Genomic DNA, 144,179 nt, shown 5'->3' with positions numbered 1-144,179 from the left:
AATAATGTTAGTAAGGTATTCGCGGATTCAATGCTAGGTAGAAGTTAAATGTTTTCTGTTAATTGGAAGGCATCGAACTGTTCTCAGATCGATAGTTGACAAATAGTAACGACGGTACGACTCTATATTGAGACCATATTGTTTTTTGAGGTGAGATTATCGTGCCTTATTGATTGGATATCAATGTCAAGAGTTGCCGTCTTAATATTTTTATTGAGCCCTCAGTGTATTTCACAATCATATTTTCAACTACGAAGTTCCACTTACATTAAATAAAAGTACTGTTTCCTGTAAAACACACATTTGTTCTGCCTAGTCTATAAAGCCTTCCTCGGTTGATACTACTGCCTCTCGGCTGAACACTCCCGTCCTTCGCTTCAGCATTGGCAACGGCGCGAACTATCACCTGGCGCCGATACAAATGCTAACGGTTGTTCCGCGAGCCTGCCTTCTGCAGTGATGTGGCCTCCGACGGACCTATTTCTTGCGGTGATCTAACCGGTGGCGGGTATGTTCCTGGCCTGGTCCTCAGACAGCTGGTGGTCGCAACGTTCGGTCGCTTGCATTATTTTTTTTTTATTTATAATTATTAGATAGATGTTGCGATGCCTGCTATACGTGTCTATATGACACATAAAAATAAAAGTGACGTTTTAGAACTAGCCTTTCACAAAAAAACCTTAAGCGAATGTTCAATATGAATTCCAGTAGAAGCTGAAATATCTGTCATTTTTATGCGTGCGCCTCGTAGCTTTTGGGGTGCCAGAGTACAACTATTCATCGTTCCCTCGAACCCTCTTTCCCAATTTGTCTTGTACTTTCCCTGCAATTTTATTTTATATAAAATATTTTCCATTACGATACGAGAAACTGGCACAAGCATAGCCCACATCTTATTTCTAATAGCAAATGTTCCACGTGGAAGAAACGTAAATGTTTCACAACTGTCCATAGAGTGGCGGTGTTTCGTGTCTGAAATGACGGGGTATATTCCGGCGCTATATGTATGTACAGCCTCATTCCAACGGTGCTCCTTTTTTTTCTGCACGTATAAGATAATCATAAACATTCTAAGCCAGTTATTCTTTAAGGGACAAAGCGCTCGAGGAAAAGGACCTGTTTGAACAAGTGGACCCGATTCGTTTTCGGTCCTGCGTAATTGCATTTCGCACGGTTAATATGTATATATATATATATATATATATATATATATATAACACATATGTGTTATAGGTGATAATTGCAGCGGTGGGTGGATGGGTGGTTATAACGTAAACTGCTTCGTTGGGGAAGTTGTTGAGGTTTACGGTTCGTGCGGTGAGTTGGCGATGGCCAGCGTTACCGTTGTTTAAACAATTATAAATGAATGTTACTGAAGCAGTAAATGAAGCTTGAAGTCGACCTGAATGTTATTTTTATGTGGGAAGCGACTTTGAGGACGAAGCGCCTGTAAGAGGTTCTTCGAGAAAAAATGCTCCAGTATGAGATGTTAGATATAATAAACGTTTTAATTAGTTGCATTAATAGAGTTGTTGTCTTTTGCACGCGTAGCACACGTACTCTTTGTCTTACTCATGAAATGACTTTATATGCAAAATCTGATTACGGGTTGTTTTATTATCCAAGCTAGTACTTTGGCGTAAAGATAACGCCATGTTGATTAAAAACAAAGCAGGCAATATGAGAAAAGGTGCCCGCGTTTACCCCTGCGAGCGAGCACCAGAGTTTTGAAGTGAGGAGCATCATGTTGTGAAAAAAATACAATGAGTTACTAAAAATAATACAAATGTATATGTATTTTTTTGTTGCAGCTTAGTTAGGTACTAACATAATGAAAGGATATAAACAATCCAAAATACTTGTTATTTTTGCTGTGGTTTGTTTCTGATTAATATCCTTCAATAATCTATAGAGCTCAAAGCGGCAAGCACGATTCATAATAACCTACAAAATTGTCTCAGTAAGTCCGTATCATAAAAAAAAAGAACACTTCATTTTCCGTTTAATTTCAACCGAAAATTAATTAACTGTTCTACTATTGCATCATATAGCTCAGGAGATTTCAACTTTCCAATGATTATGATACAGCTTTCAAGCTCGAAGATCAACTGCATTGGTTACCCGTCATAAGCAGTGATGTCATAGCTCGTATTCAAACTATCATCCCACTACGACGCCTTAAAGACGTGTAGGACTCGATTATTTAGCCAACCTATTTTTAGATAACGAATCGGCCAAATGTCTTAAGTGTAAATCCTTATTCATTTATATTGTCAGTGAACAATCGCATGGCGGGAAAAATGTCCGAGGCAGCTCATATATATAAAGTTTCTTTTATTTATATAGACATTTTTGCACGTGCCCTTCTAGTTATTCAACGTAATTGTTTAACGTTGGACAAGTACCATCGTAAGCTCACTCATTATGTATTACGTGTATGTGCTGAGCGAATATGTAGTGAACAATAGATCTGTTTTTGCTTTTATTTTTAAGCAGTTCTCTACCAAGCACATTTGGTACAGGAACAACTTTGTCTTAGTGATGGGTAAAGCAGCATTATTAACTTAATAGCTGTTTGGCCCCGTACAACTTTGTTGGATGTTCTACTCAGCAAATAGTCTCCCCTTTTTGCAGTTTTTATTGCTAAGCAAAGATATGCTGCAAGACAACATGGTGCGCAGCTTCGGAATAGCCATTCAAGGCTCGCCAAAACTTTCCTTCTGCTATTCTGCGTTCTATAAACAATAGCTGGTGATAGCAACACGCTGCAGAATGCTACCGTACCTCTCAGAAGTAAACAGAGAAGCAGCTTTGTCCGTGACTCACGCAGTTTCTAGCGGTAGCTAATCGGCAGCTTGACAAGAAAACTATTTATTCCCTTTAGAAGCACTTTATTGTATTTACACAGTGTGTAAAGACACGCATGACAATTGTGTACGATGTTGATCATAACAACGGACCAGTTTCAGCTAGAGTCGTAACCCCCCAGATTCACTGGTAGATAGATCAGTTCGGTGCCACTTCTTGCTAGATATCTTTTGTTTTATCGCTCCTGACGACGATGCTCAAGTTTGCGTTAGTGTCCCGATCGGAGTTGCATTGGTTAATTGTCGTGTTGTTGCCCCAGGAGAAGATCGCTAAGCGGCGACCCCTGGTAGCAGACAACACAAATTAGTAACCAGTGGCTGCTATCGTGTAATAATATTACTGCGAGTCTGTGCAGTGCCTACAGTGCATCGGATGACTCCGGCATAGTTTTTTTTTTGCCCCTGATGAGAGAATTGAAGCAAGAAGCCCATCGCCGCGTTGATTTCGGTTTGCCAATCCATTATAAACATATTAGCCAAGCGTGCTGGTTCGTCGACGTTCACAAGCTTATGAGGTATCTAGTAAAACATTGCACCGCTTGATACTGCAAAAGATCGTCTTGTTCTTTGTTATATTGTTTAAACGGCTGGAATACACGGGACTTCACTAAACGAGTGCTAACTATACCATATATTGTGCTATACATCGCCGTGGGGAAAGTTTAGCAATGACGGAGGGAGGAATAAATAAAAATGTTTCCGTTTTTATTTTAATAGGTGGCCTTTTTTTCGACGCAATAAGGACAAACACCTCGTTTGAAGTGATAATCATCTTTGTAGACCCTTGATTGACCGTGCAGTGCGAAAACCTTTGTTGAATATCGGGAAGCTTTTCTTCACATTGCAAAAATCATCGTGAAGAATAAGTTCACAAAATACGCACTCACGTTAGTATCCCTGGAACGGGAACGCTATATAAGCGGCAGCAATTACTAGCGCCTAACGAAGTGCAACTTCGTGCAATATGTCCTTGTCCGTGATGTTAAGCGATGTTTTGTGTGGACTAAACTTAAAAATCGATCGTAGAAACATTTAGAGATTTGAAAAAGGCTTTTTATGACTTCCTTTATGCGTTCAGAGTTTTAACTAACATTTTATTGTTACAATGTAGAATACGATGATGTACTAGGTGATTGCTTTTATATATATATATATATATATATATATATATATATATAATCAGAACGTAAACAATAAACAGTTAGCTGTTTAGGCGCGGTTAAAATAGGAAGGTTGTAGTCCCTAGTCGACATATTGTCAGTCTTCGACCAACGATCTCATTCCTATAGCAGCCTCACTGTGAAACTGGTTAGCTTTAGTAAATAATACCCGGGTGTCTTTTTCAATAGGAGACGTTGAGGTGTTGGCAGTGCCCGCCAAAGCTGAACAAAATTCGCGTCTAGCGCCCCTAACGATGTATCTGATTAGTCGCACCGTAAAAACATCTGATAAGAACAATTAGCGAAAGCATCATTCATATCTCCCGCAAACAAAATTTTCGACGAAACACGCTTATACATGATCACGCCACTCTTGCTGCGTAATGGCGATTTTCCAGTTAGCCTGCATTACCCAAGACCATTGTCAGGACCGACATTTACTGTGAATCTGCTATTTACCTCCATCCATACGCTCTGAGCATCGACGCTGCGTCAACCGTGTAATTCCTTCGACTTTCTGCTGTGTTATTATCACTGCTTTGTGATATACGCGTGCCGTAAATTAGGCAACTGGAAACCACTCACTCGGTAACCAGAGGCGAAATCAACTGGAGGCGTTAACTGATGGACCGCTCCCCCAAGTTCCCCTCGTTGTGTGCTTTGTTATTTAAGAACTATACTACACTGCTATATCATATAGATAAAATAAATAAACGCAACCGTAGCGCCTTTACGTGTATAGAAAAAGAAATCACAGCAAAAGTTATAGGATCGTAGTCCCCACAGACAGCCGAGTGTAAATGGCCAGATATTAACAGACTAATAAAGTGTACAGTATGACGAATATGGCACACAAAAAAAACACGAGGTATCAACGAAAAGACGAATAGAATAGCACGACTGTAATGAACGCTACAACTTTACCAAAAAATAAATTAATTCGTGAAAGAGAATTTGTTACGATAGAGAAATCTGCATGAGGAAAAGCAACGTAGAGGGAACAAACAGGGAATGTAACGGGGTTGCTAGGATCCATGTTTATTCAGCTCAAATCTTTTCTACTGAACGGTATCGCATGCCGTCCCCATTGCATCACATCACCTCGCGCAAGCGATTGAAACTACATTCATCCACAGAGTGAATTCAAAGGGGGCATTTTGTATTCATGTTTTGCGTCGTCTCGTTCCGTGTTGTATTATAGTATGTTATGTCTTATTAACAAGAAACAATCTTTGTATATTTTCTAGTAAATTACTGTGTTCACTAGACTTTACGCGCTACGTTTGATGGAACGGACGGTAGTATCGGAGCAGTTGTATCGGGAATTCAACATAAACAAATCTCTACCTTAAAACCACACACACACATATATGTATACGAGATATTAAAAATATATAGCTGGTTTCAATAGATATAACTTTATTCAGTCTGTATACACATTTAATTGGTGTTTGAATCGCAAGAGAATCTATGTAAAATGTGTATTTTTTTCCAGCATCGTCGATCTTCTAGCATAAACCTTGTCTTTGAAAAATGTTCAAAAGGAATGCATCCGCCTCACGTATAGAGAACAGACAGGGTATTTTACTGGACTTCTTTGTCTCATGCATTCATCTTTGAATGGGAAATTCCCATCAAGATATGTTCTTACATCACAAGAATCGTATGTAGGTTTATCTGTTCTGCTAGAAACCAAATCTACCACCGGTTGAAAAGCTGTACCACACCACACCTGCTGGTAAATTTACACGTTACCTTTATGTAGCATATAAACATAAAGTTGCCCAGTAAGTATAATTATGTCGATTAATTCGAAAACGTCGAAGCCATTTTATCTGAACGTAACTTCATTGCTCCAAACAATCATTGTTCTTTTACTTATCATCTGCAAACTGTGTTCTTCAGTCCAGTCCATCTTTAATTCAACCTTTCCCCTGTACGAAGTGTTCAAATGTGGTCGGCGCTTGATCTGCTGATATCAAATCATAAGCTGATTATCTTACAAGAGGTGCCGCTAGAGCTTTCCAGCACCCTTTCCTGGTTAGTGAAGTTCTTTGATGTTCTGGAACGTTGTCTATCGACATCCTAAAAAGTCTCTCCGCTTCAAATTTCTCCTATCCAATTCATTTCAAGTTGCGTAGATGAATATTTTATATATAAGGTTCCCTGCAATATTGTGCTTGTGCTTCTGCTATATTTTCATACTTCCATTAGCATTTTGAAATAATAAAGATCGTTTGTCAACAAGTCAGGTGTTGCGAACGGTCCTGGAACTGGCCTCCGTTCGCTTGATAGCCTGTTCGAAGTGAAGACCCCCAATGTTCGTGACTTTTAACTCTGTATAGATCACGTATCTGGGCAGTAGGAACGTAACACTATCCCCATTTTTCAGTAAACGAAATCTTTATTAGTCCTGTCTTTAAATATGGAGCACATTTTTCCTGCAGAGTCTTATTTAACATAACGTAGCCTTAGGGCGCGCAATTTTTGCTTGTCACTATTGTTAGTCAAATATATTATACAAAAGTAATTCGGATAATCCAAGATCCACATCGTCACTTTATTCCAATGGCTAGAGAAACAATACCTGTGTATCCCGTAGTCTTATAGAATGAACTCCTCTAGAATCTTGTAAACAGATTGACATTATGGGTCGATAAACTATCTTTCCTGTTCTTGATATTACCTATCGCTACGTTGTGGGGCGTCAGGTAGAGAGGTACAGATCTACCGTGGAGCATTTCCGAACTTCCGAGTTTTGCTACTTCGACGACTCCCATTGCAAGTTCTCGTTAAACGGGTTACTTGTCATAAATCGAAAACTCGTATTTTCTACAAGTGAAGCACGTATCATTGTTTACTATTGTGGATGAATATTAATACATCGCAGGCCCTTACGCACGACTCACTGGTATAAACGCGTCTAATTAATTGGTGGTTTATCATTTCAACAGGATGACCTTGATCTAATATCAAAGGTTGTGTGTAGCTTCTGGTGGCAGAAAAGGAAGACACGAGAATTCGTTGGCGTTGTTATGATTAATATCGAGCGCAATTGTCATGTGTGTCTTCTAATGCACTTCTGTAGAAGTGCAGAAGTGCAGAAGAAGAAATAGCTCTCTAGTCAAGTACTGATAAAACTTGAAAACAAACTGAACAGAAATATCGAGTGCTTAGATCGTCATCAAGCAAAGGTTGAATGGGTGTACTTACTTTATCGTTCGATACTGCTGTTACGCACTGTTCCAAAAGGGTGGCTTCTAGTCCGGGGCACACTTTGTTTGCGTCCAGTTTCGAGCCTAAAACTACCATTTGATTTGTAGGTAGATGAGTTATCACTACCTTACCACTGCTAACCATGTTTAGTTCGTTCTTGCGAAGTTTCCTGCAGCTAGTCGTTCACCGCCTCGTTCTCTATTATTTCGATTGCGTCTCCATTTGTCATTGGATAGTCGTATCCAGTTAATTGTTAACGTGTGCCTAGTATCGAAAAGCGACTAACAGCGGCATGAGCTAGCTGAAACAAGAAGCATGTTACTGCCGGAAACGTGAATCCCTTCTGTTGTTTGGCCCCTTTAGATGACGCGTACGGTACATCTTAATTCAGCGGACCTTTAAAGCAATGCCTAATAGCTCTACTGAAGTCTGTTGCGGAAAGATCAACTGAAAGTCAATTACGCAAAAAACCTATGACCGGAAACGAACTTGACGACTATAGCATACGATGCTATTCCTCCCTCCCAGTGCAGAAGTTCCCACCAGGCGTGCCCCTGTGTGCAATTGCCGATAAGTTACAATTAGAGGCTGATCAGTGTGTATAGTATCCAGTAGAATCTACGCTTTTGGGGATGTTATGAGGGACCTGTTTAACGCTTAAAGCCGAAACCCGTCTTGGTTTAAATATATCATTCATAGGCACATAGATTGTTTTATTCATTGCACAAGTGATAATCTACCGGAATAAACTACATATATTAGTTACCGTACCCACGTGTACAATTGCTAACTAATATATATGTATATATATATTTATATTGGATATAATACACTGGCTGCGAATCAGATTCGTTTTATCTTCGTGGGTCTTTCTTCATTAAATGAAATAAAACTAATTGAGACTGTTGATACCCGATTGTGTTAGGTGCTTAAGAGTTGGAAGAAAAGTGGGAAGAAGAAAATATATTTTCAGCGTTGCCAACAATAAACAAAGCTAACGCCATTGTTACTTTCGTTTGTCTGTCAACAGGTGCAGTGGGCCGATAACGGTGGTCGCTGTGGAGTGTGTGGAGACAGTTATTCAAAACCTGCACCACGCCTGCACGAATCAGGCTCTCCCATCGATCCAAAGATCACAGTGAGGACATACGCACCTGGCGAGGATGTCGTCTTCGTTGTGGATGTTGTCGCCAACCATCTCGGTAAGCCCTGACCTCATAAGCCAGTCCAAATATATTAAAATGATTATTCATTTATTAGGACAAGTCTAGTCAAACTGAAAGATAATATGCTTATTTAGTATATAATAACGTTCGTTCGACATATTCAGTAATGAACTTGGCGATTTTAGTGGAACTTTGCTGAAAAAGTCGAAAACCTTCACAGGAGAGCAGTGGCGATCAAATGTGACAAAACTCCAACTCGAATTGAGAGACATCACCAGCCCAGAAAGAAAGAAAGAAGACATCATTGTTGAGAGAAAAGAAGTTTTGCGTATCATCTAACAAAAGCAAGCTTTTATCGAACTGTATCAATAAACGTTATCGATATTGTTATTTGTTGAACGCAATGTAATTTCTGGACGACGGCTAAAAATATAATGAAGCCTCAAAAATAGTCGAACGCAAACAGATCAGATAATCTACACTATCAACTACTTCCTCCTATCCAGATACGAATATACATCTATTCATATCTCACAAATGGTCACCTCTTCATTGACGCTGGCGCAATCCTTCTATGTAACTGATATGCCCAGAACGATTTTGTTTTGCCGTCTTGTGACCAGGAAGTGGTCATTGTTGCGGCCGTAATGAACTGGTTGCAACGTACAACATCCCCGCCAACATGACTATGGAACTGGAATAGAATCCTCCAATAATCTAAACAATCAACGTAATTTATCTAGAATATCGCATATAGATAGGAAATGTACCATAGCATGACACATTTGACTGACGCTGACAAACCGTGGCGCGATTATACCTTTACCGATAAAATGACAATTTGTTAAGTTTTCTACTTGAGCATCGAACCCTTTGTGAGTATTTCGTGTATTTGGATTATTGAATCAGTGATCGAATCATATCGGCAGCGATTCATAATGCTGAGATTAAAAGTCTCATACAAATCAGGTCTTAAAAGCACACATGCCTATTGGAATTAGCTATCGAAAAAATGGTGACCAAACTCGTCGGTGGAGGCCTTTTTAATAGGGACCATTGACGGCAAGCGAATATATGATGATAGTATAATAAATGAACAGTAAAAATTCTTATCTATTCGAGTCGAATAGGTACGTGCTCACTCACCATCGACTGACTTCGCGTGCTTCAGTAGTAACCTAAACGAAACAAGTGATGCACGCTAGTGCACTGTTTCATTGCTGATTATCCACACCTGTTGTTAAATAGATCGTATCGAGTATGTAAGAACCCTGCAGCTTAAATCACGCAGGACACCGTCTGTCTACGTCCTTTCGTCATGCATGACCCTTGATGTGTCTTATAAGAGACACGTAATGGGCCACGCCATTTTTGATACTACGCACCTATGACAATGTAGTACATGACGAATAGATATAGTCTACACTAAAGAGTATACGGGTGAGTCAGAAATGTGGATACATGCGTCAGACTATTTCTTGCTTTTATGTTCTTACGTAAAAACGAAGCTAAATAATTAACACCATTAACATTTGTGTCTGATTCTACAGGTTGTGCCAGTTTTCTTAGAAGTTATTATTACTGGAAGAACAATCATATAATTTTCCACATCACTCATCTTCTGTCTTCTCCACAGTGTAGAGCTACAGGCAATTAAGTGTGATTTATTTGACTGCTCTTATTGCGCTCACACTCGCATAAAGTAACGAATGGCGGCTATTCACTTCACAGGTTGTCTGGTTACTCTTTTAGCTCGGTTCTTAAGTAGCCGATTCCTAGGTTGACTCCTGATTGTTTAGGTCGAAGTCAAGTTGCACTAATTCGTTGCTGGAAGTTGTCTAAGCCAAGCTTGTCTTCAAGATTCTTCAGACGAAGCTGAACGTTTTTGGTAGAGCACCGCACAACAGGCGACCTGCAATATTAGTTGTCATTTGTTTCTCGTTGGTTGCCTGTTCTAGGCTATTTCGAGTTTGCTCTTTGTCCGCGAAATGATAGTGGCGTCCGCGAGACCGAAGACTGCTTTCAGCCGCTACGGGTAAAATCGCTCAACTCAACCGAAGTCCTCGTCGAGGAAGGTAAAATGCGCTACAGGCTCAACAACGACCGAAAAGGCCTGTTCAATCTTGTGGCCACGTTGCCTAAGGATATTAGCTGTTCGAAATGCATCCTTCGCTGGCACTGGAGGTGAGTTCAAAATATCGTCTCTTTTTGCGGCAACGGATATTTGGCGCAGTCAAAATATTTTGCTTACGAAATAAACAATGTCTGTTACTAGATCTCACGGTCAATTAGAAATGCGCTTGCCCTTGCACTATTACAAGTGCCGAAGGGAAGATATTTAAACGCAGGGCAATATGCCCAGCCACAGTGGCAATAGTTCTTCATCCATAAACGTGACAATATTCGTTTGGCAATTCACCAGGGGCCAACGCGAGCTTAGATACATCCTCCACACTGGGAAGGTCTTTGGTTAGATGTGCTGTTTGGCAAACATAGAGATACACACAGGCTAACCACATCTTTAGCACTGTAGCAAGATTCCAATTTTTTTTTACGACGACGATAATAACAACTTATTTTATAGGGGCTAACACAATGGGCCCACTTGTCGGTGCACGTAGTAACTTCAATGGTGGCCAGCCTTCTTACTCCGCCAAAAAATCATCATTCTTCCTGGACATTGCAAATTTCTGATGACGACAACTTGCCCGCCGCTGCACGGAATACAGTGGTTACGGGACGCCTAACTTTTTTCCTGCGGTCAGCATGTCAAAGGCTGTTACACAGGGGCAAAAAGGCAGTCCCGCCATTTTAATGATAGTCGGATGGATGCCTCTCGCAAGAACTATCCAGGCGATTCTTCGTAGCGGCTTTTAGCGAGTCATTATCTTTCAAGCGATTTGTATCGAATGGCATGGACGATAACAAAGGGTGCAGGCGATGCGACTAAAGTAATAGTAATGATAATGGAACAGCAAAACTCACATAAAGGCACGCATGCGTTAACAACTTTCTTTGTTTCCCCTATGATATAATACGTGACCACAATTTGCAGACATCACAAATAGCATCCAATGGAAGGTATTTGGGCTTACAAACCCTTCCGTTCAATTATCACCTTCACGATGCCATATAGAATTGGTATGTGCATAACATTTGTGAAATATTTAGATTATTGATATATTGCGAGAAAAAATGGCGTGCTTTGACCTATTGGTATCACACTCTTTACGATACGCGTTCTCACTTACCTGCGCGTTACGGTAGAAAAGAGATGCACGAAGTAATAATGGAACGGATAAAATCATAACAATCAAAAGTCGTCAACGTGCCTATCCGAGTCGTTGATATTTATTAATAGGATGGGGAATAATTGGTATTTCATTTCGTCTTTGCCTTAATTAGGACATGTTCGCACAAACTTTTTTTTCCTTCTAATTCCAGCCTTTGACGTAATGAATCTTTCACTATATTAGGCTAGATAACTAAGGGTACAAGACGTCGAAGGGCTCAACCACTGAAACTCCACAAGGGCGACGTATCGTTTCGAATAAAGATGATAATGAGATTGTGTTATTTGTATACGTCTATAATTATTATGGACTGCGACATTCGAAATCTCCGGATCAAACAAGGACAACTTGAGAAGTAACTAGTCTATAAGTTGTGTGAATCCATCTTACTTTGCTGGCAACAACTGGATGACTACTACACGTTAATGGAAAACGGTGCTAATTTATTGATAACCGCAATGGCGTTCAAGTTAGGTAAAATATATTTTCTTAATTTAAAAGATAGCAATTACGCACTATACGAGTGTAGACACTCTGATTCATAATAGGAATTTCAACAGAAACGACAACAACAAAAATAGCTGATGACCTTTCCCCCTTCTGCCATTACCGCAAATATCAACTTCACCAATAACTGCAGAATAACGAGCTTAAAGAAGACCTTTGCACCTGTTCGAGTCCTTTTTTGGCAGTAGAATCCAGTTTCTTTTTGTTGGCTCCATATACAAATACAGTTGCCGTGGTTGTCGATGCTGTTGTCGTAGGTGTCGCTATCGTCTTGTTGGTGGCGCGGTTTCTATTGCGCTTGAAATTCGTTTAGGCAAAACGAAGCTAAATGTAACTACGACCATCGACTTCAGTCACCTTTCTTCGCTGCTGTAAGCCGTCGCGTTGCTGAAAGCACGCGTTACCAGAGCCGTTACTATCCGCAGTTATTATCTCGTTATCACAATAGGGCGTCTAGCCAGTAGTCCGCCGCTAACTTGCATCGCGTGGTCCGGTTACGGCAAGTTCGCCGCTGTTCCCTCCCCTGCCACGGCTGCTATTGTGTCGTTGTTATTGTTGTTGTTGCTTTCCTGCGGATTTGCCAGCTGGTATACCAGCGGTCACTTACGCTTATGAGGGGATCAGCATATACGGGGTCTGCACGGTCCATCGCCGCAATGAAAAAGCGCATAAAGCTGGAGCGCATAGGCAAGCAAGAACTCTACGCTCGGTCGGCTCTGCCGATAAAAAAGAAAAAAGAAACTTGGTCAGGGAGCTACCAGCCCCCACGGAGTGCGGGCCAATGCGACAGCGGCCGCTATTCTTTGACAACGTTTAAACGAATGGCAAGTGACGGGATTGAACTTAAGCTGACATTGGACCACGGTGAATTCTCTGCGAGGCGAAAAATCCCTCGGACTATTCGGTCCCTTGATGCCCAGTCAGCAGAGACTAGCCATATATCTGCAGTCGCGGCTTAAGTATTTTTGCAACTAGCGCTAATTTCTTTGACACTTGGACAAAGGAAGGTGAATGTTTTATCACGAGAAAGATTTTCAGTCCTTAGTTGCTGTTCACTGTTGAGCGACAGGTGAAGGAGGGTCTCCGACATCATCCGCTTAATAAGTTGTTAGTGACCCTTGCGGTACTCTGTGAGTGGACTGTTCTGGCCGTTGTCGTTGTTGAATAACTCCGGTACGGCTGACACTGGAAAAGCGTTCCGTGTAATCGACATCTGCCTACTGTTTGTCTCCACGGATTGCTACAGATGAGGGTCCTGAGGAACGTTAGAGTCTCGTCTCATGCTCATTTTATTCGTCATAATTTTTCCTTCACGAAGATTTATTAGTGCGCGGTATTTTCATTGTGCCGGATTCCGGCTAAATGAACAGCCGCGAAAGCAGCATTTACCTGTTCTTTGGTAAACGGGTAAATTCGTTGTTGATGATCGAGACGGCAGCGAGGGACTTTACAAGCAGAACAACGTCAACAAGCAAGCGTTCGCGGAACAAAACGAAGCGGGACTAAACCTAATAATTGTTGTGGGATGATTTCTTTTTCTGTGTTACCTATTGAATCTGCAACGCGTATGTGAGTACATACAGAATCGGAGCATCTGGCATTTCATAAAGTTGTATCACATTTATGACAGGCAGCGTCGTAGAGGTAATCATCATGCTTTTGAACGGCGGTGACCTAAAATGGAGGTCCTTATCGTAAGTAAGATCAAAATGTGGAACCCGAACACCTCTTTTATGCTAGCAGTATGAAGTGCTATGGTGGTAAACAGGGGCCAGACAGACTGTATCAATGTTGTTTGATTTGTCATCGTTTTATACAGATAATTATTCACGTGCATATGTATCTGCCCGGCTGGCTTCCTTCCCTTCCATATCACTTTCAATGATTAGGTTCAAAGCTTTCTCAGTTGCCCTTATGATTTTCTAGACTGGCACGTAGATACGGCTGAATGCATTGCTGTAAACGAGGCGGATGCCCATCGTGGTCATGATTTGTTTCGTTTCTAGTGCAACGCTAATAGACACAGGACATTGCTATTAACGTTGGCGACCCTTCCAAAATAGGCAGGCAGGCAGGCAGGCAGGATGAGGAAATATCCTAAAATATTGGAATCCCCTTGACAAACCATAGCGACAGAGATGGCTTTGCGGCAGAATAATACGCAGCGAGAAGATTCACCCGGGGCAATCATATTATTCTCGATAACACACAGTGAAAACCAGTAGGTTAGTACTATTACATTAATATTATCAGACAGCTCCCTCCTGTTCGACGGAGGATCGGACACGCTACTGTGACGTCGACGTTGGTCAGTGGAAGCTTAGGAAGGAACCGTTCCGCCATAGTATGCAACGGTGAGGCTGATGGCTTCCAAGGTTTAAAAGACGGGCGAATCAAATGAGGCCCAAATGAATAATTAACCAGAGAAGTTAGCTAAGTTAGACAAACTTGCAGGCCGCTGTAATGAGCTTCGTTGTAGCGTTGTTCATGCTGTTGTTGGTAAGGTTGCAAACATATTGTAGATCATAAAATGTCAAAGCAAAAGAAATTCATATAAAAAACAGCCGTAAGCTGAAAAAGCTTTTCGGCGATAAACGCTAACAGGATGCGAAGTCATACAGACGTTGCCGAAAAACAAGTGTTTTTTTTTGTTGGGCGACACATGAATAGATGTATATTATCGATGTGCAACTTTCTAATTAACAATAAGATGCTTTACCGAACAACTGGCAACTTGAACAGAAAGACGATACACCCTTGAGAGGACTCACTTAAACACGAATCTACAAAAGGGCTGTGCTTTTAAACGATAATATATGCCAAGTTGGTAGTAAAGAGATCTTGATCTTTTTTACTGGAATCCTCCTCTCTACTCGTTATGCAGTGCCTAACCGATAGGGCACCATTTCGATTTCAACCTGATTTTATTATACCGTATATATCTTTTACTAATTAGTTTGAAGGTTTTCGATGAGAAAAATCACGCACATCATCAACCAAAGTTTCTACTTATCGGACTCAATATCATAGTGTACGCTGTTCCTTTTTCCTCCAATCGTTTTGTCAATACGAGATCGAAAAGCCTCTAGGATATCGCATGGCCAGCCGCTGTACGGATGAGAGCGGATCCATTCGCTTCTCTAAGAAAAGCAGGTGTGGATGAGTTTAGATATACGTGTCTGACGGACGCGGCGTACTAGATAATATTATTATTATTATAGTTGTTAAGGCTATAGGCATGTGCAGAGTCTATTGCTCAAAAAGATAGCTTGAACGGGCTCGTAGAATCAGTGACAAAATAAACGTCAATACGTATCACGAAAGCGATCTGTGAAGATCGTTAACGGGGGCCTCAGCGGTTCGGGAAATTTGCGGCTTGACAACTTCGTGAAAACCAGGTTCGGATGGAAATCGCTATAACGAGACCTTTGAATACTTTTATATGGGTTTTAAGTACACATTTAAGGCTTGAAGCTTTCATAGATGAATTGATATTTCCCAAAATCTTTTTGCCGCGCGATTCAAATATAAATAGAGTTTTCGGTTAGTTTACTTTCACCGATGGTCACGGATGGATAGAACGATAACATTGGTTCATTCAATTTCAATTATGTTTATGTGAAAGTTGTGTAAATTTCCACAAGTATTACGGCTGAACGTATCGACGCCAATGTTCTGCTGGTATAATTATTAAAATCACTATTAATTCATGTACATCTCTATCAATTATTAAAATATTTTACTAGGTAAATCACTGCAGTACGATTTGATCTTAATCACCGTCAACCTGTTTTTTCCCTTTGCCCGTTTACGGTATATTGATTCGAACATCCTTCACAATAGACTTTGCCACGATATATCTAAAATTTGGCAATATTCATGTATGATTTTACTAGCCTTTGGGTACATTTCTATCGTATAGTTACTATAATAAACGACGGCAGAGACTGTAGGAACGGGCCAGCTTGCCAATGAGTAGAAGTGAACAAACAGAAGGTTTTAATCAGTTTTTTAAACCTGAACAGAATAGGTTATTGACGACGAAAGTATGGGCATTTATTATGGATAACAATGAAAATTAAAACTAAATAAGAGAATAGCGGGAAGCCCACCTTCATCAGTGATTAATTCCGTTATCATTTGCCCTAGCAGTGATTGATAGTCAATATACTGATCAGAAAGAGAAGTCAATGTATCTATATAAATATGCTAAGCTAAGGTTGTGGCTAGATATTTGTTTATGTGTTTTTCCTACTGGCTGCCTGTGGTCGTCTATATTTAATAGACGGACGTTCATTAATAGACGGATGTTAAGTTTCTTATATAATTGGCGAAAAACGATACACAATACGAAGCTACCATTATTCGGAGGATGATTGACCGTTAGTTCGATGAGAAATCGTTACTTTACTTATAATTAGTTGGCATAGTGCATTACAAGAACAGTATAATTAGCTTACTTAATTGCTGTGAAGCGATTCGTTTGGTCAGGCCAAATTATTACTCAGCAGCCTGTTTTTTTTTTATTTATTTAAATTTAAGTCTCTCCATATTAGCAGTTTATAAACACACAATGATATAACTGTAAAACTATTTACTTGGAAACATCATGCAATTTGCAATCAGTTTTCTTATAAGCGCCCACCAATCATTTGCCCTACTCCTTAGGTTTACGGTGCCTAACTGCGACGAATCATCGCTTGTTAAAGACGATATATGAGAGTTCCAAACAAATAAAACTCTTAGGACATTCTGTCCATTACCCGATCCTCGCGTATGTGGGAATATCTTAGAGTCTACGTCAGAAAATTTACGACACAGGAAGCTTTGGAAATTTGCGAATTAGTAGCCCACAGTTGATGTAAATAGAAAACTGAAATTATCCACTGTGTATACATTTTTAGGACACCAGATACGTACACAAGCTACAGATCAATGTAATGATTTTGTCTATCTTCACTAGCACTCCGGTGTTAGCAATGAAGAACAATACGGCCAGCAACGGCCGCAGTAACTACAACATATCCTGCATACGTCTTCATTCATTATGGGTTGAAGATGGTAGACATCGGCAGGGGAGGAAAGGGCCCAACTGGCAAGAAATTGATCGAGTGATAAGTAATTCTGTAAAAAAAATATATGACCCATAATTTGCTTGTATAAAAATGGCTAAATGTAGTTTACGGTATTGCTTTGAAGAGTTTCGTTTAATGGTGCATACTTAAGTCAAATCTGTGGGGCTATAGTTGATCTCCATAGATACTTAGCCGTTCATGTTGTTGAATATACGGGAGGCAAGCAACAGCTACCTACCAATTGCAAGTGTTGCCCCAGTCGTTTGTGAAGTTCTGCCCTATTGGATCTGTAGAAATACGGCTAAGCGTGTTTTTCCAGTGATGATCTTTAGTTAGCAACAGTTGATGTAATCCTCAGCAGTACATACAGGATAAAGCAAAATTCTCTTCACACCTTAAGAATCATAGTTTTACATTTTTACAATATATGATTTGTTGATATATATATGTAATATATAGACTGAGGCAAAATTCTCTATAGGGTTAGAAAAGGGTCTGCTGATATCTTGAGAAGTGTTTTAATAGCTTAATAGAATAATAAAGATTACTTTTTGAGCTGTCAAAAGTCTTGCCTTATCCTTCTAGCAATTTTTGGCAGGCCGAGGGCCTTCTGCTCCACCCTGTACAAGAAATCTGTTGGATATGACTGTAGAGGCTAAACTACAGACAGAGGCAAAAGACGGTCACGATTCTGATGATAAACGCCGAAAAATGGAAGCATCATTTGACTTCCATGCCTTCAATTCGTAAGACATAGAGTTAGGTTCGATTGACTGAAACGGCCTCCTTCCGGCTGTCGTTAGGCAGACGTAATGTCAAATTAGATCTAAGAGAAAAGGTTTCGGGCTAAATATCGTTCGTAGCCCGAACCCGAAGGCTTTACTTGTCAGCTGACTGGAGCATGAAGCGTGCTAAAATCACCACTATCATTATGGCTATCTGTCGATCTACTGACAGTTAAGTCAAATCTATTGGATGTAACAATAGCTTTTGTGAGCGAGTTCCAACGAAACAGGGCTTGTTAATGCCCATTGTGTATCGTTTGCTCTAGTGAGGTCCAGTGAACGCTATCCTTATCGTTATTACTATTGAATAACAATTATATTCCATGAAGAAATTTTTGCTTATCGTATGTACGTGTTTCCACCCTTTCATAATGACCCCTAATTGTAATGATCGTAGATCGTAGTTTGTACCGTAGTAAAAGTTGATCTTTATTTAATGGTTCATTGACCTATTATTTCATGATCTATTGATTTCGAGAAGCAATCAGTTGCTTGCAGACTTTGATCTTTTTTTTTTAAGCAGTCAACCATAGCTAAAACTGAGTCTGCGACTGATATAGATGTTTATCAAATATCAAAATAATATACTGATATGGTTTTTATAAATTACCAGTTCGTATTCTCACGTGACGAGATTAGGAAGTATAAACATTCGAACGCCGAGAGCAGCATCCAGCGTGTCACGCTCTTCTCTAACATCGTCACGGCAGCGCTGATTAGAACCAGGTTAGAGCGTTCCCTTGCTTCAGAACACCGTGCAATATATTAACAATTACATGTCACCGTAAAAAGACCTGTAACTGCATTGGCTTTCGATCGCATTTGATCAACATTTCGGAGCTTATTTGCCGCGGGAAGAAGTGGTAAAGATAACGTCAGCTGGCCTATTCTGGTGTGTCGGGCCTCCCATCGATTATTTATTTGAGTGCAACTCAGGCCTCCCTAGCTGGGACTACCAGCTTTTTGATGGTGTTGATCTTTCGGCAATGTCTGGAGTTCACTCTTGCAGATGACCGTCGGCTTCGTTGACAAGACGATACTTTGTTTCTGTATAAATATTACGAAAAAAACTGTTATATGGCGAATGAGGATTAAAGCAAATTTCTGAGAAGCAATATTTATCTCTTCGATTACGTCTTCAATGATAGGCGGATACGCTGTGGTCGATACTGGACGATATTCCGTAGTTACATTTGGCTGAGCGGTAGCGCTTTCCATTTTTCGGCCTGTTCATTCGTAGGAACAATGATTGGTTGTACAAGCAAAGAGCACTACACAGAATTTTATAGGTTTGGTTAGTTAGGTTATCAACCTAAAGTAACAAGACAAAAGTAGCTGCAGTGATTGAATGCCCCGTAGTGTTCCAGAGCCAGCTAGCTATGTTATGTAATCTACGTTATGTTAAAACGGATAGCTAGTTCAAGTTAATTGAGTTAGGCCAGCTCCCTACATGTTTGTAACGCCTAAAGTATTTTTGCGTAGAATAACACAGGCGGCACATTTAAATAAACTAAGTTTTGACAGAGACAGAATTGAAGTCAATTTTTGTAACGTATATATTCAATCTTCCAAGAGATAGCTGTTTATGAATGTACTCTAAACCACCCCATTTATATGTGCTGGTTTCTACAATGTTTGTCCAGAATTTGTTCCGTCGTTTTCCGGGTCATTTACAAAAGTCCCATGCGAAATCATATCGGGACTGTCACATTATTATTGCCAACAACAACAACTTTATATATGTGAACAGCAATGAAGAACCGGACTACGGGATTGGTCGTTGCTATAGTTTCTCTTAAAGGCCATCTACAAAATAGTTAATTACACGGTATTCATAGCGGAGTCGCATAAATCTTCTCTTTTCTCTCTTTTCAGTCAATGCATTATCAGTAATTCCGATGTTGTCTTTTCGAGTATTTACCGTGGCTGCAAATAAAAAAGCGCACGCCAAATATCAGTCTACGCGAGCATCGTTTGCCCTGGGGGGTTCGAAAACAGCAACTGGTTATTCTACTCGTCACGTTTCGTGCCACACATATTGACACCATCATTTACTGCTGATTTTGGGGCGCTGATTTGGGGGAAGGGTAGACAACGAACAGTCAATTATATGCTTCGTTGATTTCGTGCAGACAGACGTTGACGAAAGCAGATGAGTTCTAACAGGTCGAACAGCTTTGAATATTGCTCCAGCCAACCTCCGCCCTCGCTTACTTCTAGCGGTCGCAACTGATTTTCTGGGGCTGCTGATATTAAGACAGCCATTCAAAAGCGCCAACGGTCCTCTTCCTTTCATGACAACATGACTCTTTAAACCACATGCGAACTACTCGACCCTGGTGTCACATCATCCCATGAATGGAGCATGTATGGTACGATCACCACTTATTGTCGTGGAAGTGAGAACGAGGCTGATTGTCGTCGAAAACCACCATTACTTGCTTTCAACGAAGGCGGATAGATGACGTTCCCAGCTGAAGTTGACGACGTCGCCTCTGTTGTCTTCACGAAAGCAGCACAGAATGACATCTTGCAGAAACAGGGCAAAAGGACTGTGCGATTCTGCAATGGAATATCGCCGTGTAAAGACCCGTTTACTACCAGCTGTGTCAAATCCATGGACACCTCACGTTTACTGGATTTAGCTACGAGTAAACACGAAGGTGACATCTACGTATAATATATTCAGATACACACAGATATATCATGGCAGAACACCGAAAACGCTTGCTTTAATCTCTATGTGTTTTTCGTCGCTTGGAACTATCATGAATCAACTGCAACTGAGGATGACGCTGAAGGATGAGAATTGGGTGTAGAAGATCATTGTATATATCGTTGCCATTCAGCGGATTCGCCATTGGATGAGCAATGGCCTGCGAAATACGGTAAAATGCATAATCCTAAAAGTATGGCGCACCTCATTAATGCATCTCAGTGTATGCTCCCCATACCGGTGCCCATCCGTAGACTACATGTACGTGCTGTATGTTGTTATAACACAATGCCAATAACGATTGTAGGCGAGCGATCGCCGAAGCGTAAAAGGCGAGCCTTAGTGAAGGACGAAGCCAATCAACTAGGGTATCAAAGAAATGACAAGTTGTTGTCTCGAAGACTGACGTTTGTACGTCGAAAATGAAATATCTGGATAATCATCATTACCAAATATGCACACAAATGAAGTGTGAATACATTGTCATACTAGAATATGATGTATAGAATGACTGTTCTTAGTTGTCTCAACAAAAGCTGTAATTACAAACGACCACAAGATTGTTCTTCCGTCAAGTTCGGGCCGGCCATTGACAACCCGTGTTCGTCTACTTTGATCACAAAGAAATCGGCGAGTGCTAGCCAGAAAAGGCGAGTGTCCCCCTTCCCTTGTCAATGTTTTTATACGCGCAACTATCATGAGATAATTTGCTACTAACAGCTATTTTACGTACGTGTTGACACTACGCTAAGTTCCCTAAGTTTTTTAATAAGTTGTGGATGGGCGCAATTTTTTCCCCGTTCTGTAATCTAATAGAAAACCTGGACTATTTTTTCAATGTCGCCAAATTGACGTCACTTGCTATAGAGCGCAATACGTGGTTGACTTTTGAATTATTTTATTGTTGTATCAAAGTGAACTAATACGGAAAAAAAAGAATAAAACAAATAATAAATTGTTGGCAATCCTTTTCTTGCTAATTTTCAATTGCGGTCAAAATAGTGAAGCACCTGTCAAGAACAGATTAACCACACCTATTCCCTTGAAGAGTTTTTCGTTTTCAGAGCTAAGAACAATCTGTAAAGCATCTCCGAAAGCACATTGGGTTTTCGCATAGGCGTCGTTAGTGCCCCACTTTTTAGCAGCTGCGTAATCTGTAACGTTCCGGCATTGGCCGGATATTATGTTTTTTCAAAATTTCTGCTCGCCTTTCCCAGTACTGCACGTCTTCTGACAACTCAGCAATTCCGTCTAACGTTTTTACAGTACAGCATTGTCTTGGCTGTCTTAATGGTGGCCAAAAAATATTTCGAAAGTTACGCCTGTCATCGTTTCGAACCACGATCCTTTCAGCCCAAAACGGATCTTGTGCCTACCCCATGGTCTTCTCCAGTGTGTTGCGTTCTTATTAGGAAAACAAGTTACCACTGTATCATGACAAAAACGCTTTAAGAATACGCACGAGCAATGTTAGCCGACCGACATTGAGCGTACGGAGCGGGTTCAGGATTGCGGATTGATCAAAAGGCGGGCAACTGAATTGAGGCTTATTCAGTCCCTGCAACCTTTATACAAATAAGAAAATATCTGCATAATGCCAATTTGGCGGATAACACGTGACCTACGGAACTGCTCGTAGACCAGTGATTTCTTTTAGGCAAGAATGTATATTGGATGAAGAAAATATAGACTGGAAACAAGTGTTTGATCCCGTAAAGTACGCCTGAGTGAGTAAATTGACATGCTCAGCATCTATCTAATCTATGTATCGCCGGTAATTATGTCTGTTAGACACTGGGGTACATTTTCAATACGTGCATGTCCATTCGATATGGGCACATAGGCCATGCAAGGATATCCGGCTAACTCAGGTCCGGAATAGGCCACTGATCTATTGGCCCATAAGCGAATTCGGCGTACTTTGAAATTGAACAACCATTAACAACAAATAAAACCAGCAGAATAATTTTCATACGTGTTTTTTTTATTTGTTTTCACACTTGTCCCAGCGCTCCGGCAGCTTCTAGACAGCCATATACCAACCATTCGAGTTCCCATTTGTAATTTCTCGATCGATTGTTTCGCATAAATTGATAGTAACACATGCTTGTCATTTTTTGAACATAGTTGTCTTTTTTGGGCGTGGAGAGCCTTGTAACTATACAGATCTAGATCATGAGAATAAGTGGGTTGAAGCCAACATTGGGTATTTATTTGCTCACCGCAGGCAGTGGTTAAGGCATAGCGACGAGGTTTGGTATTATTATCAAATAACCAAACTGCGTGCTCTTGACTGCTACGCAAACGGTCCATAAGTCCTTTGAAGAACTCTGTTGAAGATAGCGGGCTGCATTCAATGTTACTCTCGCTGAGTATATGGTAGCATCAGGTGCTCTACTACAAATAGTATTCTCACCTTACGGCTAAACCAAGGCAATGCCGTTCTTTCAGCTTGCCCCTTTACGGCTGGCAATATAGATTGAACCATAGCTTATCCATGACGATCGTTTGCCTTAGGCAGGATTGAAGTTTTGCTAATTGCACGTGGAGCAAACCACAAGTTTTTCTAATTGCCCTAGAATCAACTCACGGGAGACCCCCCATTTTTTACTCAGCTTTCGCATTTCAGTATTTGGATTATAACTTCGTAATACGTTACATGTGAGATAGCAGACAAAGCCCTTTTGTCGTGAAAAGTCTCCTCAATTGCGGCAACGCGTTGTTTTTCTCGGGTCTCGACATCTGGCCATCTCCTCACTGGTTTTCGACACAGGCTGGTCTCCGTTCTTAACGCGTTTGCATCGTTCGCGTACAATGCTTTAACTTTAGGTCTTCTCGCCTGATGTTTTCATTCTTTTTTGATAAATTTCCGTAGCTCTGTGGCTTTCAAAGAACAATAACTTAACCATTGAATGTCGATTTTCAAAGCAGGTGTTTGCTTTTGAAATCATTTGCTCTGAACGAAACTTAACCGGCTTTCAGTTGTTGAATTTTTTAGGCGATTGGGGTATATACTAGCCAAATTTCGTCTGCTAACTGCCAGTAGTTTAAAAGTTATCCAGTTTCAAAATTCACTTAATATATAGAATATTATAATTTTATCCCAGTAATTTACGAGCGAGTAGAGCCTAATGAGGTAACTCTAAAAGATCTACAAACTTTCCTACAGCCATATAGATAAGCTCCATTAGTGGCATATTGGCGCAATCCTAATAGCCTACGAATGTTATCTAACAGCAACTTATTGTACCCGGTATGTTTAAATCAACATATGGTCAAATGTATAGTAGGACCATTATTATTCTCTAGTACGAAGTAACGATTTTAAATGGTAAATGTAAGGCAATAAATAGTATTTTACTCACCTGTACCCTTAGGACAAGGTGTTATCCTTTTTATTACTAAAAAATCAGGGTAATTTTTTTGGTTTTTACTTTCAGATACATCCTTTTTGCTAAATGCAGTACAATTTGATTAATTCGATCGCTAGTATTATAACGGCGTTTCTTTAACATGAGGTTCGCTCGCTGCATCGTACTATAGTATGTTAAAGTTATTATCAGCAACAATGAAAATTTCTGCCATTTTATCTGTCGAATGTTCTTATCGTTTCGACTATTATTGGAAATTTATTCTAAAAATATACATACACCCAATTATCTACCTTTGGCATGGTCGTAGGGAATCGGTTGCAGGCTCAGCGGCGATAGTTCTACGTAATCATATTAGGCAAGAGCATTGAATTCAAGAGACTACTATTTTTACCACACTTTGGTCTCCTTGCGTTCTAACAATGAAAACGCCTAAATTGCAAAGTTACGTTTGCGCCTCCCTGCATATATGTTGGTAACGTAATAAGAGCTATATAATATCTGGCAATAACTGATTTATTATTCAACAAATTCAATGCGGCATAAACCGGCAAGGTTTGCGATTTGCTGCTAATACCACTATAGACCAAATAGCATGTGATGGTTTTCAGATCCGCTAACAATTGGGGCACTTGTGACAACGGCACTCAAGCTACGGGCTGTGGCCCACAGGAGACGTACAGGAATTGCGCTGACGTTTCGATTGGTCCGGTACTGATGGGGATTCGGGGCGGCCAAGGAGCTAATGTCCGTCCGCCTCCACAGCAAACCCCGCCTTCAAGGGAGTTCGAACAGAAACGAGCCAATCAATACCACGCCAGCTCCAAAAGCAGGTACTTTTCAAGGTACAAAAAAAACTTCATTTTTTTAAAGCCTTCTGATAGAAACACCAGCCTTGCATAGGCGCGTATAGGAAGCGCAACAATGTTTTACAACTGCAAGGTAGGTCAAACGTACGTTCTCACATTTTGACGATGCTGGATAAAAGGGAACATTACATACGTTCGTATAATAACGATAGGTTTCATTTGGGGTAGCTAAAATTGTAGGGATTTTACCATTACGTTACCTATCTGTATTGACGTTATTCTCTTTCTTATATTAAGGTTTCGGCCCTGGCACTATACTGGGATGGGCAGTAAGCTCCGGTAAATTTTCCATTGAATCAAAACAACATACCTACATTTACCGTTTGACCTAACAGCTTCGGACAGCGTTTGATGTCGGCGAAAGGCAGGATGAACTAACGCCGAAAATGTATTTTTTACGTGTGGAACATCCAGTTCTGCCGCCTTATTTCCAATAAATTCAGAGTTTTCCTTTTAATGCATATCTATTAATAAACAAATAAAGAAAGCAAAGCGCTTTCGAGTATAGTATTCTCCATTTCGTATATAAGACCGGGCAGAGAAAGGTGTCTGAAAAAAGCGCGCTAAGATCCACTGTTTAACGTAATACCTAGAGGTTAAATTTGAAGCTATTCTAAAGTATGGGGTATTAAAGAAACATTCTTAATCCATATGGGTTGGAAATATACTGAAACAATGATATTAGATACTGTAATAATAGTACGAGTAGCAATAGTATCAACTGCCGTATGAACTGGGTCGCATAGCGATCGAAACTTGAGATGCATCGAAAAATATCGGGAAATTTTGTTCTATATGGAAAAAGAATCATCACAACATCATTTAGTCTAAAATCACTCGAGAATTAAGTTACCGAAGTGTAAGTTTGGAGAAGCACTTGTAAAGGGAGTGGTTGGTAAGGTTCGAGCGAAGTATCAGCTGATAGGCGATCTCAATTTAATTTCGCTCGACAGTCGACAGCTCCCTTACATAAACGTGCCAACCTACTGTTCCTGTGAAAGCCAACGTAGAGTGATACGTTCTTATAAGATCTCCCAGAATACAGCTATCGCAGTTGGCGCCCTTTGAAAACGATTCAAATGTTATTCAAAGTAATTTTCGTTCTCGAGCATCCGCTACTTCACGGTAATCTCTCTCTACGGATTCCATCAGACAGCTGGCTGCCTCTTAGCACGAAACGAAGCCTGTCTATGTCTGGGTTCGAACCTAAACTACAACGTGTCCCTAAGAATAGCAGGCAAATATTAAATGGGCTAACTTAACTAATCCTAACTCGCTGACCCACAAAAACAGCTACGTTAGACCTCACAACATTGCGTGTACATGCTTCTTTTCTGTTTGACATCAGACGTCGAACAAACCCAAATAGGTAAGCTTAAGAAGTCGATATGCTGCTCTTATAAAAGAAACTTACATCACACTGTATTAAAAAAAAAAGCTGCTTGGACTACATTGTACACATCGGTTTGATTAGTTGACACGGCTACCAGTCGAATAGAATTATCATACCGGCGCTAACAAAAGACATTGTTTTACGATGATTATGATACAGATATGCTCCTAAAATGGAACCTAACATAACTGCCGTGACCGGGAACCAAGCTCGCATCGGAAAACCTACGACAGGTTGCCTTCAAACGAGAAAGTGAACACTGGTCCGATCTGAGGTACAGGCGAACGCTCTGGAGAGCCCGTTTACTAAGACTACACCATTCATTAGTACAGTTGACGATACTATTCAAAATTCAGATCAAGATAATCTTTTGCCAGGTACTTTCTTCCTAAAACGGTGGCCTTTCTGCAGAAGGACGATTATGTTCTCTCTCTCGCGTCCCAGAAAAGGCCGTACGCCACCGGATGGAATCGTGTTCGGAATTCAGACTGATGCAGTTATCGCTGCCCTTTAAGCCACGCTATACGACATCTTGTAGATAAAATGTTCCGCTAAACAGCAAATATCAAATGTTGATAAAAGTTACCGCAGATTTTAGAAGAGGGACGTTTGCAGCTCTATGATCATAGGGCCGAATTATACCGCGTGTCGACACGTGTATCCCATATGCTATACATAAGATTAGATGAAAAGCCATCGTGGCCCTTTTCTTCGCAACCAGAAAATGGACTTACCTAATTCGAAAAGCAGAGACAGATGTGATCGGTTGTAGCTTGTAACGCCATGTGCGAGATAAATTATGGCTCGCTCTTCGATTGAACAGATGAACCACTTACGCTTAACAACAAAGCAAAATACATGATTATAGAAAACAACTAACGTGTTAGCAAGATAATTACCTTATATATATATATATATATATGCTGACGAGAAGTGTATTATGAATCGGTAGCGGTAAGCCTACGAGCCATATAAGAGATAATAAAATTTGTGCTATCTGTTTTGCTTTCAATAGCAAAAAGGAAGATTTGAATTGTCCAAAGTATCTGCGGCCGGTTTGGCTGTTCTCTATATTGAAGTGAGCAAATGTATAACGATGAACTAAGTTGCCTGTTGTTCCATATATAAACGAACCCTCTTACGTAATATGGCAAGAATTAAACACGTTAAGCTCTCGTCACCGAAAGATATTTGATGATTTTTCACACGATTTCTTAACATCGTAGCATTTCTACAGGTAGCTATTCAAAATAATCTGCTATAAAAATGAGCACCCTATTGCCAGATCCCGTAAGCGGCTGTGCAAACGTCTATTACGTTTCTAGAAACTAATTATGACTAACGAGTATTCTTTTCTAATGAGTAGGAACGCTAAACGCATGATTCTCAAAACTGCTATCGTCTACAATAGGTAATACGACAACAGACGTTACGTGTTCCTTGCACGGCTGTTCTGGGCTCTATTGCTTCAACGATTCAGGGAAGGACTGAAAAAAAACTAGCAGAAAAAGACGATATTCATCTTGAAGTCAGTCTATTGAACTTCTTAAAGTTAAGTATGCCGAAAAATTTTTGCGGCCTGTTGGGTATACGTAAGGTCTGTAGTGTAGGATGAAAATGTGCTAAACTCGTTAGGCCACGTTTCGGTACAGCTAAAATAAAATTCAAAGACGAAAATATGTAAATAAGACGAAGCAACGTATATTGCGGCAGCGGTTGAAGGTCTGGCTGAAGCTTTCGAAAAAACAAGCCCTCAACTTCAGTGGGGGCATCAGCAAAGTTTCATTTTCCTTTTATCATCATTTTGTTCCCTATTGATCGGCTACTGTCGCCAAGCAATATATTACATCGCAAATAGGTTTACCTCAGCCCACTGGCTAGCGTACAGATACATGCAGTATTTGGATGCTCGATACGGTTTTTGTACCCAAATATTGCCAGTAACGCATTGTTTCCGTACTTGAGATGCCTTTTTCTGCGAAAAAGCAGAAGTCCGCGCCGTACACCGCGCGCATCAAAAGATGAAGAACGGCGGTCGAATCGTCTCACCGCTTATTTCTCGCAACCTTTATTATTAGGTTATTTAACCTAACTGAAGGTTGTTCTGACAGCAATATACGAGATATTCTTCATTTGGAAAGATCTTATAGCGAAAAGCGTCGAACAATTAAATGATGCCAAAACCTTCTTTCTCACTGGGACAACGCCGGCAGTCGCCTAGTGCATCTATTGGCCAACTTGTTACTGCGGTTTGATAACTTCCTTTGTCGTTGTAAAGTTCCAGCAATGAAAGTTTCTGAAATCAGCTATACGAACCGGGACCAAAAATTCGCGGAGATCGCGGATCTCTTTGCTTCGGGTGCGATGAAAAGGAAGAAATTAGCTAGATAGGTATGTCTTCACTCGACTTGTCGTACATGGGCTTCGTGATAGACTTTGCAGGAAACCGGATTTTCACGAACTTGGTAGTACGCATAGGTGCTCCAGATGCGAGGGAAACACAGATACTAGTCTGCTCGTTGACCTCTGGTTTCATCTTTAGGATACTCAGCAAGTCTCTTAAATTAGTTTTATAAGCTCAACAAGACCCAACGCAAATTGTTCTGATGGTTTTATATACTCATTCAATATTGTATTGTTGATCTGTATATATAAAGTATTTTGTTATTTCAAGCAAATGTGAATCAATAAATTAATAAATGACAATGTAAATATTGGTTATACATAAATCTGACTGAACTAGGGACAAATTTACGTGGGCCACTACGCGTATAGTGAGCACGTTTCGAGTACAAGAGCGCGTATTGCAGAAAATAAGATCATCACAAAGGGTTCCTTGTGGATGTTAGCAGAATAAATCAAAGGTTATTTAAATTTGCAATCGTATTATGGGGAAGCTGCCTCTTGATGAAATGGATGGTTTGTTGATAAAACCCTGTATAAAATTATCGTCTGACACTTGTCCGACGACGGACCCATAACCCAAGACAATGTTATAATTATGTTATTCCATTTTCGTTCTCAACTGAACAGTAGCCATTGAAAAATGTATAGTTATTCCTAATATTCCGTCTGTCTCACTTCTGCGTTTAGTCTTTATAATAACTGTTGTTTTTCGTTTCGTCTACTAATTCTAATCTTACGGTCTGACACCGATAGCGCATGGAACAAAGTCCTAGCGTTCAGCGCTTTGCGCTATCTTGTGAGCTTTGCAACAACGCTCGAAAGTCCTTTCCATATGTACGAAGTACAGGCAATGTCTCTAAAGTAACCATAGATATTTTCAGTTAATGTGAAGCTTCGTCTGGCAATCGAAACAAGCCAACCAGGTTTGGGTCTGCAACAGTTTTAGGCGATGTCGGTCTCCCACGCCGCCCCTCAGTCTCCAATGCATATTTGGTGGAAGAAAGAAGAACATGTACATTTTTCTCCCGGTCGTAAAAAAAAACGTCTTTTGAACAACTAAACTTGTTTTCGGCAACAATCAGAGCAGCAGCGAGGCCTCTAGCCGAAGAGAGCAACCGCACCAGCTACCATGCAGATGCCAATGAAGAAAAAAGACCAGGAACAGAACAACGAAAAGCTATAGCAAAATTAGGGAAGCAAGCAATCATCTGCTTTGTTTTATAGCTGAGACTGAGTTTTTCCTACTTTCCTCTTATGGAACTAGGCCGTAGTGGCCTGGCCCGGAAAACGGCTCTCTTATCCGCCTGCTTCTTGAAGAACCTCCGCTTATCAACGGAGGTTTCGTTAACTGGGACGGCACAAGCGAGTGACAAGCGGCATTTATAGGGAGCCGCTGACCCGCGTCTTAGTATGATTGCTGCACGTTGTCGTTCTTCGGAAGTTCAGACAGCTGCTGTCTCCGTTGGCATTTGCTCCAAATTGCGACGATTGATAAGGGCAAAGGCGTTGCTGCCTCTGACGACTGTAGAGGTCCTGCGATGTGGCAATGTCGCCTGCTAGTTATAATTCTCTATCGCTTATCACTTATAGATAATTGTTTTGTGCTTCTGTACTTGTTTTACAGCAAATCGCTAAAATGAATAAATGCTGAAATGAAAAAAAAAAAAGAAATAAACGCAGGACGCTGATTTTCCTTCGATTATTAATTATTAAACTATTCTTTAGAACTATTAAAAAAATTCAGATGTCAATAGAAACTTAAGCAGTATTGACTGTGATCTGCGGGTATTTAACATGTTAATTCAATCGTTGCTTTTGTCCGTTGATTTCTATTGTTTCGCTAGACCTTTTCATAATAGCGTCTGTGTTTATATAGTGTTTCCTGTGAAGGGAGTAGTTGTAATGGTGAAAAATTTGAAATAGGTTATAGAATATTTAACGAAGTATGTGCGCGTGTTGAATAGATATAGGCTTACTTCTATATCACGTTGTTTAAACGATTCCCCATTATAAACAATGTATATGGATACAGGGCGTCTAATGGGTGGTGTTAACTTTTCACCCACACAGATCAAACTTATGGGTTTGTCTGTGCTATTTTTCTCCAGTTCTTCTTTCCGTACTGCCAAGAACAGTGAAAACGAATCCCGCTTTTCTGCTTCATCGTCTTTGCCACCCTGTCTGGAAATACTTTTAATGAATTAGTCAGCCCGGGGGACCTTCATACCACTGCGCGGTGGAGATCATTCGCATGAGGGTAAAGGGTGTCAATTATATGTATTGCCCCCAAGCGCTCGTTGATAGCTGTCTTATCTTGCCAAAAAGCTGTCTTGTCTCTCCAGATAGCTATTTTGTCTCCCTAGATAGTTGTTTTATATCCCTAAATAGCTATTTTGTTTCCCTAGATAGTTGTTTTATATCCCTAAATAGCTATTTTGTTTCCCTAGATAGTTGTTTTATATCCCTAAATAGCTATTTTGTTTCCCTAGATAGTTGTTTTATATCCCTAAATAGCTATTTTGTTTCCCTAAATAGCTGTTCTTTTTCTTTTTTTTCTAGATAGTTGTCTTCTCTCCTTAGGCAACTGTCTTGTGTTAGATAGCTCCTTATAGCTCCTCCTAGGTGTCCCTTAGATAGCTATCCTTATACTTTAAAAGAGGATTAAATAGGCTACGTGGAAAAATAAAAGCCTTTGCTATCTAGCTTGTTAATAAGCCTCAATAGTATTTAATAATATGGGACCATCTTTTACTTACTTTGGAAGAATTTAAGTTAATGTTAGTTTACCTACACATTAAATTCACAAATCTGCTAGCTCAACAATCACCTGCTAACAAGTCTAGTATATTTATTAATACACGTCCATCTAGCAAGCAACTCGATGCGTATTCAGCCACTCGGTCACTACCAGTTTCATGATGGAAAGCGTCACTCTGCTGAGAAACGAAATTGCAGAACATCTCGCAGGATATTACAGCGCCCGCATCAGTTACTCCACGATTTCCATTTGAACGGTTTGACTATACACGATTTACGATGATCACCTGCTCGCGTACGATTCTCTCGAATGGCGGCTCTCAGATCTTGTTGACCGGTTACTGATCAGAGAATCATCTGAACGTTTTCACTATGTAGAGGAGGACTCTACGCACGGCTTACATTAGCGTGTAGCGTACACGATCCGATCAATAAGACTGACATGTCTTTAATTTAAAGAGCATTGCAACACATTGCAATAGTTGGAATACGACGTCACCAGGGCAATAAAAATGCCTTTTGCCGTAGCAGATTCGACAGGTATCAACAGAATTGCACGCTAGTTTTTTAAGGCCGTTAGCGACGTTTGTCGACGACCAACCGAATGAATGATTTTATTTCCTAAAGGTCCAAAAAAGGTCCACGGCTAGTAAATACTATCTTGGCTGGATAAAATTATCGGCCAGATGCCTAATCGTTGAAACCAGATAGCCGCCAAGTGAGGCCCACATACATCTAAAAAGGGAGTCTTCATTCTGCTTCTTTCTAATTGTAATTTTGCTGAGTCGCGTTAGGGGCCACGAGCAGAAAGCAGATTTAACTAATTACGGGCTTGCGGGTCCATGTGTAAGTACTCTGGAAGCGCCTCAGGCGTAACGCTGAATAAATCACAAAATTACACGACTGCTTATAGAGATTATGGCGGTGTGCTTATAGTCATTGTAGTGGCTTAACTGTTTACTCAGAAATACGTATGGCGTTTATGAGGACTGCTGTAATTACTGCGAGTATAAGTAACTTATTTTTGTTGTAACAGTAAGTCCGGATACATCGCTCAGCTTGGTTTTAAACCTAGTTACTGCGCTAAAGTACAAACTATAGTGGAATTCCTGGTGAAGATAAATTTAACAAAATTGTGTGACCTTTACCCAACATGAAGACTGCAACAAACGTGTGATTGAAAATCCGGAAAAAAAAGGTCATGAAAGATCGGCCGCCCGTTATTTGTATGCGTGACGGTTCTCGGAGGAGGTAATGCGACACAGAAGAGACTAAACCATTCTATAAACGTGCTCATCGTATGAACAAGGTGAAGCAAAGGTCTCTTGACAGTTTAAAAAATCACTTAACAGTATATACGTGAAGTGTGCGTCGTAAAAAAAACGTAAATATACATGACATAAATATGTTTAAATACCGAACAGATGTTATATAGAGACTCTAACTGTCACAAGACCTTTCCCCTAGCCTAGAATTGTAAATTTCATAAGGACAAACACCGATAGAGGCTTCCTTAGCGAAAATTAATTAATGAAACATGTTATCATAAGTTTTATTAAAGTCTAGACATAAAAGGAAGACATGCTTGTTCAGCCTAACGCGACAATGCGGACGTGGCCGGGTACGCGGCGGTGATACATACGGCATAATTGAGCTCATGGGACTAATACTCATAATAAAAGTACGTCATGTATATCTGTATCTGGAATACTTTATCTATAGGCGAGCCATAAAGTCAGTAAGCTTGAATACATCTCTACTTTTGACTTTTTCTAATGGTATGTTATTGGCTGTTAGTTTGTAGACGATCATCAGTGACTTTCCTTACCACTATTTCACTATACGAATTTAATCTTTAAAGACGAGATTATTGAATGTACTTGGTTGGGTAAATCAATCAACTCTGGCGGGCTGTTTGTAGTAACGTTAGGGTAACGTTGACATAGTGGATACAGCCCGCTATTTGGAGTTTCTCATGGATCGTTCATACGGCAGTCGAAAACCCGATTCTGGTTACTCATGATAAAAGCACACCTCATCGCCGTGCTCTAGTTACCTCCTGGAATAAGCGAAGGAATGTCCAACGTTGACTTTAGCCTGCCTATTGTCCCGGTCTGTATAGTGGGGTGCCTTACGAGGAGACAACCAGTGGCAAGTAAATCCCACTACTGACTCACTTCAAGAACGCATCGTTAGAGAAAATATACATAGGAACGCGAGAGGTAAGTATAAAGTTGTCCAGGATAACGCTGGGACTAGTATGTATAAAATAAAAGAATATATCTAACACGCATTAAAAAAATTCTTATTCTATCTGAATTAGTTGAAAAGTTCGGTGTTTCAAAATTTGGTAGATCCGCCTCAACACTTTATAAAAATCTGCCAATTGTCCTGTTAGACATTTTGTCCCGAATGGCAGTTACGAGTATCAGAAGTGCCCTTTATATTTGTTGTCCCGCTCGTGTCTATCTAGAGCGGTGACCATTCATCTTTGTTTTGACTGCGTTAAGTAGGTTTTGGCCCGCCCCCGTCTTTCCTTCAAGAGAGTAAACAATGTTACTACAGCGCCAACAGTTGGTAAACGAAACGAATCAAGTGAGACCAAGTATCCTGTAGCAACTTGCAAATCTGTTCTTTGCTAAATAAACACAGACGTATTCGAACCAGATATCGGATTGGTTTTCGCTAGCGCCTTAACAATGCTCAAGACAATTTACCGAAAGATAATCGCTCTTTTCTTTGTCGTTTGATCGGCAACTTCGAACCGTTTGACCTTTATCGCTCTATCTCGTTAGCTTGAGACAAATGCTACTTTTCTATACGTTTGAAGAGGCACACAGTTGAAAGTAGTGGCTCATTGAGCTGCAATGGCAACCGAACGAACCTTAGTGGTTAGCACATCGTGCTCAAGACTTTCTTTCTACAAACAAAAAAACGCAATGGCAAACTCTGTAGTTTACAGAGTGCTGCCCATAAACCAGCCTCGACGAACACAATTATCACTCTTCACCTGATACAAAGCAGCAGCAGCAGCAGCAGCAACGGCGGCCGCTCGAGGGTTGGCATCGTCACGAAGGGAACCGCCATCGTGGCTACGTTTGCTTAACCCTTCGATTACGTAAGCCACCCAAGAAAGGAGCTTCCTCGCTAGCTGAAACTACGTGGAGGTATTGCAGAAAATGGAGTAGATCGTCACCATGGCACCGGGCTAATGGAGGTGCCTCGTACGACCGGGATGGCTCTGAGAACACATTGATGTTTGCATTGATATCTCCATGATGGACTGCCAATCATATTGACGATAATTACAATAATAATAATAATCATTTGGGAAATAATTAACGAGAAGCAGCTTGTCCAGCAATGCAGGTACAAAAAAAAGCAGAAATCAAGATGATTTAGTTAATTGACTGACGATAATAGAGAACGCTGCTCTGGACGCTGGTAAGTGACTTTGGGGGGTGGAAGTGTGTCCTCATAGATGAAAACGATGGGAAACTGTCTTGGATTCACATATGTCTGGGTGTAGCGACCTAAAAAACGCATAAAACGTGAAGAGCCTTACAGAGAAGCTAATATTTGAAAATGATGTAGTGCTCATCTCGATGCTGTTTGTAGAGGTGGTGAGTGTGGTTAATTTGGATTTCCTTATCTAATCTAAAATATTTTTATTATTACTATTTTGCTTTTTTTTTTTTATCACTTTATTTTTGTCATTGACTGAGTTTTTGTTCATTCCTTTTGTGTGCACGAATCTAGCCGAGGCCCGCTTATATTCCCAGCGGGCACACACCCTTTATGGTGACTGCAGTATATAACAGTGAGGTGCTTCAACAATCATTGACTCTCTTACATAAAGCGGCCTATAAAGGTACACAAACGGGATTGGATGCTGTTGGCTCAGCGGTCGACATTCGAAGTTCGCATGTATTCATTGCGTGCCCCCAAACCGGTGGCGTAATCACAGTAGGACGGCCGGAGCCCGTTGCACACCATTGGCGGGTCGACCATGCGAACCAGTGTCGGCCTTATTAATTGCTATATAATCAAGCGAGGCACACTTTTAGAAAGTCATACACTTCTATCGTTTTCTTTCATGGTCACTTTCAACGCAATGCATCTTTGATGAAACGAGCCTGAGACCCAACTGGAACGGACGATTTCGCAGAGCCGTTGTCCACCAGGAGCGATACTGCACCGCGTTCGGTCCGTAGCGGAGCAGGACCGGATCGTTCCGATAGTTTCCTTTCCTGCAATGAGCGCTGACTGGCTGAATAGGCACCCCCCTGCGATCTGGCCAACCTCATCGGCTGGTCGCTTGTTGGAAATCGATACATTTGCTGTTGTTGTCATTTGCTTCAACTTAGCTTTTACTCGCTCGCTAGCTTAACTTATTCATTTGACTCGAAGCCAGTAGAAGAAAAAACGCCTCGAAGCAAACTACTAGAAAAAAGAAACAAAGACCTCAATGGCTCAACGTCGTTTTCACGCTTATCGACGTTCTGGCAATAAAGATGATGAAGTGCACCCATAGAGAGGGTCGCATCTTCCCGATGGCTGTGTCCGCCACACTTTCAGTGATGACGAAGCGCGTCGAAGACGAAACGCTTTAGATCGTCTAGATTTTGTTGTTTTATTTATTGTGCGAACTCTAAATATTCCGACACGTTTATCTAAATATAGGCAAGCATAAACTGATGTGGGAAGAAAAAAACACACATGTTGGGCGCAGAGGCAATGATCTGAAAGCCGGATAAACGTCCTGATTGATAAAATGTTTATACAAAACATTTGTCGATTAAGAAATAAAAAAACGTTTTTCGGATTACTATTTAATATCGATTGCAAACTGTAGGCAATGTACCGTCTTTACTATAGTGCTGTTATAGTTAATATTTACATTTTGCACCTACGAGATAGTTGACTCATAAAACAATTCTATAATAAAATGCCACGTTTCCACTAATCTGTGTACGTTGATAATAAATAATATTTTATTATGCGTTTACACAATTTCTTTATTATTATCATTATTTCATTAGGTTCTTTTGGCTATGCCGTCAAGTCTATACGTTAATGCTTCGTTTATTAAATCTGTGTACGTCTGATCAGCTGAATGTAGCAATCCCCCAAAAAAGAAAGACTGTTTCAGACGTAACGTAGTCGACACTCGTCCAATCTCTGCAGCTGAAGTAGATTTCCCAGCTGAAGTAGAGTGAAGGGATAGACTATCCCTACAAACTCGTACAATGTACTGATTTCTCTAAGGCTGTTTACGGCAAAAGGCCCTTTTCCTCTCAATGAATATCTTTTTTATAGTTAGAATACAGAAAATACACTAATGTCGTAACGGCAATATTCGAGGCAACGTCCGAGGTATATCGAAGGTAAAAATTCGAAGCTGTTAGCTTCAAAACATCGCTTTCATCGTTGATATTCGTCGCTCAGTCGTCTAGTGAATATTTCATTTCGAATGCATGCGGCATTGACGCGGCAGACGCAGAGTAGTGCAAAATGTATCAATGTATATGTATATAAGGGTAGGCAAAGGTAAGCGTACAACGAGAAACGACATAGGTTCAAAAAAAAGGGTAAGAAACCAGGCTCACAGTGGAACTAATGATTTCTCCAACCGTCAGCTTTGAATTGTATAGTTTCATTCGTGATTCTATTGTAAGGCATTTTTTTTTTATTATCTCACCCGATATAGAAGTAAATAAGAATAATAGGAATACTTAGGAGCAAATTGATCGCCCGCCGCATCCCTTCACCCTAATTGCGGTCACGTCGACGACACGTTTTACGTGTTGAAGCGGAATCTTGCGTGATCGGCTCCTTCTGGTAAACTGGCCAGTATTACGTCGGATAGCCGAGAAGTGATTCTAAATTTGGACAGGTGTACGTGTGTGAATCTTAAAAGTTCTACATTTCAGTTCCGTTACCCCAATTTTGTCAACCACCTTGTTTAGTTAGTTTGTTTGACTGATCACACTAACGACGGACAGAAGTTTCTAACCAGATGTAGCGGTTTCGGTGACGTGCGCTATCTTCTTATCATTTCATGTGGACGAACCAAGAACCCCTTTCTGACTGGAATAACACCTCCGCCAGCCTCCACGATGACGTTTCCATCATCGCCGGAGCGCCGGCAGCTTTCAACTTGGCACGAAGAGCCAACTTATTTAGTTAACAAAACGGGCGTGCATCGTTGCATAATAATTTGTTTTTATTTTGGCTTTTTCAACCCAAAAATTGTGATTCGAACAAGCAGGCAATTTTGTTTCTAATTTAATTTGTGAGCTTGTTTGGTCTGCCAATCAAGCGAACGGGATGATAGCTATATTCGCTATCGGGACGATGCCTGAAAGAAACAAATAGAGTTAGCCAAGGCGTCTGCATACGTTCTACGATACCTAGAATGGGACAGAATACGACTATAGAATGACAACGACTGTAGGCTATGGCATTGCATTGTGGTCTTATGATGGTCCAGCACGATCTATATTTCTAAAATTATTAATAAAATCAAGGTTTTGGGTTGATCGTGTCAAATCTTAGGACCATAGCAAAGCGTTGTAGCTGACCAAGAGGTGAACTTAACGTTGCCACAACTATTAGATGACGTGAACGTGTTCAAAAGCAGTGGCCCAGTATCTGTTGGCAGGGGCAATTTTGTGGACGGACCGATGAGTGAGTACGTGGACTTGAGTCTGTCAATGAGGCTGCTTGTAATCGCTCGGCATATTTATTAGATCGACTAGATTACTCATCAGTTTTGTAAGGTTAATTTGAAATGGGCCATTAATGATAGTAGATAGAAGAAGGCAAATGACACCTATGTATCGTTTGCTTTATATTCTAGTACGTTTGTTGTTTGCTTCCTGTTTTTTAGGTAATAACCAGCCCAAACATAATAATATACACGATAATATCCCTCGTTGAAGATAATCGGTAGCATCAACACTAAGTGCACATACGTGTGCGTCTGTGATAGCATCGATAGTGCGATAGAAACAAAACATTGGTATATATGTAGCAAAGAAGCGTGTGATTTTTGCGACAACAACAGTTCGTTAACGGTCCGACGATGCAATCGACGCCATCTTTCACACGGAACGTTTCGTAGACTGTCACCAAATCTCATATCACCATCTCACATCGATATAGTGGACCGGCTATTATAAATCAAGCGTTGTTTGTCAGTCTGCATACGGATCAGACAGGAAAGCCAAAACTAGCTTCAACTCAAAAGGGGGCATGTTGGAAAGTTCACATTTAAAGTTTTTTTCTTTATATAAGCTATAAAGTCAGCATACAGGGGAAGAATCCGCGCGTGTATGTGACCCAATATTATACATAATTATACATGTCTGTGATATTGATATTGCCGAATAAGGCATCGCCCCCTGTAAGCGAACTTCTTGGACTTGTTCAACATCGGCCAGCAGCTAAGGCTCCCGTATCTTAATCGCGTCCGAACCAGCAGCTGTTGTTTACATCTCTGGCCAAAATGAATATATATATATATATATATATATATCAGTATGTAAAGTAACGAATATCAATAGCATACTTTAAAATGAAACTATTTGATAACGGTGCGGAACTGTTTTCTTTTTGTATTCGCGATGCGTTTGTACTTTTTGAAATGTCAAATCGTTCACTCATATGTTATTTTTCTGGATTTTAACAGAGGCGTTGTAATGAGCCGAGGAATAGTTTACGGCCACGAGTTCTGCCCGGAAACTACCGCGGCAGAGACGGCGTACTCGGTGAAAAATTCGCTATTAGAAACACTGTAAAAAGTTACTTTCGAGAAGAAGTTCAGGCAAAAATAATTCAAAATTGCAGACTGCGAAGGTAACGTTCACAGCTGAAAACCTATACATTTCATAGCGCACGAGTATTAAAAGCCAAGTTTTCCGTACGGAAAAATACCATAAACGTTCATCCCTCTCAATTTAATGAGGTAAAAAAATTGGACAAACGGGTACCGCACGATTTGGGCGGGATCTAACGTAACGAAGCCTGCTTCTCTTTGCTTTCAAGTTACAAAGGTGGCCCATTTTTATAGTGAATTGTTACCTGCAATGGAGAATAGATCCCAGACGACAATCGTAGATCGTCACACCGGTCAGTAAATGTAAACGAACTAGCGGGACATCGCCCGAACGCCAATGAACAGCTGCTCGTATCTTATGGGGTTTTTTAATGGTCTAGAGGTTTTATATTCTACAGCTTTTATAAGTCTCCATTCGTCGATCACGGCTGTGTCCAAGAGCGCTGTGTATAGTTGAAAGAGACGATGAAATACCTAAAACAAAACCGCGAGATGCCAAAAATGCAAACTCTCTGTTATCCACTTCGCTCTTTACAAACTGCTCGCACAGATTACCATTCTCTCCAAGATTTCGACAACTTCCCAAGGGAAAAATTATATATCAAATATCGCTTTTGAAAACTTTCTATGTTTTTTTTTTTGCTTTTACAGCAAGTGGAATAAATAACTTGGAAATGGCGAAAAGTCATGAATAATAATAATAATAATGGTGCATATTTCGATTGATAATAAAAGGGCTAAAGCTGCAAAAAAAAGTTCGAAACATTTCTAGCGTGACTAGTAACGATATATACAAATACACTAACTATTTACCATCTATCTACATATACAATCAAATATATAGATATATATTTGGTTGGATCATGGCTTTGCTCTTATTTTTGGCACATCTCATTTGGTTGCCGCAGACAGAATATAACGATCCACACTATCAGGTGACTTTTGCCGTGCTTTGTACATTCATGACCATATGGGCGGGCCGGTTATGTTATTTTTAACAGTATCACTGTTCGAAATATACGAGCCAACGCCCAGGTGAGCAGAAAAAAAAGCAGATCCCAATAACACAACTCTAATTGTCGTCATCTGCAGTCGGTGGCGGACGCGGGTCGCCCAGAGTGATGGCAGCATCACGCGCTATTGTTATTTTTCTCTGTTTTTCTATTGCGGAGCATAACATCTAGGAGCAGGGATTGTGTCTGCCAAAAGGGACAAGTTTTGGGATTGATCATTCCTTGTACTTCCTTATGTTGCTGTTTTCTCTTCGGGAATAAGATAGACTTAGTAGCAAGCCGCTGAACCATGCTCTGTCAAACAGAAACAACCGTCGCTAACGCACCGCGTTGTCTTCGCCGCCGAAGGTGATCGTCGTGCAATGCACCGTTTGCTGCAATGATCGAAGTACTGTTACCGTGTTCTTGTTTATAGGAAAGACAGAAAAAGAAAACCTCTACACACCACAGATCCGACAAGATCAGCCGTGAAGACCAGCGCGGCTATCTGTGATACGGGTGGTTACATTGTCAGTACAAGCACATATAACTATGTATCGAAAACAATACGATCGTATCTAGTGATAATAAAGAGATTTCGAATAGGCTTAATGGGAAGAGATGTATTAGTTTTTGATTAACGGACCTCTATTGCGGAGTTTAGCCATACGGTCTCCACATATATGGTTAACGATGGGCTTGTCGATTGTACTTGTGATGCCGTAGTATACTAGTAGACCAATATCATTGTATCTCCTTGAGTGTTTGCTCGGTGACGCTGACGAAGGTTTGCTAAAATTTTTCACAGGGCAATTGTTTAAGCAGATAGGTAAATTCACTCAGGCATTGCCATCAGATTAGTAAATGTGCTTTTTAGGACGCTGTACTAGACTATGTTGAGTACGTACTGGGTCTAGATAAGTACAAAATACAATGAAAACGTAAGCAAATGGAAAACAATTACTACAGAATATACCAACAGCCAGATCGAAAATCTATTCAGGATAACAGAAATCCTTTGATATAACAAGGACACTTAGATCTGATGTTGACGGACAGGGCTGTACAGCCCCCCCCCCCCCCCCCAAAAAGACCGTTGCGAGCTAAAAACATTACAATGAAATAAAACCAAGAAAATAGTAAAAAATGCTACCAAAACGAAAAGAACAATTATTTTGTCAGATGTTTATGTTAAGTTTACCGAGTTATAAATTATACTTGACTCGCACTCATATGGTCCTACGTCAAAACACATTGCATACCATCACATAGTGATCCCGGTAACGCGTTGTGACGGTAGAAGAGGGCTCCCACCGGTTCACGTGGGCGGAAGCAGTTTGTAGGTAGGTAGGTCGATTGGCTCGTTGTGCAGCTGATTTCTGCTTAAGTGCTTCACTGCAGCCCCCGAAATGCTCAGGATTTCTTCCAGCGGCTGAGGACGAAAACCCGTGAAATCACTGCGCAGTATTGGAGTCGGTCATTGGCAGTAGCATAGGGCATTCAATACTACATGCTTATCGTACCCTATTAGTACTCAATCGAATGTGAAGCGGGTCTATTTCTTAGCGCAATTACCTAACTGATATGTCGTATAATAATAATATTAATTAATATACCGAACAAGTTCTGGCACATTCTATGCGAAAAATCAACTATAGGATCTGATCGCAATAAACGCCTCATTATTTCCCTCTGCGAAGGTCACCGTGATGACGCGCGTTCTCGGACAAGCTGTTCGTGTCGTACGTCTTTTTGCAACGACTTAGTCAGACGCCGTTAATTTCCCTAACGCAATGTTGCACACACTTATCAGCTCCTTATTTCGAAAAGTTTGGCCCTTTTTTCCGCCGTTGGAAAAGGAACTGTCAGAAAAATTTAGGATATAGATACTGCAGTTCGTGTTGTCGGCGAGTCCTTCCAAAGGCAATGCTGACTTCAGCTCGTATTCTCACACGCGTGACGTACATCACTTTTATACGTTTGTTTTTCTTCCATATCGTTGCGTCAGGTTCCAGCATCGGCACATCTGGCTCCTTCCAATCTATACATAAGGACCATCAAGAATACCGCCGACATAAGAACAGGCCATTTCGATCGGCCACATTTGCCGACCGCAATTGAGGCCGTACGCAAAAATGTCATAAGCGACTGCCAGTTACTTGGTCGAACATTATGAACAGATATATCGAAAAATGGCCAGAAGAAAAAAGTGATGAGTGTTTTTTTTTTTTGTCGACGTTAAAATTGTTGCAGTTCAACAGTAAAGGTAATGCTACATAGTAATAACTATCAAATTAGATTGCGACTACCGTAATTTCACGACGGGTTCCGCAGTAGGCTATCTTCTGCGCCTTCTCTTTCCTTCCAACGATAAGACCCGCCACTAAATCAACAGCGAAATGCTTTAGCGAGAATAACCGCCATTTCATGTTCGCTATAGTCGCACTTCGACAGTTCCTCTCAGATCCCCAAACCTTCCGGTCATGTACCCATCTCTACACAACGACCATAAATACAGCGTTCATGGAACAAATGCTATTGCTAAGTAGAAATTTTAATTAGTTGCTAAGCTACGGACAGAGCCAACAAGGCATCCTCATCCAGCTCCTCATTCTGGCTCAGGAACCAGCTGCTAGGACTATTGATGAAGGCTAGTCACTTAACCAGACCTGTCCAACACCAATGCAAGTAGCGCTACTTGACTTTGTTAAGGTAACACCTAAATACTACGATAGGAAAGTAACGATAATTACCATATATCCTTCTAAAAATATTACGCCATGAGCCCACAATAAGGATGATGAAGTATCGCTGCCAGAACGGGTTACTGTTGTCGATGGGTCAGCAGCCCTGGTCCGTTTACCTATAGCTACAATTTTGCTTTTATCTTTTCTCGATTCGCTTTTCCATAGTAACAGTATTCATCGCAATTCGTGCTTGCAGAGTGCCTCCTAGGGGATTAGCTTTGCGGGCGTTTATAAGGACCTCTATCGGCTGAGGTACCGTGGACTTCACATGTTAATAAATATATTCGGCCCCACTGCTTGTCATAGGTCGGTCCGTCTTTTCGCTGGTGACACTGTTTCGCTGTAGTAACAGATGTATTAGTCGTCGTTTGCGCCAGTCGAACGCTGCTGTTAGAGCAGTGGCCTGGGAAGTCGCCGGGAAGGGTTTCTTATATGTATATATATATATATATATATATATATGCGGGTGTCTCTGTGCATACCCAGTAGACACAAAAAAGCAACTAGAGATAAAAACGGTACGGAAAATGGCCATAGCTGATATCGTTATCGAACTGTTCTCGATCTCTCATGTACTCAGTGAATGATGTATTTGATCTATGCTCAACTCCACCATCTGTCGTTATTATTATGGTTTTGTAAAACTTCAGTTAAGATATTATTTTGTTCTATTCACAGCCGTTTCGTAATCATCGTAATAGTATTAAACAGTACGTTGACTGTGGGGGGGGGGATGGAAGGCGGCGGGCGCCTTCCCAAAGTGATAAGGATCCGACACGAGAAGCGGTGTTTGCTGTGAAAAAGCTAGCGATATTTTTTGCTTGTTTTGTGGAGGGAAACTGAACAGATTGTACAACCAGACGCGTAATTTAACTAGTCTACAAAGGCAACAAAGCTAACACTTGTAGGCATTGTATTTCAGGGAACTCATAATTGAATTCGTACGTGGAACTTATACGTTTATGTTTGTACGAAATTATAAAAACATTGAGGTTGTCATAGACATGTGTCTAATGTGTGTCTACATAAGTTACACAAATTAGAAAAAGGCGTCGAGCTTTTGTTATCTCGCTAATTCGGTATCTAGATGAATTCTGTGGATTAATGAAGTTTCGTTCACTGCGAATACTGGCAAACGTATTTTCTCGTCGCTGTTGGAACAACAAGTTTTGAAATTATTTATACATATATATATATATATATATATATACAGCAGAAGCAGGTTTTTCATCGTTCCTTCTACGTTACGGGCGATGATGTTTGATAATTATGACAGTAATATAGGAAGAACCTTAAAGTGAGGAACTTTCAATGTTGTGAGAAAAGTTAAGAGAACATCAATAAATGAGTCTCGTCTTTACGCACGTCTGAAAATTCGTTGTATCGTAATAGAGTTAATTAAATCTAGTGTATTTTATCTTAGTGGATTTTTTTTTTTGGATGTCTTTTCATGGATGGAATGTAATAAAACAACAATAGAAAATTCTTACCAGATCTGTTGTGCGTACGAGCAGCATTTAAAAAGAGTTATTATTTCCACTTAATATAGAATCAATACGGTGTTATTGTTACAAGTCTGACTACGCTTTGTAGGTCCCTAATTTCATTTTAATCCCTGTGACTATATTGGCCGCGGACTGATCGAGATCGTTTTTTTTGTGTATGATACAATTACACTTTTTTTCATTGACATGATAAAACAAAACACTCTTTAACTGTCTGGACGATCTCAGAAGGTACTTCACATCCATAACGCTCAAAGAAAATTAATATTTCAAAAAAAAAATACCAATTTCAGAATTATAATTTTCTCACTTAGCTTGCCGTCTCCATCTTGTGCGCCTGATGAGCATATGGCGAGTGGATCCCATATACATCGCACGGTTATGTTACAGTGGAATAAGGCCGATGATTGGAGCCTACTAGGTCAGCCACGTAAAGACACCACCGTAGACAACCTTCTATTATGTGGCCGGAGCGTGGGACTAAGCCCTTGTGGGTCTTCGCAGAGACTAGTACCTATTAATTGTACGGCAGCTCGGGTCTTACCATAGCCCCGTAACTGTCGGGTAACAAACGACTGAATGCAAACAAGCTTCGATTGACGCACGTTAAGGGGACTGTATTTTCTAATTGTTTCGTTGTACAGCTACCTGGCAAGGGTGTTTACACACATGTGAATTCCATTACGAGGTCTGCGATGGCAACGTCTTCATCACAACGATCCGCTAGGCGCACCTCGTTTCCGCTTTACTGTGCGACATCTTATTATACGTATAGATTAGCCGAATATACAATAATGGCTTGAGACTTAGGGTACATCGTTTTGCTATAGATCGATTTCGTCCAATTGTTTGGCATACTATTGTACCGGATTCGCAGATGTGTTAGCAAACAGATCTATAATGAATGAGCGAATCATACGGGGTGCCTTTACTCTGTGGGTATATGGGTAAATTATGACAAAGGCGGTATTTTAAAAAGCGACGTCATATCCACTATGGCTCTATGCTGAGCTGGCTCGAGTGGGCTGTCCAGGCTAACGGCCGCTAATAATGATACATAACATGTGACTGTAACCGCTTTAATAACCCAGAGCAAATTTCACAGTTGTTCAACGTAAGACGGTCGTAAATTCTTATTTGAGGAGATGGCGTTTGAATGAAGACGACAGCGAGGCCTGCTTGCGGTCTTGTGGCAAATCTTGCCAGTTGTCTACCCGGCCTTCGTTCTAAAAAAGTAACACGTGCTCTGTCCACCAGAACTAAACATATTGGCATTCCTGTATACTGGCATTAGGCACAACCGAATAGAAGCTTTAAGCACCATTCAGCCTATACGAATTACTAAAATGAATAAATGGTTTGCTTAAATAAATTGTGGATAAACCTAAATTAAGCCTAGATGTGTTTATGTCTAAACTACACGTTGCTGCGCAGTACAGATTCAAACTCGTTTTTATTCCCGCTCAATTTGTCCACCCATACACACAAGTAGACTACAAGCTCTGGGTCATATGCCTTATTTCCATCAAATGTAACCAACTGGTTCAGGTCAGTTCGTGTTAGGGATTAGCTGTCTGATGCCGTTTTTCGTAATCTTTCCTTGCCCATTCTAAGTGCGGCACAGAGATTACTTGAGCGTAATTTTTGTCGGTTTCTCGACACGTTACCTGGCTGTGGAAACGATTTTTATCAGTCCAGACCGCTGTTACTGCAATGATTCACCAACCGTTTCAGCGTATATATACCTTTACACCCTAATCTACATCATAGCAGAGGCTAATCAGTAGCTTTTATCGCTTCACATCTGTGCCGGCCTGGAGGTGCTCCACGGTCTGCAGGTTGTGGCATATCCTTGGCGGTCTATACCACACCCCTGTACGTATACATACACACGTATAATGTTCCACACATGGATATGCCGCTCTACACACGTAGATCTAGTTCCTGTTTGTCAAATTCTATTGAAACAGATCGAAGCACCGTTATCGTTGTCTATGATCAATGTCTTCAGTGATGGTTGGAGAAGTTTCTTCTGCTTGGCGTCGTTGTTAGCAAGAAGCTCGAAACAAGATAAATCGAGTGAATAGGTAAGTGGGAAGCGTTCGGGTGGATGGCATACGAAATGTGGTACTTTTTCAGGTAACTGCATGGAACATCACTACCGAAACAGGTTATGGACATTGAGCTCGCACGTATAACGGTAATAGCTGATGCTTCTATTACCGATGCGTTGTAGTATACCTCGCGTTGGTCCATTCGGTCGCCGATCCGTATACCTCGCTATAACACGAACTCTTCAATGCTGAACGATACATATATTCTATCCGCAGACTAAGGAATTCCACAACACGAGCGTGCGGTTAGCTGCGTCGGAGACTGCCGCGAGACCAGCAACAAGGCTATTTGCCCCCGTCCGCCTGCTTGCCCGCCCGCTTGTTTGTTTCATCGGTTATCACGGGGAAATTTTTTTAGCCAACGTTGCTATATAGCTTATCGCTGCTACTCCTCGTTCCGTTGTTACTGCTGCTTTACAAACTAATACTAGATATTTTGCCTGGCTGTTTCATCGAGTGTAGAATTCGGGACGATTGTCGGATTGGGCGCAAGCGTCACGAGAAATGAATGATTCGTTAGCATCGACGAATCGCAGAGGCCAATCAAAGAAAGACAAAGGGATGTACAGAGAGGACCAAAAGTAGACAAAAGGCAAAACATGTAAGTCTATAAAAAAAATAAGCCTAACACTATAAAGGAAACTATGTTTGCAGTTGCTGTTTCAATTATAGGTCTGCTTTTTTCACGACTGCAAGTTTAACACTTTCCTAATTCTTTCCCAAGTCAGTTCATTTTCCACTGTAAGCCTGCTTCTTATTCACCTTATAGATACATATGGAGAGCCCAAATAGAAAGCGTGGCGATACGTGTCGGCTACTACACCGTTTAGCTTAAGAGTTCTAGCGATATTCGCGCTATGTAGCGGCGAGAAGCCAGACGGATTTCTCCCGAACTAGGAAAATATAGTAACGACGGTTCGTCAAAAATGAGCGTTAGAGGCATCTCAATGGAATACATTCGCATACAATATCAGTCGTCACAATCGCGGATAGTACGAGGCTTTGACATGGCGGGCCCCTGCTAGCGATGGCTGGGGCAAAAACTTTACAGTCAAACTGTGATTCGGTGGTGATCTTGTGTGCTATGGAAGGAGACAGCGTTTGCAACGAAATGCTGGCTGCCACCAAAGACTTGATGTGAATTAAGATCTAACTATGGGTTATGGACGAGCTACTGCTTCTAAAATGGTTTGCAAACTAGCGAAAGGCGGAGCTTCAAGCGCAGATAAGGTTTTTGTGCCATGTATTTCCATAGCGGTACGAGGCACTGTGCGCTCGCACGTTCAATCAAGTATCGATTGAAGTATAACTTTGTAATTAAACTACCTAACTCGATTATTCGATAATAATTTCGGAAAGGGTGCATAAACGAGAGAGGGGAGGACGGGTACCTGTGATCGTTTCGTAATACGCGCTCTATTTGTGGCAAAGACAAGGTATGCTACTGGCTGTTTTGTTACATCTGTGAAAATCGTTAGTATGTCTTTGCAAATTGTTCTGTATAATGTGCCATAATACCAAATAATAAGTGCCCTAATACAAGTGAGTCAAGCGAGGCAGCTAAGGTCTTTACTTGATGCCCCCCGTTACTCCTTATTTGTATGAATAAGTCTACGGAATGACTATAATATTAAGGATGTGTCTCTTTACTATAAGGCCAGACCGGGAGGGGGGTTTTACTGGGTTGATAGGAAGTTTCTTTAACAGACCCTTGTAACGGGATGATAACATTTTCTAGAACTGTGTCTTAAACTAGTAATGGCTGCGTGCTATGGTTAGCGTGGTAGTGCACTAAGATAAATACGCATGAGTCATCCGGCGCACGGTCTCCTTTAAAAAATAACCAATACGGCACACTCGGTGAAAATAGGAGACCGGATAGCCTAAAGATCGTAGGAATAAACTGAGAACAATCTTCGAAAATTCCTGGACCTCTATCAAGAGAGTATACAGCATTTTACGCCGTCATACCATCTAAAACCAAAAAAAAATACACTTTTGTTATTTATTGCACTCTATGATCATTATTTATATCACTTACTTAGAATCCTTCCTTTTATCTACAGATTTACATAGGTGGTGAGACCAATTAACAAGAAGCTGAACTGTCGAGATGAATAAGCTCAACATCATTATACATCAATTCAGATGATGGAGGAACTACGCTCGAGCTAGCTTTGCCCCTTGAGTTTATAGCTGGGCTTTCGTAAATGCCAGCGCATGCCGTACATTGAGCTACTTGATCGGGCGCATTTTGGTGCTACAAAAAAAGGGTCGCAGTGATTCCATACACAGCCCTGGCACTCGACATGAATCAGTGGTCAATTAGGCAAAAATATACTATTTATCATAGTGCTCATTTCATAACAGCGACAGTTTCTGAAAGTTGTATCATCAAGTTCCGTTGCAATAAACAGAACATTTCATCCAGCCGAGTAGCCGCTGAGCTTTTGTCAGGTTTCTAATGTCGATAGTGCCCGATCGTGTTTATGGTCTGAAGCTTACGGCTGCCCTGCGTAGTAGATGCTGTGGTGTGGCCTGCTCATTGATTGAATTGACTCATTATCAACAAAACGACAACAGCAACAGTAACAACAACAAAGCGCTATGTCTTCGTAATTATACAGTATACAGAGCGAGCAGTGAGCCGAGCACCTATTGGGCGTTCACAACATCTAGCCTTTAAGCTATCCGGCGGCCAACAGCTGAAATGTCCTTTTCAACGATTCGTATTTGTTGATATACGTATTACTAGGCGACCAAATCAAATGCGAGTGATAGACAGAAATCGGTAGACTCAGTGCCGATGCCAGCTGGTTATTTGTTTGTAAACATAAAAAACATAGAATTAGAACTTTAGTCTTATCGCGTATAGAAATCTTTGGCGATACGATATTGGTTCAATGACTCGCCGTATACCATAAACTAAATGCTCTAATTAATATTTCAACTTTTACTATCCGGCACCGCTGTTAAACATGGCTTAGTTGGTGCCTAACACACGAAACGTTTACCTTTAAATTTCGTCTGCTGTTAAGTTTTGTAGGTTATAGGTTTGTAGGCGTAAGGTTGATCGTATCCTTTGCGTGGGTAGCTGTTCGCGTAGCTGTTAACTGATGTTGTTGACAAGGGCGAGTGCATTGTCATATTGTGACACAGTCGAAGTTGTATAACCTGTTCTGTCATCATTACATGCCCATGTTACCCTTGTTCGAACGGAAAACAGTATGGCGAGTGTAGAAAACTACGATTTATAAATGTGCCAAATAAAATCTATGTTAATTTCAACGGGGCGTGTTCATAATTTGATAGCAATGAACCGATGAAATGTTACTCGAATAGTCTGGGGTCCGAAGTTGACGAGGTCGGTAGTGCTTCGTCTTCTAAAACCAGCTCCACTCACCTGACGGCCATATTTTTTCTTTGTTACATTACCGCACATCTAAATACAGAAATGTACTCGACCATTAATTACGACAACACTTTCCTCCCAATCGCTCTGTCGTAGAGTTTTTGCGTTTTTCGAATGTATGTATGTACCTTCGAAATAAATAAACTTAGAGGTACGTTAGCTATCATTCGAACGACAGCCGCGTACAGCTATTTTTTTCGATATAATGCCATGGCACAGTGGCAAATTTGGCATCACCAATCAGCGAAGTTGTTCCGACGTGGGTTACAATGCAGGTCGCCTCTGGAAGGCTGACGACGACGGCGACGGCTGAGCTCGATTTGAAAACGAATTAACAATTTTTACATACAACTTGAGCCATGTCGAAAAATTCGGGATGAAGTTAATAGTTTGTCGGCCAACCGTGTTTCAATCGGCTGTCGATCAGAGCAGCATGTGCTTTAGCCGCCCGGTAGCGCTGTAGGGCCGGGGCTGCACACAGCCAACATCGTGAGGCGACCAGAGTTGTCGAACATTAATTTTCAGTAATAAAAATAATCATTCTAACTGAAATTTATGGTCAGTGCATCGTTTGCGGAATCTTTGCACAGACCGAAGACGAGAAAGACTCGCTGTCCTCGTTTACAGTCATCATTGTACTTGATTATCAACGGTGCGGTTAATCAAATCTGCATAAATGAAAAGCTTAAGCACGTGTGATGCGTTTTTATTGACCACAATGATAGGAAAAAATTACCTGCGATTGTGCATAAATTTTTTAGGCTTGAAAGATCGACGAGGATGAGTTCAGGACACGAGACGAGTGCACCTACGGACTAAGCTGTACGAAGCTAGAGATTGATAAAACGAGATAATCACTAATAGCCATGAGAGAAACAACATGTACATATACGGATCCCGCGTTCGCTATCTTGTATACCTGCGTACACCCTTTTTGCTGTACGTGTGTACACGGTACGTTTATGTATACGATTGTTGATAGAGTGAGCGACTTTACAGGTGCGGACAAATGCCAGTGTCGTTCGATCAGTTCAATCCCAATGACTGGTGGTACTTAAGGTTAGCTGGACATATTCGCCCCCCTTGTAAATGTGCCTAGAATGCAAAGCCATGATATATTTGGTTCGAGATATTTTTTGGCGTTATCGTTATGTAAAGAGCACGAATAAATCGCCTTTGTGTTTAGTACTAGTTCAAACATATTGGCTTTAGCTGCGTGCAAATATATATATATATATATATATATATATATTTTACAAAAAAGGCATATATGCCCAGCTAACCTCAAGAATCTCCAATCCGTCGGTCAAAATCGCCCAAATGTTGACGTTAAGCTTGAATATATATAGGAGTAAATAGTTGATATGTATATAAGAGAATGCATTTTAAATCAGTATAGTATTACGTAACTGCGGTCAGCTCTGTTTTGATTATAACAAGTACGTACCCATCTCAACAATTGTTAAACTAGCTTTATCAATGTGTCATTGAATTACTTGAAATTTTAACACAGTTGTTGATCCTCCTCCTGGCACTGCGTGGGGACTGGGTCGCGCGTGAGGCTGGCTTTTCCCATTGTTCCCAAAACACTTGTACTCGTTAGGTTTATCCCGGTCACGAATTTGTCCTTTTAAAAATATCGTTAAAAGCCTTCCCGCGTTCATACATCGGCTGCTCGCGTTCATTAACCTGTCGTTTACCGGAATTAGCCTTGAATGGCGATCGAAGTTCTCTGATTTCCGCTTCTTTTAGAGGCGTCTTCTAGCGATGGGTTGCGGCAGTAAACTAAGTGGCCAACGTGTAACCCAGTGATCCACTGGCATGACCTCACAGAAGCACTTCACGACGGTTCGTCTAATAAAAAAGCCACACAACGTTCTGAAGAGGTAGCGATATCGGTAATGTCGAAATGAGCTGAAGACACCTAGGCATTAAAAAGAGTTTTTCTTTTCAAATAAAAATGAAATTTGCCTCTCACGTTAGGGCTACTATGCGCCAAATCTAAGTTGCTATTATCGAGATTACCTGCACTTTTCCTCCTTCTACTTTTGTCCTTAATATATATATATATATATATATATATATATATATATATGGAGTATACTTTGTGGATATATATGCGTTGAAGAATATTCCAGCTTTTTGCCACTTAAAGGACTACACAGCCGGCGCCGGTAATTCAGCTTAAAACTACTTCCGCCGAGCAGACATTCATATCAACGATAGTGTTACGGCTAATCGTTCAAACTGGAGGTCTCTCACATGTTAACCCAGTCGCTTGCTTTTGTGGCCCAACGATCCGCTATCTCGCCAGTGTTTTCGCTTAAGCGTCTTGGTGGGGATCGCTAACAATCTTCTACGAAATTGGGTATGAGCAGTGTTTTGTTGCTAGTTATCTAACCCAGTTCTGACCATTATCATCTACTTTATTAAATTTCGAGGCTTACCTTAAACGTTCATTGAGCTATTCGAGTCCGTCTCTCCTAAACAGCGTCGATTTCAGCTTAGTTAATTCCGTTTAACTGTTTGCTCATGGTTTTTACTACCTAGACCAATACGGGCTCTGTAGCAATCATACGTACAGGCGAATTTTACCTGTGGACATAAAACACATTGCTACTACTATTATTATTATTATTCTTGTCATTATCTAATAAAAGCCCGTTTAAACACAATATATTTCTAGGGTAATTGAATCGAGTAAGTTCGAGCAGTTACGCTACACCGTAAGGACAGACCGCTTTCTCTATGTCCAATAGGTTTCGTTAAAACGTATGGTCTACCATTGATTGTCCAGATGAAAAACTTGCCGCTTGATAGTTTCAAATTGGCGATTAGTAATTACGCGCGTTTACATTTTGTTTCTATGTAATTTGCCGAATACGTACGTTTCTGTTAAGCTGGTGTATTCCTTACGACATGGTACCAGAAATCATTCGGCCTCAATTGGCCTTAACTATGTGTGCCTGAATATTTGCAAAGTAGCAGAAATCACCGTCGGCCCGGTCCACACCACTTGACAAACCCATATACATATGTATATGCAGAAAGTAAAGAAACATCGAAAGAAGCCGCTTGGCACAGACGGTCTTTTGGTCCTCGTAGGACTTCAGTGGATCGGATTGAAACGTACTTGAGAAAAGCGCCCACTTTGTAGACCCAACACCCCTTTCATTTATTGTTCAATCATATGAATGATAAAGCATGCTTCGATCTAATAATGGTTGGGCAGCCTAAGACTTCCTCGGGTTTGTCTCTGTTGAGGAATAATGTTCTGCATTTAGCAGGGACAGCGTAGCGCGATGCTGAAAGTACAGACTAGATTTTACTAGATGATAATAACTGGCAAAGCCTAATCGGTACCGGAAATTATAGGATACTCCAGGCTGTGGGTCGGGCGGAGATAAAAAAGAAGAAGGGTAATAACAACTATATCTTGTTCAGGATAGTCTTCTGAGCGTTGAGTGTCCGCCTTTCTTCGAGGCAGGTGTCCTTACTCTCGAGCTATTTCACCACATACGTATAATTGGACCATTAAACAGTTCTTATACGCTTTAGATAGTAACGGATCTTCTGTTGGTAAAGTATCTCCAACAACAGAGCGTTCACTGTTCTTATTATAGGTTGGATCACTTTGAACTCGTGCTGCCTATTACGCTACGTTGGTTCGACAGCTTAAAAAGAAAGCGTTGTTTTGAAAATCTTGTCAAAATTTCCAATAACAGCTGTTAGGTAATACTGAAAGTAGATAAGGCTTGTACGCTTGTAGCACGATATACCACACAAACATTTTAAGACAGACGGGCAAATACGGAACCTCTTCTAACAAAAACCGATATCATTCAGGCTAGTTTATATTATTACCACTGTTATTGAGAACTTCTCTACCGCCGTCTACTTTAACTTAACGAGTAGTCATAGATTTCGATTTCTGTGAGACTCGACGAGCATTCCGTAGACATCTAGTCTCGCCAGCGGATTCAAAACTATTTGATCTTAACTTTGCCACGCTAAACTTACACATGAAAACCTACGCACCATGCCCAAGTTATACTAAATTAGATTATAGTGCCAGGCTAACTGATTGAAATCTAATCAGAAACGTTGCAAAGGACTACTTCTACTTAAGCGATCGTATCAAGGACGATAGGACACGCGGTTAGCAATAATCAATGGCTCACTGGATTGGCACATGGACAAGCGGCTATCGATTTGTCATTTAATTAAAACGCGGATATATTAAGGGCGAACGATTTCAGGCTAATCAGTAATTACTTGATACGTACTGTGACTAAAGGCATCGTACAAACCCAGCATAGGGGAACGGATGGTGTACGAGTTCAATTTATACAGTTACCCTCGTTTCCGACAAGATATTCTTGCTTGCAATCGTAAACATGTCGATACTATATGAGTTAGACAATTGCAAAGCGTCCCTGTCTTAAACATTTCATTCTATTGTTATTATATGTGGCACGATCTCTTTGCACGTGGACCATTCTAGCCCCAAACCAAAACCTACTAGTAACAGTAATTAATTATACTACGGTGGCATCGCGTTATCGGTGAAAGTAATCTGTGTTACTTGGATGCATTTTGGCTCAGTATTTGTATATAAACACGCACTGATACACACTGTGAACGACTGGCTTGTCCAGCTGGCTGGAAATGCAGAAATCGCACAAGGAAAACGTTGCTTTGTTCCAAAACGAGCAGAATTTTCTGTCCGGGTCACATTGCTCTAGGAGGATCCATTAACGTTCTTCATTATTCTGGGCATTAACTCGATTGAGTTCCGCTTGATTTCCTACATAAACTTTTTCTGTCAAACAGCAGCCTCATTGCTCTGTTTATCACTATACATATATGTGTGCGTGCGTGTGCGTGTGTGTGTGTGTGTGTGTGTGTGTGTGTGTGTGTATGTATATGAAAGTGATATTATCTTTTTGTGTGGACGAAACAAACACATAGGGAGATAGTGTCCATCGCGCTTGAAGCCCTTAAACCTGAGCTGTGCTAAGTACAGATTCGACGAACAAAAAGCAAGCCCAGACATGCGTTTGGCAAGTCCGCCCCTACGACATTTTGCACAGACAAGACTAAATTAGCAAATGTTACGCCATGTACATTTACATGTATTCTTAATGAACACAATTGAACCGGTACTCGTACATGAAATTGTTCCATTAAGAACAGTGTAAATGTGCTTGTCAATGGGCGCTATCTGAGTAGTGGCCATTACATAGAACTTGGCTAGGAGTGGTTGACTTTACCAATCTAAATGGTCGCTTTTATTGACGTTATCCCCGCCCGCTTGAAAAGCAAACGAGTCTTCCTTGAGTCCTTACACGACGAATCAACTAGGGGGCTTGTAAGGCAGCGGAAAATTTCCACGTGGTTATTTCACACTGGGCGCTCATTGCGATGCGCTACTATCTCTATGATGGACACTGTTTGTTAAGGGCTAAATGATCATAGTTGGTAGAGTTGTACGGACAGCAGCAGGCACGCTGGTTCGATGTTAGGACTTCAACTACACCTAATCAATTGTACATATGAATAATGGTGGAATGATAGCAGGCATTTTGTATGTGAGCAACGCGGTCATGGCGCACAACTGATTTGAAAGAACAGATAGACACTTACGGGACGACGGGATGGCTATGCGAGGATAGGTGAACCTGCTTCAACTATAGTAACAATCAAAGTAAGGCTTTTTTTGCACCACAAACGAAATCTTTCATCTGCAGATGGATGGACTGATAGGCTCTACCGTGTGTGGGCGAAGATCGTTATGCGAAGCTCTCCGTTTCGTTGCAGAAATAGCGTCAATTCCATAGTGTATGGAATGTTTCAACATACGTGTCCGTCAGGAGGTTTTCGTGCTCAGGGAAGCCAGCCGATCAAAGGTTGTACCATATGCCCTACTTAAAAATATCGAAATTTTCAGCTATGTATATGCATGAGGCCTAAAATGGCTGGTGATGGTGTACAGGTAATAATCGATGAGACAGCGAGCATGTCTATCAGTACAATAGAATATTAACCAAACCCCATTCTTTCTCATTTGGCGTGAGTCGCTGCGAGGAGTTGAAGATCAACAGGACTGACTGCGCAGAGGAGGCAGAAAACATCGAGACATTCTACGTACGCGTACATATTATCACAATGGATTAACGATGTAATCCACAATCTGCTCAGATCGTTTCCGACTTGAGCTGCCTACATTGTGCCGTAGACGTAATTCTATTTGTAAATGTGATGTCGTTGAGCTGTTATCACGAATATGACTAAGGTACGTTTTCTGCTAACAGCGGTCACTCTATAGAAGGCAAAGCGTTACCATTGGAAGACATCCAACATCTGAAAGTAAAACGTTTGCAATACTTCGCGTTGGGTATAATATAATTTTCGAACATTATCTACGACAAACGTCCTATTGTTTTTGTCCAAACAGGACGGAATCGTTGGTGAATGGTAATCTTTACAAACGCAGCACGTCGACTAGGTCTTATCCTTTGTCTGCGAAGCACGTTCAATCGCTGAAAACTGTTTAGACGATCACCGTTACCGTAGTACAATCAACATAATATCGTAGCGGATACCTAGTTTGGCCTGGCAGCAGCTCTAGGTCAGTTCCACATTTCTGAACTTTGATCAGTTAGCAAATTGGGTGCTATAGAATACGAAACATAACCGTAATAAGTATAGCTTTGAAGAGCAGTGTTATCGGACAAAAGAAATTTAAAATTCTGCAAAATGAAAGCTCGTTCGGGTACAGAGATACGCAAAAATAACATCTAGTGCCCAGCTGATTAGCTGCTAATATTATACATCAGTGCAACCGAGAATGACGTTAGACGTCTTGTGGCCATATAGTTTCTGCATGTTTTGCAGCCATAAGTGACGCGTGCAAGGTATGTCGAACAGACCATTGGATATTTGTTGTTGGTTTTACATATTGCTACATACTGTATACCTCATACATGTACTTTATCGAGTTCGGCTAAGAATGTTAACATGCGGAAACGAATCGCATTAGCGGTGAACTCATCGACACGTAATGATTTCATCGTGGCTCTAGAAGCAAGGCTTACGTCGATCGTAAGGTACAAGACCTGACTTTATGATGAAGAAGCACAACTTCAGCCTTTGAACCGGACGCATCTGTTGATCGAAAAGTAGATGTAAACTGGATGAGCAAATGGCACGTTAATGGAAATTCAATTTATAGACGAAATAATGAACTGAAGAATCACTCTTTGTGATGTGATTATTAGAATAGTTGTTATATTATAGAAAAAAAAAAAAAAAAAAAAAGAAAAAAAAACTATTATTAAACAACTATAAAAACTATATTATATAAATAGCAATAACTTGTGCATCGTTCGGGCTCTGGTTGTGAAAACGCGAATATACGAAAGGGCATTTTTGGAGTCTATCCCTTACTAGTGCACAGGGGGTGATACGGAAACAGATGTAGCTACACCTTCGGGACAGATCGGAGTACGACTATGACGATTATGACGAGCATTACTGATAGGTCTGTTCAGCATTAGCAAAGCCTAGCGATCTAAGACAATAGAAAAGATGCTATTGCTTATTCCCTTCCATTTTCTACATTTCTGGCAGATAAATACTGTGATTCGTACAGGGTCCGAACGTGGCTGATTACACCCGTTCGGCTGCCCCTAAATTTATAATGTTAGAAAATGGATCAGCCATGATCCTGAACATATGTCCTAACTCGAGACTTGAACTGAGCGAATATATTTGGCCTATTCTAGACTGCACCGTGAATCAATGGGCTACAGTGCAACTCGCAGTGCTATACTAGCCAGTTTAGCACGTTACTTGTTACACTGGCCTGTAAGGGACGAATCCTTCGCGCGAGAGTTAAGGGCTCTGGTCATATATATATATATATATATATATATATATATATATATATATATTAACAATTTTTTCGATGGAATACAGATTCACTCTTTGACATAACGACAATTGTCGTGCTCGCTATTGGATCCTTATATATATAAGTTCATAATTGCCCGTGTATCACGTATTGATCTATACGGAGTACTAGATACCCACAGACCAACTCTTATTACTTATCTAGACGGCATTGACATATATAATACAATAAATCAAAAACTATTTGTGAGATAGAATGTCGGGACACGTCGTGACGTTATTATGTCCGTCTCTGCCACATCGACATCGAATGATCTCCGTGCCTCGTCTTCAATGCTCCGTACGAAAAGATACCCCTTCTAACCACTATGGAACGTATTACGTTTTTTCCCGTTCTGTCAGTTTTGCCGGTGCTAACAGTATTGCTTTGATTTGCAACGTGTTTGCGCATCTCAACAACTGAGTCGAGCTACAGATGATTCAGGTCGTCAAAGTAACGACGTAGCATGACGAGGTCTAAACTACACAATCATTTCCTACACGGGTTCACGCCATCACTCATGGACCAAATGAATTCCATAGATCAGAAGCACGTGCAGAAGCATTCCTAAGCAGAAGCACGCACGTTGTGCTGCGCTGTCCATTAACGCCGATAAACGGGCAGTTTTTACGCGACCACTCCTAGCTTAGAGATGGTACATTCTGTACGTGCCGAAGCCACCAGAGGGCGATCCGTGGCCTCGACGAAACTGACTGCATAATATAGAGCTAAATACATAATTGGCGGCGAAAAGCTGTATTATACTGTTGACGAGCGGTCCGTTCGCAGGGACGATTGATGGCGGAAGCAGGAAAAAGGCATGTACGTTGCACTAAACACGCGCACGAATGGTGAAAGATAAAGTCGGACAAAAGCACACTCAAATATTTCGAGGAGTTTTAGAAGTCTTGTATCTAAAGGCAAGGTCGAGAGAGAGAGAGAGAGAGAGAGAGAGAGAGAGAGAGAGAGAGAGAAAATTAGACAAACATCCCCTTTGCTCGTGCGAGACAGCAAATCCGGGCACGGAATACCCAACACTCCTGTGACATCTATAAGGCGTCATCGCAGTTGTCGAGAAACGTTCAAAGTTCAATACAACATCACATGTTATAACTTCAGTGCTCAAACAAAGCAAAAAAGTGAGTTTAAGAGACAACTCGTAATGTAATATATATACGAAAGCTTTCATTATTTAAAAGCTTTGAAATGACCAATAGAGTCCATCGCGATCCAACGCTATTGCTCTTTTGTTCTTTTCTAGCGTGGACAAGGCGCTACCGTGAAACAAGGTGGAGACGGAGCGCCGCAATTTACCCTACGAGACCATTTTTTGCCTCATCCTGCTGGTTTATTTGGCCAGGATTTGTGTCAGTACCTGCGTGTCGGAAACAAGAGTGGGATATTCATGCTTGCTCTGCTTTAGACGGGAAACCTGGTTCATCCAGACGTTGTTTTGCATCCCTAAAATATTGGACTATCGGAAATTGGATCGTAATAGAGAAATATTTTCGCGTCGCATTGAATAATACGGATAGTAATGTGACGAAAATATTTTTACAAGTTAAATTATTAAAAATATAGGATACCTGCAAATGGTAAAAAAATTCTCTCGTCTGGCTGTGTTCTAGCGTGGTCAGCTTCCTAAAAAATGTTCACCGTAGTCATCATACAATCGACAGCTGCTTTAGTTTAAAACAAAACACATTCTAATTACATGGTGATAGCTTATATATCTTAAACCGAACTAACTAATACGTAATTTTTGGTAGAATGTTACAACACCTATTAGTGGAAACCGCGCCAGCCAGACGAGCCAGTTCTTCCCTTTACTCTAAGTTAGCAATCTGCATAGTACCCATTAGCGTGGTTTCTACGCAAACTTTCCATAGAAAACTGCCAAATTACTTAAATCGCGATACAGTGTTTCGCTTCTATAGATCACTGAACTTTTTACACTTTGAATTTCTAGGTACTAAGTTACCGGAAGCCTACGACAATGCCGAGATCTGAGCGCTTACCCTTGAGTTCACGGAAAACCATGCCGGCCAGTTACGCAATCAGACCCCAAGGTCGAATCGAAATTTACCTAACAAAACGTCGCTTTTCCTGTTGACTCTGCACGCATATTCTATGATCACGGTAACGTTCGTAGCATTTACAATGGTGACACTTCGTACGACGATCGTCGATGCATCGTGTAGTAAAAAGAAGACCGGATAAAATAAGCCTGAAGCATCGTGACACTCAGTTCGCTTATGGTGATAACTTTGCCGACGCAATAGAATATACTTGATACTCCGATAGGAATATGGTTACGGGTCTATTGCTCGATAATTCTGGTAAACCCGAAATATATATATATGGGATAGGTGTTTATATTGTACGTGTGTGATGAAATAAACGCTTTAGTAAGGCGGATGTTAGCAACAATACTCTCAGAAACGTCGAGGCTCAGTATTCCAATGGCGATAATAAATTTTAGCTGGATTTTTACTGTAGTTTGTGTTGCACATGGCCATAAGCAAAAATCGAAATTCGGTGGCGGCATAAGCATATGGCTCTGGACCTATATCTGCCAAACACGTGATAACCGCATGTAACCTTTATAACTATCAACGGGTTTTCAGGTAGTGTTGAATGTATTACGTTTTGTTTCGAAAAGAAACGTTGAACTTTTCCGAGTACGGGCCATTATAAGTACACGAGAAACAATGTTATCGAGTTAGAATCAGTTGGCTATGTTTGGACGACGACATCTAGTTATGCAAAACGTCGGAACGAAGAAAGATACAATACAATTAAACGATAGATATGTACAAATAACGATGTAGGAAAAGTGTGATTATTTTCCATTGCTCATAACATAGCCGTTAGAAACAAAGACTTACTTCGTCGAAACCCAACATTTTTCGATATCTTCAACGGTATGCTCCAGTGGGATTGGGTAGTTGTGATAGGCAACATCGTAATACGAATCGAGTTACTATAGGAGGATGTTGACTTCGTTTCTGGCAGACTGCTCACTTTAAAGGATCGAAGACATATACTATCTTGAAAATCATCTACAGAGCCATCATTATCTCGCTTCATACCTGCTGTGACATTTTGCCTAATCATCTTAGGGGGTCACTTCACGGTGTCATCTAAAACGTTAGCAGCTAAAACTCCATAGGACTAATTACACACGTTAGCAGTAATGGGGGTCAGGGGTAATGCCGTGACCTAACGTAATTCATTCATAACGGTCGAACACGAAGGACATAACTAGAAACACATAATCAAAGCCCATAAATGATTAAAAAATAACTATGTCATAACGGGGATAAGGTAAGCTAGTCATACTTTGAAGTGAAGAACATTTTCCATTATCTTCAGTCAGAGAACGTGCAAGCATATCCAATGGACGTTGAAGCCGCTCAGTGGAAAGTCTCGTCGGTATAACACTAAAGTATGTCGCTGTTCAGTGCACGATAGAAATCTGTTGGAATGAACGACAGGTAACTTCGTCGACTACGATTTACCTAAGTGTAGGATGTCCGATGAGAGTAGGGGTACCCCAGAATAATGAAAAAAATCTGCCATGACAGGAACCGCTCGCCGAAACGCGTACCTGCTTTGCAAGCACTATGCGATTCAATTGTGTGTGTATATAAAATATATAAATTCCAGGTGTGGCGAGATGAGAAACATTCTATTCCTCGATGAGAATATTCTAGCATTTTCTCATCGCTGCCTGGCTTCGATTGTCTAACAAATCGAAAAGTAACCGTATATGCTATAAGTATACACATGTCTAATAACAAATAGCGCCATGCATTATAAAACCTAAATATCTTAACCTACGTAGCGATTGCCTCTGCAGCTCTGCAAAGACAAAGGGTCACCTCTGCCATCCGCAGTGACAAGGAGGTCACTTGTTCCATGGCATTTCTGCACCATACAAACACACTAAATCAAATGTTGCTTGTACGAAATCCACTGGTCTTCGTGACTGTGGTTTACCTACTGCTAAATCATGGGACGCCTATCCCGGCGTAGGCTGGGAAGGGCGCCTTCACCGGCCGCCCAAGGCAGCGCTGCTTAACGGCAGGTAATAGACATATCATCTACAACGTTTTTTGCTTAAAATCTATTTAACGTTTTGCTTATGAGGTTGGCTATTAACGCCTTCATCCGAATTATAGGCATACTCGTTAGGGATACATGACGAATCGTTACTATTTTGGCATCACACACCTATGAAAATAGCTGTATTTTACGTTTTCTAGTCATTCATCTATCAATTGGGATAATATTTATATATCATTTTAGAAAAATATATATATTATCTTATCTTTGCACTTGCGAACGCCGTAAAAGATGACTGCTTTTGAGGTGCGACGACTTGAGGGAAAAATTGGTTTCCGTTTTCATTAGAACTGCTGCGTGTTTGTACATCGATCAAGCGGCCTTTATGGCAGGCGACAAGAAGCCTTCTTGAAGGCTGTACCCGTAATAAATAGAATTGTTGGATAATGGATGGCAGCGACAAATTACTACATATCAGCCAACTATATATATATTTCGTTTTTTCTGAACGATCGAATAGCTGAGCTTATTAGCTGACGGTACGTATATTTCGAATGTCTGCTAGTCATGCTGATATATATTACTAATGAGCGTGAAGGGTTTCATGCCATGCCAGACACCTTGGCCACATCTGAATAGCAGCGTATTTCAATATCAGACGTTTTAATCAAATACTCATAGGGGGAGAAGAGGTAGTTATGTAGCTTTCGAAAAATTTCAATCAGAAGTCTGCACAATATCGCTGGATGTTGCTGGATCGGTTATAGCCGACAAGAGGACTGATCCTGACAGATGAACAGGCGCGTCGATAGGGTTCCTCACCCGACCTGCTTGGACGTGCCTTAGCATTCGTTGGATAACAAATTGTACTCAATGGCGTTGGCGACGAAATGCGGATATTGTCCGCCAAAGTACTAACGCAGACGTCATCTTGTCTGATGATATATTGTCGGCACATCAGCCTCTTAAGGTAAACTATTATGTGCTGGAAATAGCGTTTAGGTTGTATAAAACCTTTTTTGTTTGCGTGAATGATTTTTGTGGTCGATTGATTTCTTTAGCGGTGAGTGTTCATACAAATTAAATATGGGAGTTAAGACTAAAATTTTCAAGTTAAGGCGGGCATCTAAGTAAAAAACTTTATGTATAGATATACAGTGCACAACTTCGTTGATCTTTTAAAAAATATTCGTTCTGTAATCATGGTTGTCAAATACAATAGTGTTATGTTATGTTCGATTGAAGCTAAACATACGATATAAGCTGTTTTAGTGTATGGGCTTTGAATGAGCCTACGAGCTAATTTTAATTGTTAGCCTTAGGCTCAATGTTTAGAAGTAACTGCAAGATGGGGATAGTTCCCTGTAAACATTCTCGGTAGACAGGCTCTGTACGATTCTAGTGTCGGGTCACTTATTATATTGAGAAAATTTTACGGGCCTTAATTTCGTAGGGCTGCGTAAACAATTCATAGATTGAGTAGTATGTCAACTAACCTGTGTAGACAATTAATCACATCGTTTCACCGGTACACCACCGAGAACTTCTTCGAAGTTTTTCAAAAAAAATTATTACAAACAAGAGAAACTTTCATTTAATTTGAACTTTAATCCTTTGTCTACGAATATTTATCTGTCGTTAATTGTGCTAGCAAAAAGAATAATACGTGTCGCTCTTTATCGCTACAGGCATATGCTTTAGATTCAGGGTTATCATCAGCTTATGTAGAGAGGATCTTAGTACGCGCTCGAGTGCGCTGATTGAACGGTTCGTTTAAGTTATAAATCCTAAATAGCCTTTGGTATTTTCCCCCTAGTCAATTGACGGCTTGATCAGCTGATCTAAGTTAACAAACGAAGATACGTCGGAAATATCTAGACAGGATATATAGTAGTCTGGCGCGTAAGAAAAAAAAAAACAGAAAATGGGTTAACGGCGTTCTTCACTATTGTACGCCTCTCCTTTACATAGCGAAGCGGCTAGCTAGGCTAAGACTATATTCACGGTGAATCGGTGATCGTCGAATCAAAACTGGATTTTATAGGAAAACTATGTATGTGTATAGGCTTTTCTTAGTAAGTCTGTTTCTTTCGAAGGACGCATGCGTGGAAGAGCAAATTTTGCTGCATCAACGATGACAACGCCTCTGCGCCATGCAATGCGGCAACGATTTCCCGACGAGGGCAAACGAAGAGTACCGACGCTGCGTTAGGCCTTTATCGACCTAATCACAGTGTCCGTACCGGTGAAGATCGCACGAGCGTTTGAGGATAGCGCTACCTTCTGATGTTTTTTCACGACGAAATACTTATGTCCAATTGTTGTTTGTCGCTTGGGCAAAAAAAGTACGCTGCGATACAACTATATTGCTAGCAGTGGCATATGCCGTCTTAGTTAATTAGCTCGTTTGCTGATGAGCTAATTAGTCATCTATTCATACGAAAGGACCCTTTTTTTCTCTAGGGAAAATATCAGCATACAGGAGCTAGACAAACAGTACCCGTACTGAATTATACACACGTATCTGTGCTGGTGTAAACGAACAGGGAAAAGACTCGACCAAATACAAGTCCGTCATTGTACACTGTTTTTCTTCAACGGGTCCCCTATTTTCTTCCGAAAACTCTGCTAAATCGAGGCGCGTTGTCGAGGCAAACTGCACAAGTTAAGCCTATTCCTAAGCACAGCTGATTTCTCTGTATTTAATCATCCGCTGTCCTGAGTGATATAATGTGTTTCTGTGTGAAGATGGTATTATATTGTAGTGAGATACAAGATTTGTAATTAAGAAAAAGGCAGTAACGTTTTGCGCTATGTCGTACCGCGTCCAGTGAAATGCGAACGCCCAGTAGTTATGTTGCAGACAATTCGCTCGTCCCTTTTTATATCTCATATATGAAATGGAAACGTACAAAACGTGATGTCCTGCCCCCGCAAGCGTTGCCGTGACAGCTCGGCCACAAACAAAAATCGTTCTGCCCGTTTCATTCTATTGTCACGGCGATCTGCTTCGACGCCTCAAGCGCTTTCTAAAGTACTTCCATCCTCCTTCATAAAAAATGACGTTTTTCAAACAACGTTCACTGAATCCCGATAATGCTGACGTTGCTGCTATACAATAAAAAAGCGTTAACGTCTTTTCTTATTATACAATAGTCAATAGCTAACTAGCTATTGGGCCCCACTGGGCCACAGCGAAGTGATCACTATAATAGCCATTATTGTTAGTCCTATTATTGTAAAATGACTATGAAATTGCAGGTACATTCACTTATTGTAGGGGAGTATCTTTGCAGGTGGTTACGATAGGAGAACCAACGCAAAACGCGAACAGTTCTTCTAATGTACCTACCGTGCATAGGTGCATATCAGTAGATAGATGTACATCGAGGTACAAATAGATACATGGATAATAATGGCACTATACGATTGATAAGATCGCACCGTACCGGAAACGTCCGCTTGGCCGAGTTGGGCTTGAGTCGTCGCGTCTATTGACATTGGGTGTTTCGCTGTGGGCTGCATCGGGCTTTGCTGGTAGGTCGCAACAGGGACGGGTGGGGATTCAATGGAATGCTGATTGTCTGAATCGTTGTCTAAGGAGTTGAAATGATGGCGGGAGCAACGGAATAGCGACGGCATCGGTAGCAAATGAGTCGACTGACAGGCGCAACCAATATGCGTGTGCATCGAATGTTTTCGTTGGACAGGACACCTTAATGGACGGATTGTTCGACAGATTCCATTGCTCATGACGACAGCTAGGCCCGTCATTCAATAGATCGGTAAACTACTCGTTGGGATTATTATTCGAGAGTGAGTACTTTACGCTATCTGCTCATTTCGATAGTCGATTGATCGATGTCTCTGTGTGTAAGCTATGCCAATTGATTGTGTAAGCGGCTGTTGATAGGCCGTTGCCCCAGGAATGGCCGTTCCAGAGCTGTACTCGATAGTGCAGTAGCATCAAACGGTATCCCTGCTTCCTGCTCCGAGATTACACACCCGATGTGCATCGACCTTCACGAAATAGGAAAAGGGGGCTGGGCCAAACAACACAAGTGGCAGAAAATTGTGCGGTGACTGGATAAGCTAAAGAAGCTAATTGCCCACGAGAATGTGTTAAGGTGAACGACCTCGACAAAAAAAAACTGTCACGGTAGAGAACTTCGATGTTTCTGGAACCACCGATGACGAAAATTGGGAAAACGGGAGAGAACAAAGCGTACGCCCACTTGTTACTGGCATCCGTTGATCATTAGTCGACTTTTCAATGTCACTTTACTTTTGTTAGCTCGATAAAATTCAAGTAATAATAATAATAAATCTAAGAAAGCGAAGAGAAGTGCGTACCTTCTGACCACCCTTACACCTTGATATCATTGAGGTCCCTGAATTGTTCGGGGACGACCGCTGCGATATCGGTTTATACTGCAGACAAGAAATGGGACGAAATATTGTCTCGCTGTTTGTTAACTACCCGACGCAAATTTCCCCGAATTGTGCAGCAGTCAATGGGTTAAGTCTGTTGTAAATGTTTGTTGTTTGCGGCATAGGTAACTTGAATATAGACGTTTATATCATAGATGTAATGAAAGTCAAACACGTTACGTAGAAAAAGCCAAACATATCGTTATAATAAAAACAAGATGTGACGCTTTATGGCACAAGCACCTGACTGCGCTCTATAGTTAGTGCATGTTTTAGGCGTTGCATTCATAAAGTCTTAGTTGAGCAGTGCGCTAGCCGGCTGGCTCCTTTCAGCACGAAACGATTTCGTCTTCAGTGTCTCTAACTTAAGTTGCTATGTTTCGTAACTTAACGTACTTTTGTTTGTAAAAACAAACTTCTCGGCGCAATTGGAGTGGACAACACTCGCTTTGGCACGATGCTATGGATGCATTTTTAAACACAATTCACATAGAAGAAGTGCAATAAAATTCACGCTGGACAACGTCATTGAGTGTTAGCTCCGAATCGAATCGGAAACCAGGCGTGCTCGAATTTGTCACGTTTGTCTATTATGTTTCTACTATAGGGAACAAACGTTAGTTAAGCATCAGTTTAATTATTAAAAGAGCGTTGCTTCAACGGGCCGGTGGCCCCTGCCATCACAAAATGACAACTATCTACGCCCGCTTTTGAACCTAGACCATATCACAATGGGTTCCTGGGTTTAGTAGGCAACCATTGCAGCATCAGGAGAACAAGCCCAGTGCCATAGCCACAGCGGACACCCTCAAGGCTAACAGAAGAAGACGTGGCCAAATAGATTGCCTATTGCTATCGATGTCGCTGTGATCGGTCTAAGGCCGATGTCGAATATCGGAGTACCTGTCACTGTTTTTATCGCGCTTGTTGGCAATGCCGGAGCCTTACTGAAATGATTCGGCTGTTTATCAATGCGAGCAGATAGTTGGCTCTTGCCCCTAAGGCAAGAAGGCTGCTGATGAACATGCAATGTCACGACCAGGTCAATGGGTATCAATGATCAATCTTTGCTGTTTAAAGGTGGCATCACCGAACACAATCGAATGAAGCAGAACACATATGGGTGCGCTCGTTACCGATAGAAAATTCATCAACTTGTTCAATTTGCGCAATGTCATCATATCCACCGAAAGGATACTTCGAGATCGATTGGATTCGAGTACGGCAGGGGGAGTGGTTTCGTTGACAAACGGTGCCGCAAACAACCACGTTACCAATTCCTAGTCTGAAAGGCCAGTCATTGGCATCATTTGATTAAAACAGACAACAGGGAGGACTAACCCATTAAATGTTTGTTTCTTTTCTCTCGTCGAAGAGGTATCGGTTCATTCCAGTACGTTACGTTCTACAATGTCATCGAAATCATCGGTAGTTTTATTGCTTTTGTTTACTATTCTAGTTAGTGCATACAATTGGCATGAAAGCAGCAGCGGATAACTTTTGAATAAATCCTGTTTTGACGTATAGTCGTACTGTGTTTTTGTTGTTCCTGCTTTGCGTTGGAGACGTGCGCCCACGTACCCATTTATCCCAGCTGTACGGGTTGTCTGCGATAGCTATATGTTACCGCATCAAGTTAGTGATCGATTATCTCAAGTCTTGCACGGCAAAATAAGGCCGGTGCTTTCTACTAAGAGTCGGCCGTTGACACACAAATGCTTAACACATCAGTAGAATCAGACATAAATCTCGACATAAACATTTTGAGTGTAGACATTCGCTCAACAAACACGTCAGATCGATCAGACGATCAATTAGGTGCTAGTATCGACTAATATGTAAAATCTCGGCAAAAAGGTGTCCGACAAGCTTTTACTACTATAGCTGTTGCTGAATATTCTGCTAAGGCCAGGTTCTTCAGCCCGCTCGCCACCCTATCGTCTTTTCTTAAGCTTTCGGAAATCACCCATCGTTTATAATAATAGTCCATTCTTCAACGCACACTGGTAGAAAGCCATCTGGATGACGACAGCATTTGCGCTAATCAGACGAGAGCGTTCCTTATCCAGCGTTGTTTCCCGTTAACGTTTTCAGTATCCTTTTGTAACGATGGCAACTGCCGCTGCTGCTAAGTTCGCTTTCAAAATAACGCCGAACCTCTATTATTTCACCTGAGGGAGTGGATACGGTAAGCGGCAAAGACCATAATGATACTGATAGTATTTAGAGGAGGGGGGCAAATGAACATTACTCATTGCGAATAAGGGAATTGGTTTGACAAACTCACAATAGGTTTATTGCAGAGGTTTCAATAGTGCCCTAGTTTAGATGAACGCATTGGTGGGGCCGGCCTGATTCGTAGCTTCACAGTGGGTTTGATTGGGGTTGAAATTCGCTCGGAGTACGCGTTCTCAAATTTACTCAAATGGCATCTGTATAACCCTGCGTTGATCGCGTATCTATGGCAAAGGTATTAATGATTTCATTGAAATTGCTCATATTGGATAGTATCTGTCATGGAAATGTTATGATCTGGATGTCAATGTAACCTTAAAAGTAAATCTTTACGCGGATGCGTGCTAATTACACAGTGGCACCTATGAGCACCGGCTATATGTTTGGATAGGTGTTTCTCCGCGGATGCGGTTATGGAGGGCGCCTGTAGAACAGTGACTGATAGCAAGTACATAGCAAATATGTCAATGTTCAGGTATGGCTGCTTCAGGGGTGCCCGTACGATCGAGAGACTGCGAACGACGCCATTTTTCGACACCATCATTAGCTACGAATTGTGACGGTGCTAACGATTTCTGAACAACAACAACAACAACAACGATAGTGTTGGGCCTATCATATAAACTGCTGTACGCGCCTGAAAATAGGCTCGGCGTGTAGGTGATTCTGTTTTGAGTCACTGGCCAGTTTCCACTCACGGCTAGAACAGCAGCAACTTATCGAACCTACAAACGGCTAAAGCAAAAAAAAAAAATGCTGTATGTGTTTTTTTTCTACTGTTCGTAAAATCAGACAGAAAAATGAGAATAGAGCTGGTAAAAGAGCAGCTGTTGCCAATCAATAAGTGAAATGAAAATACATAGATACTGAACGGGAACGTTACTGAACAATGTAGCATTTATCTATCACAGGTGCTACCGCCAATTGTTTGACAAATGGTAAATTGTTCAGCCAAGAAGCTTATTCGTCCACATGGAAGTGTGAGGAACATTTGCTCAAAGACCGAGACAAGCAAAAGATCGCCATACATCCGGCTAAGCATTCACCGTCATCCGTCATATCCCCATAGATGCTGTACGTTTTTTTCGTGGACATAACGAACTCTAAAGTTTTTGATTGGGATCCCAACACGAAAAATCGTTTAGATTAACAAATTACCTCCTGTAGCCTATAACTCAGTTTATCAAGCCGGTAGCCCAGCAGGAGATTTTGTGTTAGACTAACAACATTAATGCAAATATTTTTTTAATCGTTTCGATATTTGTGTTACACAAACAGCACCAACATCAACAACAACAACAACAATACACTATACGAACTAGACAAACAGGTTTGTCGTTTGTTGTTGTTGTTGTTGTTCTTCGTGTTGGTGCCTTCTTTCGAGCTTTACATATTGGGTATCGCCGTATGAGTGCATCTGTGCCATATATCGTACCAACAGACTAAGGGTTGCCAATTTCCGCTGCCTCTGTCTCGTTGCTACTTCTCACATCAGAACAGTCCGGTGGGCGTTTCAAACTACTTAACCTGATCAGTAAACCTGATCAATATCCATACAATATAACTTAACCGCCCAGATGCAGCATCTACCCGTTTAAAGTTGTATCAACTAATAGTGAAACGGTACGATTTCATAAAGTAAAAATTATCTTCTCCTTTCTATAACATCGTCGCACTATTGCTAATCCGTAATATCGTAGGGAATCAGATACCTCAAACTTAAGTCCGTATGATAGGATAGAGAACCTATGCACAATGAATAGCATAGAGCACTTGTATGCGTTCGAGGCTACCTGTCTGCGCTGACTCTCGTTAGATGGCTTAATGGGCCACGGAAGGGAAAGGTAAAATCTCTGCTTGTCGTTTATTTTGTTTCGCCGGTTACTCATATCGTATCTCAAAGTAATTTTGCTTATGGTCGTCCTGCATAATGTTTGGCCTTATCTTGTATTTGTTTATACTAACGATCATAATATATAACGGTGCCGGGCTGATCCGCGTGTTTGAAACACGCGGGATGCGCGTCCACTGCCGAATGAAAAAGTAGACCCCCTAACTAATTAGAAAAATATCTACAGACTTACCAAATTGATTAGCGTCGAACTTGTGTTGCGTCAATGGTAAATGTGTTATTTTCTTTTGTAGAAGAGTTCGGCCATGAAGCGAGGCTCGATCTGTCCAAATGAAAAACATAAAGAAAACAGGCACTTCTAATTTCGTATACGCCTTGTGACACGTGCAGAATGGTATAATCCAATGCTGAGCTGAGTATTTTAACACTTTGTGGGCCGCACAGCCTTTGACATTCGTAGCCTGTGAATGAACAATGAGGACACATTCGCGGCAGCGAATATTTTATCCCTGTTCGCCGCCCAAAACAAGGCCATGCATCGAATTATTTAGGTGCATCCGGCCTGGCTCATGCCCCAGTATCAGCTGAATAGGACAAAGCAGGGCTCGAGTGCACGTGGAATGACAATCAATATCGCGGTAGTATAGATCTGTTGGCATCGCGCGGAGCCACAAGAAGGGGGTCTAAATTTCTGATCTCTAACTGTTCGAATTGCTTTTTGATGTTCCCAGTTCATCGCTAGGTCCTATGGATCGTTTTCTTTGTTGGCTGTTTTGTTAACTCTATTTGCTAAAGGTAGAAAAGCTAACGGAATATATAGCTTCCAATAAAGTTTACGTATTCGGTGAAAAACGTCCGCTCAACTTGGAAATTCCGCAAAGCTTCTTCGTCGAGGTTTTGTTGATATTATAAATGTTCTATTTTTAATAATACCTGGTGTATGGTATATGTCGATTATAGAACTGCAGATGCGGGTGTCGTTATTTTAGTGGCTGTTCTACAAACAAACCTATGCTCTCTGCTTGAAATTTAGATTGAAAAATGCGAAATGGACCGCTACGTATCCTGTTTGACCTAGTTAGAATCTACTGCATACGCAAGTTACTTTCGATAATTAGGTGGAAACGCTTTTTAGCGGGACACGTTTATCAATCTGCCGGTTAGCCGTTACACTTTGCTAGACAAATCCTGTTAAACAAGGTGCTATTGTATGTTTTGCTCCACATTGAGACGTGGCTTAAGGGGTTTACCTCCAAGATTAGTTAGCATAAAATGACTATGAGCTAGATCGTGCCAGCCGTAGTATCCTACGAGTTATGTCCGATAACAGTGCTGCAGAACGTAACACTCCAAATGCCAAATAGGTTTACAATTAAGTAATTTACAAATGCCTACTTAATTAAATTTTGTAATTTTAAGTCGTAGCAAATTTTACATAAAAAATAATTAAATTATTAAAAGAAATACAATTGTTATTTCAGGAATAAGCGGTTTGTTGAGATTTGTACCTCTACCAGTCAAATTGCAATAAGCTGCTTCTTCGGGAAGTGAATCCGTCAAAAAATCGACTACATGTAGAAAGTCATATTATTACGCCTAGTCCAGGCTAGTTTAAAGCACAAAAAATATATATATAATGATAAGGATAATAACTAAATCCCTCATTTCGAGCATATTATATTCAACATTTCATAAGGCGCATTCCCCGTCAAACATCGTATACTAGGAATTGAAATATATACATCATTTTCATTTTTATATAAATAAAGAAAGCTAAACCTCTGCTAGTAACAGCAAGTAACAGCCTACAATCCCAGGTCCATCGATGCCGTTGGGCTAAACCGAATACGTCCATTTTACATTCGTTTCACACACACGTTGCCTACCGCTCATCGCGGTCTCCGATCTGTCAGCTATTTGCCATTGGCTTGCTTCTGCCTCTACCGATCGTTGGCACATTCTCTCGTTACTTGATAATCGTCCACAGGCATCTTCTTTGTAACCTAGCAATATCTAAACGCCACAGTCACAACGCATAAAAGCCATAGTTTACCGTCCATTTACAGTTCTTAGCGTTCAATCAAACCTTACTCATCATTGCCCAATATAAGCAATGTAGAACAACTTGGTGAAGCGTCGAATCTCGGCCGTCCACTTCTGAAAACGTCACATCACAATACGCAACTGCGAGCAGGGCGATATACGATCGGCCCCGGGTTTGTTTATTTTCCAGCCGCTTCATCGGCACGAAGCATCATTCATGAAAATTAGTGAGCCTGCTTATATATAGGCGCTTGAACATGTCATTTATCTGGGCTCGTAGGCGCTGGAGATGTCCACTGGTTGGTGTTCGGTCTTAGGAAACTTTATCTAGAGTGGAACGAATGACCGGTACCAGAGACTAACTTTTGCCTTTGCTTCTGCTATTATTAGTATTGACGCTGACTAATTTCATAGTTTCGAACTAAATATATCTTTAGCCATCTTTTATTCGGATCTCTGTTTCTGTCTTTCCAAGTTGAATAAAAACGACGCATCGTACAAATCGTGAAGGTGTCACCATTCATTCTCCTGATGACGCCCAGATGACGATAGTGAACAAAGTCTTCTCAGCGCCCTGACACCGGTCACGCACAGGACGGATTCGGTGCGCGAAGGGTAATGTCTTTGTTTAGATGCACTAATATTACGACGAGAACTACTGTATATATGCACTGGGGTATGGGCTTTGGTAATTACCCCGTTTCTCCGTTCCTCTCTCTTGACGATACAGAGGAGATTATATGTTGAACGCTGCTGTGTTACGTTAACGGCGGCGATTGGGAGCAGTGTTTTCACCCAGGGTCGGGCTGTCCACCCCTACCATCTTTCCGCATTCGACCTCAATGCATGTTCTTAGCAATAACAGTGGCAATTGTCTGTTAAGCTAAGAGCAGCGGCGATGTTGCCATCATCTCATCGATTTGCGAGCCAGAAGCGTCTTAGCCAGTCGGATGAAAAGATTCATTCTGTTGGTTCTCGCGACAGCTGCCGCCATAACCACTAGGTCAGAATCGAAATCAGCTCAGCTCGGCTGAGCTGTCTTCAGACAAAAGTCTGTGTTTGTCTCTCGCCCCGATCGAATGATGACGACGCAGGAGGCACGGACAATAGCAAGAGTCGCCAGAAGCGCGTGTAGTTACTACGATAGCGACAACGCCTTTAACCTACAGCAAATATGCCTTATAGTAGGAAGAGGTCCCTTAGACTGGAGATTGGTCTTATCCATACCACCTACTTCCAAATAACTGGGTTTCGTCGACGCCCTCCGGTGCTCAAATGGCCCGCCAGCTTCGTCTAGCTCCTAGCAAAGGCGCGGGTCTTGGCTTAACGGCTATGAGCTCGTAGCGGAGCTTATGGTAAAAACTTTCTTGCTAGTCTTTGCCTTTTATTCGGCCTTAGTTCCTTGCAGGCAGCGTTGTTGTGCTCTGTCAGTGCGCGAGTGCAGCTTTTGTATCGTCATTGGGTCCTGGACGCAAAGCATTTCAAGGTGGACGGCGGAGGAAGAAGCGAGCAAGCAGCAATGAGCCATCAGGAAAGGAATGGAAAAAAAAAAGTCCAGAAAGCATCGTCATGAGCATGCGTGTACTTCTATCGTCGACTGAGTACTTCGTGCTCTGTCAGCGGTCGGTGCAGCAGCTGTTGTTATACTGTGATGGCCGTTTATAACTGAGTATCTAACAAAGGGCAAAACATGTACATTTTGACATATTGAGGTAGTACTAGAGAGCCGTAGATAGAACGGGCCGAAAGGTGGTGAATGGTAGTGAATCGGTTTTGGCCTTAACACACACCGGGTTATGCTATTGGTTAGAAGAAAAAGAAACGAATTAAAATGCTAACACCATGAGCTGATTTATTATACGAACTTCATGTATCGACGCAGCTGTATCAAGACACGTATGTATACAGTAGAGCGGTAATACAAAAAGGAGATGCAGTACAATGATGGCCTTGAATGAAACCGTCGCGACTGCCAAGGTAGGTCTACAAATAGGCTATAAACAAATAATTATTCTGCAGATACAGACCAAAGGAGCCTTTTTACCGGGATTTTGGGAAGTGTAAAGTGCAGAAACAGCACAAGCCTTCACTAGACGAAACACACATCAGGTTTCCATATATTGCCAAGCCGCTTGTTCGATTCTATAATGTCCTATATACGTAATATCGGGATCATAGCATTAAAGGCAAGCCAACGAATAATCTGGGTCCTACTTACATGACCTTCTGTGTAATTTTTACAGAAAAGACCTGAGGCATGTCTTATTATTGATTCATAGTCCCCCCCCCCCCCCCCCCCAACAGGAAAAGTACCACATCTGTTCGTTGACTATATTCGAATTAAGCAAAACCTTATATTATTCTCTAGCTCGATAATGCCTTTTTTTTAATTCCATACCGACGTAGCCTTTTCGTGCTGCCTGGTTCCAGTTCCAATCAAAGAAGCTCCTACACTCACAACATAAACAAAACATAAGAAAAATCATCATATAAATACGACCATTTCCGTTCTCTGCTGCTGTTTTTTTTTTTATTATAGTAGAAAAGACACTACTACCTATAATGGGTACTTGTTGATTTAGGGTGTGGGACATAGTTGCACAAATCGTCGGTGCTCCAGTTACCCTGCTGTCACCCATCAATTCCGAAAAGGCTCAACATTGGTAAAAGATCAGGGCCTACAAAAGGCTCAGAGTTTACTCCTGGCCGGCTTTCTGCAAGCTGTACTTCGTCAAAAGTTTACTTCACATAATTCATGATTATTTATTTATTTGTTTGCTTATCGACCTGTAATAACATAGTTATTGTTGTTATCGCGGTCTTGCAGCCAATCCATATACTCGTTGCATTGTCCTACGAAAGTACGCAAAAGCACGGTAGTATTTTCTGTGAGTTGCGTGAGAAACCGTTCGGGCCCGTTGAGCAATATGTTGTTACTTTTACTTCGGCCCGATGAGCCCATCCTCCATAACATTGTTACTGGGTATAGGGCATGATTATGCTCTTTTAACGAATGATCGACGAGCGTCTTTCTTTTAGTTTGCTAAAGGGACTTTATCTTAAATAGCGACCCCGTCACATACGGGATACTTATTTGTATTTGCTTGGTCTATTCGATAACGGCATGTTCATTCATAATTACAGCCGGTTTTAAACCTATGATTTTTTTACCGTTTAACTATTTGGGCGACATAAACAGGCTAAGGTAAGCGATCGTTGAGCCTTATTGATGAGATTCGGTCATTTTTCTAGTCTGCTTACTCTGTTACCCACTCATGGCTAGCATGTCACAGTCAGCCAGAAACTGTTTAAAATACCATAATATATAATCATTTATAGGCTTCTTTTCATCTAAATATTATTGATGAAATGTGAAGTAGCACTCTAACTTTCGATACACATAGAGCGGTTTGTTTAGACTGTACTCACCCATTTGACAAACTAGTTTCGTAACTTTGCTATTTATTTTATTAATTTTAGCATTTTTAATCGCTAAGAAAGAATCGATAAGATTGTTCTTATCTTCATGCAGGACCTTCAATTTTCTCAGAGCAAATATCATATGAAATTGACCTATTTGTATTTTATTACAAAATGCTTCTTTTTTAGTTCAGCCGGATGAATTTGCATATATTTTACGGTTACCTTAATTCGGTAACATCTGTCCTTCCTTAGGTACCAAATGACGGCAGACTACTTCCATTTCTATGGCAACTACCTCATCATAGACTGAACGCTCGTTGAGCGTGTATAACTGCTGTGGATAGCACAAAAATTTGTCGTTATTGTGCTTCCAGGCTTGTGCATGCTTAGAGATGGCTAATTAATTACAGTCTCTTTGTTACCACACGTATATCCATATCAATAGCTAGTTTGGGCAACAACGATTTAGCCCGGGTTTGCTAACACAAGCCTTGCCATTGACAGTATGTACGATTAAACCAAGGAGGCCAGGTATACCTTGTGTGCATAGATGGGGACACAGGGAGTTACACCCGTGTACACCCCTTTCGAACAGATCATTTTCACAAAGACGGTCGCGAAGAGCTCGCGGCCATCTTTCCGTAATCGTAGTTTGCACCACGGTGCGATGTCACAAGATGGCTGGAAATTTGTGTAACTTCGAAGCTTACTGCTGTTGCTGTTTCCACTTTTGAACAGTCGTATGCGAACCTGCTTGGCAAAATCAAGTCAAAATTTATCATATATTGTACACAGTTGTAACAAAACCCTGATATCACATCGAGTAACCGACCAATCCATTGACTTCAGACGCAATCACCAGCCGGACTCATCAGTTGAACGCGGCCATATGGCAACGAGAGGGGGTTGTATTGATGATGACCACAAAGCAGTGAAATAAGCAGCACGCCTCAACAAGCGACGATGGAAAGGGGCCTCACGCTGCCACCGCTGCAAATTCGAAACTGACGATGTGTATCAAGCATGCACCTGTAGCTGTTGCTCCCCTGAAAGATCCGCACGACCCTCTACTTCACATGGCCGCTCACTACTTGAGTGTATTGGGCGATTTTCGATCCATTCAACTCCGCGAGTGACTGGAGAGAACTCGGGTGAAGTAAAGTGACTGATCCCTTTGGCGATCAAACGGGCCCCCAATAGCAATTCCAACAAGAACGAAATGGTCCATCTTTTTTGCTATTTCCCTGTCTAAATCAGCCAATTATAGCAACTTTTCGAGTGGCCATTTTCGCGCCGCAGTCAAGAAGGTAAATCAACCCAAGTCATGGCGAATCAATGCGATTCTCCTTAAGGCACCCTACGCTTTTGGCACTATCGATACCATAGGCCGTTGGAGTGGTGGAAATTATATCACTGCTATGACTTCGACGGTCATCGCCACCATTGGTACATTCGAAGCCTTCAGTACGGCGAGAGATAACGACATGCATATCGAGCCGCTCTGCTTTCGTCTGATATTGTGTTTTTTTTTTTTGTATTTAATGCTCCTTGCACCTGATTGCTGTTGTTTAATGACTAGCGCTATTATCGCTGCTATGCGACGTCTTTTTCTACGTTTGTTGTTCGTTTCCTGAGTATTTCTTGATGTCTGTTGCTGTCTTGCCTGATTTTATACCTTATTCTCTTTTTTTTACGTTGTCCATCTCCCTGTGTCCGTCCATTCATCACTGTATCCACCCCTCATTCAATTGTGCCTCTTCTTTTCCTTTGCCAAAAGGAAACTGCTAAGAATCTCCGTCATTGCCGTCGGTGCTCACGCAGGTGGATAGCGTTGTGGAGTGCTGTTTTCTAGTCTGGGTTCGGCTTGTATGGCCGCTGATCCCGATCTATAGCGTAACGCAGACACGTAGATATAAGGAGAGATCGACAGCTAGCCATCGTCCTGCCAGGTAATGACGACGCGAAGGAGATGATCGTGCAGGACTATCTACCAGAATCGCATTGCAAACCGATACACAACAACGAATAGTCGTGACTAATATCTGTAGTGTGGTGGCAGTAACATATGGGAAGAAAAACGGTAATGGCCTCCATATATATATATATATATATATATTATAAGTAACCTTCAAAATTTCGAAGAGAAGGTTTTCAAATTTGACAAGAGGCTTTTGATACATTCTGTATATGCGTTTCGTGTACAGGCAAACTTGGCGCGATGTCATGGTGAGTATCGTTACCCTCTTTCTGAGATGCTGATGGCTTTTTTAACGGAAAATTTTTCCACTTCACCCTCGCTTTATTGTACTACTAATAAACTAATATTTGCTCGATTATAAATACTCGGCTTTATTTCGTGACTTATATATAAATTTATTTATTTCACTGTTCCACTGGGTAACGGAGTAATATGCTCTTTTCTGACGTCGGTTCGTATATTTATAAATATTTGCATATTATATCGCATTTTTCTCTTCTGTACATGACCCACTAACGCGTGGGTCGCCAGGTTAGGGGCTGGGTTATACGTTTGAAAAGATTTTCATAGACGTATATTTATTTAGCTAGTTATTTCTACTTTTCTTCACAGTCTATGAACTCGGTTTATTGTTAATTGAAGCCGTAGTCCTGCTAGACCACATGTATCCCATGTGCCTATATAGGGTTTTTGCCACAAAGTTAATCAACCCCAATGAAACAGTTTTACGTCGATACTGTATACTGACTTAAAAACAAAGAGTCGATATTTGCAATCAACGCCATCATCAACATTCAACAATGCTGTGGTATAGTAGCGTCCAGAAACAATCCACATAGTTAATATTGAATTATTAGTTCATCCATTGTCTTTTGTTATACGAATCACTTAAAGACTATAGCCATGTCAAGTTGGGTACATTTTCGCTTCTTCGTCTTCGTCTCTCCGTAATTCTCTAGTAAACGTATTTGCCGCCGCGGACATAAAATGCCCGCCTGTTTTTACATCAATCGAAGACTTAGCAGTGGCGTTCTTTGTCAGCGCATTCGCGTAGAGACGGCGCGATCCGTTCTGTTAATCTTTTTTTCCGCTTTCAAGCAAGCTGCACCGTGGCTACTTTCTAGTAGGGGGTACAGATAATTTTTATCATTATCGTCATGGTGGTCAGCAATTTTTCTTGTATATATATGTGCGGCAAATACACAGTGCCTGTTTCCTTTTCCACGATCTTCATGTAGGTCGATCTGTGGGTCCCGAAGAAGTCGCAGTACGGCCGCCCAGGTTTCGAGAAAACAACAAAAAAAATAACAGAATAAGAAAAGCCACTCCTTAGAAAAACATCCGCGTTTTCCCAGGCGGATGTTTTTCTAAGGAGCGCTCATCGCGTATGTAATGGTGGCGAGATTACTGGTTGGCTACGGGAACTACGATGACCGGATTTCCAGTGGGCCTTATTCGATTCTCTAAATATAATGCACGGCTGCTTGTTTTCTGGTAACCGGGAGAGCCGTCTTGTTCTGCTGGTACCGCGGACGACAGTTACACGATCGCCTCGAGAAGTCCTCCCGAAAAGGGATGGTGTGTCGTGGGTCGTGGAGGAGCTTCCTTGTTATTATAGACCACATCAGGATGTCGTTGTTCACGTTTTTCGAACACACTAAACGAATCCGAATAGTCATTATTTGGGAAGTTCCCTTCCCTGTAAGTTGTCTCGTGAAAATCGGTCTTCTGGAAACCGCCTTCGACAGGCCGCGAGATGAGGGAAGTCTCTATCCACATCTTGTCATGGTAAACTTCTGAGGTAAGCAGAGCAGATGAATCAAAGCTCGTCTCAAGATAGCTTTGCTGATCTTCGGAAAGAACCGAGTTGTTGACGGCCTGCACAAACGAGTAGCGTTCACTGCCATAGCGTTTCTCTTCAAAGGACGACGAATACTCAGTGCTGTCCGAACTGCCAAAGTCCTTTGTTCGGCGGGTCTCGAAAGGAGAAGATACTCCGACCTCGCAGGTCCTTCGCCAACCCGTATAGGGTGGGTTCATTGTTGTTGTGGATGCGCATGTCGTCGCCGGAATTCGTCTGGACGAATTGTGCCGCGTTGTGGTTTGTTGCTGTGCTCGATGTTGCTGCGCAGTCTGATCGTGATGTAAGTCGGAGATAGTAGAGTGTTGAGAGTTGATCCAGTTCTGAGTTTTTTCCATACTCTCATGTTCGGCTTCGGAGTTTGGCGTCGGCGGACTGCTCCTACGAATCGAGCTGAAGCTCCTCCAGGACGGCGTTGTCGTTCTAAAGATGGATATATCTCGTTTCGGGGCTCCGCTTGCACTCGTCGTCGAGTGGACGCTACGGAACGACTCATAATCAGGTCGATTACGGATGAATCGCTCACTAGACATGGCAGGTGTGCCACGACCAGACAAAATCGACGCCCGGCTTGACGGCCGGCTCGACTTCGTGTACCAATCGGGCAGGTTGAGGTTTTTAAGAGATTTTTCAACTCGTAGCTCATACTCGGATTTAGCTGCTGTCAAGCGATTGCACGGAATAGGGACGTCATCTTCATCATCGGTTGTGCCGCTAGCGCCTCCATCCTCCGATGAACCACCGGCACCCACTGAGCTGCCCGACTTTTTGGCAAGATGGGTCGTTGACACGGAACGTTCGCTGAGTTCAGGAAACACCGGCTCAACGGACACCTTTGCTGAAACCGGCAGTATCCAGTTGTCGTCTTCGTCGAATTCCAGGAAACCGAGACTCTTACTGCGTCGACGCATATCCGGTGGCTGGGCAAGCAATGGATGATTTTTGTATCGGCGATATGTGTCCGTGGATTTAATCGAGTTGACGATACGATCGAATTCCGATATCTTGCAGCTGCTGGTATTAATACTATTAGCTCCTACTGCTGCCCCCAAAGGCGTTGTTGTCTGAGTATAATTAGCTTGAGTCTGGCCGATCACAGACGGTTCTCGGTTTTCCTTATTGCCGCCATTGCTAAAATCTCTGACAGGTGTAGGCGGTGGAGGAGATGAGGGCTTTTTTGGTGGAAGTGGTGGCTTTTTGTGGGTGAAGTAGGAACTGAACGATTTGCTAGCTGATACTGAACCGGGATTGTCCAGCTCGGTGACAGTGGCACTATTACGTTGTGGAACGAATAGCGAACTGTCGAATGTCTGGTTCAAGTTGCCGCGCGATTTGGATAGATGCTGACTCACCCTAATATTGGCGTTCTCCTCGAGCGCCGTTAGGTCGGGTGTAGATTTTGCGAGGTTCTTCGTTGCCTCCTGCGTGGAGCGGGTAAATTTTTCGAGTTTTTCGTCGACCAGATTTGTGATGTTCATGTTAGGGTCTGGGCCATTTCGCGCAGACTGGGGACAAGCCACCTGTTCGAAGAAGGCTTGTCTAGATGCGATCAGTCGGCCGCGGGCCCGACTAACTGAACGATCGTAGTAATCCATCGCGATTTGTAGGTGCGTGTGATTTTTCCCTCCTATTTTTTTTGTTGTCGTTGATGTTGAATTGTTTCCTATGACTGCAAATGGCAGTTTGCTGATCGTTGGCTCGGAGCAGTCATGCAACTGGTACAGGACACCTATTCAGCCGGTGGTACTCAGGAAGTGGCAATCTTCATGATATCTGCCGTGGCAGATCCAAGAGAAAGCAGGATTCCACCTGAAACCCCACAATGCAAAGCAGGTTAGCAACAGTTCAGCAATAAAAGGTTGGCCTAAATTATTCGGTCAAGCATCTGAAGTAGCGTAGATTCGCAGCCTTCGAAACTGGTCGGGTGGAACGGACAGTAATTAATCCGAAGTCTGCGTACGGTTCTGCGAAATTATTCTTTTTGCGTATATTTCTAAATACGTCTGAAGTGTTGTGGGTTATTTGGGCAGTGTGATTACTTTGCTATTTATACGTATTGTCATGATCGAGTGTTTATCAACGTCAGCTTCATCATAAGACGCTTATTAGGATACACATACAATGTGCTACCTTTTAGGTTGCACCGCCAATCTCTATTTCCATAGAACAAAGACGACCTGTAACACCTTCCTAACTAATCTATTTGTTTTGGCCAGTGGTCGTCTGTGGCCTGGCACATTTTACACGATGTATGCTACGTCGATGCTTCAAGTAACAATAGATAACCGAAGACTTCATTGTCCTCAGCTGCGAACGCAGCTGCATAAGCGGCCATAACGACAAAAGTCGCGCCACGACAACGTCAATGACCGTTGTTGGTAACTGTAGATATACTTACTAATCGTGTGATAATAACCTGCAAACAGCGTTATTGTCTGAAGCGTCGCGTCTGTGATCTCACCTGCTATCGAGGACGCGATGCGCAAACTATACCGAAACCGTGAACGAGTCCCTGTTTATCTGCATTAGTGCATTCTATCTGCACCTGTATTGCAACTACTATATATTTGGAATACATAATCCATAGAAAGAATACGGTTCGTCCATTGGTGATCCTTTGTGTTCGTGGGATAGGCGGGCGGGCAAGGGGGTCGAAGCGAGGGCGAGGGCGAGGGCGAGGGCGAGGGCGAGGGCGAGGGGGAGGGGGTATGAACCTTGTTACGGTTTCCTGCATTTTTTATGTAAACAACTTGCTGTATCGATTTCGTAAGCTAGTCTTACAGCCGCTGCAGGCATAATTTATGTCCGCGTTAACGTGGCCAATCAAGGCCACTATCTATTAACAGTATGTTCAGAGTGTATAAATATATGCAATATGGAAGTTATTTAAACAGGTCGTCGAACTCGTCAACTGCCAAATTTATAATGAGCCTGAATAGGTGAAAGCAGCGATGTGTTATGTAAGTAATCAGGAACTTACTTTTCCAACTCCAAGAACTTAATGAAACTCCACTATATGTTATTGTGGTTTATGGATTTTCGCTCAAATCTGCTTACATTCTAGCCATAGAACATAGCTTACTTTCTTGAACTCACGTGGTCTATTGCTTAACAACAATAACAGCAACTGCTTTCGAAATACAAACATACTTAAACGTGTCTAGCTTGGTACGTGAAGAATTAGCTTTAGGATGTGCACCTTTCTCGCGGCATAGTGTACATGTTCATGACGCAAACTCATCCGCGAAAGCCTCAAGTTCATTTTATCGGCTATGGAATACAGAATTTGCACAATAGAAGGTTTCTACAATAAACTGAATAACCCAATTAAAAGATATCATGCCAAAACAGTTGTTATGTCTTTTGCTACCTTGTATTGAATAGCTACAAGCTTCAAGGCATTTGACCAAGCCTGTGGGTAGAATATTCTTCGTGGCGATTTGCAAAGTCTTCCACATAGAATCGTCTAGATAAAGGTAGAAGACAAACGAAAAAGCCCAGTGAGAGTACGCTGAAAACGCACTTGGTCTGTTTGGCGACCCTTGGTCGAAAGATACGCTTCAAGATCGTAAGTTTTTCCTCTCCTGAAAAAGGTTTTCTAATGACGTCTAGCTTTATAGACGACACCAGACGCGAAGCTATTTTTAAGGTACACAGGATAATTTTGCTGCGACGGCAACAACTATCGAAACAGTAACCAGAAACATGACGGAGGGCATTTCCTTTAACTTCTACGGGATGTACATACTCATCATGAGCGTAGAAATTACATATAGAGAGAGAGAGAGAGAGAGAGAGAGAGAATTTGTGTCTGTATATCTAACAGCGTCGTAACGACTGTCTACATCTTCGCAAAAAATGATAATCTCTAAAATTCGTTGAATATACAATTATTTCTCACCTCAAAGCATTAAATATTTGGTTTTCTAAAAAATACTGAGGGTTTTTAAACCAAAATTTAAGTAATTACTTTTCGCATCTTACTGAATGAAATGTGTGCTATTTTGGGCGCTGACCTTCTACTGATCACTACTATACTATAAAATTTCAAGTGAGAATTGTGACAAATGGCTTTCCTCCATTGAAACCAAATTAATAACATCAAGGAAGTCCTGCAGAAACAGATAATCGCCTAGTTGGTCGAAGACCCGTATGATGCGGGACATGTGTTAGAATTTTTCATTCAAATTCTTTCAGTTTTTGCTAGATGGTCAGAGACGTATACGGTTATATAAAAATTTTAGTAACGAAAACAGACGCCCCTTCTGTTCATTTGTTCCAGTCGATTTCTTCAACGGCTTGTTCTAGTCTTGTTGGTTGCGGCCGGTAGAGGTCGCAGTTAATCGTTTTGCCAGGTGGCAGCAGCTCACGATGCCCGTTGAATCTTCTTCGACATCTGCCCAGGCTTTGTCACGGGCTGTAGAAGTTCCGCTCGCTCTGACTACGGTATTTTCGCACATTATTATCATATGTGATTCATTTTTCGTCACTCGCGATAAATCGACCGCTTAAAAATGGCTCGGTTCCGTTTCATTACCGATATGTCGTACCGCAGATGCAAACACGATCGAATAAACTCTTTTACGTCAAATTCATGTGGCACCAAAATATCGAGCTTCTTTTTGTAACCAGCTCTTCCCGAACGCATGAAAGCTATCAGCTGGTAAATGCTTGGGTCCTTAGTGGTGTCATGGCCGCTCACATGTCTGTCCTACTCAACTCTTGCGATAATTTCATTAAATTCTTTCGTATTTGGTCGACCATTTCCACAACCACAAAGCTACGTTTCGCATTGAAATTTCCAAAACGAAGCCATCTTTGGGCCCTTTGCTCCAGTATCACATCTTGGTAATAAACAGGACAGTCTTCTTTTATTTTCAGTAGAATTTTTCGTAATAGGACTGCATAGTGTAGCGAACCTTTGCAGAAATTTCGCCCACCTTCAAAGCGCTCTACCGCAAGTGTGAATTTAAACATATCCGGACATTTTTGGCAGATCTACTAGGGGCAAATCTCAGCTCTTAAACGACAGCAAGGTCAGCCCGCGACTCGTTTTATCTCACGCGTTTGGCGTGTCTAGCTGAAAAAACCCGTGAAGTTTTTCAACAATCCAATGTATCAATTGTGCGTTCCCAGTAACCCCGTAAAGCACTGTGAGCTCTAGTGAATAAATCACTTTTGACATTTACATAAACGTCTCTAAATGTATAATTGGACATCAGTCCGGTACAGTTGTTCAAGCGGCTGGTCCTTAACACAAAACGAAGTCTACTCAGGCCCCATTTAGAGTCTAGATTACTAGATGTGTCCCTACGTTTAGTCTTGCCACATTGAAATTTTAAATCAGCGATCATTGGGCAGGTTCCATCCATATATATATATATATATATATACATGAAGATTTAAAGTTCGCTATAAACCGGGGTGATGCCTGCGACGTTGGATAATTCTGGTAAAGGGTTTTTTTTTTCTTTTTTACATTTGGAGCTATTTGAACGTGCCTAAATTGGCTTGCACTGACCATAGACGCCTTCCTCGCGTCTAAGCTTTGCGTGTTCTAACGAAATTCAAATACTATCGATAACTGCCAACGCGTAGTTAGCAACACCAGGCAGGAGTTTCGTCTTGGCCTCACCTTTTTGTAATTGTCGCCCGATATTATTGTCCTGGAGTTCAGGCCACCGTAGTAGAATTGGTGTGTGCAACAGACGAGTGTAATAGTTTCAATTTCAGTAAACAACTGCTTTTTCTGTGCCTATGGCCATAGCAATCGCAATAACTATTTAACTTATAATGGGCTGTTGCGGCAGTGGCTATAATGGGGCGAGCCGCGATTATAGACTCGGAGGCATATGTTATGACGAAGGCAAGATGGGGCACTGGAGAAGCGAACTATAAAAGGTAGGCAGCCACGAAAAGTAGAATTGGCCGACGTTCGTCGACAGCTTTTACTGATTCGATTGCTATTCTCTAGCGACATATCGTTTCTGTCGCGGTCTAGGGGGCGTCCAATGGAGCATAACAGTGCGTGATGAACACTTTATACATTTTGCATTACCACTATGGCGTCCATGACCATCGTAATGGCCGAGTTCCGTCCGCCGGTGTGGGTGCAACGCAAAGCAGACTGGAAAATGGAGCTCGTTACGTCCGATTATGGATGTATTATGATAAATGTAATAACGTCTATCTGAGCGAGCTGAAAAAGTTCATCTGTACGTGATGCTAACTCGTTTAGTTCCTGTGGAAGCGCCGTTTTCAGATAGCTATTTAAGCGAACACTATTTCAGGAAGGTAATTCGGTATTAAGAAAACACACTAATGTAGATCGTTGTACAATGTTTTTCTGGGATGAATATGTTTCGTAACAGGTTTCTTATCATACAGTTTAACTATATACCAAGATCTACTCGCGATAACCGTATTTCTATATATATATATATATACATGGATATAATGTAACTGCTAATCGTCTTTGAAGGGGTTTTAGTAAGTGAATTTAGCACCCAGCCCGCCGAACACTTTGAGCCTACGGGCTGGGCCTGATATAGAATTAGCAATTTCTTTAAAAACAAGTAAACACTATATAATAACTATATAAAAATAAATAAGAATTCTTCCAACCGGTTATACATATATCGTATGATTTTATCTATGCAACTAGTTGAGCTATTGAAACGTAAATATCACAGTAGCATTGCGCCCAGCCCAACGCGATCTCGACGTAGCAGGTTCGGCTACGGGTTCCACCAACTCCGTCCAGGTAACAATGGACCGCAGTTCTCGCTAGTGTACTGTTATCAGCTAGAATATCGGCCTATTTTTCTCGGTGAAGACAGTTACTTGCTGCTCCCATTGACTATGCTAGTCTACGGGTTGTTGGATAACGACGTCGCGACTGTGCTTCGCTGAACCTTGTCAAAAAAGAAGATGAGTGTCCCTTCATGTGACCGGGCTCGAACCCGTACATCTGACATTTAATCACTCGAACAGCTGCGATGGCAACGGCTCGCTAGGACGGTGAAAGACATGGGCTTCAATATTAACAATGAGGGAAAAGTGAGATGGGCACAAGCACCCAAGCATCGTTTTAGCGGATGCTAGAGTAATGTCGGGGGCGAGATTTAACGGCTGGCCGAGGTTTTTGCAAAAACTTCTACTGTTATTCAGAGAAAGCGAGTTTAGTGTATATCACAGAGCGGTCCCTCAGTATTCTCGCAGCGCCACTCCATAGACTGTTTGCATATATTATATTTTGTTTCTCGGTTGGTCTGTATTTAATCTGGACCTGTCTATTATTTCCCCTTGTTCATATTCATGTTCCGATTGTGCGGACAAACGCGCGATGGCGGATTTTCGTTAGGCCATAAATGAACGTTCACGTAAATAGACATCCGCGTAGGATAATATTTGAGCAATTCACTGCGATTCGATGTAATTCTGTAGAGACTACTCGTAGCTTAGGTCGAGCTATAACTATATAGAAATAACGTGTTTAACTCGATATTAGTGCTTTTTGAGTTTTTGTTCTTTCTTTCCTTCCTTAGCGCTTTCTGCTTAGTCCTTTCACTGAAGTCGTCCCTTAAGGAACGCACGCTTACATCAAACGTAAGATTTCTTCGCCTCGAGCTGTACCAAATCAGTGTATTCTATTTTACGCGTCCTTCAGGGATCCGCCCCAACTTTGGTGGTTGTCGTGGAACGATCCGTGCTATACAATCCTACAGGTAGTAACACGAATATAGTTAAACCTAGGTCAATTCTCACGCCTATTGATATGGAAAACGGAGCTGCCATGGGATTCACCGACGGAAAGTTTATAGTTGTCCATCGTCATCTTTATCAAAGCCTTATAGAGTCTCGATATGCGCTTGAATATCACATTGCTACACTGAAGAAGCTTTTCTAGTTGTTACGACGGGAAAGGAATCGTTTTTGAGGCTGTAAACATCGTTTTGCTTACGGCGTATCGCTGCTGCTGCTGCTGCTGCTGCTGCTGCCACTTCTGTCGGCATTGTTCGTAACAAAGCACAACGCAAAATGAGCCACACAATCATCCATCCACGCTCAGGTACTTACCGCTGCATCCTACTAGAACGTTAGGCACGCCTGGCCTGACATAGAAATTTGCCAGCCTAAACAGAGAGCGAATACTATAAGGTTCGATACTGAAAAGCAATAGATTAAGGCAGACAGCTCGTTTTGACTATAATATGAGTCAAATTGCCGATTCTGTGGTTACCCTGCGTCCCTATGTTGATGCTGCAGCTGCATTGAACTTTGCCGCACGTTTCGCCCAGAGCGATTTAAGGGGAAACGGAGATAGATGTCGTAGTAAAAATGGAAATGGGCGATGAGCCGTGCGTTACTCTCGATTTGTAACGTGAATCGGTGTTGAATTATTTATTATATTATTAACATTCTCAAGGATTGCGCACTTTTCTACGCGTTTTCACCTGAAAGCTTCGGTAGTAGACGCTATTCCTGCGTACCGATTAGGTCCACGACTACCCTTCTGTCGCGTAACAGTTTGAGTGACGTGATCTGCCACAGGAGCCGTGCGCCATTGGGCAGATCCGCTGTTCAAAATGAGCGCCAAATTACACTCGAAAAACAAATAACTTGATAAGAAATTATAGAAATATTCAGATTCAGCAAAAATTAAACAGTCTGGATTATATAAAAGTGCCCTTCAAATGCATTTATTTTTTTTTATCTTCATTTCGTCCCTTTACCCCAATGTACCTTTACTGTTTCTTCGTTCTTCGCATACAGATTACTTTTCATCTACCTATTTCATCGTATCTGTCTCTTACCAGCTCGAACGTTTCAATTGTATAGAGATTTTTTCCTCTATCCTATATATCTGCAATTGCGTTATACCGAACATTCAGCGTAGTCATTTCATTGCCGACGTATATTCTTTGTTTAATAAACGCTAGATGTACGTTACTACTAACATTAATCTCTTCTTCATTCATGTTTCATTCCTGCTAGTCTAGACGACTCATCGAAATGGACAGATTCCTGTCATTGGGAATAAACGCACGGATTCTGGTAGGATGGCTCATTATCTCCACACCACCGCCGCCGGCTACGATGGTAGTAGCATCGGCGATACACAAACGGCTTTAGTCCGGTAACAAAACTGAAACCTTTTTGCTGCGTAGTCCTTGAGGCGGTGAGAATTTATCATTAGCAACTTAGCGCAGCGAAGTGTTGTACATGTACATCTGCCTGTGCCGCACTTCGGTCCCAAAAAGAAGAAGAAATAGAAGAAGAAAAAAAAAAAAAAAAAAAAAACTATGTTATTCTTTTGGACGCTATCGTTCCCCTTGGTGATCAAACACACATTGAACGTTTGCGTGTACACACAATGACGACACTTTTAGCAGAATTTACCACTTTTTGACAGCGCGTGCTTGTGAAACACTAATTCGGAGATATCTATTGCTCAGTTACCGCAGACTAGCTGATCAGACGACATGATTATGTCATAGGCGAAATGCATAGTGACGGGGCTGTATCAGCGGAAGGGTGTACACATCAGTCAATCTATACGTATAGGTTTAACTAACTTAACAGCCCGATGACATTTCGCAAAAAGTATCTCTCATAACATGTCTATCATTCTAGTAAGATATATTCTAGCGCACTATGGTTCGCCGACCAGTCTAACAAGATATAACGATTTATAGTTCCTCTGTGCACATGTTACATGTTACGGTGTAGTCCTAGCGCGTGTAGCCGTGGAGTCTTCATTCATCTAGATCAGTATATTCATTGTGAGCCAGCTCACACGTAAACGCACCCGTTGACAGTATAATATTTACGACAAAGCAAAATAACGTTCGAACAAACATTAGTGCATCACACAGTGTATCCGACAGAAAATGCGGCACAGCACCGTCGGTAGATAAGGTAACCATTTATATAGGGGTCACGCAGCCAAACTCGCTGGATCGCGTTAGGTCACAATGACCCCAGAAGCTAGAACAACATCTAAATGTTCAAAAGAAACTCCTCTCTGAACGCTACGTTTTAGCTACTATTTTGTCAATGTATATATATATATATATATATATTAGTGCATAGAGGCAATGTTTACAGTTGAAAAATGTCTGTGAATGCTAACGGTGTGCATTTATAAACGGTCGTATATTCATCTAGTAAATGCTTCGAGTTTTATATTGCTAGCAGTTATTCAACATTGCTTTAAAAAGTATGCATATATATATATGTTTGATTGGTTATTAAATTAGTGTGATGTTAATTGATCATTATATGGCTTAATTCAAGCCGTTCAGGGAGGGATATTGGATATAGTTGCTTCCTATGAAACTTTCAGACATGTCACCGGGCAGCGACTGACAATAAGGACTCATTCAGGCCGTTTCCATCTTCTAGGTGAGTTTAGCAGGGTCAGTTGATCGTCTCTTTAGCCGTGACTTAAAGGCAGGCCGCTGTTTGCTGCGAATTATCTAGGTATTTCGAATATACAGGCTTGAGCTGGTAAAAGGGTATACTGCTCTATGACTATAAGTCAGAAGGTAGTGATAGTAAAACTTACCCTAGTATCAGGTGGGCAACGTTTTTCTTATAAACTGAATCTGACCAGTTTCTGCGAGGTGCTAAAAAAGGTTTAGCAGGCACCTATCGACTTAGGCCACATCTCGCTTAAATTTAGGCTAACTAGTAGTCATCTTATTAATATACTTACTGTTGCCTACTATACAACCCTTGTATCGAACGACTTCAAAGGGACTTGTCCTTCATATGCCCAATTCGCTATTTGTTTTTGCACATCTGAACAGATCTAGTCTAGAACGAATTTTTCCGCTAGGAAACCCTAAAGGCCTACGAAGGTATGGAGGCATCAGGTGGATGAGTCAGTTTTGCTAATGATTGCCTTTGTTATACTGCCAAGCGAAGAAAGTAGTTTAGGATGCGCCTTTGCCATCCACTCATATCATACTATCGAATGAAACATGTGGACCTCATATAAGACCAACAAAAAGAAAAAACTTCACGCCGTCTACTCTAGCTTTTTGTTCTCTAACTTTCTATTGGCGTGGCCCTTTGTTTTACAAAAACACAATGGTGACCAACGTACTTTGTCTCAACATCCGTCACATCTTCATTCTTCTTCGGCTGTTACTGTGGCTATTGTCGTACTGTAACGCTGTCGCTTAATCCGTAAAGACGTATCACCCGCAAACTTGCAGACGACGCATTACCCAAAGCAGAATGGCTCGCGTCATAGGACGACAGATGAAGATAATGACGGGCCACCCGTATGTTATCATTTGAGCTTTTTCTTGTCTCGTCATTTATTTGATACATTCGAATGAACGCATTTTTGTGATGGTTCACTTTCTTCCTGGCTCACTTCCGTGACAATGAATTGATGAAGTTTGGTGTACATCGATGTTGGAAGATAGTCGACGATCGCACCTGTTGCTGACAATACATGCATCTCAGATGCGAAAAGGCAGCTAACGCTTTCACAGCTTCACTATTTGAAGACTTCATTCAGTGTATATAATAATAATAAGAAAGTTTCATTTTCGGATCCATGGCTTCGTTTCTATATCAGTCATTTGTATATCACGATAAGGTGAACTATGATGATTAATGACTTTGGTCTATTCAGTCGATAGAGGGATAAAATAAATAAATTATTTGAATTGAATCCATAATCACTGTGAATCAATAATTAAATCACTTAATTAAATCAATTAATTAACAAACTGACATTTAATCCGTTTGTGAATCGTCCGCCTTGATGGTATCTTATCATATTTTATCGTTGTCTCATTTATTCAACAACGTTGCGATGTGAAATTACCATTTAAACGAGACTTGCAGCGAATACGTACATATGTAGATATTCATTATCGCATGTAAACCGAAACATTCAACACAATGTAGCAAAGCTAAAGTAGCATCACTCGAGGTTACCCTTCGAAAAATGTACTTAGAGCGTAGTATCCATTTATTCTAAGCACCGCTCGACAAAAAGTCCGTTGCGTCCGGGAGACTTTGTGTAAGTCTCCCGGACGGAACGAACCTAGACAATATACTGTGTCTGCATAAGCGTCCAATTTACGAAAAAAAAAAAACCAGAAGACAAGAATCTTCTTTAGGAGATTATGAGCGCCTCCAAAGTTCTCACAACGCCTATTTTTCTCTCGTAATTCTCGGTAATTTATCGTGGTAAGTCCGCAACAATTCATAAAACTCGCACAAATCACCCTCTGCAAGAAAGTTCGAGACGGGAGGCAAGCTCTGACAGAAAGGGGTAAAGCTACAAGTGATAAAACCGACTCGAGAAATTTCTGCTCCTGATGTTAGTGCGGTCACAGCAGCAGCGGCGGTTACAACTGTGGTATTGTAAATCGTTTCTGTTAAAGAGGTTTCGTTCAAAGAGGCTTTTAGAATAGACGTCTTGATGAAGTGTTTCCATGCTTCTGCCAGGGTGGGTGAGAACCCCCGGAGGGACGCCGACAGCTTTGCGAAGCTTTTGGCAACGTGTTAGTCAGTAGATCAGTGCCATCACTACAGGTGTCTGTTTATTAGTATATATGCGTGTATGTGTGTGTATTTGTAAGAGGTAAAGGACAAAGGTGCCTTCAATGGACCTCGTTTGCTCTTTGTCACACCTGTTTTGAAAAATCCTCTATTGCTTGGTTTCTATCAGCCTGTCTGTGTGTATCTGTCACTCAGTTGAAGTCACATATTGTTGTCCGTTAGATCTCATATCGATTTAAGACACTATGTCCCAAGATGCTTGTATGAAGTAGGCCACATATATCAACTCAGTATTTTCTTAATGTGTTACGCGGGACACCACGGAAGTGGGTACAGTGCTTCCTACTATCAAATCCCGAGCTAGGAAAGCTGAGGGTCACTGATTCAGGCTCCGCCAATGACATACTATAAGGCAGGTGTGATTAAATGGAGAAAGTGTTAAAATGGTCGGACAGAGCCTGTATAAAACAATAACGTATTATTATAGTTCTTCTGTGTGTTTGTAGCTAATAAAAGCCTGGCTATATTATGCGTCTGACCAACTATTTTATAGCCTAGATATGCATGGCTGTTCTCAAAAGACGATAAATTAGAAATCAGTCTCCTAATTTTGAATTAAATTAGACATAGTTTAACACGATCATATGTACACCGTCCTCATAAAATGGCAGACCCAACAAATATCCCAGTGGACTCCTGTGATAATTTATAGCCAACATCTGTTCTATTATTCTTAAATTTTCAGAATCATATCTTCCCGTTTCCGTTTGTCAACCTGATCTTCACTAAAAGAAACTACGTCGACTGCGGGTGGTAACCGCAACAATGACAAAAAATCACAGCTGATTTTTGACAGCGACACCTTCTCATTACGCTATTCAATCTGAAAGCGTGATCACATGCCCACTGGGGGGGGCAACCTACAGTTGGATTCAGCGATTGATGACACCGGCAACCGGCATCTACCGATTTCTGACAACCATGGCCACCCGTCAAGAGCGACCACGGCAGACCGTAATCTAAAATCGCAGCTACTTGATAGATCCGTCTTTACCTCACTCCATTATTGCGCTCAAAACACACGGAAAAAACATGCCACGGCCGCAACCGCTGACCGATCCGCAAAAAATGTTCGTCATTGTACGCACCGCGCGTTTGGCCAACGCCGACGACGTTCGGTAAGTCACTGTGACCAATGCCCACCATTACCGAGAAGTTTTGAAAGTAATTGATTGACAGTTCATGAAGTCTGCGATGAAGACTATGTAAGCTCGGAAGGGAAAGCTAAACAACAAATCTGCTTCTATCTGGCTCGGTCTGAGCTGTTGGCGTTTGAATAGCCGGAGACCTGCAACGACCGGACAGCTCGTCAGAGCGTATATTCTAACAGTTGCCAGTGCAGTTATGATTTGGATCCTGCTTTATTTCGAGTACCGTCACCGCGGCTGTTGGACGGGAAGGATGCGGCGTAAAACGTGGTGACAAAAACGACCAAATCGACGATGCGCCTATTAGAGCGTCTTTGTTATTGCTTGAACAGAGCTTCAGTAGGTCTGGATATGGAACCTGCGTAAACGAATGTAACCTATAATAGTGGAAGGGCTGAATAATAAAATTGATAGAATAATGATAATGTTTGTCTTGATGGTGCACTGTACTACAGATAATTGAACTTTCGCTGCTGGTAGTCTCTGGTGTTGGACTATTTCGAGCGTTATTATGAATCTATTATTTTGAAAGCCATTGTTATACCTGCTACTGAAGCGCGTCTCGATAAAATCCGCTGTCCGGGGTATATGTCTCCTAGCAAGCTGCTTTCAACCATTTTCTAAAACTGAATAAGATAGCATTGGTCGATTATTTAACACAACTGCTTGACCCAGTTGGACTGATGATTTCTGATTTAAAGGGCTTCAACACAGACTAAATGAGAACGATGTAGCTTCAAACGAAGTGTGTGTGAAGAATCTACCTGAAATGGGAGAGGCTCGCTCTTGCACGTCCCTCATGGTTTCCTGCCTCCGACCATACACCAGCATAGGGAAGTTGCATAATAGCCATTATGGCCGACGTAGGCTATAAGTAAACCATTCCCAATTTTATATAACGAAAATCAGGTCGACACGGTCCAATAGACTGTGCATAACGTGTGCTTTTATATTTATACTATGTGTTAATATATACATTTAATATAGTATACTAATCGATCATGCGGTCATAACTTGCATGGTTTAAAGTATGGGGCTTATGATTCCGATATTGGGTGATAAGTTCTCCACAGAATATTTATAAAACTATCGTTTCGACTAGAGGTAACATTTGACCAGTGCGTAGCGTTTGAATACACTTCAGTACGAAGGCACATCTTATCATGAAGCACATAGCTACAGAACTTTGCTGGCTCTTGTTGACATCGGTTTTTATATATACAGCTAAACCGATCCGTTGAAGCAGACAGACTATAAAGTTTGTCTTGCTAAACTTATCCTTCCATTTTAACTTTTTTCGAAGTAGTCGACAATTTGTCTAGTCTGTCACTTGTCTACGATCGCACGAGAACTAATGCTAACTACAGTGACCTATAGAGCTGCTAATTACATCGTGCATTTTGTGCAGACGAGACGTGTATTATTAAGATGATTTTACTTACCACCGGCGCCGTACGATCTCAAAGTGTTAAACCCTCGAGTTACCGGCTCTAAATGTGACTAAAGAAACTGCTACATAGAAGTTGAGAAACTAGATGATACAACGAATACTGCCCTAACATATTCCGAGAATATGAAACAGCAATTAAGGCTGGCACCTTTATCGACGAGGGCATAAGGTTAGGTTTACGTTAAGTCCGTAAAGAGTGTGTTTCATTTCCAACAAGATGTATACTGAAGCGTAGCATTTTTTTTTAACGAAATAAATGTATGTTTATTTCAGAATAGAACAGAAGAGAGATGATTCACATGGCCGCCCTAAAAAAACAAGCTTGAGGTTTTATCTCAGGAATTTGCAGGAAAAGCCTATTGGAGCGTCGAGTACGTTAACATGTATTTTCCGTTAATTTGATGTATCATTTGTACAGCAGGCATGTTAAAACTGATGTTTCGCCTTCGAAATTCGCCCGTGTCTCGTTGGTCATCTACGTCACAAACAATTCCATGCCACCCCACATAGAAATTCGTTTTGAATTGTGATTTCTATTACCACACATTCATGTGTATGCCATGTCCAGTTTCCAGCCGGATATGTTAAAACTGGAACTTCGCTTGCTTTCGCCGTGTTACGTGTCTACCATTGACATGGCCAAGTTTTCTTACCGCCTCATCCAGAAGTCCTTCAGGGTGTAGATTACCCAAAAATGTGTATCTTTTGGTGCGGCGCGTCACCGTTATAAACACCGAACTGCATTCTGGTCGTGTCATGCATAACCATTCTCATCCTGGACTACTAGCCCCCATTATAAATGTTATACATAATGAACTACAAACATATATACTCATAAATTTCTTAAAGGACGAAAATCACTGATTGTCCCATCCATCAATCAGTCTGCCTTTAGACACCGCTTACATATCAACCCGCCGCGTCGATCCACCTCTGCAACTCTAAACTTCGAGGCCTTCTTCAAATTACGGCTCACGAACTTCCTTTTCCGTTGTGGTTGTTATTCACTAATGCTACTACCCTCGACTGCGGTCCTCTCGCATCACACCTACACAAGGGCTAGCCCGTTGGTCTTTTTAGATACCAACAAAATCCGTCGCTTTGGCAATTGCTCCCCCGAGGAATCAGAGGCACGTAGTTTGTCTTTCGATCGGAACGAAAAAATAATAGCTGAATGATACGTGCGCCCCTATGTCCGAAGAAGAGAGGAGTCCGCTTTCGTCTCCCTAGTCACATCCGTTTATAAATAGCATTTTGCGTCGAGCTCTCGCGATGTTACCGCCCGCCTCGGTGCCTTCGATGGATCAGCATCAAACGAAGTCCTACGATAGCAACAAATAAATATGGGGGCAGGTTCTGCCCTGCCACAGCCCGGACGCTTGACCGCTCGGATCAGAAATGTGTGAGCGGCGACAACATCTATGGAAAGATACTATGATCGGTACGGAAAAGTGGATCAGATGATAGTTACTTACCGGTGCCAATCCGACGATCCGTACCACATGTTAAACGTTCTAAGCAGTCTGTGCGTGCTAAGTAAATACGGTGCATCCTATCGATCATTCAGTTTGGAGAGAAAGATCGAGCTGGTCACATCGAATCGAGAACGCATCTTAAAGTAAAGGGAGTAGAAAGGGAGAACCATATAAGAACTGCGAGAAAAGGGCAGGTGACAACGATATAAATAACCTAAAGCGTTTAATTACATTCATAGTTATATTAAGCGTGAATAGAGATAGTCCATGTGTGACCGAAACAACTAAGACCAACAGATTTCACTCGGCAATATTATTTCTTTTTTACGGACCTACTTTACGGGTACAGGTAGATGTGAGCATTGTAATATATTACCGTTGTTAATTGAAAAAGCGTAAGTCTACAACAATCATACTCAGCCGTTGACACTACTGGACGTTACGGCCTGACAACTATGCGGTACCCGGCTCCGTAAGTGAACCTGTGTTTCTATATTCGCTTAGTTTTTACTGTCAATTCTTCTAGAATCTCAACGAACGTCTCGAGAAGAAGCATAATTTAGCTATCTTCAGTCGTTACTATCATCGGTGTCTGAATGAGTAACGGAACCGACGGACGTCTAAATGGACGTTGCGGCATAAATCAATTCTGCAGTGATTAACTCTTGCAACCGCTATACGACACGATGTGACCGCTCCATCTGCTAATTATAGACTCCAGTCTTTTTCTATTGTAAACCTACGTAAATCGCGAACCATTTGCACACAAATGCACTATCGTCTTGCAGCGAAAGCGTCCGTAGTAACGAGACGCCAGCGTCGTCCTGGACTGCTTTGGTCGTATGTATGGCTCACTTATACGGGGACGCTAAGCTTCCAGGGCTCAGTATCCAGTAGAAGCCATTAAATCGGCCAGGCCAGAGCAAAACCGAGCGCAATAGATCCTACAGGAAAAGAGGAAGTGAGTTTTTTTGCTGAATAATAGACAAAAGCGATCACGATGTCGGCTGGTTCTAAATCACAACTGAACGTCTCGCTAGGAACGCCAGCGCCAGTGACAGTAACAACGACAGCAGCGACAGCGGACTGATGCGGGTCAGAGCGAACATTAACTTTGTTCCTAACAGTAAATCGAGGCTCACGCCACAAGATCATATCGTGGACGACAAACGTTCGTCTAAGCATACATGGACTCATCATACGCTTTTCTGCGATGGTTTTATCACACAAATGTCAAGTGCGGTAGGATAAAGTAGGGGGCCTGCGTCTTGCTAAACACTACCGTCAACATTTGCAGTGATGCGTGAATTCTGCTGTCAAGGGTTGCCCCCTGGCGAGAACCTGAATATTTACACACGACGTAATGAAGTGAAACTTTACATAGGTATGTTATAATCGGACAAAGACCGGGTTTGACTGGGCAATCAGTGTTTATCCACTAATCGTCTACGAGGTCGTCTATGATCTTTCGAATGTTACGCCCGGTATTGGCGTTAGGCATTTCATGAGAAAGACGGCTGTCTTCCAGCACGAAACGAATAGTCTATCTATGCTCTAGATATCGAAAAGCTACACGATCTGTATTAGCCGTTCGAACATATGAATCACCGGTAGTAATGTAACACGAATGACTAGGTAGTTTTTATGCACCCGCCTTCAATGCGTTCATCTGAAATAAGGACGCGCTCAAATGAGACAAATAGGCCCACTACTAAAAGCCTCAGCTTTTGTAAGTGTAAATTTTAGATTCGCGTGAAGTTGCCAACGTCACTTACGAACTCGCAAGATGCAGGATCACTGTAAGAATAAGTTCTATATAAACGTTTCACTAATACGAATGAACTGTGTGGGCATGAATAATGTCTGAGATCGACAGATAGCACAAAGTTACTCAGGGGAATGACAATTATTGCAGACCTGCATCAACAGCACTCTCTTTAGCATTCGGCTATGTGTCTACAGATAAAAGGCGTATGTTTTCTATTTTAGTTCGGTTCGTGGGGTGACTTTCAGCTAAAATGATCCACGTATCTTTTTCATCGATAGCTATCTCTTCCAATTTACAGCCTAAGTATTTGCAACGAGATCACTAGCATCATCGCCAAAAGTTCCACGCGTATCCGCTTAATCATTAAACAATAAGCAAAATAACGTCTGAGAATAGATACATTTTACAGGACGGTTTCGCGCCTGTCGCACAAAACACTGTCCACGACATGTCCTTTTTTTTTTATTTTAACTAACCGCTAGCTGCCATTCGACTAACGCTGGATATCCAGTGCGTTGAAGTGTAGACAAATGATAAGTTTCGCTATTATATATATAAAGGCAATATAGGAAGTAAGAGGAAACGGCAGTCATACGCTTAACGACAATGCATAGCGATGGACTCTTGATGAAACAAGGTGGTCCTACAACACCAGAACACAGTTGTCGTATTAATGAGCTTACAAGAGCTCGGCATAAAGTAAGAATGCTGGACACCGGGGTGGCTTATCCATTGGCGTGACCCGAACAACGTTACGGGTCGGTTACGAGCAATTATGAGGAGATCGCGTCCAGTCGACGCAACAAATCTATAGAGCCCAGCAGACCATTAAAGCGGTCACCACACAGCGCCACCTTGAGCCGTGTGTAACCATTCGGTGACCGTCTGCAGTCACAGACAGACAGTGCCAGACCCCGCAAGATCCTCAGAGAGCGGTTCCATTGCAGATGTAGAGATGCATCTTATTGTTTCAATGGGGACGTGTTTAGTCTGGCCCATTTCACTGCGGTGGTATGGCGTATCGATATAGCTACCTGCGGAGTTTCACAGCTTCGCCGTACCGAAGACATAAAATCTCGAGCTGGATCTGAAACAAGGCACTGAAAGTGGAGCATGAACTGAAATGGACAACACAACGAATAAAGTTGAAAGTCTGTTAGTTTGTGTAACGGAACTCGACAACAAACGTAAGTTGCAGGTTGGCTACAGCAGCATTGAACAGAGCCCACTGTGAATGAGCCGTTGTAGGCGGAAAAAAAAAAACATCAAGATAAAAAGATTATGTTTTCTTTTCACTCTGTACTTTGTTACTTTTGTTTCCAACAACGAAATAGGCCGGGCTGTTCTTTTCCTCAGATGCGTTTCTTCTTGATATTTGCATTGGCCCTTACGCGCCGACGCAAAGATGTACGAAAGATACCTAAAAAACACGACGTTTGTTTGATTTGCTACTATGAAGATAGTGATCAGTTCCGCTCGTATGGAAATCAGGAAGAAAAGCAGCGGTCCAAATTACATCGAAGATAGGGAGGCGAGACTAAAATAAGTGGCGGCTAGATAATGATTTCGAATCGTTCTTCCGTTGTTTCCAATCTCGTCCGCCTTCATTGTATTTTATCGAGCTTGGACATTTGTTCAAATCTAACTGATAGATACCAATAGCATCAACTGCTTAAGGAATAACGTGTTCTCGGCTCGTTTGCATTGTCGGCTTCGGGCGGCCAAAATGGATAAAATATGGCATAACAATTGACACCTTTGTAGCGCATCCTCGCTGAACACGTTTGCGTAGGACAAAGGCTTTCGGCATAAGATAGATGATAAACAAGGACTTACCTCTACCCATTTGGAGCATTCATAATTTTCGACACAATGACATTATAGGCACAACCTTTATAGGAGGCTAACGATATTTAGTTGGATTGTCCAGTGAATGAACAATCCGCTCCAAAATGGCTGGCGTCTAAAAAATTATAAGGGTTTAGTAGATTCATGTAAGAGCAGTTTTGTCAGACGCTTTGGGAGATTGACACCGATAAAATTACTGCGTCGCATATCCGGATTGTACAATATAAGTGAGGCTTCGCATCATAAAAGGCATATACTTCTGTTGGCCAGAGATTGACTCGAACGGATTGCTATCATTGACAGAGCCCCGAACTAATGTTACACAGAGGCCTTGAAGCCTGTTATAGAAAGATGGTTGAAGTTAGCTAGAGAAAAAATCAAATTGTTCGAAAGCAAAGCTAAATCTCATAGCGGCATTTTTGTCTGTCCGCCATCATCGGTTTGTATAATCGACAGTTGTGATAAATACGTCTCGAACGATCATCAATTAAACACAAAAAAAATAACGTTAGATAACGTTTCTATGCTATTCTGTAAAGCCGTATTCTGTAAGTAAACGAAAAAGCTTTATATCCTGTACAAACGCCTTAACCGAGCATCGTTTCAAACGACCAGTCCCCTCCGCCGAGAAACGAAATGTGTCTACTCCCAATTTCGAACCTGAGCTATGACAGAAATTTCAATTCTGAGCATTACATTAGAAAATAGTTGTAACAGTAAAAACAACAATAGTTCATTTTAAATATATTCATCACAATCACGCTGGTACATTCCCACAACAGCAACGCTAGCGTAAACGGGAAGCAATACCAATTATTAGACGCCGATGTTCTTGCGTCGCCATTGTGCCGCTCCCTTTCAGCACAATCTATTTATTGGCGTCATGTTGTCAAGCCTATTGGACCATACTGGCCGGCCAGCTTGCCACTCTGTATGTCTCACCGATGCGGATCTCCATCCGTGGCCACGCGCTGACATGCTCTGCCACCCGCGAACCTATCTGAGCTTCGTCTGATGCTCGTTCTTCAGCCGATTATTACCAAACGCTCCCGCGAGACCTCGGAGCGACGAGCGTCGATTAACGCAGAACCGGTGCAAACGTTTTCGGTTTAGTGCGGCTCACGACTAGTCAGTTGAGTAGAGCTGCAGTCTCCAACAATAACCAACAGCTAGAGAAGCGACAACAAGCCAACAACACGTAAAAAAGTAGCAATACAATGTGGTCGTACAATTATTGCTAGGATGGAAAGGGTTCCGCCATTCGGGACCATTTTTGCGGATGCGACGAAGAAACAGACGAGATTTTCGGGCTAGACGACCGATAGACACATGTTCGAAGATAGAGGAGCCATCACGAGAAACATATTGGCTCGAAGCAGAAACTATCGCTCAAAATAACAGCAACAACCAGCAGTAGCAATGACGAGACGTTAGAAGGGCACTAATTACGTGGACGGCGGTAGCAGCAGCAAGCAAAGCGTCTGCCGGCTACGTTGGTTAGTAAGCGACGACCGCACGGAGAGGATCAAGGACCGAACGAAGCAAGGATGAGAGAAAATTTGCTCGTGTGGATAATTACGTGCGGTTCTAGTGTTATTCAGCCGCTGATGCTGTTTGAGCGGCGTTTGCTGTCGTTGTCGTCCTCGGTGATGTCGATTCTCTACCACCCTTGGTTAAAACTTGAATTTGCTTTCTGAAGATATCCTCGTTGTTGGTTTATTGTGATAGAGGCAATGATTTTTTACGGTGATGACGACAAGAGCGAACAAATGAACCCGCCTCGTTTGATTAGCGGAGTAGGCATTGTCGGGTTGAACGACTGGCCATTGAGGATGTCTAGAAAAATAAAAAATATAGGAAAGGGAAAACAGTAAATCAAGCGATTTGAGCGCGGCACTAGAAAGATCTTCATCAAACTAAAAGTCCGATCGAACAACGGGACTTTGTAATAGTTACGGTAAAGACGTGTGAGTTAATTTAATTATAAGCCAAATAACAATAAGCAAGAACGATAGTTGTGCGTCGGATCGATGCATTTGTGTTGATAACATCAGGAAATCCCTGATGTTGAGCACAGAAATGCTAAGGTGAATTTCCCTAAAAGATGAGCCTGTATGGTAGTACCAAAACTATGACAACATGTATACCTATAGTATGTATTTAACCAAAAATTCTAAAAACATAAAGATTTAATAAAACGTACAATAGATGCGGCGTGTACAGAGCACAGTTGAAAAAGACCGGCATCAGCTTGTACTGGCGTACATAGCATTTCGGCGTTAATTAGTAGATTTACTGAGGCCCTATTCGAAGCAAGATCTCGAGGTGTCCCAACAGCTTATTTATGGCCTGCAATGCCTCCATGGAAGGACAGACGTAACAGTTGGTGTTTCTTCCGCCGGCCCAATGGTACCTAACGACGTCGAACATCAGGTTGGTGATCATTCGACTGTCACCGCTCGTGCCTCACTAACAGCAAATAGCTTGAAAACTGTTTACTTATTCTGGTAATATATTATGAAAATACCCTTCGACCATCATTTACACGCATTTCTGTTGGCTTAGGCTGGCCACCGTAGATGCCATTGGCCCTGAAACAGTTGCATGATTTCTCGCAGTACCACTGGCATAGATTATGCTCACAACACGATTGATGACTGGAAGGAAGAAGTTACTTACAGAAACAAGTCAATTTTGCACAGATCTGGATAATCGGTGTCAATAAAGTTACTTTTGTCAAAGACGATACACTGCACAGCTGTACTTCTAACAAATCTAATATGAATATTGAAGTCATTCATTGGAGAAGAGCCTCAACAGAAGATCCGATCTGCTACGCTTGTGTGCCGAGTTTTCGATCGGCTAACTTGTCAAGTTATTTTAATTAATATACTAGTCAGGCAAAATATCGTTTCTACGTGATATCTGGATAAAGACGGAAATAATCGTTTTCACTATGCCAAATGCTATTATTAGTAAGTTTATTCAATGATCTGTTATCAGCTCTCTTGCGCGATTGGAAAAAACGTAACATGCCCCCATGCTGCATGGAACTAGTATCCTAACAGGTCAACAGCTCTCCAGTTGACGGATGGGCAGAAGTTTCCCTGTCACCGGCGGCCGATGAAGCTGGCCGCTCAAAGGACTAAAGTTATCTTCGTATGTTCCGCTAGCGTCAATTCTTATGATACATCGTTTGGATTAGTTGTAATGTTCTGTCGCCATAAAGTAGGTCATGTAACTTCATAAGAGTGATGCTTGTGAAGCCTATTGGCAATACACTAAACCCAATAGACGATACCGTCACCAACTTTGGGTTGTGTTATAAGAACAAGAGAACGACAATTGTCTCATAAAATAGTACAATTATTCATTTGCTGCTGATTCAGATGCTACTTTGTATTCGATCTAATCTTGACTCCTTCCAACAGTTGACTCGAGTTAAATTTTAGTTTTCGTTAAGTATTAACGCCATAGGTACTGCTACAAATTTGAGGACTGTTGTCTATGGGATGTCTCGAATGCTTCCCGCTGACGACAATAGCAAAACAAGCAGAAGTCTAATAGAACCACCGCGTCTAAACAATGCAGTAGAAACTTGTTTTCAATATGTGCCAAATCTCCGTAGAAACGAACACGTCCATTGTAACGCGAGCTGGATTGTTCGATTTAAAGATCGTACCGAGCAGAGACTGTGACTCTGAGCATCACATTGACCTGCACACCACCTCGCCCCAATCCCAAGTGGGGAATAGGCCGTTTACACAGCTCGTTCATACGCCCGTCTCTTCAAAACCACCACGTCAACGAACTCTGAACCAGACGTCTTTTTTCAATAACGAAATTAAATGATCGGTCAAGCGTATCGGTTATATAGAACAAATGACTAACCCAATGCATTTTTGTCCCTCGGCGCTACACTGACTGATTCCTACTAGCTTTACGCTACTTTTCTGCATTGTTCGAAATCGTTGAACACAAAGTTTGGACGCCTAGCTAAAACAGTAATTTACGAGTATGTTCTTAATCAGTAGATTATAGTAATATGTATATATATATATATATATATATATATATATATATATATATATATATACCTGCGAGAAAACAATTCATCAAGGATGGTTTGTATTCAACTAGCATATAACAGATATGCAGTTCTAGTTAAAATGACAGAATCATTCAGTGCTGCATAGAATGACTGTGGAACACATTGTGATCACTATTATTTTTTTTTTTTTATCAATATGTGAAATCTTCACATGTCCAGAATACATTGGACTTACGACTACTACCAATGTGATCTGGAACTCGTTCATAAGAAACGCACTGGCCTCATCCTACGATATAGAAGGCGGCGATAGCGGAGCAGATCACGCTGATCGCATAGCAAAGTGGAAGAGATGCATCGGAAGCTATATGGCAGCAAATCATATGGAATGAAGTTGGACACGATGTCATTGAAACCCCACAAATCAGAGTTTCAGGAGTCTATGAAAAGGCTATTTCGAAGCGGCAACAAAAAAAGGATCACAATCTCTGAAAAAAGTTTCTTTAGAGAGGACTTTGCTTAAGCTACCAGCCAGCAATAGAATGTCTATATTGGGCCCTATGTTGACGCGTAGGGGAATCTTTATGGAGTCGTTTCAAAAGAACTTCACTATATATATATATATAAATTACTTTTGAATACGTATATATCGATCGAGTTTACATCACTAACAACGTTCTGCTCAGGCATATAACCCAGGGTTTACCCAAGTCTGAAACACTAGATGCATCTTGTTTAGCCTATGGTATCACAAACGCGACACTGTTACATAAAAACGTGTTAGATACTACTTTATCTATTATTCACACTTAACTTACGTATATGACATGACTAATATGATAATTAGATATTTTCGACAGTTGACTTAAGCACCCAACAAATTTCGGTGGCACTTACTACGGCACTGTATAAATTACACATGTCTGCCTAAGTAAACGTTTTCTATCTAGGGAAAGGTCTTATCGAATGGAAAGCGACTTCAATTGGTTTGGTAAAGCGGACGTCTCGCTGGCTCTGACTCGCATCGATGAACGCCCTGGCAAGCTGCAACGGCAGAGCGTGATAATGGCACGCCAGGCGACGGCCTTTTCCTTTTTAAATTAAATAATAGTACCGCGCTGTCATGACATCACAGTCGCATGGTCATTCGTTAGTCCGGTAGGTTTCACGGGGGGGCAAACTTTCTTACGTTCCGTTCGTCTTTAAAAACTAAATTTCGTTACTACTAGCCACCGGGAGAACAGTTTAATCGGCTCTTAATTCCAATCATGTTATATATCGGCTGCTCGAATAAGAAATAAGCTGATTACGTCTGAATGGTGCTAGATCATAATAGGTAACTAACAACTTGTACGCAAAGTGACCACAGTTATTGCAATAGCCATATGATTCATCTTCATCTGTGCATTAGAGAACTTAAGCACAATAGCTGTTCAATAACGAACAGGACGTAAAAACGTGATGCGAAGTCCGTTGTGGCGCTGGATCCACCTTGCCGGTCAACTATCACCACTTGACAAATACACTATGCTACTAATTATTATATTACTATAGGTGTCACGCAGCACGTGACAACCTCTAAGTGTGCAAGTGGTGCCCATCGACAATTGTTACCGGTCTGACTTTGCCGGGCTATTCGGCGATCAGCACTTCGCATTGAGCTACCGTCCAGAAAATACCGGTATCCCTGTTTCATGGATAGGGCGATGTGATTCACAACAACAATGTAAGCCGAAGTCTTTTTCAGTAGGACTCGGACTCTATTTGTTATGTAGAAGTCCGATATTGTCAGCATAATAGTATGGATGAAGGTATACGATATAAAATACAATAGCACTCTGCGTGGAAGTGAGATTCCCTGATTTTCGAGCTATAATGGAGTTTGTTGTTGAGTGAGGGGAATAGATCGTCAATGGCTGTTAGAAGTAGTGGTCGGTCGTCTGAAACGATACACTTCATGCTCGGCAGAAGCCTTCACTAGACATCATAATGTGGAACTTTATTTTTTACGGATTTTTTGAGAAAAATTGCACAATGACAAATGCGTCCCCATTGGAACCAGAATATCGATCTACCTAATTTTAAATCATGTAATTCTGTCACGGTCTAAGGCTAAACATAAAATAAGATATAAATTACAGAATAGAATAATTGACTGCTCTTCTGCTATTTCGGCTTGGCGACCTTTTTACATTTCTCTATTCTGTTTCTATATATATATATATATATATATATATATATATATATATCGTGTTAAATCGTTATGATCGATGTAATGTTTTTTGAATAACATCGCTCTGCGTTCATACTCTGTCATGCCCCCCTCTCTCTGTGAAAAGGGACGCCTTTTCGATTTCAAGTTTGCTTCGCCACTGACGAAACATCGAAACACATAGAGATTAATGAAAACGGGTGAGGTTTCTTGTCTTCTGGGGCTGGCAACAATTTAGGAATTATATACCAAAATATACCGCAACAACACGTTCAAACAATACCACAATCGATTATAAGACGTTGAGTGCCCCTTGACGGCAGTGATGATTACCCATAATAACTTGGAAAATTACGTGCGTTGAATAACCGCATCTTTATCATTAATACTACTGTTATCTCGTGACTAGTTCAACATTAACGAGTTTTGTATAAAGCAAATGCGTTAAACTTTGTATTTTTTTCCTCTTCAACATTATAGCGTTAGAAAATGGATCGGTTTGATCGATAGCTTGACGAATTGCAGTTCAGATCATAAAATAAATAATCAGGACACCTTTTTAGACGAGTCCATGGCAAAGCTTAAACAAAAAAACGTATCAGTTATATCTCATGATACTGCTTTGAAATTTTTAGAGAAATTGGTAATTTCGTACCGCTCCACACGCCAGCTCGTTACATCTGGTCCAATACAGTCAACACAACGGTCTGCGGATAGACGCTACCAAATATTAAACGAAAAAGCACCTTTTAGGGCAATGATATTCTCTTCAGCCATGCGATCTCAATAGACACCGATGCATGAGCACGTCACCCCCGAGAAAAACGAGTGCTCCTGGACGGAAGAAGAATTATTCTATTGTAGCTTAATGGCTTGGATGATCGATAATAATAATAACTGCTTAATGTTCGTACATGCGATTCATGGGTAATCTCTAATTAGAACCAAACTGTATCGAACAATTGAAATTGGTCAGTTTTACGAGGATACGCGCACAAAGGACAAGGATTGCCTTGATCAGTTTCCTCCTGGGATAGTGCAACAGGAACGTATTTATCTACTAACCTTAGGGACAGGCGCAGATTGCAACGCAATAGTCATACGTCACAATTAGCAACTAAAAACAAGCTTCCGCAGTAATGAATAAACGTACAGAAGCTGACTACAGATAATGGCAATGTTTACCCCCCTTAGAGAACGTCTGTCTACATTCGCAGCAGACATTACGAACGTATAGCATTAGAGTAGCGCTATGAACCAGTGAGCATTCCCTGAGCCATCTGCTTACCCAAGCCAAATATAAAAAGGTATACTACTACCAGCAATAAGTAAATAAATAAAATGTATGCAGAAGCGATTATTTCAGTTAGCGACGCTACCTTGAAGAACCTAAACACAATGGACAAAAGCTTAGATATGGCTCCCTTCATTGCAATCATGCACAAAGCCCATGAATACGTACGTTGGTCTTTTTGGGCGAAACTTCTCCGAATCGTAAGTGCGTTAAATCGGTATTTGAAATACCAACTGTATTATTGATTATATCTGTAAAATAGCCTCCTAGTCAACGACTTAAGTTAAATGCAAAGAAAACATGAATCTTAATGTTCATAAGAAACTAATTTGTATTACTAACTGTGGCCAAATACAACCCCGCCTAGCGTACATGTACAGTTGAATACAAACGCGAAATCAGCGTTAGATACAATAGTCATCAAAAACATTTGACTGGTTGTAGATAGTTTACTTTCGACAAGTTTTTGTGCGCACTGGCCATGTCACTCGATGGCGACGCTATCCCGGGGTGAATTTCCAAACACCCGTTTTCCAGCCAAGTTTACACGTTTCTCTGGGTTCGGTCTTTTTTGCTCTTTTGTTTTATAGCGTCTCCGGTGAATGACGATGTTCGCGTATCCCTAACACGTGGGACCACGAGAGTATCATTAGGACCAAGGAAGGGTCGTCTCTGACCTGGAACCCTCGACCTGGCAGCAGAAACAGTCAGACTGAGTGAACCACCGGCCCCGACATGCATCAGCTAACGCCAAAGAAAGTCAACAAATGATGCTTACGTAGACGAAACTACCCGAATAGACTCTGTGCATTTCTTGGGAAGGCGACCCACAGCAATAGCGAACCCAGACCCACAGCAACAAGGACATAACGGCTGCAACAGAATCATAGCTGATCAACGTTAACCACAGCGCGAGACGGGCCAAGCCGCCGATGTCAGGTCTGTTCTCGTCCCGACACGCGAGGTTTCGAGGGTCGGGAAGACCGGACTTTTTAACCGGCAAACTCCGAAGCAAATACTGGATAAGCGATGACGTGGAGAGATATCATAGCCTGCTGCGTTGTAATCATAGCAGTGGAGATTTATATAAATATATAAGAACAAACAAGGTCAGAGATTAACACAAGGGATGTGCATGTTACATTTGGTGGAGGCGCGGTCGAAACGAATTGACAGAAGGCGCAGCTTCAAGTTCTGCGGGCAACTGATGGATACGACTCAATATTTCGTATGAATAGAGAAGGTTATTTACTGATATGCGCTAAACAAACATGGGGGGTTAACGGATAGGTCTGCGAAGCGGAGAATATTTTTCGGTCGTTACTGAAAATGGTTTTCTGCGTGGGCTTTTTGTGAGCCTTTCGTTATTTTCCTGTATTGATTTTTGTGTGAGTAATTCTTTGTCGAGGATATTTACGCTGCGCGGAACTATATGAGATCAGTCAGTGATCGATAAATTAGCAGTCTTTGAAATAGCCTAGACTCCTAGGATAGCTAAGCTCAGTCAGAGAAACGAATTGTAAGCATAATCGTCGTCTTTTAAAATTGAGATATGTTATATTTTAATAATCATTTTGTCTTTCACAATAGAAATTTCTGTCTTTCGTCTTTCTCTGTAGATCATAGTATATCCATCCACAAGACACCGTCGTTAGCATGCTAAACTGGAGTTGTCTTTACTTTCTATGCTTGTATATGTTTGAAATAATGTCGCCACCCCGAAGGCTCCGGTGCAACCAATTCAGCTCATATAGCAGTATATCAGCCATTATACTCTTTCAAATGTAACAATTCATAGATCAAGCGTATTTGTGATTCACGCGCGATTGGGCCTAAGAAAGTCACATGTACCTTCGGCTATCATCGGCAAGTTCCTTTGCGTCAGACCTAGCCTAACCTATTAGTTCTCGTATCCAGCCTTTTACCTATGCCTTGTGCCGGTTACTTTTTTAAATTACGATTGCAAATATGCAGCGCCTACGAGTTACCTCTTCTCTATAAGTAGTACCTGAATGTCAAGACGTTGCAGTAGCTACAGTTACTGCGGAAGGATGAGAATCCTTTAAGTTAGTTCTACTTTTGCACGTCCGGTGTTTCCGTGGAAGCGTACCACCGCTCTTTTTCTAGGTTGGACACGTCAATGACCTTAAGAAGTCACAACATTTATTACAAGATATAGTAATAGTGTCAACTGACAAACGTAGCACGATTGAAGTAAGATGACCTGGGCCAAATACAGAAGAATCAGATCTAAACAGCGATATATCCTAGTCGCATGTGACGGTGATCTTGCGAAATGCCGCGCAGGTAGTTGCAAAAAAATATAATTAGGTATATCATTATAATTATTTTTTTTCTAATTTAACTACACTTTTCCTTTCTACAGGTTATTAGCGAGACCTGAATCAACAACTCTCGGCATCCGTAAAAGATGGGCATTGCTAGAACTGTATAAGTCAAGTGGGTGTTGTCATATGTCTATAGGGGTAAGAATTGGTTAGTTGATCTTGTTTAGCGGACGCTGCTTTTCGTTACGGTAAATACACTCAAGAAAACTAACCATTGCTATAACTGGCAGAAACTCTTGTTAATAGCGGTATTACGACAACTTATTTGGTGGCTAGATTTATATTAGTACAGAATAGTATATTATCTTTGATTCTTATGTCGATTCTCACTGTATAGACGTGCATAATAAAGCTAGGCAACAAAACCAGCTATGTTGGACAAATGTTTACGAAGAATAACATCGACATGTTTGGCCATCAAAAAAATCAAGAAAATCGGCTTACGTGTGTATCTACTGCCATACAATGATAGATATCCTGCTGTCCAACAACAAAAATATGTAGGCACAAAACACCCATCACTGCTACCCGTCCGTACCAGAGCAGATGTTTCGCTACGAAGGTGTCTAGTAGAAGACAGCAGCAGAAAATATTTCCTACGTCAGAAGAGCGCTTCTTACGCCGCGTCTTCACCACCACACGCATATTAAACCAAACGATTGCCCGCAAGCGACGGCAATCACTAGTGGTGTCATCGGTGAAACTTCGCCAACAACATTCTCAGACGCACGCAGACACCGTGTGGACATCATTGAAGCTATGAAGAGTTCTCGATTCCCCCGCTTCCCCCACACCCCATGGCCCGTGTTTTCGCCTACTCCAGTCCCGTCTTCTTCGAATACATCGGCCGATGGCACACTTCACTTCAGACGTCAAACATCAGACGTCAGTGCGGTACAGCGATGCATCGACTGCATGCGCGGATGCAACAGCAATGCCGGGGAGGGACGTATTTCTTGCGCATAGCAACGTCATGAATTTCTGCATGTCCGCGCTATAGCCGGCGATGACCTAACCAGAGAAAAATCATCGACTGTATACTATTTTTACTCGTACCGCGGTAACACTGTGGCTAACCTAAGGTCACAACTCGTTAGGGGACGCTTAACGACAATAAACTTGTCAGGTAGTAATAAGAGAGATATGCAGGGTCAGACCTATCGGTTTCTAAGCCAACATCGTTAACGACGTTGATGGGGATGGATCATGCACCGCGAGCAACGGTACCGGCCGCCGGGAAAGAAATGCCCGTGAATTTCGTAAAGAAGAGGCATAACATGTTCCATGGAAGATTGGTAGTGTTGCTACTGTGATTGGAAACTGATAGCCTCATGGCTAGCAGCGGCGAATGCACGCGATAGTTGGTGATAGGCAAGGACTAATTTCTATTGGTAAGGTCTTTGGCCGGAGGCAGAAGGTAAGTGACCGCGGCAATAGGTGACAATGGATGGGGGTAACATGGGACAATGCAAATCGAATCAATCAGAAAATCAATTTGTCAGTGCTCAAATGGCATTGTTATTATATCTTAAGTTGTCTAGGCTGTTGGTCATTGGGGCTGTATGTACTACGTAGGATACTATGTCATAGAGTGGCAATGGCCGAACGCTTACTTTTGCTGTCGCGTACGACTGTTTACAGATATGTATAGCATAGAACCAGCATTTTGGCGCGTCTCTGTGAATACGTATAGCTAGTTAATCGCATGCCCATAAGCTATTCTAGACAAGCGAATTTAGACACTTAAATAAACAACGAACGGTATGTCTCCAGTGTCAACGACGACGAGCAAAAAAATAGCACCAACAGGAGCCAGGGGTTGGTCGCGGGCATATTGAAACGGGGGACGATTGCTTTCGCTACGCGAAGTGTTCGACTACATCAACAAGCTGATGCCCCTGTTAATGAGACCGTCTCAGATCGGTTTCAGTCTGATGACATATAAGCATCTAGTATCTATCATCTGTGCCGTTGTAAACCTTGACCCGTGATTATTGCACAGTCAAGTGAGGAAGGATGCTCTGCGGGAGACAAAAAATATAACCTGATCAAAAAAGCAAGAATAATGCGGAGCCTACAACGGTGTTCTAGCACTAGAACGATACAGAAACAGAGCATCACTTCGCTGTTATAGGTCTGCTGCAATAACAACAGAGATCGTAAGCAAACATGTTTTACTTATTCGTAAATACATATAAGTATTGTAGGATAAAAGTTCCATGACCCTGAATGATCTTCATGTCTTGACCAACATACCATGATAACGTATCAACGTATATGGTAGTTGAAACCTTGTTATGTTATACTTTGTATAATGTGTATAGCGATTGACGTAGATGTGTGTAGATGTCTGTTAGTCTTTAATGTCCATGTTAAGCCTATGCCTTCATTTTTATCATACGTCTACAAATAACCGCTGTGCCGTCATGTCGTAAGACCAGGATTTCTTGACAAATTTTTGAATCAGCTAGGAGATGTTCAAAGATTGAGCCCGCTGTGACAAACAAACACTAAGCGATATTTATACTCTGAGTTTGATGACTTTTGACATTGGTTCGCAAAACGAAGTTTAGATTTGTAATCTAATGGCATAACAAAATCTTAATTGATACTTTTAATAGATGGGTGCCGTTAAGTCAGTAAGCTGGTCGGTGTTGTAAGATTTTTGAAGTTAGCAGATCTTTTCTGGAAAGGTCGCACTTAAAAGCATCGAAGTTCCCCGCTACTCAATATGACGTTCGTTCTTTTTTTAGCAAAAATTAAAAAATGGGAATGCAGATAGGTGATTTTGATGACCTCTCACCTCAGACATTGTGACCTTATGGCCATAAGACGTTCCTATAAACAATTTTTCTAAACCCTAATAATAACCTATAAACAACAAAACACCTGTGGAACAATGGGGACAAACCTTTGAAATATATAAGCCAAACATATGTTGACTTTTAAGAACAACTAAAAACAGGGTAAACAGGATAAATACGTGGCTAGCTGATAATAAACATCGACCCGTTTTGCTGGCGGACGAAGGTCAATGTTCTCGATTATGCTTTCATTTGTGAACGTGCTTAGCACAGTCTTTTGATCCGAGCAACCTATATTAAGGAACAACCTATTGTATAATATATATGTATATATCGTAGTCGTCAAACGGAAGTAGCAAACCCGAATGTGCCTTTACTGATAAAAAAAATCCTATGTGACAAAATCATTTACTCAGTGTAACCATAGAAATTAAGTATATATAATTAGACCAACTGAAGAATAAAACAGCACCGGCACCAAAGCCACGTATATTGAACATTTCTATCATGGAAAACAGCACCTTGAAGTAGTCAAGTGGTCACAACAAAAACAAGTGCTTATGTGATGTTTGTATCAACATTCATTTTGTGAATAGCAGAGATTGTGCACAGCTCTCTATATCAGCACGAGATATGTGAAAAGGAAAGCTTGTAGGAGACACGCTTTCCTAAACTGATTAATGCTGTCTACACACTGGATTCAGACGTCGGATTTACACACGGAGTAGTGATCAGATGTCCAGCGAACCAGAAGCACAAACATGAGGCCATATCCGATCCTGTTATGAGCCTACAGCTTGTTAACCGGGTTACAGGACATAGACTGACTGGCAGACTGGTTGTCTGTTTGCCGATCCAGTTTGTGGGACTCTGATCTGACAAAGTCGTCGTTAGTCAAGGGGCCCCTGGAACCGCTCCCAAAACCGAATATAGTTCAGCATTGCCGCTGGCGCTCACGTTTAAACCCAAACCCACAACAGAAAGACCTTCGCGTCTACCGCTGGTTTCAGCCACTTTTGAAGAGTACTAGCTAGTAGGATGAGCAACAAGCCGCTCCGGTATGATGCTTACAGATGAATACGTTTCTATTAGATGCAGTGTAACCTTGATAATTTTGTTAGACGCTTTTTGAGCCATATGTTACAAATAATTGACTTAATAACATTTCTATAATCTATACTGGCATTATTCAGCACTTTTCAGTTACTCGATTATAAGGAGTGGTGCTTTGGTGGTTATGTTTCGGTCCACGACAGCCTCGTAGTCTACTCTAAGTAATCAGATTGTTGAATAGGCTGCAGCAAATCATTAATGAAGGTCCAACGTACAACAGGCGAAATAGGTACACCACCTCGATGCCTTTCACACACAAATGAACCGAATTTGAATGAACCGAGTACCTAATTTTACTTAATAGGCACAAGCAACGTATATTGCAGTTACAAATTTCTCTAGCGATTTGCTAAACATAACATGATAAAGGTATATTATCGGCAAAACTTACGACGTTTAAGGTTATCTTGCTATAATAAAAATCTGACAATGCACTTTTAATTTGCCCACAAAAAAAATAGGCCAAAATGTTTCTCTGGCTGTTCATGCGTCATTTTTGTCGAATCGACCCTCTCATTTCAATGAAGACCCGCCGCCGCTCGCCTTCACCTTGAACTTCGTCCTTACGTCACGACAAGTCTATTACATAGTCCGTACATGTACAGGAATAACGGGACAATCACGGCTGATTTATATAGTTTCCCGAAACCTAGAAGAATTTGGCGGCCTGCGCAATAGCCCACGTGAACGTAGTGCCTGACCTACTCTCAATTTCTCAGCTTCAACGTTTAATGCCTTTTTATCGCGCGATTATTTGGTGGTATTTCTTAATATGCACGTTTATAGATGTTCAACAATTTGTTGATAAAATGTTATTTCACATACCTGAATCTGTAAAATCCGCGAAAGGTTTTTGATTGTTATCCGATTGAATGTCTTTGAACAGTTCGCTCTTGTTTTACGTTGCGTTGATTGAAATTACCTGGGCTCAATCGTACGCTGAGACGCACGAAGTATACCTCCGGCTATTAGCTATGATAAGTATCCAATCAAGGCCAGACGACAAAGGAAGTTGTTGCTTGATCAGCTGTAACTGCAAATTATAAGCAGAACACTAACTGACAACCCACCGAACCGATATCTTTTTCCAGCTTTTCCTTTGATCGCACTAGAAATGCTATATACGAATTCCTACAAATCTAGTGGAAGTACATGAAGGCCGGTTCTCGATCAGATATATATGACGCAAACATAGATGATCCGAACACAGACACGCACATACGATACAGGTAACGAGCTCGCACGAAGCACAATCTTCGAGTCTGGATCTTCGTTTAACACTTCCGCGGTCGCACCTATTTTCAGAGGCACAACAAATTCCCAGTCGATAGCCGCGTCAGTGGCGAAGCCTATGCGGCGTGACTCCTAAAAAGCGTAGGAGAACTCTCCGCTTACTAGAACGCTGTAGCGCTGAGATGGCGCCGTTTATAGGCCATCGGCAAAAAAAAAAAGCTGAAGAACACTCGCTCTAACGCCTGAACAGAAATGACAGCTGTAATCCTGTACAGCTGAGTTTAATTGTTAGCGCGCTCCGAACGTCGCGTCATACAATGGCACACAGCTGACCGAACGGTTAGCGATGATGGTGAATGAAAGCGCCACGGTTCAGCATTGGCGACCCTTCGACTAGCTCTGGCCTGTCGTGAGCTAAGCCGTTCGCCCGCGTTTGCAAACTGCCGTGTCGTTAAGAGTCGACCTTTCTCGTCGCGCACTTCCCTCTGCCCAATGCCCTTTCCCATAGGACGAGCGCCCTCGCTGGCGCGGTGCTCTTCGTCATATTAAAGATGGATACCAGTGGAACGTAAAAGATTTCGAATAACTAACGGAAGTAATAGTAATGAGGGGTCATTTGAACATTTACGCTTGGCAACTGGATAAAAATATTCATTTTTCTGCGAATAGAAAATATTGAAGAGAGTCCTAATAGTTTACCTTAATAGGCAATGTCCGCATATATGGTGTATACTATTGAGGGCCGTTATAGTGGATTTTAGAAGTGGGTTGCTTAGGTTATCATGAAGGCTAACTGATGAGTAAAGTGACCTAGCTTCATAGGTGAGTGACGGCTAATTGTTGCTCTGGTCTATTGTATTTATTGATAATTCATGCGAAGTTTGCAGTAGCGAACAACTCTCCCAGAGATCTGATTGCTCTTTTTAATAGATCTGACTATTTTCACCGAAAGAATTCGCCTTAATTGTGACCTGTGCAACAATGATTCGTGAAACTGAAAAAAATAGCGCGCTTTCGAGAAAGCTCTTGCAGCACGTATTTGTAAGACCGGTAAAAGCGCTCACCATCGAAGTTAAGCTGTTCACGAGAGAACAGGATAGATGATCTCAACTCCGTAGTTGATTTTATTTTGAATATCTAAAGACAACCTGGAATAATTTTCTTCATTCCTTATCTGATTGTTCGATTTTACTTTTTAAACACGGCTAAAACGCCCGTACCCCTAGGAGTCCTTCTATTATTTCTGTACGTTGCAGTTCACGGACGTGACCATCAGATACCGAATCCTTCGAGTAGAACAAATTTCTCGTTTTTTTTTTTAGTCTAGAAAATCACCGATAGTTCTTCAAACTCAAAGAATATGTACATCATATTTCAGTAAGTTTCAAGTAATTATGTGTAGGCCCATGCAATGATCCTTAGTAAGGCGATTACTATATCGTTCAGAATCCGTCGAGGATGATATAATTCGATCCTGATGTAATTTGCTAGACCGCTAGTATTCGGTATTTCCACTTAACCTGAATGAACTTTGTTGATTTCTTTGCTTTATCTAATTTTTTTTTGCTTCCCCCTAGGTGCCCTAAACAACCGAGACGCTTCGGTTTTTCATTCGTATAGCAGTGAAGTGCTAGGACAGGCCGTAACTGCTGTGGTAAGAGAAATTCTAGCGTTTGTGGACGAGCAATTGGCTACATAATTAGGCTATCACCTCTCGACAGTCACGTAACAATAAACGCTGAGCTAAAATGACCACGCAGCTTTCGGCCCGCTCCCTGTGCCACTTCGTTATCATAGGCCAACGTGAAAAATTCTAATTGATGCAGTGCGCATCTAGGGCTAGCACAAAACGGTTCGTTTTATTCAGTCTTTGTAAGTAATCCCGTTCCACCGATAACGGTCTACAGCGAAATAAATGCCTTTGTACGGCAACGCTGATTTATCTTCTTTTTTTTTGTCTATATGACAGTGATAGTGATGCTAAATGATTTCATCAAAGAAAAACTTCAAAAAATAATGCGCTACACATTTTTCCAAGGCATGCAGCGGTGCTGATTTTCCTTGTGCTTGGTCACAGCTACGGTTACCATGACACACATTCAGATTCATCAGTAGACGTGGCCTGAACTTTGAAAAGTGCCTTTTTTTCGGTACTTGTATTCACGGTGCCTAGCTGTAGAAAGGGGTGAAAAATCGGGATCAACGGGTTGGGTCCCGGCTTGTCGAAACGTTACTCAGGCCCATTTCGAACAACCGTGCTCTCCTTAAGCCAATGCGCATTGACGAAGCTTGGCAGTATGCAACTAAAAGTTTAAGTAACAAAATTTAAGTCTATTTTTTAAAGTTATGGTAGCTAAGTAGGGACGGCGGTTCTATAGAGAATCCGTGAATTTAGTAGAAACACCCGAGGCAAAGGAATCATTAATTGAATACCGCACACTCTTGTACGACACATTTCGGCCATTCGGGTATATCGATTTGTGGTTATTTGTTTGATATTCATAGCCCAGGCTTCGTACAAAGACGACAACCGTAAGGCTGGAAGTGTAGAGAGGCTATAGTACGAGTACATAAAGTGAACTAAAAACACCCTTAAGCACAATCGCGTCTTACCAATATATTGCGTTTTTCAATCTACATACTTTACGGTATCTACACACATAGATCTAGATAAGTCAAAGTAAGTATATAAACACTATTTTGTACGCATAAATGGTGTAATTAGACATTTATCTATATTCGATACATAGAGATCAGCTGAATATTGTTCTGTTTCGTTTCAGGTAAATCGCGGACGCCACGGTGCCTTTACTGTAACGTATTACGCAGTTGAGTAGCTTTGTAAGCTATTTGATTTGTATGTTATGGTTATTGATATGGTTGGCCTGTGCAAAAAAGACTGTAGTGTCAACTGCGTCACGTGAACCGGTTCGTGTAAATGTGTTTCAATTCGATTTTAAAGCAAAAAAATCGTCTGCTATTTTTTTTCTTGTATTCAAAATACAGTGCATTTGTCTGTTGAAGCTCTAGAGGACAGCCTTTACGTATCTGCCCAGAGACACTTTTACGTTAATTCCGACATACGCTCACAGTTTATAGTTGAACTAAAATCAATATTGAAACCCAATGATACAATGGTGAAACCACATGTGGGCCGCGAGTACGCCGAAAGATACACAAATATGATTTTGTTACGTCACATAAATAATACGTATTGTGCTGTAGCATCTGCACTCGCTCGGGTAGACTTGTGCTCGCAAACGTTATCTTCCAGCTAGTTTCTTGTTGCTCACTGTATAACAACACCGAACGGTTTTCTTGGAAGCAGTCGAAAAGAGGTCTTCTTTATTTAGTCTTCTTTTAATGTGACTAGACAGCGTTTTTCAGTAGAATTCCGGTTGCAAAAACTTGTGTCTGACTGCAAGATGTGGTCTATGTCTAGGAAGCTAACCGTTCAATTTCAAGAATCAACAATGTGTCGCCGTGTTCCGGCCGAAATTCGTGTACAGGACAACTACGAAAGTGTATAAAAATAGGACACACATCAACGCGTTATATATACAAGTTCATTGTTTGAAAATGAAGCTCTGGATCGACCTCAGACGATCTATTACCACTTTTTCGACTGTGATAAGTCCTTATCTTAGCGCCGTCGTTACGGAATAAGTAACACCTTTTAATTTAAATATTTCTTGCTATAAACTCGCATTTTTCAAAACTGCGAGTTTATAGCAAGAAATATATAAATATATATATATATATATCTGTCCTCTCTTCTTCTATATACTGCACAAACTGCTCGAAAACGACGCATGCATGCAATGTATGATAACACCGTGACCTATTTATTTTGGACGCATGGCTGTAAAAATTAGCGAAAGTGTTTGCTGTTCTTCGGATCCTTTAGGAGAATGACATTACTAAGGATCATTTCTAATTTCACTGATTGTATTTTTAATCCTTTAGACATTGTTTCTACATGGCACCGTTACACAGCATACTTGTCAACAACAATCTGCATGCGAAGTTTTTACATAGAAAAATGTGGACGATAGAAAATATCACAGAGAATAAGCGTCGAAATGCTTGTTTGAAAAGGCACTGAACCATTTAGCTAGATTCGAGCCTCAAAAGAAAAAGCTAGATAAATGTATCAGCGAGCAATTGAAAATAGCAAGAGGATGAGTACTTAAGTTTGAACATGAGTACACAATACACTATATATACATTTCGTGTTCTTTAGATAATTTTCATGTTATAATGGAAAAAATCGTATTTTGTCGTTGACGATCGAAATATAGCTATATATACAGTATTCTATAATCGCCAAGGCCTAGTGCTTCGTTTTGCTGCTTGTTTTTATATGAAAATATAAAAGGGAAAATTAACGTTTGGATCAGGTTAACGCATAAAACGTCGTCTCCAACAATCTTAGCCACAAAACCTATGTTTTTATACGTATGTTGTCTAGTCAAATTGTAATTTATTACCTCGTAAGTAAACGTGTAAAGTAGACAAGTTACACTTTTAGTTACGTTACATTTTCGCATGATATTTTGATCACTATAAATCTTTGCAGGCATTGTTTAAAAAATGGATACCCTCCTAGAGACATACCCTTCTTTTTACAACAAGCTCGCCTAGCGGAAGACAATATATAGCACGCAGTGAAAACATTAAACAAATAGCTCTTCATGGTAGAGTCTGTGCGTACTTTAGTCGACCGACATACATGGGTAGTACCACAGTGTTGCTAAAACTCAGTAAGGACTAGATGTCATCACGAGTTTTCTATGTAGTGAAAAAGGGGAGGCTGTATGTCCAGACGTTGAATCGAATCTATTTACTTTCTATCTCTTGAATCTCGAAACATTTAGTAAGTGTTTTAGGCTCGAAATCAAGCACCATAATTGATGGACTATTAAAGGTTGAAATATAATAATTAATTTACATATCAAAATCGACTCTCACACAGTTATTGTTTCTAGCAGACGCCGTCAACTTTTGGACACCATCATGAAAGCGATGAACGCTCTCGTTCGGATCGGAATCGCCTTAATGGACATACCATCCTTGTCGTTTCAAGGTTGGTCATTTCGTGTTTACAGCTAATTATGACCACGTTGAGTGACGTAGCTAGGTGACCAGCGCGTCAGACAATATCATTGGCATACACATTAGCTCACAATACCTGTGGCGCGACCTGTTGTAAAAAATAAGAAACGTACCAGAACGAACCCAAACGGGAAGAGGCAGGAAAAAATCTATTATGTATTATGCTTATTCGTATTTTTCTAGCATACAAGCTTATGATTTGTAGTTAAAACACAGGTTTTACATGTTGAATAAATTAGAGTTTATTTAGTAGCATATAATTGTGAGGATGTACACTTTGGCGCTATATCGAACCTATTTACAAATTTGGCTAACAATCGTACATAATTCTGTTGCTCTAAATCAAAGTCAGTCTATGTTAGTAACGCAAGATATAGTTAGTTTTTTTCGAGGTGCGAGGGCGCTTTCAGGGTCCTGCTGCTGCGTCCATGCTGGCGCAAATAACCGGCGCCTTAAAATCCTACCATTTCATTATTAGTACGAGTGTAATTTCGGTAAAATAATGCTGCTTTAAAAATAAGCCAGATTCAGTAAAGTTTAGAGTTTCATAAACCAATTATTTAGATCCTGAAAAGACGAGGGCTGTCGCATTTGGCACTGTTCCATTTATATGTAGTGAGCAATGGTGACAAAATCTCTGTGACACAGAACGTACGACTTACTACCCCTGGGGCAACATGAACGAAGTCTGCGCTGGCCCTGTTATCCTCACATTCATTATCATAGGATACAAATCGTATCCAGTATAAGTGTGCGTGATGTTTTACAACGGAATGTTGTGATTCGAAGACGCTCGGACCCTTTTACGTGTCTTTCAACTTTACCTTGGCCGTACAATCCACAACGAGAACTAGTGAATTTAGTCGCTTTTCATTGTTTACGTTGATGTTTACGACGTTTAGCTACCAAGGTACTTGGACAGTGTCGAGTATGCTTTTCGTAACGGCTCAGATATTTCTTTATTGGTCTATATTTCTCTATAAGGACATTCTAAATAGCTCTGCTTCTGCTTAAGAAAGATCGAAACAATGAGTCGGGCATATGAATGAAGCGCGCCGTTTGTTTGACATCCGTGATATTAGAAACGGTTTTTCTCATTGTCATCCTTAATATATTAAACTTCATATCGCCGACTAGATGTGTCACCAGGAGACGAGGCCTAGCTCTACTCGTCAGGCTTTACAGTTAGTCGAGCGTCCGGAATTTTCACCTTCAATAGGAAAAGAATTTATCCACCACGTATCAACGCATATAAGATATATTCAACATATGGTTGTGATAAAAAAATTTCTTAAACATGCTTGCTATGTATATATCTACTGTATATATATATATATGTATGTATATACTGTGTAGAATTTAATATGAACTTCAGCACATTATATGCTGATTACATCATAAAGAATGTATTGCTTTAGGCAAAGAAGCAAAAATAAGCAATTTTTTCTTAATACAAGTAACAATCTGGAACTTTTTTTATAGGGGCGAACCATTGAGGAAAGAAGAAGATTTCTACCCTACTTTTTCATACTTTCAGAGCACAAATGATCCTCAGGCCCTCAAAGCATCCCAGCGCACCAGCTCGATTTCTGCTCCGTCAGTCGACTATTTTATTATTACTTAAGTTTTTTTTATTACTTATTATTATTATTATTATTATTATTATTATTATTATAAAAATGTTATTAAAAAAGATATATTACTGAAAAAAATATCCATATATACGTATTATATAAATGTGCATTTTCAACATATATATATATATCAATTAAGAATGCCAATGCAGCGCTTACCTGTTTGCTTGAAGCTTTTGTAGATCGAGAGGCTCGAGAGGGGTGTACTGACCCCCTGTTATGCATCCGCTTGCTCTTTACGTATCGAAAGGCAAACATAGGAGCCTGTGTTGAATAGCGTCGATGGACAAGCATCGAACCGAGCAAGTTCTTCCCAAAAGCCTGCGCTAATACGGTGATGATTGGTAGGACACAGATTGCTATGAACTGCAGTTCGGATATAACGTTGTAATAAGAAGAACATTTAAAGTATGCGGCTACCATCAAGCATCAAATAGTATTAGAAAGTTAAGCAACACGAACTTAATCCGGGACTCCTGTTAAAATATTCTTTTTCTATTGAAGGATCAGCGAGTCAAATGATATGACAGCATGAAATAACCATATACTAAACTGGGTTAATATTAGGTGTACGCGTATGGAGGGTCAATCAGCATCGATCCCAGCCGCGAAAGCTTTTCATTGATCCATGTACAAACGATCTGGGTCCAATGTATCGAGTGGGCCGAACTCCGGCTACACAGTTAGGAAAAAGCTAATTTGCAATTAAAATACAATTAAAATAGTGCAATACAATAAAAAAATAACTTACAATTAAAATAGTGCTTGTGCCAAGTGAAAGCTTTCCTTCTCAACAGGAGGGCAACCCGCTTCCATCTCTAGACTGGTATCAGTTTACTTTTAGCCCATCCCGTACGTTTATACATTTTCCTCTCATACAGTGATTGTCAAGCAATCAAAGGTTAAATGGTAATGGACGATTTCTCTCCCGAGCGATGATGTCCGTTATCATGGCTAACACTCCTTCAGAATCGCTTCTCGGAGAAGGGATTCTAATCAGACGCTCGTGAAGGAAACCTCCTGATATGCCGTTGGTGCCATGATTGATCTAACGTGACACGGCTCTGTCTAGTGCGCCACACACGGAGAGTCTGCTCACTATTCATTACATAAACACTTGCTGTGTAATACTTCATAAATAAAGGTGAGCACGAGACACTTGTGACCACCAACTGTACGCCATATCATTGTCAATATGTACTAAACTTTGTTTGTCCGTCAGCTCACTAGCACCGTGGGCGATTCTTTCCGTTAGGAGTTATTCTGTTCTCTATGCCGGTTCTGTTTACGTTTCAAGCTATTCATGCATATTGTATTAATAATTATGCACCGTAATACTAATCTCACAGATTTTTTGCATGACGTGCATCGACCGAGCACAATTCCACTGCCCTATCCGTTTACTAAGGGAGAGGACTTTACTTGATAGTCCTGAGAGAAATTCGGGCCCGCTAGACTAAACTGCGTTCGATTAAGACAAACATACATGATTACTGGATCGCGTAATCCGACTTTTTCAGGACCTTGACATTTGGGCTTGATGACGGTTCTAGCTATTATTTCGAGAGCGCAAACATCTCCAAAGCTTTACCAAAAATCCCTCTGTCAACACACTTTAAACATTCGATGACAAACTAGCCGACAGCTTCAATAACTCATGTTGAGTTAGAAAACTTATATTGTGGATTGCGTTGTTACGCCAACATCTTTCCAAGGAACTTAACTTATGAGTTACATGCCAGTTAGCTAATGTGGACAGCAGATAGCAATACGACTTCGGAAGCGGGATGTCTTTATAGGGAAGGTTTTCGAACTCTGCTTGATTTGATTGTACCTTCTAGAGAATTGGCATTCCAAAGCATTAGCAGCTGCCACAATGAAGAATGTTAGAGAACGTCCTCTATCTCTTAGCTATAAATAGAGCTTCGTATTACTGGACATCTCAGTCTTATCAGGGTACGATTTGCAAGTGAAACGTAGATCTCTGCGCAGTGTTTTGTAGTCTATTCAATGTTTTAAAGAACAAACTCTCTGCCAGTGCGAGAAATTACAGGGAGAATTAGGGTTAAATAGACAAAGGGCTTTCGTATTGGCGAAATCCTTGTACTATAAGTATTCAAAAAGTTCACAAAGTTAAAAATACTTGTTAAATAATCAGGAGCTAGTGCTTTTTTCTGCAAACAGTTAGCTACGACAAACATTTTGGCCATAAAGATGCACACGTCCAAGAATCATTGGGAAATGGAGATCGTCAAATCATTTACCAACATTTACGCTCTTCAACTTGCTCTGTCTTTAAAAAAAAATTTACGTGATAGCATCGCGATAACACATCTGTCTATTAAACTTAACGATGGTGGTGGTCTGACTTTGAATCCGGGCATAAAGATACTTACTTTCGAGCTAGCAAAAGCCAGCTAGCCAGTCATCTATATTACTTCCTAACAGCTTGAGTATCGGACGTAATATCCGAAATATTTATGCTTTGTTACTCTTAAATACGTTAATTACTTCGAAATTTATCAAAGGGCGTTGAAAACAGGCTCGAACAATCACACCCGCGTTGTAAACTTGACGACACGTCACTGTTCTATTAATCCCTACAGAATATCTATAAGTACTCCAATCTACCTGATTTTTTTAGGGGGTCAAGAATCAAATACACTACAACACGTTACATATTATAACTAGAGACAAAATGTCCACTTACAGCAGTAAAGAAAATTCGCATGAGCTTCATTTTGGGTTTTGTTGCGTAAAGCCCACTCTTAACTTGCTCAAACACAAATGATGTATTTTCTGGCCCACCGATGACAGCCTCAGTTGTCTCAACTTAGAAAAATGACTGTGTCAAAATTCTGAAGCTCGTCGTGTACGTATGCTTGAAGAAGGGTCTCGTTTTTCTAAATAAATGGGGACCTATTGAGATGTTACGAACTCTCCTCGGCTACACAGCGGGTGACGCGAAAATAAAATGCGATAGGTTTCATCTGGCCGTAACAACGCGCGCACCGGGGGAAGTACGTGGACATCAAGAGGTCAAAGGGAGTCTGGGGAAGTGGGACGCCACCTTCGCGCGGTGGAAAGAGTATATTCAAGTAGCCAAATACAGTCAATATGTTCTCCAGGCCAGACGAGACCTTCAGCATTGCTATCTCGCTAATCGTTTTGCCGTTTAGTTCGTTTGGCAAATGGACAACGATAGCAACAGTTCTTTTGTTGCCAATCAGGTTGCGAACATAGGTAGTAACAAAAAGAAAAGGAATGAATTAAAAAAAATATCTATATTGCACACACAACTGCAAGTCAATAAATTTGGCTACTGGTACATCTGGCCACAATGAAGTCTTTCCCGATCGTTAATCCCTTATTCTTTTCGATGTTTTTTCCTTTATTTACACCTATTTTCACAGCTATATGTTTATTATCTATAACTATTTGTAATCTGTTTTCGACGCAGTCGTACTGGATTAACGTATACGTTACTACACATTTACGATTAGCTGATTTCGATCTTCCCAGCGGAAATAGACCACACAATATTTTTTTCGTTTCTCTCCGGTGTAAACAAACCCAGAAACCTTAAAATCGACCTACTGATAACGGAACTGTACGTATAACAGACAACGTACTAGCGTTAAGGCAGGCAGCCTTATCAGTCGGCTCTTACCTGAAACTCGGGTGATAATCACTTGAAGTAGGTCAGCCATGACTGTCAACGTTTCCTGGTGGCATACCAAACCAGTGAAAAAAAACCGTATGCCAAATGGGGACCAGAGAGAAAGCGTTATTAAGAAATATCTAAAATAAATCAGATAAATAAATAACAAAAGAATCACACAATCAGATAGTGCCGTTCTATTAGCATAGTTTCAAATTGTTGACTCAGTTGTGGGTACGTAGACAGAAATGCATACTTGTGTCTATATGTGTACACTGTTCCTTTTCCGAACGGACGTTGTATGGTCATGTTCCAAACAGGACAAACACGCATATCTAGTTATTGGTCCTGTTCAATGCAGGTCAAATGTTGGAAGGCAAAATACTTGGCGAAACACGGTAAAACATAAAATCATTAAGTAGGTTAGTTACGCTATTTGAATTAATTTCGGTTGTTGGAATGACAAGCTGGTCTGTTTTCATTGACAATTTACTTTGATGTCCTGAAATGAGGCCATCGGGATGAAGGATGGGTTGAACGCATTAGTGATACTCAAGCTACGTTCAATCTGTTCACAAGGTTCACCTTTGAATATTTAGTAAACGAAAAATTTCCTCCGAGATGCTGCGTTCACAAATAGCTTGAAGTTAATCGACACTAATATTATATATTGGAGGCATAGTTGAAATGTTCCTATTCGAAAAAAATTAATAAAAAAAATTAGGACAAAATGGCCACTTCATGCGCTTATTAAACGGTACATGCATCAAATGCATACGCTAGTCTTGAGAAATTTTGGGCGTATGTAATAAAACCCTCTTTTTTTAAAAAAGTTGGCCTTTTGTCTTCTTGAACGATTTGACGCCCTGTGGACGTTAACGCAATAATTAATTTCATAGGCTTCTTATTACATGTAGGGCGCACGGGCATGCCTGCTTTAAGTGTTGACATATGCGTCGGAAATGTGATTTTTTTACTCTCGGATAATTAATTATGGAAAACCGGTTAGAGGGCGTTGTTCTCTAAATCTAATTGGCGAAAGCTCGACTGCTCCTCAAGCTTTAACTGAAGCAAAGAACGCATTCCTTTTTTAAGGAACGAGCGGGTTTTATTTAGGGTTTAGGCAGGCTCTTTTGGAGTGAGAACGGTTTTTTCCGCTTAGCCTGTTTGACTTCCTCAAATGGCAGGTCATTTTTAAGCAGTCAGAACCGCCAATCCTGTAGGATTATAAGGAGAATAACCGTGCTGTGGCCCTTGCCCTACACTCCGGTTCTCTTCGTTGTTATTATTGGCTTTTGATACGGCCATGGGTCTTTGATGGAATAGGTGAAGGTTGGATAAAATTAAAGTTTGCGACGTTAGTACAAGCGATCGAAGCGTCCTTCAAATAGGCGGCTTGCTTTTTGTACAATGAAGTTTTATTCAATCATTTTCACTGCAAAATGACTGTATGATTAGTAGAAGATGATGAAACAACGGTTAGAGCAGGTAGCTTGAAATACAGGCGCAGAAAGGTTTACTTGCAGGCTAGGTTTGATCGTAATAAATCATTTGGCGTCTGGAGCAGACAAAACTCTATCAGTGATCGTGGCCTAGATTTCTTTCCGAAACATGGGGCGAGTGTGGAGGCACTTCGTTTCGTGTTGTCAGCCAGCCATTTGAAATAATGCCTAACAATTTAAGTATCGTACGCAAAACTTGAATTACATACTTATAAATCTAAACATTCTGGCGATGTATTTTGTTAAGGAATGGGAAATAAAAATTATGAACCTGATTCATAGTCCACGTATGATTTGGACGCTATACTGGTCCCTTAATGCGACAAATTATCTACCTTACAGCTAACCCTGTGTGTTCGATTAAATAGCGGCAGATATAAAGGTCCTATCAATTTAATCAGCAGCCTTATTGGTAATACGCAACTAGAGGAAACCGGGCCTAAAATCGATGCTTAAGAAGACGGCGTTTTTATCACGGTAACGATATAATTGTGACATATATTTATACACAAATTCTCTACATTGTTTCATATTACAGACACCATTGGTAGATATTGATATCTTCTACTATTTGTCGCTCGTAAAATGACGGCCTAGACATGCATGCATCAATAGATGCAACGGCTTTCCTATCCGAATCGCAATTAATCTCTTTCTTGAGGTCAGCCAACGGTGACGCCTAAAAGCGTTCTGTCACCTAGGGTAGACGAGCGTCCCTCATTTGGCTCTATGAACAACATCGATCTTCGCTGCCTTTAGCTGTCTCAGGATAGACTTAGAATAGATTGAAGAGTATTACTGCGCTGATTTTTCGCTGCTGATGCGGTTTCGCGCACGCCTCCGAGTATATCCAATCACCGAATCTAACAGATTCACACTGGGTGTACTGATTTGGGCTGGTGCTGCCCGCTTGGGTCTAATTAATGCGAGCTTTTAGCTCATTAAAATGAATTCGACATACATTACGCTATCGTGACAATATACGTGTGTAGGTCTTGAATGCAAGAGGCCCTCAGTCGACATGGCCAAGTCTCTTGTTTATAAGGGCTAAAAGATGATGTTTCGAGTCCTGCCAGCGACACATATTGCGGAACTTTACTAAGCGACGGCTTGCTTAAAACAACCGAGCTAAAATACGCCAACGTAACATGAAAAACCATAATACTACAATAAAAACAACTTACACGTAAAATAATAATAACAATAACATTAATTATTAACGTAATTATATAGAATACTGTCGATTTATTGTATGCCTTATTTTGATGAGATGCATAAACAAGCTTTCTTATTCTACAGGGTCTCATAAAAAACACAGGCCTGTCACCGAAGCAGTAGTATAGAAAAGCCGTTCTGAATTAGTTTAGGCATTGACATTGTGCCAGAGAGGAAGCTTAGGGCAGTATATAAGTAAATAAATATATGCAGTTCTTTTCTGTTGTTGGCGCTGAAGTGTGTATTATATTTATCTTGCTATCAAAATGATCACATCTTCGGGCGATCGAAACCGACCAACAACCACTGAACTGGGTGAATTCTATCTATTTGGGCTTCAGCCTAAACTCTGAACCTTGGCCTAACCCTTCTTCTTCTACGTCGTGACTTGCTTTTCTGGCAACCCTTTCCTTTTTTTGTTGAGCTAATATCCACCTTCCAATGGCAAATTCGTAATCAATACAATCGAATTGCCAACCTAATGCTTCTGGGTGCCGAGTTCAATTTGGGATCGGTGATCACTGTTCAAATTGCTGCCAGGAAGATGGGGGTGCTGAAAGGCGACACTGAAGGAAAGCAGTGGGTCAAACTTGTTGTCAGAACGGATCCTCGAGAGACGATCTATCACCAGCAATCTACCAGAGGCACAGATATCCCAGCCGTCCTTAAAGTGTTCGATAAAGAAAAACGGCTTTGTTCTATGCCAAAAGTAAACCCGTACCGTCGAAAAGAAAGCACATCGACGAGAAGTTGGGCTATTGGAGTTTCAAGGACGGGCCGAGGGTGTCACAAGGCCTTATGAGCAGCGGCCAGATAGTAAAGGTAGCTGGTTGATAAAGCTGACAGAACAAGGGAGAACCTTTCTCGCCCCCAGCAACAAAGTTTCAAAACTGGACGAAAGCTCTTTCTCTCAACAGCTCGAGGAGTCCGCGAAGGAGTAATGTCCACCTAGGGTTGATTTACAGTGATATCTAGTGGTAACCTTAGCGGCGAAATCTATTTCCTTCGTCTGGCCTTGCTGACTAGCGTCCGCTTTCGGTACCTTTCCATTGACGCAGCGCCACAAAACCAGTCCAATGCAGACGACGGGACTGGGGTATTAGAGGAGGAGAGGATAGGTGATCATACGATAAACGTTGTATCCCTTAGACTTGGCTAGTAATATTGCTCAAGGTTCTTAAATTAGATGGAGATACGAAAGAAAGTAAGGTCACTAGGTTGTTGTCAAGGGAGGCCCTAAGAAAAGATGCTGCGATTTACTGGAAGCTCAGACTAGAGGATGACGATATACTCAGTGAGTAGGATTATGATTCCTGTACTGGTGAAGAAATATGCATTTATTTATTTTATGAACACGAAAAAATAATGATATTAGTGGTTATGGCCCCTAGAGACCAGATGCGCTATTTCCCGGCCTTTATCATACCCTTAACATTATCAAATCTAGAGCTGTTTTTACTACCCTTAAAATGCTGTAATAGTTTTTTTTTTGTTTCTTTAAATCTGTATGCCTGGCTAACGACAGCTGAACCAAATGAAAGAAAGCAAACACATACAGTTGCGTTGTCCATTAGTGTCTGGAGAGACACAGGAGTTGAATGCTAAAAGGCTCTGTCATCGACTTGTCCCTTGACCCTATTCAGTTCCGCGTCTGGATCTTCAGAGATCAAGGACGCGCTAGCGCCGGTGAATGGCCAGCGCCATCTGGTGAGCAAACGTACACCACCTGTGGAGTTAGCGGATCCCTGACGTTGTTGGCCGCAGTTGGGAAAGAGGCGCAGCTATCATCATGCGCAGGGAGAGCTGCCTGCTCAAAAGGAGCTCGATCGAGTAGCTCTAGAAGAAGAGATAGCTAGCGCTCAGCACACGGAGTCTCTTACTAAACAACCAACTCTATAGGAATCTTCACACGGAAAGAGGGTCGTAGCTACCACAAGGCGGAGTTGCTGTTGTCTCGCTGCGTAAACCACAAACCTTGCGACCTTTTTAGTGCCAGCCAACTGTCCCCTGTATAATAAGGGATATCGACTGAAATTGTGGGATAAATAATCGAGCAATATTAAACAAATCCGCTGAAAGGGCTAATTGCCCCAAAAAACCCTGCGCCCGCCAGCTATCAGTATGTGATACCATCGCAATCACCAGACGCATGAATCGGGCTAACGTGCTGTCTCAACAATGAGCAATTAAGATAAGCTTGAACTGACCAGCGTAGCGGTGTTGGCGTCAGTAAATTTGCTGGCATCTCCACGTTGCACTTTAGGACGAGAAGTACGCGAACGAAAGAAATCCGTTTACACCTGTGTCTTTTTGGCGCCGAAAAGCCAAAATATCGATAATCGGAAGGCAAGGAAAGTCTCTCCTAGTGTTTCACTGGATGACAACAAATCAGTCCTGACGACTATCGGACGGTTTTGTACTGAAACTGTATATGTGGAACAGCTGCAGAGGCCTAAGAGCTTACGTGTTATACCGTCTAACAGGAGAAGACCGCACACTTAACTAAAGGCTACCGAGTGATATCGTTAGGTGAATTATTCCTATGTTTGCAGTGGTAACAAATGCCTGTTGAGGAGAGACGAGGCCATATAGAAATAGAAGTAAAGGACTCATTTAAGAGATCGTGTGTTGACGAGCGAAGCTGCGAGGTCAGTGCCTTGACGAATATCTAACTACCTATTATTTGAAGAAACGGAGTGCAGCTTAATAGCGGGGAAGCTTAAAAGGCCAGTCGCGCAGAGCGAGTAGAAAGCTCCGTAACTGAGCCGTCAGTCGAGGACTGATTCAAACCGTAGTCTATCCAATTGTCGAAAGAAGAATCTACAAATTTGCAGCATGAATGCAATATTAAATGACATTCTCGATGGATCTAGCCCTCCAAAGACGTATACTGATTATTATGCCATCATCGGTTGTGACGAAACGGCTAATGTAAGATCATAGTCGGATAGAAGATAGTAATGATGCACAGTTCGATTTGAATGTGCTCTGAAAGAATCAGATCATACGATTGTATCCTTTGTAGATGATCATTATAACGTCCAGCATATATCTGTATATATAGATACTCTTTTTGAAGCATACGTGTAGTATATACTGGAACTAGGAAGAAATACGTTGGAAGTCTAAGTCGAGTGGGGATCCGATAGAGTTTTGTATGTGATAGGATATTATCTATATCTGACATTTTGTCTAAGGCTGGCGTATCATAGGAGATGGCATCAGTATGAACCTGTTGCAGGATCGAAAATTTCAGCGGTTTCTTGAGCTTTAGATTTTCAGCCAGAACAGTGTAATAACCTATTTAATTATATTGCTTAGGTAGAACACAACAGTTGAGTGTTTTATTCAAAATAGATGTCTAGGAAAAAAATATATACTACGACAGCATGTATCGTCATTTGATAGGAAGAGCTGTTATAAATTTAGGCAATTACCACTTTCTATATATATATAACGCTGCGTCTATCAATGAACGTTTAAGTTTACGGATTTTTTTTTTTATCTGTGAATGTTATTTTTCGTAGCGTTAAGTAACGCTTGCACTACTATCGAGTTGTTATTAATCGTTAAAAGTTACCTAAGTTAACAAATTTCCTTACTATCGCAGATGAAGCTTCAAGGAAACGTTAAAACGTTTTAGTGAAAAAAACAGTGTAGGCATCTCGTTGAATGCGTCGCTATGTTGAGCCACGAATATGCGACTACTGTTAATTCGAATTTCAGAGTTCGCTAGTGGTCACCGTGGCATATCATTGGCACGGTACCTAGCAGAAGAAAAATCCATAAAAAACAGTTTAGCAAGATCCGTCTAGCTTAGGACGAGAAAAATTAGTGCACGACAAATATATCTAGCGGCGCCATTGCTATGGCAGAATTTGGGGGAATCTGATAATTACAGACCCCGTAACCCTGTCGCTAGTGGAATGTTTTATTTAACATCGCCTCGACCAAGCGTGACGGCTACTTCTGACTATTGCTGTTCTGAGACAAATATTATGCATGGCGAACAGATAGAACATCTTGCAGTTGGAAAATTTTCTCTGGTAAATGTATACTAACTCCCTTGATACTTGTAAAAAGTGCCGACCACACTGCCCCAAGGGATGGGGCTTAAAACCTAGCGTACGTTATCAGCTAACAAGCATTTATTTGATATCATACTAAATATCAAAGGACACGTTATTTTGTATGTGTCAATGGATATGACAGATTTAAGTGAATACTTCCATATTATCGACAGTGTCTTTCCCTGGATCAATTTAAGTATCGGCTTAGACATCAAAGTCTTTCGAAGTAATTCCTGAAATTGAAATGCTTTCTACTTTTTTGCTGCTCGTAAAAAATCGCTGATAAAACACATTGTGGCGGCTCAGTTATAATAATAATAATAGTAATAACTATCAGCATTTCTAGCTATTGATGGTTATGTAAAGCCTTGTCGTACGCCGACGATTAAGCCAGTCTCTGGTCAAATCTAGCTTCGAACAAGACACAAAAAAAAAGGAATAATTAATGATAGAACACACGTAACAAACTCTTATTTTTTTTTGTAATTTGCAATTTCCAAACAATTTTGAGATAGACTCAGGGTGGGGTAAACGTCTATATATGCTACCCAATGTCCATCTGTCAAGAGATTTTTGTTTCACCAAGTATAATCAAGAATAGTATAATATTGTTATTATAATTACAAGTTAAACAGTGCCAGAAAGTATGCAGGGCAAAACACACTGAAAAGATTACAAGGCACAAGCCTGAATTTTTCCGAGTAATGTACTGGGGTGCCCTGCAACCATTAATTTACAATATCGACGCAACCATTGTTTTAACTCTGGACGAGGACGGAGATTCAACTAAAAATACTCTGTTTCTATTTAAGACTAGACTAGTGCCCATATTCAGGCATCATGAGGGAAATTCATTGTCACACAAGTTGGATTCAGACTGTTCCAGAGTTCGTGTATATCGAATCTCTTCGGATGCGAACCGCGAGGTATACATTGAAGTCACCTAGGAAAGGGCTGGGGACAAAACTTGTTAATAGCCGATTGAGTTATCGGTCCTTGTATCTGTAAGAACTTTGGTTATGCTTGAAGAAACTCGAGCCTTAGAAAAGGCGATGGATATAGTTTTAGTCCTTCCCTAACTCAGATCTCCTATAACGCTTGTATTGAAACCCCTGCTGCCCTGATGTGTTCTTGAACCAATAAAAAAAAATAACACCATTGAAGTGTTTTGTAAAAGGGATGTCAAAGGTCAGCCAAGATTCTTCAGCTGAAAATGAGTCTAATAATATTGTGTTGGCCACTGATATATCTATATACCTTGGCTAGTTATTATGTTCCTGCGATTTGGCTCGATCTTATTTCGCAATGGGTCGGATAAAAGAAAAGCCTGCAAATTGTCTCCCTGGCAACAAGAAAAAGCTACCGTGAAAGCTTACTAAAAAAAGCTATCAATGGAAAGATAATTTCATTCAGATTCAGAAATCAGATTTCGTGCAGGACCAATGCAAGTGCAATCGTCGCTTCTTGCTACTCTCTAGGCTACGAGTTTTCACGTCCTATATCGCCGATAGGCATTCTAGAATACAGTTGGCTCCCTGCACGAAATGAACCGCGTGTCTATGCCCGAGCTTGAATCCAGACCACAACGTGTCCCAGATTACCAGGCATATACGCTACCCACTAAGCTGTAACGGGGACCTTCTAACCAGTTTTTATTCAGTGTTCCTAAACAGGCAGAAAATTGATATATAGATTATTTATGGTAATGGAGATTGTATCATTAGCCACCCTAAAACAGTTTGTTTTCTTTCATTTTTAATAGCTTCACAATAGAACGTAAATTGTTTGCTTCATTCAGGAGGAGCAGATTCAGGCAGAATACAAGCAACGTGCTTTGGAATTGCATCCCGACAAACAGCACCAGGATCCCACTTCAAAACGTCACACCTTAGAAGCATTTCAGCGACTTCAGGAGGCGCGTGAGGTTCTTCTAGATCACGATTTACGAACAAAATATGATCGTTGGAGAAAATCGGGACTCGCGATACCCTTCAAACAGTACGCTAATATCAAGTCCACGGTAAGATTATTTAAGATTAAGAAGATATTTTTCCAGTAAATTAATTGGATAATAACACTTTTGTTGTTATCCTTATTGTTGGCTGTGAGCAACACTGTTTTTTTTAGAGATTCTAGCGCAGGTTTTGTGCTAGGGTTCATTGGAGTCTTCTTAGGGCCTCAAGTATTACATCAATAGTACACAATAGAATGCACTCTGACACTTCAAAGTTATATTAAGTGCGTATTAATCTAGGGAACATTCGTCCGTCGAACTATGTGTCTCTTTTGCTCCGGCTACAATGTCGCGTTTCCTGGTTTTTCGTTTTAACAGAGGAGTTAGAAGCAAAACAGTATCATATGGCTTATCTTAATGCACCTCGAACTCCGATTCGTCCGCGCTTCAAGATGTCGTAAAGAAAAAGGCATATTATTAACAGTACTCACACACACACACGCGCCCGTCATAGCCTAGCCAAGTCCACACAACGTCGATTTCAACAATTAACTTAGCAATATCCGTTTCACCTACTAGCCGAATCAACTTTAACGTGTCAAATGGGTAGGTGAGTGAAGATTTAGATTAATCGAGTCAAAGATCCGACAAACTTGCGCGGCCCGTGTAAGTCTATGAACATTACGTGAGCTAATATAGCAACAGATATTCACGTAATGACAGAATTTCAGAAATAAGCCCAGCACGGCATGCCTTGATAAAACTCTTAGCGGGGGCAAGTGCTTTAAGCTCTATCTAACAGAGGTGATTCCGAGCATTTGTTCATACAGAGAATATAACCGAGAGTATCAACAAAAACCTGCCGGAACCTCTATTCGAATAACTAGGTAGAATATTGAAGGTAAATAGCTCAATAGACAATTGAAGGAGAACCTAAAAAGGACAAAGAAGGTTGCGCATGACAGCAAAATGTAATCACACATATGGATGATCAATTTTGCAGAGACGGTTTAGCTATTAAGTTACAGTACTGTTAAGTTACAGCTATTTTGAGCTGCATACATCGTTCTGAAGTATCCCGAAACGCACTTTAAGAATGGTAGTTGTTTCTGTGTGAATACAATTGTGTCACTTCGAGCAGAAGTACGAAACGTGCATTTCAATGTTATTGTATTATTCGAAGTTAGACAAGGCTTTGGACACTGTTTTTTAGGCAACCTTGTTTCTTGAGGTGACAAAGATTTACGTTGATTTCCTCTAAGAGCCCGTTTTATTGACATACCGTCACAGTATAGACAGGTGTCTTATACGATACTTTTACAGAAGTACACATGTCGAAAACTGTTACTGCAATTATCAACCCGTTGTGTATTAGCATTCATATATTACGTGAACATCACCTTCCTTGTTCTTGCCTGCCCGCCGCCTCTGATCCAACCTGCATTTAATAGGCTGCTTCCATGACAATTTCAGTCACTTCATTGGGTAACAAAGGCGAACAAGGAACTGAGCGTCACAGATGGTTCTATCGCGTCGCTTTCAAAAAGCGACGACATGGACTACGCCGCTAAAATGGGACCCGCTAGCGGCCGAAGACAGACGCTCACAGGTGGGGAAACATCGTTGAAATCTTGGCGTGCCCAGGGTGGCACCACATCGGGATCTGGAGCCCGGGCAAATAACTCGGCGGACGAACTTCTTCGAAAGTTCCGTAACTATGAGATTTAGGAGACGATGTTATCAACGCAGGTCTCTTTATCTTCTCCATGGAGGAGGTATGTTAGTTGAAGGCATCTCCGGAGTCTAAAATAACGCGTATATATAGGTACATGAGTCTCTATACGCACCACATGTGTTTTACCATATAATCCAAATCACTATGCCAGTGGTGATTTGGATTATATGGTATATGGTATTTTGGATATGGTATATGGTATTTGGATTATATTATATGGTATATGGTGGCTTTTATGAAATAACGTATGTACACGCATTAAATGCACAGAAGCGTACGACAAATATGTTTCGCGATATCTAAAAGTCACCTATTTGAAAAGTTCCGCATCCAAATGGAACTGGTATAGCGGCCAGCCTGCATGATCCACATGTTTTTACTAATCTACTATTTTATGTCGTAATGCGAATGCTTTATTAGGGTTACTAGGTACAGAAAAAATGACACGATATGACCTTCTGCATTTGGTTTTATTTCAACAGCTAGCACGAGCATCCATAATATTGGCTGTATGTCAGGTGCGAACTGGACTTTTGTTTCGCTCAATCCGCTAGGAACGTGTAATTAAGTTCGGGTAAAATAAAGATTACTGAAATTGACGATACACGTTTCAATATAAACCATCAAGGAACTAAAAACTGTTGCCTAAAAAAGTTTAAGATTTCGATGACTTCCAATAGCCTTTAATTTCCAATTGAGTTATAATTGATTTGTTTTGTTAGGTGTTATCTTTACTCATCACTCGGTGGTCAATCTGCGCCTTTTCCTATGCCTTGAGGACGAAATGCGACCGAGGCGGCGTTCGAGCTAACCTTAACTGGGTATTTCGTTAGCAATAGCGAATGGTTGGAAGCTTGCAAACTTGTTTCTATCTTCTTTGTAAGGTAAAACAAAAAGAATCTTCAATTGTGAAAACGAGTCGATGCGAAGTGTTTAGATAGAAGGTTCGAGGCCATAGATTCGCGCTTCTATTTTTAGAAACTGGTTCTCGCCTGAGAATATCGGATCAGACGAGGACGACGAAGGATTGAAGGCCCGCGTGTCGTTCAAAAATAACTTTCTCCCAACACGTCACTAGGAGTTAGGTTAGGTTTACTTGGTTCACACTAACTCGTTTCTCTGACGATAGGAATAGAGCAGCCAGTCATTAAAACTGTTTACAACAAACTTGGCTACACAATGAGCATTTACGTTCGGTGGGGTGTTATAGGTTTAACCGTGTAGAATGGTCGATGTATCATTGTCGTGAACAAGCTTACAAGAAGACGTTCAATACGTGTTTTCCATGAGGCTTCTTCTAGTATCATAGAGATCTTTATTTAATTCCGTTTTTAGGACATTGTTACTATTAATCCATAGAATTAGCTTCTCGTCGGAGCTGCGAGTTTTAAATACACACATAGAATGCACTCCAGACTATTACTACGGTCAATAGCAGCTAGTCCTTTAAATTCATATTGCAATATATCTAATAGATGTATGATGCCAGTAAGACGTTATCGGCAAAACAATACAACATATATAAATAACCCTAATAGGTGATACACAGGTGTGTACCTATGATACACGCAAGACAGATGTTAAGCAAACTTATCTCAACCAGACGCTCTCTGAGTAGTGATATGGGCATATCAACCTGGGCAATTGTATTCGGGCGCTCCTGCATCTCGAATATATATGCTAAATAACAACCCTATATCATTCTGCGTGTATGAAAAGGGTTACTATCTACGATGTATTAAGCACAACTGACAAATTAGCGGGGTGCATATACCTCTATGAGACTGTATCAACATATTTAAAAATTTATGTGCGCCATGTGTCTACGAATCATAGCCAAGAACTTTGTGAACAATGTGCAAAGTTGAAAATAAGTTTATTGGCCGTATCAGTGTAAACGTACACATATCATATGGTTGTTTCCACCTATAGTGTGTAATTTTATGAGGCAGCAAAAAATAAAAAAAGATTAACTCAACACTACGGGACAACGGTTTCGTTGTGCCGCAGGTCGAAAGAACGTTGATAAATATGTTACTTTACTCGTAAAAAATTAAAGTTACCAACCAAAAGACACCGACATTCACGATCTATAACTTGTACCCTAGTTAGAATTGAAACGATTAGTTCATCAAAAAAAGAATATGCTTATATTGTAAGCATGACTTAATGAATCTGATTAACTTAGGGCTCGTCTTCTATAGCGCGTTTCCTTTGTTTCGAAAATGCACATATAAGTATGCACAGCCTTTTGCATTCAGGTAGGGTGCGGACTGGCTGACCGATAGAAGGGCAACACAACGGGATGGGGTCATGGGCTATTGAGCTCCAGAAAATTTACAGTAATCTAGGTTTTCCAGTTAAATCTTGAGTTCAGCTGGTGACTAGCGATCGCGGCCGTCTTTCGAATAACTGTTAGGCATTTGTCAAGTCTCAATTAACGGCTCATAGGCAAAAAACACAATGAGACATAGGCTGAGAACCGGATAAAAAACATGATTCTAATACTGTTTATTGTTTAGCTGAACCCGAAGGACCTTATGTGCTAGGCAAACTAAAATACGAAAATGTAAACAACTGTGTACGAGTTGTTAGTACTCAAGGAGAGCATCGGGCAAGTCTCGATTGGAGTAGTATGCAGTAATCGTCTGTGACGTATCGTTAAGTAGAGAAGAACGACATCAGAATTCTATACTTATAAAACGTTTGGTCACAATATAAAAATAAACATTGCAATCCATGTCTTAATTTCCCCCGTTCTGACTAGGCTATTGAGGTTAACTGTATTATCTACATGCAGTGGTAATTTAACGAAATAACACATTATATATTCCTCTAGTATTTTGCTATTGTAACTGTTTTACGTATATTCTCACCCTTAAGCTTAGTTAATTTTTCGATATATCTTTGTCTTTTTCGCCTTTAGTAGGACCAGTTTAGTTAAATGATCAATTAAAGCTTTGTTGCTTCGCAATCCTTATATGCCCCATAACATTTAAGCTTTTCGTTAGTGACACTTTAGGATAGTTTTTGAATGAACGCGTTGAGCGGACAATATCGCATATATTTGTTCATGACGTTCAACGAGTCGACGCCCGATTCCACTTGAGATATGGTTAAAACAATGACCCGGACTCACGATCGAGTTACGGAAACAGTTGTAGTTTTTAAGCAGATCGTTATTTGATTATCGTTCAATCACTGAGATTTGAATCATTTGTTTTGTTTAGATGCGGGAAGAGTTTTGGAAGTCTTCTGATCATCGTTGACCTATCCAGATCAGGCCAGATCTTATGCGTGCTAGAATTACCCGCTTTGAATAGAGGTGATGGGTGTGGACGGGATTACAGGGTGAAACCATTCGTTTGGAACGTTTCCAGGCCTATACTCTAGCTCGGGTGTCGCCGGCGGTACGATAATCCCGGACTGTTCCTATAACCCGGCAGAACGAGGCAACCTACACAAATACTCTGCTTTCTGTATTCTGTCATATTGCCACTCTCTGGCATTGGAGACTCTGGAGGCGTCAGGTTAAAAAACTGAAAACATTTTGTATAACAGTTAGACCTGAAAGAACTTCTGGAAACCTATGGGCTATCTATTGAGTTGTTACATCTGCCGATGAACGTACAGCACTGTAGAATTGCGCCGTTACGGACGTCGTTTGCTCGTAGTAACCCGGGTCGATTTCCTGCTCCGCTAGAAGTGCCTTGCTTACATCTACTATAGACGCTTAAAGCTTACAGACGTGATGATTTATACGAGTGAAAGGTATTATAAGCTGTATTGATATATCGAAGCTAATTATCTTGCCAATTCCGGAAATTAAGCTAATACTTGTTGAAATTTTCAGCCTATATCGTTGGAACACTTTCGTCCTTAGCTGAATTACTATTTTTGTCATTTCTGGCTACATCGTCGACTACAGTGTTACTCTGCCTACGATGCGTTAATGGTGAGTAATCCGCTGGTTTCAACTATGAGCAGGCTATGAGCCAGGACAAGTTAATGTACGCCACAGGTGTCTAGAACAAAGCGTTATCATATTCAATTACATTAGGTCTTGAAAAATGCAGGATTCCCGCATATGGAATCATACACGTACATGTACACGCTGCAATCTGTCATTCCCATGGCATCGTATCTAACCGCTATAGTCAATTTATCTATAAAGCTAATAATCTTTACTATCAATCGTATCTAACTAAATATACGTAGGTACATTTTTTTAGTTTATGCAACCCGTAATGAAAATAAATTTTTTACTTATTGAACTTCGGTTGAAGTGCTCGCAAGTGAGTGGCCACTGAAAGCGCTGCTTTTTCATACCGTCGATAAGCTGATGCCATTCCTGAATTCGCCTGTGCATAGCTCATAATGGCTAGAAGTTTATTCCTACCTCACTTTATCATTGAAGATAGAGACTTCATAGATGAAGTTGATCTGATTCTTCTAGTTCATGTACATTCTACATAATGCCATACAATAAGTAGATTGTAGATACAAACAGAGTTTCAAAATACCTTAGTTCCAAGCAGGATCATTCAGGCGCAACTGTCAAACATTTTCGTTCTTTCAAGTATGCTCTACTGAGCTTCGAAAATTGGCAATAGGTGCAATAAGCGGCAATATATGGGGCTGAAATTTCGAACGGCAGGGTAAGTCTGCGGAACGTATTGACATTCAATCTGGCTAAATATACTAGTACGGTTCGCTGCCAACAACGAGTTATCATTGACAAAATCACTTCCTTACTTGAACGGATACAGAATATGGCTTCTCCCCCTGTACTCGGTTCTGGAAACTGTGTTCATCGTTCGGTGAGCGACTATTTTGTGCTTTTTCTATATGACGGTATAACTAATGCGAGGCGTACCGTCAAACACTGAGCTGTGTTATGTTTCAGCTGCCTTTTTGCGCCTCATATGGTGACGTCCCTTTGGGGTTCTCCGATGTTGTAGGGTTTCATGTGCGTTTTTTGAGAATCACTAGAAAGAACTTGTAACATAGGCAACCTGATGATGTTTCACTGCTTAAGGTGCCGGAGATAGGCTCTAGCTAGTAATACAGCCAAACATATGATTCCGCGTAAAGCCTTCTCATTTTTAGGCGTCCTAAAATTGCGAGACATTGCACAGCGTACCACGGTTTTCTTTCTCCTTTCAGCTACTATAATTTACTTGACGCGAATATGATTTACGAAAAAAAAAAGTTATTGATTCAATACATTGTGATAATACTAACAAATGCCATCAAACGTTCGTAAATGGCAAAGAGTCTGCTTTTCAGTCAATGAAAGGTGGTCCAATCGAAAAATTTGCAGGTTTTTTTACTGACCAAACGTAGTGTACAAGACAACACTGTCGCTATCCTTCATCGTACACAAAAGACCCCTTTTTTTCATTTCAAAGAGTGGATGAAGCTAGAACAATTCGTTAGCACACGCCAGCAAACAACCTAGACCGTTCGTCCGTTTGCTTGACAAAGAGATTCATTTTATTGTGGCACATTTTGATCCCTTTGTTATACTACAATTGTGTGTTGTTCTACTTGTTTTACAATGGCCTCTAATAAGGCTGTCCTATTCGATACCTCTATTGATGGCGTGCAGCTGATCAGCGAAACGAGTCGAAAATTGGATGATCGATACGTTGTTTGCAGATGCATGGCCCATCAATAAAGGCAATTGATGTTTTCAACTTGCAGGGTACTCTGCCTTCTCAAAATTCAAAAAGCCCTCAATGCTATCACTTTAAGCTGTACGGTTAAGAAATATTGTTGTTTCCAATGCTTAATGGCCGTTAGAGAATGAATTAGGACACAACTGTCGTCAACAATATAGGCCCCCTATTCCGCGCTGCTTGTTTCTGTCTCGTTATAATCATCACTGGGCAGTCGGCCATTGCCCTAATGAAAGCCCTAGGGGGTGCCCTGACCTCTGTACGGTGTATCTTGCGTTTCGCTTTTTGACAAGATACTCAGCAGTGCTATGGTGACGTATCATGTCGGTAGCTCGGTTCTGCCGCGGTTCGTATTTCACCAAAATATTGCCCTGAGCCTATTTACCATTTTGTTCCAGTTATAATTTCCAGTTCCAGTTATATGTTCCAGTACAAAAACGAAATAATGTTCGCTTTGTTGAAGCTTTATTGAGGCTTTGTTTAATAACGACATCACGAGCGTTATTGGCTCTTTCGATGGACTGTGAATACTCATCTGGGGACGCAATTGAAGATACGTTGGCTACTGACGGACTTAGCTCCGCCTTGCAAAAACTGAAAACTACGAAGTGAAGATCCGAACCTGAAGCCTCACCTGTGATTCCAGGACTCCGCTACGCGAATACCTCCTGATCTCAATAATATCTAAGTTAATTGACATGCAGTCCGAAGAGTAAGTCTTGATATAATCACTAAAGCTATTTCGACGGACATATCCCACGAGCAGACGATCCCTGCAACAGAGTACCACTTAGTAAAGAGGTAAAAAAAATTCTCAATGTGTAACGGGCATTTTCGTTATTAGTACGATCTCCTCGGTTCCAAAAATATGAAGTTTATTTTCTAGCATTTCGAAACGTAAGCCTTCTGCCTACACCCTAAATCTGAATTAAATACATATAGTGTACTGCAAATACCAAAAGATTAAATAATCTCTTATATATCAACTCGTGAAGTCAATAAAAAGGAAACAAATAAATATATCCTAGTTTTTAACTACTTACCTCTTCCGCTTTGCCTGTACCTGGTTCTGTATCTAAGCATGATCGCATAGAATGTCAATAAAACACGACTAGTTCCAATGAAACATCTGGGCCACTCGCGGTGCCCACTTCCCACGCCTGTATGTTAACTCCGCTTTTCGAATAACAGGATAACACAATCTTCTTTTCGTATGTGGATAGATTATTATTGAATTATATTCTTTACGGTACATTTCCTTGCAATACTCAAAACTCTGATACATATATACATGCATACATATATATATAGCTAGGTTGCAGCGCCGGCAATATTGGAGTTGTGGAAAACATTGGATTGCGGCCATATATATGAGTAACCTTATGCGAGCAAACAAAATGTCCACTATCTCGTTTAAATACACCTTCTACTTGATTTTAACGATATCAAAATTTATACAGTGTTTCGCTAAATTAGATTCAAGTACGAATATTTTGAAATTTGTAAAATTGATGCACATATAATATTAATCCACTAAAGCTGTGTACGTCTGCCTTTATTAAAGTTGTCCTAAGGACATAAAACAACTATTATTAGTAGATGTTCCTAGAACGACACAAAAAGGAGACATAAGCCACAGGTTAGCATCTACAATTATGTAATTCTTATAATAGCAGTTCATGTTGAGTATTTATTTAATTACATCTCTCTTATAGCATATGCTGACGGTGGGACTTACTCCTGGCTTTTTTAACAAACGTTTGTTTTACTTAGTCATTGTAGAACACATCAAGCTGCGTTTATGCACAATATTTATTTACAGTATCTTAGCATTTACAATTTGGTTAAGAATTGATACTCGTCGGACATTTACGAACGAGGCCTGCGAGTGGCCACGAAGGACCCTGCTTCATTCATTTTTATCTACCTTACAGCGGACAGGACAATTTTGATTGTTGACTGTTGCTCATTTATTTATATATAATTATTATATATTGTTCTAAAATCCTCTATTAATTAACACAGCTGCATCGAAAAATGTTCTGCTCGCAATTTAAAGCACAGTAGAAACAATGGTGCCATAGTCCATGTGGTATCTATACGTTTCAATCCCGTAAGCAATTTGCAGGCGGAATCGTTCGTGTCAACGCTTAATTATCACCGACCAGCTTTCCTGTCGTCGGCGTAAGCGTGCGCTCGCTTCATTTTACTAATACGTCAGTTTGTCGTATTGGTCTATAT

General features: G+C 41.1%; 5 protein-coding genes and 1 long non-coding RNA gene across 31 annotated transcripts in view; 3 read left to right on the top strand and 3 right to left on the bottom strand.

Moving 5' to 3' along the window:
- Window positions 1-29,239, top strand: part of LOC111251662 (uncharacterized) — a 62,281-nt gene extending 33,042 nt beyond the window's left edge. For both annotated transcript variants that reach the window (XM_086981558.1, XM_022808443.2), the window contains exons 2-5: window positions 8,274-8,445; window positions 10,368-10,593; window positions 24,768-24,989; window positions 26,578-29,239. In XM_086981558.1, coding sequence (XP_086837684.1) covers window positions 8,274-8,445; window positions 10,368-10,593; window positions 24,768-24,989; window positions 26,578-26,674 — 717 coding nt within the window. In that variant the 3' untranslated portion in view covers window positions 26,675-29,239. The remainder of the gene's footprint in view (window positions 1-8,273; window positions 8,446-10,367; window positions 10,594-24,767; window positions 24,990-26,577) is intronic.
- Window positions 29,240-36,534: 7,295 nt separating this feature from the next.
- On the bottom strand, window positions 36,535-115,799 carry LOC111245883 (uncharacterized). 12 transcript variants are annotated; one of them, XR_015322118.1, is made up of 5 exons: window positions 46,333-47,017; window positions 41,676-41,845; window positions 41,060-41,205; window positions 39,667-39,895; window positions 36,535-37,942 (listed from the first exon to the last, which is right to left on the bottom strand). XR_015322118.1 is itself a non-coding variant. In XM_022794835.2 (4 exons), exon 4 carries the CDS (start codon window positions 81,629-81,631, stop codon window positions 79,715-79,717), a length of 1,917 nt encoding a protein of 638 aa, XP_022650570.1. In that variant the 5' UTR covers window positions 81,632-81,845; window positions 96,701-96,837; window positions 99,503-99,586; window positions 114,964-115,799; the 3' UTR covers window positions 76,220-79,714. The 12 variants fall into 12 exon arrangements, 7 of the variants coding, with proteins under 7 accessions (XP_022650570.1, XP_022650560.1, XP_022650598.1 ...); XR_015322121.1 differs by lacking the exons at window positions 41,060-41,205; window positions 41,676-41,845; window positions 46,333-47,017 and adding exons at window positions 52,639-52,786; window positions 70,964-71,210; XR_002671522.2 differs by having other exon boundaries at window positions 41,676-47,017.
- Window positions 52,780-60,638, top strand: LOC147758225 (uncharacterized). Of its 2 annotated transcripts, none has more exons than XR_015322124.1 (2): window positions 52,780-56,100; window positions 60,115-60,638. It is a non-coding gene; the product is annotated as an uncharacterized LOC147758225 (long non-coding RNA). The 2 variants fall into 2 exon arrangements; XR_015322125.1 differs by lacking the exon at window positions 52,780-56,100 and adding an exon at window positions 56,107-56,486.
- A 4,904-nt stretch (window positions 115,800-120,703) lies between the features above and the next one.
- On the bottom strand, window positions 120,704-125,131 carry LOC147758224 (uncharacterized). The gene is made up of 3 exons (XM_086976996.1): window positions 124,831-125,131; window positions 122,280-122,486; window positions 120,704-121,696 (listed from the first exon to the last, which is right to left on the bottom strand). The coding sequence occupies exons 1-3, from the start codon at window positions 124,858-124,860 to the stop codon at window positions 121,652-121,654; spliced, it is 282 nt and encodes a 93-aa protein (XP_086833122.1). The 5' UTR covers window positions 124,861-125,131; the 3' UTR covers window positions 120,704-121,651.
- Window positions 125,132-129,677: 4,546 nt separating this feature from the next.
- The window catches only part of jdp (DnaJ domain-containing protein), a 46,949-nt gene continuing 32,447 nt past the window's right edge, over window positions 129,678-144,179 (top strand). Inside the window, exons 1-4 of one of the 7 annotated variants that reach the window (XR_015318751.1) lie at window positions 130,305-131,429; window positions 134,367-134,588; window positions 135,996-136,297; window positions 140,111-140,212. Coding sequence is in view for 6 of the 7 variants with exons in the window: in XM_086976994.1 (XP_086833120.1) it covers window positions 131,334-131,429; window positions 134,367-134,588; window positions 135,996-136,250 (573 nt within the window). In the remaining variant the exon portion in view is untranslated. Of the gene's footprint in view, window positions 129,793-130,292; window positions 131,430-134,366; window positions 134,589-135,995; window positions 139,006-140,110; window positions 140,570-144,179 lie in introns of those variants that run through there. The other 6 variants (XM_086976994.1, XM_022817183.2, XM_086976993.1 and 3 more) reach the window with 6 other exon arrangements.
- cu (NADP/NADPH phosphatase nocturnin) overlaps window positions 143,733-144,179 on the bottom strand; it is a 34,213-nt gene continuing 33,766 nt past the window's right edge. For all 7 annotated transcript variants that reach the window (XM_022801338.2, XM_086976981.1, XM_022801327.2 and 4 more), the window contains one exon: window positions 143,733-144,179. This exon is cut by the window's right edge and continues 2,129 nt beyond it. The gene's annotated coding sequence lies outside the window, so the exon portion shown is untranslated.

The sequence above is a fragment of the Varroa destructor genome, unplaced genomic scaffold, assembly GCF_002443255.2.
Source record: "Varroa destructor unplaced genomic scaffold, Vdes_3.0 BEIS01000001.1, whole genome shotgun sequence".
NCBI classification, from domain to species: Eukaryota; Metazoa; Arthropoda; class Arachnida; order Mesostigmata; family Varroidae; genus Varroa; species Varroa destructor.
Note: the sequence above shows the minus strand (reverse complement) of the source record. Positions and strands in the feature narration are given on the sequence as shown.

What these genes read in the sequence shown, in the direction of transcription:
- LOC147758224 (XM_086976996.1), bottom strand. Translation starts at nt 124,860, where the DNA reads ATGAAGCTCATGCGAATTTTCTTTACTGCT. An exon ending in TGCGAATTTTCTTTACTGCT is followed by an intron (nt 122,487 to 124,830) that starts GTAAGTGGACAT and finishes TCCGAACTGCAG; the next exon opens with TTCATAGCAATCTGTGTCCT. An exon ending in CAAAAGCTTCAAGCAAACAG is followed by an intron (nt 121,697 to 122,279) that starts GTAAGCGCTGCA and finishes TTCCTATTGAAG; the next exon opens with GTGAAAATTCCGGACGCTCG.
- LOC111245883 (XM_022794835.2), bottom strand. Translation starts at nt 81,631, where the DNA reads ATGGATTACTACGATCGTTCAGTTAGTCGGGCCCGCGGCCGACTGATC.